The 144179-nt window shown below is 36.1% G+C and overlaps 1 long non-coding RNA gene across 1 annotated transcript; it reads right to left on the bottom strand.

The window, feature by feature from the left end:
* Positions 1-43886: 43886 nt before the first annotated feature.
* Positions 43887-116529, bottom strand: LOC140700306 (uncharacterized). Its single transcript, XR_012078712.1, has 3 exons — positions 116417-116529; positions 74419-74547; positions 43887-43968 (listed from the first exon to the last, which is right to left on the bottom strand). It is a non-coding gene; the product is annotated as an uncharacterized lncRNA (long non-coding RNA).
* Positions 116530-144179: the final 27650 nt, after the last annotated feature.

The raw sequence follows: 144179 nt of genomic DNA, 5'->3' as shown, positions 1-144179 counted from the left end.
GGTGAACAAAAATCGATGGCAGTATCATTCCAATCTGGTTATGCAGATTCCTCCAGCAATGCTTTCTGGCCCAGGTGGAGATGCAGAGAATGGTTGGGATCATTATGATGCAGCAAAGAGTTTCAGATTTGAAAGAGAGTGACTGAGACAGAGGACCATGCAATCTAAGCTGAAAACAGAAGGAAGTGAGGAGAGGCGGTAATAACAGGTAATGAGAAAGATAAGAAATCAGAGGTGAAACTTCCAATGAGGCCAAAGAAAGAAAAGTTGTGAAAATGGTTAAACCAACAGTCTGGAAGGGCAGGAAGTTCGGGCTGCAGAATGGCAAGTTTCAATGACTAATTTTGGAAATGGGTGAGCTGGGGTGTGACTGGATGAGGGTATGATTAGATGGATGAGTGATATTGGAGAAGTTGCTGTTCGCATTCAGATACCATGGGAATGGAGGGTCCTGTGGACCAGGCACCAAAGTGTGCACTGAATGTGGATTCCACAAGAAGAGTTGATACTATGCAAAAGGAGGCGTGCAGGGCAGTAGAGCTAGGAAAATAGAAAGAGATTTCACAAGCTCATAGGTGAGAATTAGTCTGAAGTAGAGTCTATGTTTTGTAAATTACTTGCTTAAGGGGACTGCAAAGGAAGCAGTGTCCACAGGAGAGCAAAATAAAGGAAACAGAATTGTGACGACTATTGACATTGATGCTGACATCAAAGATAGAGGACTGTACTGTAGTCAGAGGAAGTAGAATGTTCAGCCTAAAGCATTTGGGTCTAATTTGCTATATTTAGCCTTTGTTTATTTATACATTCAGAATATAGAATAACAGAGCCCAAATCTGTATAATTCACAGAGACAAAGTAATCATGCAAATTTATGGGATTCCCTAAGGAGTGAATAAAAAGGATTTAAGTTTCAGGCAAAAATAATAATGAAATAATAATAGTGAAAACCAAAACAACAAAAAGGCACTTGGAATTTAGAAGGAGAAAAAGAAGGAAAATGAAGCACAGTTACCACCACTTCCTGTGACTTTTCCTTCACAATGAATAAGAATTCATTTAAAAAATTATGCACATGCATTGAGTCAACTTCTTTACCAGAATCATCTTTTCTGTTTTACACACCATGTTTTATTTCCAAGGGTGTAAGTCCTTGTTTTGTTTTTCCAGCACATTAAATGCTAATTGTAGAAGCAGGGTCTAATTGTTCTATTCCCTCTGTTTAATCCAGTGCAAATTCTACTTGTTGAATTTCTTATTCTTTTATAAACTTGGATTTTCTTAAATGTATGATGATTAAGTTTATTGTAACACATTTTGCAGCATCTTCTACATTTTTTGAACTGCAGCTTTTTGTTTTGTTTTTTCCAATGGTAGTCATGATGTACAGATGCCACTTCCCTCCCACTTTACTTTTTTGTGTGGGATTCATTTCAGTTTCTTATTTATTAATAGTCCCCTTGTCTTACTTTCAGCATGATATACACTTAATTATTTGTATAATAGTTCCTATTGTTTCTGAGTTTGACAGATATGGGGGATTGCACCGTGAATGCTACCTACTACAGAATTATAAATATTAAGAAAACTATACATGTACCTGGAAATGATTCAGTAAATATGATGAGAATCAGACCTTTATACATACGACCTTTATTCATAATAAAATATTAATTAAGAAAATTATTATTGCCCAATTAAAAGTTAATTTTATATTGTATCATTTCCTATTTTCTTTTTTTTTTGATCAGATGAATACAGATTTATTATTTATAAAAAAGTTGAGCTATTTTCTTATATAAAGTCTCTTTTGCAAATAGTTTGTTGATTCTGAGAAAGTATTTCATACAGCGTATTAAAGTAAAATAAAATCCAACCAATAATAATGCCTAATATAAACTTATAAAATCACATCTTTGCTGCTAAAATGAATTAGGGCCTCAATCCATAAGCAGAGGTGGCGTTCTGTTTTTATGGATCTCAAATTCATCATGTACTCCAATCTTTTTATTATGGTAACTTCTACAGTCATTAATCTTTATCATATTTAGTTTTTAGACATGGGTTCCTTGAGAGCATTTAGCATCTAATGAAACTAATAGTTTATATGATTGTAAGTGGGAACCGTCCATAACCAATCTGAAAATAAAATAATTCCTAGCAGTTCTTCAGCCCTAACCTACGTTCTGAGTGCTCTACACATATTTTTTTTTTACATTTTTTATTGATTCATTATCATTTTACAGTGTTGTGTCAAATTCCAGTGTTCAGCACAATTTTTCACTCATTCATGGACATATACACACTCATTGTCACATTTTTTTCTCTGTGATTTATCATAACATTTTGTGTATATTTCCCTGTGCTATACAGTGTAATCTTGTTTATCTATTCTACAATTTTGAAATCCCATTCTATCCCTTCCCACCCTCTACCCCCCCCCCCCCGGTAACCACAAGTCTGTATTCTCTGTCCATGAGTCTATTTCTGTCCTGTATTTATGCTTTGTTTTTGTTTGTTTTTGTTTTTTAGATTCCACATATGAGCGATCTCATATGGTATTTTTCTTTCTCTTTCTGGCTTACTTCACTTAGAATGACATTCTCTAGGATCATCCATGTTGCTGCAAATGGCATTATGTTGTCGGTTTTTATGGCTGAGTAGTATTCCATTGTATAAATATACCACTTCTTCTTTATCCAGTCACCTGTTGATGGACATTTAGGTTGTTTCCATGTTTTGGCTATTGTAAATAGTGCTGCTATGAACATTGGGGTGCAGGTGTCATCCTGAAGTAGATTTCCTTCTGGGTACAAGCCCAGGAGTGGGATTCTTGGGTCATATGGTAAGTCTATTCCTAGATTTTTTGAGGAATCTCCACACTGTTTTCCATAGTGGCTGCACCAAACTGCATTCCCACCAGCAGTGTAGGAGGGTTCCCCTTTCTCCACAGCCTCTCCAGCATTTGTCATTTTTGGATTTTTGAATGATGGCCATTCTGACTGGTGTGAGGTGATACCTCACTGTAGTTTTGATTTGCATTTCTCTTATAATTAGTGATACTGAACATTTTTTCATGTGCTTTTTGATCATTTGTATTTCTTCCTTGGAGAATTGCTTGTTTAGGTCTTCTGCCCATTTTTGGATTGGGTTGTTTATTTTTTTCTTATTGAGTCGTATAAGCTGCTTATATATTTTGGAGATCAAGCCTTTGTCGGTTTCACTTGCAAAAATTTTCTCCCATTCCGTAGGTTTTCTTCTTGTTTTATTTCTGGTTTCCTTTGCTCTGCAGAAGCTTGTAAGTTTCATTAGGTCCCATTTGTTTATTTTTGCTTTTATTTCTTCTAGGAGAAAATTTTTGAAATGTATGTCAGATAATGTTTTGCCTATGTTTTCCTCTAGGAGGTTTATTGTATCTTGTCTTATGTTTAAGTCTTTAATCCATTTTGAGTTGATTTTTATATATGTTGTAAGGGTGTGTTCTAGCTTCATTGTTTTACATGCTGCTGTCCAGTTTTCCCAACACCATTTGCTGAAGAGACTGTCTTTATTCCATTGTATATTCTTGCCTCCTTTGTCGAAGATGAGTTGACCAAAAGTTTGTGGGTTCATTTCTGGGCTCTCTATTCTGTTCCATTGGTCTATATGTCTGTCTTGGTACCAATACCATGCTGTCTTGATGACTGTAGCTCTATAGTATTGTCTGAAGTCTGGGAGAGTTATTCCTCCAGCCTCTTTCTTTCTCTTCGGTAATGCTTTAGCAATTCTAGGTCTTTGATGGTTCTATATAAATTTTATTATGATTTGTTCTAGTTCTGTGAAATATGTCCTGGGTAATTGGATAGGGATTGCATTAAATCTGTAGATTGCCTTGGGCAGTGTGACCATTTTAACAATATTGATTCTTCCAATCCAAGAGCATGGAATATCTTTCCATTTTTTAAAGTCTTCTTTAATTTCCTTCATCAATGGTTTATAGTTTTCTGTGTATAATTCTTTCGCCTCCTTGGTTAGATTTATTCCCAGATATTTTATTACTGTGGGTGCTATTTTAAAGGGGATTGTTTCTTTACTTTCTTTTTCTGTTGATTTATCGTTAGTGTAAAGAAAGGCAACTGATTTTTGAACATTAATTTTGTAACCTGCTACCTTGCTGAATTCTTCGATCAGCTCTAGTAGCTTTTTTGTGGACCTTTTAGGGTTTTCTATATATAGTAACATGTCATCAGCATATAATGACACTTTTACCTCTTCTTTTCCAGTTTGGATCCCTTTTATTTCTTTCTCTTGCCTGATTACTGTGGCTAGGACTTCCAGGACTATATTGAATAGGAGTGGTGATAGTGGGCATCCTTGTCTTGTCCCAGATTTTAGTAGGAAGCTTTTGAGTTTTTCACCATTGAGAAGTATGCTGGCTATAGGTTTGTCATATATAGCTTTTATTATGTTGAGATATGTTCCCTCTATACCCACTTTGGCGAGAGTTTTTATCATAAATGGGTGTTGAATTTTATCAAATGCTTTTTCTGCATCGATTGAGATGATCATGTGGTTTTTGTCCTTTCTCTTGTTGATGTGATGTATTACATTGATTGATTTGCGTATGTTGAACCAGCCTTGTGTCCCTGGGATGAACCCCACTTGGGCATGATGTATAATCTTTTTTATGTGTTGTTGGATTCTATTTGCTAAAATTTTGGTGAGGATTTTGGCGTCTATGTTCATCAGTGATATTGGCCTATAATTCTCTTTTTTTGTAGTGTCTTTGCCTGGTTTTGGTATCAGGGTGATGGTGGCTTCATAGAATGAGTTTGGGAGTATTCCCTCCTTTTCAATCGTCTGGAAGAGTTTGAGAAGGACTGGTATGAGTTCTTCTTTGTATGTTTGGTAGAATTCCCCGGTGAAGCCATCCGGTCCTGGACTTTTATTTGTAGGGAGGTTTTTAATTGCTATTTCTATTTCCTTTCTAGTGATCAGATTGTTCAAGTGTTCAGTTTCTTCTTGATTCAGTTTTGGTGGACAGTATGTTTCCAGAAACTTGTCCATCTCCTCTAGATTATCCAGTTTGGTTCCATAGAGTTTTTCATAATATTCTCGTATGATATTCTGTATTTCTATTTTGTTTGTTGTAATTTCTCCATTTTCCTTTCTTATTTTGCTAATTTGTGCTCTCTCTTTTTTCTTCTTTGTGAGTTTGGCCAGAGGTTTGTCGATTTTATTTACTTTTTCAACAAACCAGCTTTTGGTTTGGTTGATTTTTTTCTACGGTCTTGTTAATCTCTATTGTATTTAATTCCTCTCTGATCTTTATTATTTCCTTCCTTCTGCTGCTTTTTGGGGCTTTTTGTTCTTCTTTTTCTAATTGATTCAGGTGGTGGGTTAACTTGTTTATTTGAGATTGTTCTTTTTTGAGGAAGGCCTGTATCACTATAAACTTCCCTCTTAGCACTGCCTTTGCTGTGTCCCATAGGTTTTGAGTGGTTGTGCTTTCATTATCATTTGTCTCAAGGTATTTTTTAATTTCAGCTTTGATTTCCTCATTGATCCATTGTTTTTTCAATAACATATTGTTTAATCTCCATGCTTTTCTTTTTTTCTCCTTTGTTTCTCTGTTGTTGATTTCCAGTTTCATGGCATTGTGGTCAGTAAAGATGCTTGAGATAATTTCTATCTTCTTAAATTTGTTGAGGTTTCTTTTGTGTCCAAGTACATGATCGATCCTGGAAAATGTTTCATGTGCACTTGAAAAGAATGTATATTCTATTTTTTGGGGGTGTAAAGCTCTGAAAATATCCACCAAATCTAGTTTTTCTATTGTAGTATTTAATTTCTCTGTTGCCTTGTTTATTTTCTGTCTGGAAGATCTGTCTAGTGATGTTAATGCAGTGTTAAAATCTCCAACTATGATTGTATTCCCATCAATATCGCCCTTTATCTCTGTTAGTAATTCTTGTATGTACTTAGGTGCTCCTATATTGGGTGCATATATATTAACGAGTGTAATGTCTTCATCTTGTATCACTCCTTTAATCATTATAAAATGTCTCTATCTTTCTTTATGGCCTTTGTTTTAAAGTCTATTTTGTCCGAAATCAGTACTGCAACACCTGCTTTTTTGGCTTTTCCATTTGCATGGAATATCCTTTTCCATCCTTTCACTCTCAATCTATATGTGTCCTTCTCCCTAAAGTGGGTCTCTTGTATGCAGCATATTGAAGGTTCTTGCTTTATTATCCACTCTGCCACTCTATGTCTTTTGACTGGAGCATTTAGTCCATTAACATTTACAGGAATTAATGATAGATGTGTGTTTATTGCCATTTTGAACTTATCTTTGCAGTTGAATTGGTATATCCTCTTTGTTCCTTTCTTCTTCCTTTTGTGGTTTGGTAATTTTCCTTTGTATTGTCATGGATTTTATTTAATTTTTGTGACTCCCTTGTAAATTTTTGACTTGTGGTTACCCTTTTTTGTAAATCTATTAACCTATACCCGTTTTTAATAAACTGATAATAGCATGATCTCAAACCCATCCTACTGTTAAAAAATTTTAAAAAAGAAAGAAAAAAAATTCTATATTTCCCTGCCTCCCTCTCCCACTCTCAGTAGTTTGTATGTCTTCTTTTATAATTTCGTGTTTTCTTTATTTGTAATTCATGAGTTATCACCTTTCCAGTTGTACGTTTCTCATTTGTGTAGCATCCTGCTGCTTTTCTATTTAGAATAGCCCTTTCAATATTTCTTTTAGCATGGGTTTAGTGTTGCTAAACTCCTGCAGCTTTTTTTTGTCTGTGAAACTCTTTATTTCTGCTTCTATCCTAAAGGATAGCCTTGCTGGATAAAGTATCCTAGGCTGCATCTTTTTTTCATTCAGGGCTTTGAATATATCTTGCCACTCCCTTCTGGCCTGTAGTGTTTGTGTATAGAAATCAGCTGAGAGCCTTATGGGGGTTCCCTTGTAGTTCACTCTTTGCTTTTCTCTTGCTGCCTTTAGAATCATTTCTTTATCCTTGACTCTGGCCATCTTGATTATGATATGTCTTGGTGTGGGTCTATTTGGGTTCTTCCTGTTTGGGACCCTCTGAGCTTCCTGTACTTGTATATCTGATTCCTTCTTTAAGTTTGGGAAGTTTTCAGTCATGATTTCTTCAAAAACCTTTTCAATCCCCTTTGATCCTTCTTCCCCTTCTGGGACCCCTATTATGCGAAGATTGGGATGCTTTATATTATCCCATAGGTCCCTTATGCTATTATCACTATTTTTTATTTGCTTATCTTGTAGTTCTTCTGAATGGGTGCTTTCTGTTGCCCTGTCTTCTAGATCACTAATTCGTTCCTCTGCATTAACTAGTCGGCTTTGCACAGGTGTTAGATCATTCCTCATCTCTGTCATTGAGTTTTCCCATTTTGCTTGGCTCTTCTTTATAGCTTCAATTTCATTTTTGACATATTTTATTTCTCTAAGCATTATCTCTTTTAATTCCTTCAGCAATTTGATCACTCCTTTTTTGAAATCTTCATCTAGTAGGCTATCGATGTCTATTTCATTGAGCTTTCTTTCTGGGATTCCTCTTGTTCTTTTAATTGGGAAAGGTTTCTCTGCTTCTTCATCTTGCTCATACCTCTCTGGCACTGTGGTTTATGGAGTATCAGTTGTCTATTTTGGATCTTAAGGATTTTATCTATCTAATGCCTATTTAGGAATAGAACTTAGGAAAAAAAAAAGAAAAAAGAAAAAAAAGAGAAAAAAATAAGAGAGAGAGAGAGAGAAAGATTTTTAAAAGAAGGGAGAAAGAGGGTTTGATAACAATGTATAATGAATAATAGAAGAGCGGGTTGAAGCAGAGTATTAATCGGGTGGAGACGTCCTTTTAAAACCTTTAAAAAAAAAGGGGGGGTGGGGAGATGAATATATGTGTTTGAAGCCTGTGTCTAATCAATAACAGGACATCAAAACCCAAGAGAAATAGAAATGAATTAAGAAGTAAAAATTAAGAGAGTAATTGAAAATAGAACAGGTAAAAACAGATTAAAAAAACAAAAACAAAAAAAAACAAAAAAACAACAACAACAACAAAAAGGGGGTTGTCGGTGTTCTCCTGAAGTCTGTGTGCTTTTAATGTGAAGTCCTTCTGTCTTCATCCTGTTTTGGAAGCTCAGCTTGTTTTCAGAGGCCCTCCGTTGGCGCCCTCTTCTGTGCTGCTCCCAGCACCTGTCGGCAAGCAGATCGCGCCTCCTCCTAACACGGGGTCAGGTGCAGCTCTCCTCTGCTGCGGGCGGGCGGGTCACTGCCCCTCCAGATGCCGCAGTCAGATGTTGCAGACTGGCCAGGCAGGAGGGCGGGTCGTGCCCCCTCCCAGCACCTCGGTCAGGGTTTGTGTTCCTGCCTGACAGGCGGGGGGGCCGCTCTCCCCCTTCCTGTGCCGCCGGTAGCTCCACTGCTATGTGCGGCTGCGCGCTCTGCGCCAGCGCTCCGCCCTGGTCGCGCTCCGCCCTGGTCGCGCTCCGCGGGTGGGCTCGGGGAAGACCGAGGGGCAGCCTCGTCCCTGCTCCGAGCCAAGACCCAGCTGCTTGTTTGTCTTTGTGGAGCAAGTTCTCTGGGGGACCAGAATGGAAGGATCCTATCTGCCCCAGGCTGTAGGCCCGTCTCAGTCTGGCCCTTGAGGCTGCTAAGCCCTTCGGTGCGGACGCAGGTTTCGCCTCTGCCCCTGCCTGGGTGTTAAGCGCAGGAGAATATGGCGGCTGTGCCTGGGCCCCGCCCCTCTTCCCCTGAAAAGTTTCTGAGGGTTTTCAGAGATGGGGGTATGCACCCTTCCCCCGAGAGCACATCAACCTTGCTGTTTTATGGAGGGCCCAGGTTGTTCTGCCCTGTACACCCACAGCCCCGGCGCCCAGCCCCTTGCAGTCCCCTGGAGCTGCCTCCGTGCAGCCGCCCCCGTCCTCCGCCCGGCTTGTGCAGCCTGGCCCTGCCCGCCGCTGCCGGCCCGCGTCTCAGGCTGGGTGTCGGGGGGACGCTCTGTGCCCGTTTAACTTAGTTCTGTCAGACAAGGGCTGCTCTGTACAGATCCGAGCCTCGGAGGCTCCCCCTCCGTCCCGCTGGCCTCTCAGGTGGAGAGGGGAGACCCAGCAAGCGAGCGCCAGTCCTCCCTTGCCGCTCCCTCCCAGCGGGACCTGTCCTGCGGTGCTTTGCCTTTTGTTCTTTCTTTTTTCTTTTTCTCCTACCAGATTTTTGGCGTCTTTATCTTTTGAAGAGGGTGATGATCTGTTGGAGTTCTGCAGGTGCTCTGGTTGGCTGAGTGGGTCTGTAGATGTGGGTCTTGGTGTATTTGTGGGAGAGGGTGACTTACAAGCATCCTTCTACTCCGCCATCTTGCCCGGAACCATTTCCTATTTTCTATAATGAAAATCATGGTATGTACTTACTGATTCTAAACTTCTGCTACTTATTTGTAAAAGTTCTAAGATCTTAGTTTATCTTTAAAGATTTGTTTTCCCATTAAATTATACATTTGGTTTCTCTCCAAATCCATTTAATTTAATAGAATGTCTGGAATGACACTCTATTATAAAGTAAAATAAAAGCAACCTAAACTCTAGCAGAAAAACAACTTAATTAATTCATAAATATTAAAAAAGGAAATTGCATTTGAACTTACCAGTTTGTGTGCAGACCAAAGAACCAGGCAAGTGAGTTGCTATATCTTAACACAAACAATATAAACCTAGACGATAAGGTGATAATCTATATTTGAAATTCTGAAGTGAAGATATCATTTCAGTTATATTGATCTATAGCTTCAGGGCTTGTCTTTACCTTTTCATAATAATATTGTATTTATGTCCTTAAACATACCATTGTAGGAAGAATCACACACCAACATACCCTTCTTGAAAAATGCAAGACCACAAAACGTTAAATATTGAGGTCATCTGGGTTTTTTTATATTTCATATTTGAAATTTTGTTGCTATTGACAAAAGGGAAGCTTGAATGGTGAGTGTAGGTTATCTGTTATGGTTTCTTAAAAATAAAATTATTAACATGTACTGAATTCTTCCCATATGCCAGGCATTTTGCTGACACTTACCATACATTGTCTTAGAAGTGGGTGTTAAATGGTCAAGTTCAAGGGACAAGCCCTGATCTGTTGCAATGGTTTCAATAAAATCTTAGTGAGACACCATGTCCACCTCATCCCACATAGGTTGATGCAGAGATGTAGCTAATGGTTGAAAGTCACATATTCCAGGACAGCAGGTGTGAGGTGACTGCACCCAAGAAACTGGAAAGTAGCAAACTTATCTCACATAATGTGGAAGTTCTCAGTTACTGTCAAGAGGGAGTTCTGTTCATTTTGGTTTTTTTGCGCGTATTATAACATTCCACTAGGTTCTGAGGAATACCGAAGAAGTTTAAGATCACGTTCATCTCCTTGAAGAGCTTAGATAAATGGTCTTGTTGGGAAACAAGACACAAAAAAATACCAGCTCTAAAGTCCACCAGAATACCCTAGAGAATTGTATATAACCAGGTAGAGAAACAAATGCTGAGAGCATCAAAGAAAGAAGTTTTGATCATGTAGAGTTGAAATAACTTTTGAATGGATCTTGAAAAGGTGGAGAATTTAGCTTGGAGGAATGAGCGTATCTACTTTTGTGGTGGTTAGAACGGCATAAATGAAGTCTCCAGAATAAAACTAAACAGGAAATATTCATAGAGTGTTAACATAATTCAGGGTAGAGATGATATTAGGCAGTATTTAGAGATTTGTGGGAAGGATAAAATGAGTTAGTCATTTGAAGAACTTGATCACCAAACTGATGTATTTAGATGTAATAGATCATACTGAATAGTTTTCTTACATGATGGAAGGGGTGGGGGGAGAAATAAAAAGGAAAATGCTGTTTTTTGTTTACTTTTCTGTATCAGACGCTGAGCTAGGCTTATCTGCTGCATTCATCTCAACAAATCTGAAAAAGTAGGTGTTAATGTGAGCTGACAGACAACAACTGGGACTTGGATAAAATCGCCCAAGGTTAAAGAGTGAATAATGGCAGAACCAGGATTCACAGCCAAGTGTGTTTGCTTATAAAGCCTGTTCTTCCCCTGCAGCACAGAACACACAATGGCCAAGAATTTAGACTATTTCTGGCTCGGGCTCTATATTTTAATAACAGGCACACACCAGATGTATACATATATTTGTATCTGTCCATCTGTTTATCTATTTCTGTTATATAGATATATCTTCATGTGAGTATATGTGTGATTATAACTCTTCTTATGAAAATATGTACATATACATATGTATATATATGTACATATACATATGTATACATATACATATGTATACACACGCATGCATATATCTATAGGCAGAGGTACATTTATTCATTTAACAAATACGTATTGAATAACTAATACATGTAGGCAAATTGAGTGACTTGCAAATGTGAATCTAACCCCATCCTTCTGTTAGCTCAAAATTTATCAAAAATTGGCACCAAAAAAATTCAGTGCTAATCTTATGTGTAAGGGAAATCTTCATTAATGCAAAGGACACACGCATTAATACAGTCCTAAATGTTTTAAGTTTTTGTTTTATATAGATCTTATTATAATTCTGTTTTTATCTTCCCTCCAGGTATTTCTGTTTAGAATTTAAAGCAATTTTTTAATTTAATTTTTTGTTTAGAATTTAAACACAACTTTTTTCCCCCCATAAAATTGTTTTATGGATAACCCTCAATTAAAACTTATAAAAGGGAATAAAAAGAAAATTAATGCCAGGGATCCTTCAGAAGTCCGTTCTTGTACAATACCCAATTTTCCCCAATTATTAACATTTGCATTCTTGTACAGAACATCCTGCAATATTTGCCAAGTACCTTTTAGAATCACCATCAAAGAATAAAAGCACACCTCAGTGATTTTGGCTCATGCAGATAGTGTGTTCAGTAGCAGCTTGTGGCATTGATTTGCCCCAATGGAATGTTGTTTCCGGAAAGAGGGTGAATGAATCACTTTTATGAGCATAGAATCTTTCTCTGCACGTCATCTTGCATTATTAATGGCTGATTCAATTTTGCTGGCTAGAATTAGAGTTCTTTCTAGGGTAAGGTTAAATTCAAGTAGCTGTCTTGTGATTTCCTATATGACCAACCATTGGTGGTGTTTAGACCCTGAACGTCTCATTTCCCTTTTCCGCATATTTGAATATGTTCTTAATTTCTGTGTGAACTTCTGCAAATACCTTTAGCATTTGTAATGCAAGACTTTAAGATGTGGGCTTTGGAGTCAGATATACCTGGTTTTGATTGCTGGATCTATCATTTAAGCTTTATAATCTTAACAATGTTACCATCTCTATATTTTCTTTGCTTTAAAAAGAAGAGATGAAATAATTAGAGTTATTATAAGGAGGAGAGAAGATAATAGAAGTTTGTAGTATGGTTCTTGGCACGTAGGAAGCCCTTAATAAATGCTAGACAACAATTTGTCAGACACTGTTATGTTACGAAATCAACAATAAACATAGCAACTATTTGAGTTCAAAAATACCAACACAGATCTAAATTATTATTACATAAGGATTTGTTATTTTTTTGCTCTTTCAAGTTCAGAGTTACACTTTCTTTTCATATTTAGTGAACAGTTATTAGCTGGACAACAGCTATATGTATGGCAATATGCTAACTGGGTACATTGCGATTCCAATCATTAAGGGCTTTACATCTCTCTGAAAGCAAAGATCAGGCAACATGAAGCTGTGAATAATGCAAATAATAGATATACACATGTTGCATTGTGTGATAGAGAAAATGAATGTACAGGAATTAAATAAAGAAGAAGGAAATGGATGAAAATGAAAATTTAATATAGTCAGGAAAGTCTTGATAAACGACTTCGGAACTTGATTATGGTCTTGAAAGGTAGTTACAATTTCTATAAACAGCTGGGAAAAGGTAAATTTGTATAGCTTATGAAGGAATGAACATATTGGTGTCTTACTCCCAGAAACTTGGAATTAAGAACATATACACGTACACAGTCTCTCTCAGCCTGTCTCTATTACGGAGACTCAGAAAATGTTGCTAGTCAGTGGTAACGCAAATTGCTGCCTAGGTCTCCTGCTTCTGTTCCAGGACTTTTTTACTGAAGTGTGTTGGGTGAGTAAGCCTTCAAAAGCTTCTTGAATTATTCATATGAAATATGGACAACCCTATCTTGTTGCATAAGGCCATTTCCATTTATAGATAGTAAGACTTTTCTTATATTCATCTCAGTGACTAATTCCTGCACCGTCAGTTGTGAGTACTGTGCTGGAGCTGGATCCTACAAGTTCATGAAAGTCAGTTGTGTGCACTGCTTTCCAAGTCCATGTTCAGTGATGTCATTCTGGTAGTTTGAAAACAGTCATGGTGGGAATATTTACACCATGAAAATGAGCAAATGCTACAAATTAAAGCTTTTTTTTTTCCCTCTGGAGAGTCAGTTGAAGAACATTTATCAGCACACTGCTGTGTGGATAGTAAACTCTATACAATTCCACTATTAATGTAGCTAAAATTATGAAATTATGTTTTAAACTTTATATGAATGAACTTCAGCTTAGAGTGAGATGTTGAAAAGTCAAAGAAATAAATGAAAAGTCATGAAAATAGGGGAATTAGGTTCTCTCATAATTAAAGAGGAACAGTGTTTTGACATAAAATGCACATAGAATTTGCAATTGTAAGTTTTAAGCATCTATCTAAATTTACACAAATTAGATAGAAATAACCTACCAAGAATAAATTCTTTCCCAGAAACATAAGGCCATTAATGTTTCAGAAAATCTCTAACTCTAATCTGGTATTAATCAATTGGTAGACTATGAAAATAATGATTATTTCAATAGATGAAAATAAAGCATTTGATTGAAAAAATCTTAGTAATTAGGTGTAATAATCAAACTACAAAAGTTCATATTTTCTTTTATATAAGTTAATTAAAAGTATAAAATACATTCATTAAATATAATCAACAGATACATGCTATTTTATATGTGTGTGTGTGTTTATAAATATACACACACAAAGGCCTGGAAATTATGTTGAAAACATCAGTCAGATATCACATTGTGGGTAATTTTTCCTTCTTTTGAACTCTCTCTACTTTTAAAATTTCTCCACAGTGAAGCATTTAGATATGTAGATTATGAAAATTATGAAAATAAAATATAGAGAGAAGACCTCACTCACAACAGTGACAAAAACTTAAAATATCCAAGACTAGCTGAAATGAGAAAAAAAATCACATTAAAATTAGATAAATCCTAAATGTATAAAGAATAAAAAGGAGAAGGAGGAGAAAGATGAGGAGAGGAGAAACCAGAATAAGAAATATTTTACTTAAGTGTTAACATGGGAGAAAACTAGAAGTAAAAAACAATTCCAGCAATAGTATCTTAGTGGTATGATTATATGTGTTTGGTTTTTATTCTATACACTTAAATATATTTTCCAATTTTTTGCAGCATTCATGAATTATTTATCTTTATTTTTAATATTTAAAAGGAAAAGATGTTACATAGTTTTCTTTCTCAAATGTCTCAAGGCCTCTGGCAGGAATCCTCCCCACTCACACTGCATCACCCAAACTTTTTGTACATGACTCTTCTCCCACATTATTCAGGTCCTGGAAGTGATCCTTGAGCATCCTATCTACTATGAACCAATAATAGTAGATACTTCTGCATTTTGTTTGTCCCACCACAATGATGAGTACATATTCTTTTACTTACATGCTTGTTAATTGTCTGTTTGTTCTCTACTTACCACAACTCCACAAGGGCAGTGATCATTTCTGTTTTATTCACCAATATGTAGCTATTTCCAAGTGTAACAGTTGGCACACTAGGTAGGCACTCAGTAAATATCTTTGAATAAATCTGTGAACCAGGAAAATGAAATTGTAGCAGAGTTTGGGGGTACAGTTGAAAATCTATAGATACAAAATAGAAAGTGATTTGCAGGGACAAAACAGAAATATGATTGCAAGTTCTAGCATCCTAAAATCGGTTACTAGTGTTCAAATTTTTTTTTTACTATCTTTGACTATTTTTTTAATTGAGATTTGCTATTTTCAAACCTGAAATATAGCCATATCACAGGAGAAAAAAATACCTAAACGTTTTTGAAACAATGCCAGCGCCTGAACCAGCACCTGGGTGACGTGAATGATGCACGCAAGGCCCACGGTGTGAGGAGGCGCTCGGTCCTGGGTTTGTGCAAACCCCAAACCTGAAAGTGCAGGATCCTGGGAGTGAGTGCCTCCTTGATCCCTTGAACACTGTCACTTGTCTCACCCTAGTGCCTCTGCTGATGATCCACTATGCCTTCTTTCCATAGACCTTCGCTTGAAGGAGCACAGGGGGCCTGTCCAGGCTCTCTCAGCTTGTTAACCATGTTCTCTGTGAACACTCCTCCCTCTGCATACAGATTCCTTTCCCTCTTCATCTCTTGCCAAACCCACAGAACAACACTTCTGTGCTACATAGTGCTATTTCCTTTCCTCCAATATTTCCTCCGATATTGCTAAATATGACCAAGCCTTTTAGCTGTACTGTGGATTTCTGCTGTCTTCTGTAATGAGACTTGATTCCTCTTTTGATTTTCATCACTGTCTGACTGAGCAGGCTAGAGATTACAAATAAGAGGTCTTGGTCTTAATTCAATGCATAGACATTTTTCTTTGCTTTTATAGTACTTAATTTTTAAGTACTTCCCAACATTCAAATATGGCAATTTTACGTAGAAATTCAGATGCATGAAAACTCAAAAACAAAAATCAAAACAAAAAAGGGAACTCTGGCTAAAGTACATTCTCCCAGCTGCAATAAGCTGGGACTTTCTTACCAATCTACCGAAATGCCTTTCTTACTACTGACATGTATATTCACAGAACATATATTCATACGTGTATATATATGTGTGTGTGTATATACATATATACATTCTGTGAATAACAAAGTGAGACACTTAAATAAATTTAAGAAGATTTTAAACAAAAGTGAATAGATTTTTTAAAAAGCTTACCAAAGTCTTCAAAACACTACGAATTAAAGGAGACTCGCCATTAAAGACTCAAACTCTAGAACTGGGATCACTAGGGTCAAATCCCAGCGCCACTATTTCCTATCTCTGTGGCCAAGAGTCAAACCCATAATCTTTTCACCAAAGGATTTTTTTCAGCCACATCCTTGACGTTCTCTCCAGAACATGCCTGCTTTCTAGTGTATTTAAACATGGACAGACTGAGAATTTTCTGAATATTCACATTCTGTTTCCCTTTTGCTTAATAATTCCTTCTTCAACTCTCTCCTCTCGCATGTTACCATAAACAGTAAGGCAAACCCAAGCTTGTAGGCTCGACACTTTGCTTAGAAATTTCCTGTTCAGTATCCCAGTTCATCATAAACAAGCTCTGTTTTCCACAAAACACTAAAATGCAACTCAGCCATGTACTTTGCTACTTTATAACCAGGATCACCTTTTCTCCAGTTTCCAAAAACATACATTCTTTATTTCCATTTGAGACTTAACAAGAATCACCTTTAAATTTTGGTTTTTCTGCCGACATTCTCTTCAAGACAATTTAGGCTTTTTCTAACATGCATCTCAAAACCTTGGCCAGTCTTCGACATTTTTAGGTATCTGTTATAGCACCGCCCATTTCTAGATACCAACATTTGTATTAATTTGCTACGGCTGCCATAACAAGGCACCACAGGCTTAAACAACAGAAATTTATCTTTTCATAGTTCTAGAGGCTGGAAGTCCAAGATCAAGGTGTCAGCAAGTTCGATTTCTCCTGACACCTTTCTCCCTGGCTTGCAGATGTCACCTCCTTGCTGTGTCCTCCCATGGCCTCTCTCTCTGTATACACATCCTTGGTGTCTCTTCCCCTTTCAATAAGGAGGTCTGACTTATTGGATTAGGGCCCCACTCTTATGACCACATAACCTTATTTCCAAAGACAGACACATTCTGAGATGTACTAGGGGTTAGGCCTTCAACATACAAATTTTAGGGGACACAATTTAGCCCTTAACACTTGATATTCCTTCCATTTAATTTTGTGAGACCCCACAAAAATGAGACAACTGTTTATGAACAAATCTACTCACATAATTGTGTCCCACTGTGAGCACTACCATCAATGAGGACCTCGAGAGCCAGACCACCAGTGCCACTGATGCTGCTGTCTCCACACAGGGCTCTGCTTCCCAGGCCACAGTGGTGCCACCCCAATACCTCCACAACAGATAAAATAATATTTGCCCATGCACAAAACAGTCCTATGGTCCTCCAGTCCCTACTGAAGACTGAATGCTGATGAATCCTGTGAGATTTAGGAAAATTGGGAAAACTTTTTTTCCATAAGGTTCAGACCCATCCACAAGGCTATTCTTAGGTGTACATGTCCCCCCTTCGTCCTGACTCTGTGATAGATTAAATATTATTGTCAGTTTTTCACCACCTTACATCTACATTCATCCCCCCTACTCTACATCGAGATTCACATCCTAGTCGACAGAGTGTGCTTCCCTTCCTGGTGACTTTAGGGTTAGTCACCTGACTTGCCTTGGCCAATGTAATATTGACATAGATGGCAGAGGCAGAAGACTTAAATGACCTTACATGGTTTGGCTTGTCTGTTGTGCTCTAGGAATCTGCCACCAGAAGAGTGTTTTCTAGTAACTGATGTCTCATCAACCTTGTCCATAGAACAAACCACATGGGGTAGATCTGAAGCCAACTGTAACCTGGAACTGGACTCAGCTTATCCACAGCCTGAAGTTGACTGTCCAGTGGCGAACCTTAGATCAGTTCAGACTTCATTCAACCTCCTGCCCCATGAGCAGGTGTATTGTTGAAAGTCACTGTGTTTTGGGATTTTGTTATATGGTGGTATTATTGTTGATAATGGGCAACTGAGACAGGTGCACAAAACTCTTTTCCTTGAGGTCCTTTCCATTATTCATGTAATGTAGTTGAAGCCAATAGAGAATTAGGGGTACCTGTCCATCAGTTCTTCAGACACACTCAGATTCAGGATTCCAGGGTGGTGGACTTCAAATCACAGTGTGAGCAAAGAATGCTACTTCATGTAACTTCACTATTAAAGGTGGGTTTCTTGTTTTTCATAAATTCATAGGTCTTATTAGGGCTAGAAGTCACAGTTAAGCTCATACTCATAACCCTTCCCAATGGATGAGATATCTGAGGCCCAGAGAGGAAAATTATTTACATGAGGACACATTATAAGACAAGGGCAGTACCAGGACTGGGTCTCTTGCCTCCTAACCCAGAACTCTTGTTATGACTCTTGTGATTTCCCAGCATTAGGAAAACTATCCCGGGAAACATTTTTGTTGAAAGCTTGCATAATGGCAACAAGCTTGCTTGGAAATTCCCTGATTAGATCATGTCAATTATCATCTTGTTTTTTATGTCTTTCTTCAAGGTTAATCTTAGATAATTTTTACCCTGATTTTGATATGAAACTTAACTGAAAAGTAGTATTTTAGTGAAAGAGAGTAAGATCCATTAAGTATAATGAACTAGATCAAGTACTAAGATCTGCAAAGTGCCTGGGAACCTCTGAACAGTCATTTACTTAAATCTGTTCAGTCACTCTCCCTACTAAGGAGTCACTGAGAAAGAGGCACTAAAAGGAATCTTATTAATGATACGTGCTTCCTTTCCAGTGTTGAGATTTTCAATTACTAAGGAAAAAATGTTAGAATTCTGGGGGGAAATATCACTTACATTATTTGAGAAGAAAACCTAACCATACTTAAAAGCAAAGTAGGCATCCATGTGACAGAATTACTGGCTGTTATATTGCATTTTTCTACAAATTCTGCAAGTGTGGGCTTAAGTTTGTGGAGAACTGATAATGGGCTAGAGAAGTGAAATTGTTAAATATTGTCTTTGTCTCTACAGGCAACATGAAAGTTTCAGTTTTGCTTATCAGATTTTCTTTTTCTCAGCGCAGGCATGATTGCATTCAATCTCTTCCTTCTTTTCCTGTCTGTCCTTCACGGTGCCAGATTGGCATTGTGATCTGAAACCCCTCTCTTTCTTTTATTCTTCTTTATTCTTTGTAGGTACCCCTCCACCCCCAAATCTCACACCCTTTTCATTGTATTTTGGCATCAGCTTCCCAGAGAACTCAAAGTGACAATGGACATAGGGACGATTTTCCTTGTCTGGGACTTCAGCTTCCGGCTAGGCTGGAAAGGCAGTCTCACATCCTGGGACACACATGAAGGGTCAGTACAGCTGCATTCAGCTCAACTTTGCTGCTACCGATAATCCATGTTGAGTGAGCATGTCACTGCCTCCCTGGGGCTGCTTTCTTTTTTGTTAAGATGAAAGTGTTAACTTAGATGATCTTTAATATTTTCCTTTATTCTTTCTACCTTCACTAAGTTGAAAAGGAGAGAAGATACCAAAAATGACTTAAGAATAAACAAAAATAATCAGGGATTTAGAAAAGTGAGAGGCAAAGGAGAAAATAGAACCAATGGAAAGGCCCAAGAGAAAAGAATTGTAATCACATATTGGCCATTGCAAATAGTTCTTGGTTTACAATCTGATATTTTTCTTATTAACATTTTTGGATCTAGTCTCGATTTAGCTGGCATAGTTAACAGCACGTGTGCTATCACATTTCTAGGGATTTCAGACTGTAAAATCCCCCGGGCTACGTCTAAGGTTAAGGCCAGTTTCATATGCTTGTCTTTTCTCTCTATGTGGTCCCCATGGACCTTGACTGCTTTATTTTTTCCTCTTTAACTGGTGATGCTACACATCCTTTCTCTTGGGGCTCCTTACTTTCCCACATTTGCCTCCTCAGTGGTTTATCCCTTCTCCAGCTCAACGTTTTCTTGGTATGCTTAAAACAAATACATGCTTTTTTGGTTTTAAAGTTCTTATCTCAAATCCCTCTGGGGAAACAGAAGAACATAATAACAAACAGAGAAATTCAAAGTTTTAAGAAGTTTATGGAGTTCATAGAGTCATTGCCCCTGGTCTATACTGCCTGTTGCTGTGATATTTATGATACCAGAATGCACTTTAGTCTCCAGTTTCCATCTTTGGTATTTCACCCAGTATCCATTTCCCTCAGATGCATCTTCTTTAAATTGGAAGACTCTGTTCTCCGCAAGGCACCTTCTTCTTGGTTAAGAAGCTGAGATCTTGGGCAGAAATACAGAGAGAAAACTTACCTATTCATATGTCCACTGAAATCAAATACGTGCTTGTGTATAAACAGGAAAAGTTGGCAGATAATATCTTCCAAATGTAACCACCACATCTCCCAACACCCGCGATCTTCCACATTAATAGATAATGTTGCCACTCGACCTTTGAGAAATGGAATCTTTATCTTTTCCCCTTGAATCTGAATGAGCTTGTGACTAACTCAATCAATAGAACGTGGCAAGGATGATATGACTTTTAAAACTAGGTCTCAAAAAGTAGTGAAATTTTGGCCTTGTCCCTTGGCGCATATTTTATGGCACCTGAGTGGCCATATATGTAATTTCCGACCACCCTGAAGCCATGACTGTGAAGAAGCCCAGGCCATACGGAGAGAACTTGTGCAAGTGCTTCAGGTGACAAGCCCAGCTGAGGTCCTGGCTTACATAAAGTTGCCTGCAGACAATTTCAGCACTGAGACATACAGCTTCAACCTATTGCTGAGAATTTCCCACTCAGGCCTTGTCTGGATTCTTGACATGTAGATTCCAGAAGCATGATAAAATGATTGTTTTTAGATGGTAAGCACTGGCATATTTTTTTTAATGAAGACATAATAACCAGAACATGGTTGGAACCCAATCCCTTCAAATGAGGTGCTCAGAAGTGATTGTCCCTACTCCCTGCCTAGACCCCTGGTGCTGCTCCCATTTTTTTTTCCAAAGTCAAGTTGTTGGGTTTTTGTCATTTCCTGGACTCCTAATATATCATCTTTATATTTAATTTGCCGGAGGTTGTTTTCTCTTGCTTGCAACCAACGTGTACAAGTTGATTCTGTATTCCTTTACACTGATTCTATACCAGTGAGATACACCAGCCGGAAGCATGCTTCTAGTAATGGAAACAAGAGATCTACCTCCCCCAAACGTCCATACCCTTCAGGTTTTGGACTAAAATTTCTGGCAAGATACATTTTTTTTTCAACTTTAGATTGCACAGATAGCAAAAGCAAACAAAATGCAGAAAAACTGCATTTAGATGGAGGAAAAGAAGAAAACTATCCAAAAAAAAAAAAACTAGATTAGATATCATTTCTTGCATTTTGAATTCAAGGGTCTTGTCCAAAGTTAATCATTGAAAAGTTCCTAGACATGACTCAGAACCACTGTATCTGTTAGGAATTTCGTTTTCTAATACAATAAATCTGTAAGTTCCTAAGTTACTTTCTGTATTAACTCCTTTTTAGAAAAACCTCTTGTTGTCCCAGTTAAGTTATTTGATACGTACAAATTTAAAACTAGGTATACGTTCATTATACTTATAGCTGCTGTAAAACTATAAAAATAGAAACATTTTTACATTGAATGCAAAGAAAACTATAGGCCCAATTAAATTTATGCTGCAAATTATTAACTTAATGTGATAATGTGATAAACTGAGGATGGCACAATATGAAATGATCTATTGAAGTGAGTTTGGTCTTGTTTCAGTGTGCCAGATGAAAATATAATTCTGCCAAAATACATTTTATACTATAAATCCTTTCTGTGATGTAGCATGATGGATGTCATTTTGTGTGAAGGTATAATTTGCACATTTTGTCTTTCTCTTTTTTTCTCATGGTTATAAGACTTTATTAATCAATAAAAATTAAGCCAAATTCAAACACAAGCACCCCACTTCTAATTAATTTCTCCTCTATATTGTGGTTATCCACTTGAAAACAAATTATTTATCAAACTATGCAACATCAGTTGTCTATATGTCTATATATATATTACATGTGTGTAGATATACAAATGATATAGTATAGATGAGCGTATATGTGTGTGCATGTATAGACACATATATATATATGATATATTTTTGGACCTATCTATAAATATTCTTGAGATTTATTTCACAACACATTTAATTCAAAGAAGTTTGGTCATCTCAAATCTTGCTTTTAGTCTTTGTGTGGCAGGGCCAGAGAAGCATTTATTTTAAAGCTAATTTTGCCCCATTACTGAAGCAAAATTTGTCTGAGTCCACTACTCAATGATCCATAAGTTATGAGGTTTTTCTACTCTAACTGCTGGGAAAATACACTTTTCCTGGCCCTCAGGAGTTCCTGGTAAAGTTCTCTTTTATTATTTTGGGTGTTTCCTTTTTTCCCAGCCTTAGGCAGTTTCTTCACGTACATGTCCTGCTCAGTGCTCCAGTGAAGACTCAAGAATCCTGGATCTTCAGCAGATCTCCAGGGCTCTCTCTGTGTGTGTCTCTCCTCGCTACTACTCTGCCTTATGAATGCTACCTGCTCCCCATCAAATGAGTAAAACCAAACTTCCAGTCCCAAGTTCTCAATACAGGGAGCCCACTGGCCTCCTCCTGTTTTCCCCTTCCTCTACTGCAACTGGAAGATTCTCCAGGCATTAACCTGGGACAATTTTAGGTCTCACCACATTGAAGTATCGTTGTCCTTTGTTGCCTGATACACAGTCAGGAAAATTATTATTTCATATATTTGGTCCAGCTTCTCAGTTGTTTCAAGTAAGAGGGTAAATCCAGTCCCCTGTTATTTTATCCCAGTGGATGGTAGAAGTCACGTAATATCGGTTTTTAGGTGAGATAGGCAGTGTAGCACCGGTGATGTAACATATACTGGTCATCTCCAATACTAAACCTTTGGTATTTGCCTCTCTTGAATTATTTAAACTCATCAAAGCCAATAACTACAGTTAATTTTATACTAAGATTTTCCTTTAATGTTTTTTGATTATAATCTTTTGACTTAAATGTCTTTCACTTCACAATTTTTTAAATATTCGATTAAGTGAAGCTGAATTAAACTCTAGCCTAACCACAAAGATTTTGAATGGTGTTATCATTAGCATATGCTGAAATTGGTGAGAACCACATACGGATACAACAGTGTTTAGATACACAGCATACCCAATGTCAATAAATCTCTCTGTCCTTAGAAGTAGACCAGAGTTCACCCAAAAAGACAGAACAATCGACCATTTGGTAATGAATTATACTCAATCCCAGAAATGTTAATTCACATTATTAGGTAGGACTCATAGCATAAATGTATGCATGATAAGTGATTTTGCTGAAAACACCATATTCTAACTGCAGAAATGGTTCCACCTTTTCTAGAGAGAAAATCTAGCCAGTAAAATATTCAATGGCTCACTGAATGTATTAATAGTATTAACGAAATAAATGAGTATTAACAATAAAATGCCTGATGGCATTTTTACACTTCTTTAAAATGTGACTTTTATAGTGCAGTGATTCTATTAATTGAAGAAAAGCTTCATTTTTAAAGTTTAAATTCTTATAATACTGTTGCCAGAGATTAGGTTCTTGTCTCATTGCAGAAAGTATTCAGAGATGAGACATGGAGATCAAAAAAGTAAAGTGAGCATTACTGAGTGATAGACAGTACACTCTCAAGGGGAGAGTGGGCAGGCCCAGGTGAGTTTCTTTGGCAAGTTGGTTACATGGAGTGTAAAAATAAATGGGTGGAATGTTCACTGGGGAAGGTGGGGTTTGAGGTTGTATTCCCTGATTTTCATCCAGGTCCACCTTCCCAAGGGGAGGAGAGACTTCTGCCCTTATTTAGTCTGGACGGGAAGTGTCGTGGAGTCAGTGCATGATGGGTACTTCTAATCTGCAAGGCTAATTTTATAGTAATGAGGGCACAATGAGCAAAAGATTACATTCAGAGGCTGGAGATTCCTGCCTTTTCCCACCTTGCTTTGGACACCTGTCACCTCAAAATGTGTGATTTCTTATCCGTCCAAAGGTTCCTGCTTTCCTTTGTCTGCCCAAGGACCCCTGTTGTTCACAAAATGTATGGTTTCCTGCCATTTGGCCCATGCCCCCCTTTCCCTGTTCATAGCCAGCTCTCTTCCTGCTCTAATGAAGACTTGTTCAAAGACAGTTGAAGTGACTCCATACGATAATATGTTTATACACCTATTACAATATGGGCACTAACTTGGTTGACAACAGCATGAAAATTAAAAATATGTATTAAATATTAATAATCTGTTTCTAGATTTTCATATTATTGCTTTCATTTTCAAAGTGACAGAATCTTCCATCGCTTCCCTGGATACTTTTCCTTGATAGTGATGATTACCTTATAATTGTTCTTTTGGTTCAATGTCTAAAATTGGGGAAGGATAAAACATCTTCAATTCTAATGATTTTTTTTTAAATAAGGAGCTTGTTTACTTTAGGAGAAGCTATCTTTTAAACATCTTCTGAGTTTTAATTGTATAATGTTGGCCATCTTATATTACCATAAAATGTGAATTACCTTTGACCTAGAAATATTATTTCCAAGAGTAAATCCAAATAATAAGAGCTATCATTTATTAACAATATATATCAGGTACTTTTGCAAGTGGTTTCTTCTATTTAGTATTCACCACAATCCCATGAGGTCAATTCTATTACTTGGACATTCAGGAGAAAACTGAGACATGGAAGGGCTAAATGACCAGACAAAACTCACGTACTGAGCAAGTGGTGGAGAAGAGGTTCAGTTACAGGAAAACTAAGACCAAAACTCAAATACTTAACAATATACTATGTTCCCTTACAAAGGATATAATCAGACAGACAGGTAAATTAAAATATGGAGAGGATAGACACATAAACAGACGGAGAGATCGATTAAACTAGAAGTGTGTAGATGCTTGTTGCTGTGTTGTTTATAGTAATCCAAAATTGGGAAAAACAGTCTCACTACAGAGGCTTAGTTAAATATATTATACTATTCTCATCAAAGGCCCACTGTGCAATCAATAAAAATGATGATAAAACAAGATAGATTTGTTGACATATATCCTTCACATATTTCTATAAGAAAAATTTAAAATTACAAACAGTTCACATCGTGTTAATTTATTTTTGTAAATATGTGCCAAAAAAATTAAGGAGCCCTAGAGTCCCAGAAGCTGTTTGCCAAACAACTCACCAGAACTCTCGAGATTTCTAGTTGTCCAGGTGGAAAGATCATCTATTTTCTTAGTCTTTTGTTAAATTTCATTCTCTTCAATAACGATGAGTAACTATGGAGAAAAAAAACTTCAAAAACTCCCATTACCAATTTTCTTAAAATAATTAAAACAAAAATACTGAATTTCAGTATTTTTGAGATATGGTAAAATTTATATTCAGAAGATGATTCTATCTTATACACTTTTTGAAGAAATTAAATAAGACTTCAACACCAGATGTTAGAGGACAAAATAATTTTTCAGAAAAAATGAGGGGAGAAAATTACGAACGTGAAATGGGAAAACAATACATTTGAAAACAACATAAAAATAGCAAACAAAAAGTATTGAATGTAGTAGTCTTAAAAGATAAACATAAACTTGGTTTAAAAAGGAAAATACCACAACAAAATATTAGGAATTTGAAGGAAAATGTAAAAAAAAAGAGTTATACGGTAGGGTGGTTAAGTGTAAACATGGGTGCCAATTATGTAGGTTTGCATTTAGTTTCAATATATACGAAGAATGTGACTTGAGGTAATTTACTTAACCTATTTTTCCTTCATATATTTAATAAGAATAATAATAATACCTCCCTGATGAGATTATTTTGAGGATAATATGAGAAAACATAAATAATGCTATCGTGTATGCAAACAACTTGGCAAACCTTGATGAAATAATTGATTTTCTGGAAGTAAAATTGATTCAAGAGGCAGAAGAAAATATTAAGAAGCAGATAATCTAGTTTTTAAAGATCAGTCTACTCCTCACCTTCTTGAAAACTCTTTCCTTAGCGTCTTGCCCACATGATCTCTCTCTTCTGTCTCTGAATCTTAATTTAAGCTTTATTTTTAAACTACTCTTTTAATAGTTATGGTAGGCAGAATAACAGCCCTCAAATATGTCCACAAACTAATCCTTGAGAACTGTGACCATGTTACCATACATAGCAAACGGGACTTTGCAATGATAATACCGGTTAAGAACATTGAGATAGATTATCATGGATTATCCAAGTGAGCCCCATCTTACCACATAAGTCCTCAAAAGTGAAGACCCTTTTTCTTCTGATGTCAGATGGAGATGCACTTACCAGGGGGGAAGAGTCAGGGAGAAACGCCGCTAATTTTGAAGACAGAGTAATGGAGCTCCCAGCAGCTATTTGAATATAAACAGCTTTGGAAGCTGAAAACAAGCAAGGAAATGAATTCTACCCTACAGCTTCCTGAAAGGAATGCAGCCCTGGAGATATCTTTATTTTAGCCTGGCAAGACTTCAAAGCTTCAGGACTGTAAGATAATGAATTAGTGTTGTTTTAAGCCGTTGTTGGTGATAATTTGTCACAGCAGCAATAGAAAACAAATACAGTACTATACTGTGATGCTCAATTGAAGAACATGTGCAAGAGTTTTGCCTCCTGGCTGATACAGGCTCTCGGAAGTCAGGCAGAGCATCCGATATCCAATGACCCAGAGCATCTAGCATGTTGCTTTGCACATAGTTGGAAGGTTCAGTATTTACCTGATTGATCCACTGCACCTCTTCCAGTATCAAACTCTACCCTCTCTCTTCCTTCTCTCTATATCCAATGAGCCTCAAGTAGTCAGTGGGAAGAGTCATTCAGGTTCATATTGGATAAATACAGTCAAGTTTTTAGTAATGGGACTTGAGAATTAGCACATGCATCGGAAAGGCAGGGTCCCAGAGTCCTTTCTGAAATAGCTTCCCTTCAGACAGGCTCTGCCACCTGAAGTATTAATACAACAACCATCTTTTTTCCTAATCACAAGCATTTCCCCCTAATAACCCATGATTACTCTAGCTGCTTGCTTTAATTACCACATAGACACTACGCGCCACAAAGAGACAAGAGGCATTGCACATAAACTACATCATTTCCTTCAGAGAAAGGCAGGGCTGACTGTTGTCAGACAGCCAGTGTTAGATATCGTACTGGCTGGGCTCAAAAGATGGACTATTGATAGAAAAACAAATCACATATATTTTGAACAGGAAATGTAAGTGGCAAATAGAGGCAATAGTCATAGAGCTTTATGGTGCCTTTATATTCATTTCAAAAAAGGTTTGACATTAACATTATGTATATTTGAATAGAATGATCACTATTGTAAAATCTTTTAAACGTTTTAAAATTACTTTTCAAGCTGCTTTTAAGTAAGAAAACAATTTGAAGGTAGTTATAATGTTACCTAGTATTGACTGTGAAAGGTAATTTTGAAGTTCCTTTGTCCAAACATTCAGTTCATTCAGGAATTCATTCTTTAATATCTTGATCCATTGACTTGTTATTTGTTATTTGCCTTTTTAGTTTCACAAAAATTCCAAAAATTTGGAAATATGAACACTCCTTAGTAGTTCAGACTGTGAACATAGGAACTGAGGAAGTTCAGAAAACAATCACTGTTTTTTCACTTTCAAGAAATTGTATTAGAAAATGTAGGGAGGGAGTGCGTAGTAACTAGACACAAACTTAAAGTTACAGAAGGACTGGGGAAGGTGTAAGACACTTGAGAATATTACAGTAGTCGGGAGAGTCTGAGGTCCTTCTCTGTCACTTATCCTCCCTTAGTTATGAAGTTAGAATAAAATTTAACAATGGAAGTGAGATAACTTTATAAATATAATTCATCTAAATAGGAGTCATTTCTCCAAGATCTTTTCTCAGTTGTCAGTGTATAAGATTTACCTTTCTTCAAGTCATATTGATTTATAGTCAATACTTAATTTATTTCTGAATGATCAAAAATACTTTGCAGAAGTTATGCTGAGTCTGCATTTCTTATTAAAGGAACATAATTTTAAATTTGGCATTTAGAAATCCTATGTGTGATTTTTCAAGAGCTTTTCTGGAAAATAATCAGTGAAAATAAACCTTTATCCTTTTTTTCAGTTTTTAACTGTTTTATAGACCTACTACATTTGTGAAAGAAGAGATTTCCATTTTAAAATAATCTATACAATTTTAAGTTGATGACAAGAGTTATAGTAAATTCAAGGCATTCAGAACATTAGCCACCTTAAAAATGATCAAAAACTTTATCAAAATGTTGTGGTAAAGGTGAACCCACTAGGTCATTCACTAAGGAAAATGAACAAATTTGGAGCAAAAAATAATCTGTTTGGTAAACCAAAGAGCTCCCATGGTGGAGACGAACTGCAAGGCTAGGATCTAGGACAGGAGGAAAAGAGGGACCATGGATATAAATCCAGACTGTGGGGCCATGTACCCCTCCAGGGCAAGTGACAATTCTGGAGAGATTCCTGAGAGCCTGAGAAGCCAAGCAGAGCGTTTGACAGGTTCATGCACATTAAGGACAAAAATTGGAATCGAGAGCCCACAGGATGGGAGGCTGTGGTAAACACTCCAGGTTTTAGTTCAGGATCCAAAAGGACTACATTTTAGGAATGAGAGAGAAAAGGAAATAGACCTTCTGACATTAAAAAGGAAACTTGAAAGAATGTAGAAGAAAACTACTAATGATAAGATAAACTAATAAAATAGAAAATAAAGATACATTGGAGATGGATTTACAGTGCCAAGATCCGACAAACACAATGTTGAGCAACAGCAGCCACAGCCCAAATAGAACCTAAGGGATGATTCCATCTCTGCATGGTTTTAAAACGGACAGACCTAATCTATGATTTTGGAAGTCAAGACAATAGTCCTTTGGGAGGAGGGAAGGAGTATGGTTGGGAGAAGTGACAAATGGGGTTTTTGAAAGTAATGGAAATACTTTATTTCCTGACTTAGATAATAGCTAAGCAGCTTTATTCACCGTGTGATAATTCATTAAGCAATAAATTTATGACTTGTATACTTTTCTGTATTTATGTTACAGCCAATAAAATTGAAAGAAAAACCTTTAACAACAGAGCAACTAACAATGAGGTGTACATAATTCTCCTTAAAGATAACACTAACGTCTTTCTAAAGGGCGAGTGATGACTCTGTTTTTCTTTCACTTCAGAATTGTAGAGGCCTGATTTATACAGAGTCCGTTCTGCTCTACTCAAGAACAATGTTTTTTAAACACAAATCAGATCTTCCTATACCCGACTCAAAACTCCCAGGGACTTCTTGTCACTCTTAGAACAAAATCCACGGTGTGTAAGGCTGTTCATAATCTGGCCCCTGGTCATTACTCTGACTTCATTCCTATTTCTTGCTTTGCTCCAGGACTTTAGGTTCCTCACTGGAACTTAAATATGCTTAGCAGGGCTTCTCTTCGGGGAGTTTGTGGTTTTCTGGTTATCCTGGAATGTTCTTACCCCAGAGATGTGCTGCTTTACTCTTTAGCTTTATTCATGATGTTACTGAAATGCTACATCCTCAGCAAGACCATCCCTGAACACCTTATTTCAAATCACACCCCCAGCCTTCCAGATACGCTCTCTTTCCTTTCCCAGCTTTAGTCATTCTCTCATCACTGATAACTGGTATGATATCATGTGTATTTGTTTACGTGTTTGCCAGAACAAGGAATTTTCCTGTTTGGACATCCCTTCCTTGCTAACGTGTAAAACATGCCTGGCATGGAGTAGGCAATCCACATGTTCTGAAATGACTGAATGAATAGACGAATTCACGCCTGAATGCAACGTATTCAAAAAAGAGTTGGCAAGATTTGAAGACTATAATACAACTCACCAATGTCAAGACACTTTTCTACCCTGGGACCACCAGCCTAAAGTTTAGTAATGGGAAGGAAAATTTTTTTTCACAAGGGGGAATAAAAGATGTGAAATTTCTTTCTAACTGAATTGCTATGAATTACAAAATACAGCAGCTTTTGTTTACAGTGCGATTAGCTGACTGCTCACATCTGTAGATGCAGCTTATAGCAACCCGTCGCCCCGGGGTTGGGGCAGTGGGGAGCCATTCTAGGGCAGGAATCTGCACAGGTTGTTTACTAAACTTTATCTTCTCTGGGCACCAAAATCTTTATCCCCTAACCTAAGTGTCTGTATTAGTCAAGGTTCTCCAGGGAAACAGAACCAAGAGAAGCTATATTTCTATATACTAACAGTATTTAAATAAGAGAGAGACAGAGACAGAGAGAGATGACAAATAGCTAGGTTTACTATGACGAAGTGGCTCACAGGATTACGTCGGTCTATAAGTCCCATGATCTGCAGTCCACAGGCTGGAGCCCTAGGAAACCCAGAGCCCCAGGAAAGCCCGTGGTGTATTCCAGTTCAAGTCCAACAGCCTGAAAAACAGGGGCGTCAATAATGTAAATCCCAGTCTGAGAGCAGAAGGTGAAATGAGATGCCTCACTCCCGCAGTGAGGCAGAATAATAAAAGGGTGAATTCTTTCTTCCTCTACCTTTTGGTCTATTCAAGCCATCAAGGGATTGGATGATGCCCATACACTTTGGGAAGGGTGATTTACTTTACTGAATTCATTGGTTCAAATGTTAATTTTACTGGAAACACTTTCACCAACACACCAGAAAAAAAATGTTTAATCTGGGCATCCCTTGACAAGTCAAGTTGACAATAAAATTAGCCATCACAGTGCCCTTATATGATAATAACTGGTAGGTCTCTTAACTCAGGAATCTATAAAGATATATATAGAATATATATATATATATATTTTTTTTTTGGAGATTGGCAGGACCTAAAGTGAGACACACTATAACTGAGTATGTCTAATTGAGGCAAACTATGCCTACATACGATTAGTGGAGGAGGATATACAATAATCCCTGATTCCTGATAGAAGTCTCCAATGCCGCATTATTAAGAAATAAATATTGTCCCATCTGAATTCTCTCTGTAGTGCACAGTCTTGCTGCAGACCATCAGGGGCCACACTAAAATATCTGCTTCTTGCTTCAGGGATCATCCAGGTTAGTAATTATGAATATGGGGTTTGGAGTTAGAACTGGCTTCAAGTCTGTCAACTGAAATAAAAAAGCACAAGGTAAGAGCTGTGAGTTTTGGTTTTATCTGAGGACTTACTGAGGACGGTAGCCCAAGAGACAGCCTCTTAGAGAGCTTTGAGGAACTGCTTCAAAGAATGAAGAGGGGGGACAGCATATATCTGATTTTGGAGAAGGGGGTCCATGCAACCAAGCACATATCTCCGTAAAAAGTTACTGCCAGTCACCAAAAAGCAGATATCTCAGTTAACGGTCTTAGTGCTTTTCTAAGGATGAGAATATGCAAGAAATTGAGTTCTTCAAATTTGCTCCTGAAAATGTCTAACTACTTGAAGGCCTGTTCTGCCTGTTTCCACAGAGCATCACGTGCCTCACCCCTGAGTTCTGCCCTGAACTCTTTCTAGGGTACTTTGAAGTTAGCAAGTGCAGTGGCTAATGACTCAAACCTTGTAGAGCCAATGGCCAATGACATTCTTTAGTTACCAATTCTCAGTCTTGAGATTAGTAGTTGCATGATCTTCAGCCATTTATTTAACTCCTCTAAGCTCCAATTTGCTATTTTAAAAAATAGAATTAATCATTGTACACATTTCCTGTGATTTTCAATAAGATTTAAAAGCAATAATATTGTGAAATATTCAGTTCAGTACTTGGCATATAGTAATCACTGAATAACTATAAACTAGAATCAAAAAACAGAAAGAAACAACTATATACTTACAGAACAGAATGATTTAATGTATCAATTTATGTGCTTTCTCAGCATACAACTTAACTATTTGATCTTTATCTATTAATTCCTATGGGAGACTTTATTTTCTCTAGTATGCTCTGCAATCTACTTTTACCAGATTGCTCTATGTGTATCTCCAGCCACTCTGTGGGAATAAAGTTCTTTATACAATCAATAATAGGCAAGAGTATTAATCCCCTTCAAGAAAGAGGAGTCCTTTGTTGTGTTTGGCAAAGAGCCTTCCCATGGTTCAGAGGCATTCCTGTGTGACACCACTAACCTTTCCCCCAGGAACCAGAAGTCAGGGGGTTCCCATTCCATCCCTTTGTGCTCCTTGTCCAGGCTGCATGGGCTCCTATACACACTAAACATACAGTCTTCTGCTTGGTATTTGATCCTGTATTGCCACAGGCTGTCACTACTGCATCAGATTTTCCCAAAGTCTCATATATTTTGAGGCTTGGAAATGGAATGTCAGCTCTTCAGTACTAAAGGCACCACCTGAGGCTGCTGTGTGATTCAAGCATTTTCATCTCCTCCTGCTCTTTTGCTTTGAAATCAGTAAGGTTATGTGTAATCAAAGAATAAATATGATCACTCAAAGGAATTAGTGGCTGGTAAATTTAGAACTAACCCCTCATATGCGACTTCACACAGAGATTGTTTTTCATCTTTCTCTGCATGTCACAGAGCTCATCTAAATGAGAAGCACAAATGTTTTCAAAGGCAACTCCACACACGGCTCAAAACTGTAAAAATAAGGAGAAAAAAAAATCCTTTGATGTATTATCAGTTCTACCCACCTGACTTTTCATTGCACTCAAGATATATTAAAGATGTGACTGACTTTTTAATGACTTTTTATTAATTGGACAGGGTTACCTCATTTAGGAAAGAATATTGACTATTCCTAATTTTAACTGGTAAACATGCAGAATTAAGAAGGACAAGTTAATCAGCAAAATATTAATTTACTATCTACCATACAAAAAGTGCTGTGATGGGTTTGGGGGGAATGTAAGAATGATGTCTTAGTCTGCTTGGGCTGCTATAACAAAATACCATAAACTGGGTAGCTCATCAAAGATAGAAATGCATGTCTGTAGTTCTGGAGGCTGTAAGTCAGAGCTCAGGGTGACAGCAGGGTTCTGGTGAGAGCCCTCTTGCAGATGCCTAACTTCCCCTGTGTCCTCACACAGTGGGAAGAGAGCCAGCCAGCTCTCTGACTTCTTATGTAAGTGCACTAATCCTGTTTACACGGGTTCCACCCTGATGACCTAATTACTGCCCACAGGCCCCAGCTTTAAATACCATTGCACTGGGATTCGGGTTGAACATATGAATTTTGGAGGGACACCACTATTCAGTCCATAGGAGACGACTAAAAATAGTTGCTCATCTCAAGGGTCTCACTACTGAACTGTAGACAAATAAAGCGTAATTATGTAATTATAACCCTCAAGTTGCTTGAGGAAAATCCCACTCATTTTCCTGAACCTGGGCCTGCTGTATTCAGTGTGTCTGAGAAATATCCCATATTGACCTTTTTGCAAATGGTCACAACATAAGGTGGAAGAAAACTTAGGAGGAAAAAAAATCAGAAATCAACTCAAGACGTTACACATGTAAGACAGAAAGTACTGCTCAGTCTCAGTGCTTTACGTGACTATTCCCGACACTTGCAGTCTCGGGGGACAGAGACCCTTCCCACCAGCCCCACTTCCAGAGTCACTAGTGCACTTGTGACCCTGTTATGTTGTTAGATTCACACTGAGGCTCGTTCTTGCCTCTCTGGGAGCCATTACACAGACTCCCTTCCCTTTATACAGTCTCAGCTCCGCGTGCTGCTCATGCGAACGCTGCCTTTACACGAGGTTTGAGTCTTCTGTAGAGCATACTTTTATTCTTTGCCTCCGTCTCTTTTCCTGCATTATTAATATTTTCTTCTTCCCTTTCCCCTTCGCTGCCCTAGTGGAAAACGTAAAGCCCACCATCACACGAAACCTTAGAAAACGCCTTTCTGGAGCTGCTACTCACGGCATAACCGTGGCCCGTAGCCGCGGCTCTTATTCAAAGACTAATATACATAGGAAGAAACCAATAAGCCCCAATTTATACAGATTCAAGTGAAATAACAGCAGTATTTAAAACAGTTCTATCGGTATCATAAGAATGTGCCTGGGGCATTTGCAAATGATCGAGTTTGATGGTAACTAGGAATGGCCTAAGTTTAGAAAAGAAAGACCTGTCTGTGTGGGGATGGGTCTAGCACCATCTCATGGGTTGTAAAGAACTTCAGTTAGTTTCTGAAAATGGATAGGATTTAAAAAGTGAAAATGATCAGGAAGGTTGTCCTAGCTGAAGGGAATCTGTGATTGATGGTTGTTGCATAAATGTAAGCTGAACTCCACTGGGAATCGTGGTGTGTATGCAGCTGAGGTCTAATTCCCTCAAAATTCTGTGTCTGGATCTAATTCCTTCTTCTTTGTTTGCCAGGTGAACCCCTTGGTATACGGAAAATGTACGTGTGTGTGTGTGTGTGTCTGAACACAAGTTTCTGCAGGAGGTAGACAGAAGCTGTTTCCTTGTGTGCCTCTGGGCTGACTGTGGGGATTGGATTCAATTGCCAAGTAATAAAAGTGTAGAGAAAAGAATGTTACTATATTAAAGGATGGGCTTTCAAATATATTTCAAAGAACACTGTTAGGGGCTTAAGGGCAATCTCATTTCACTTGCTAACTTTTCTAATGCAGGTCAGGTATATAACCTGTCTCCTGAGAGGATACAGCAGGATATGCTGAATAAGGCTGAGTGAGAACAGCCAACACCGAGGAGAAAATGATGACCCTTCTTTTACCTTTTCGCGTTTAGCAAGGATGCGAAGGCTAAATAGTCAGGTGTTTGTTGATATCATTGGCACAGCAGGTATAAATATTAAATGATGTGCTCACCTAGACTGTCATTTCTAGTTATTTTTATGGATGTATGAGTGGCGGCTAAGGGCTACTGGTGCTGCATTTTACTGGGGATTTTTCAGTACTTTGGATTGATCTAACTGATTTATAACTTTGCAGGGGACAGATTTCTCTTCTTTCTGCTACCCAGGCATTCCAGCTCTGCTTTCCCCAATTAGCTAGTTTTCAGGTAATTTTTTCCTCACTTGCTTTCTCTCCATTCCGTCTTATAGTCTCAGATTTATTCACTGATTCATTTATTATTTAGTCCTTCAGAAAAAATGAGAGAAGACTTCACGGAGAGAGGAAAGATAGTGGCGTCAGGAGAAAGAAGATGGGAAAGAAAGAAGCAATGTGTTAAAGATCCCTCTCACCCCTTTCTCTGGGCTCTAGAAATCTTAAAGAGCTTTCTGCCAGGCCTTCTAGAAAAGAAGTTTGATAGAAAACAAATGAGCTACTAATCACATGTCAGCAAAAATGTCGTGATTGTTTTCCTTACGTAAATAAGAAACATGGAGAGGCCAAGCATCAAAGGTGGTGAGTAACAGAAGCAGAGTCAGTGCCATCAGAGATGAGACCCATGCGAGATGGCTCTCCTCTCTCAGGAGCGCCGTCATCCTGCCTCCATCGCTGTTGGTACGATGGGGGAGGGGAGGAAAGCTCTCCCCATCAGGACCTCTGTCTTTTCACATGAGTAAGTGATAGCCCACAGCATTCTTTCACCTCGTTTGCAGTGACCCTTGAGATCACAGGTGGCTGTTTTACATTTTTCTGCAGTAATCAGGCTAAGCCATAGCTGCAGCTCTGCCTGTAAATGACACACACAGAAGAGGCAGTAGTCGTAGGTGAATGACATTCTCCTCCGTGATTCTGTGGAGTGCGAGTTAGGAATCCCAACCCATGGCAGCCAGGGCTCACGTGTGAATCATGGAAGACACATTCAAGTGCATCAGATGATTCTACTTCTAACCTCCTGTCATAAGCCAGCAGAACAGGACCCTAAGAGATGAAGTGCTATAATTTAATTTCACAGGTTTCTTCCTGATTGCTGAGCTGAGACTTGAACTCGTCTAATTTTAATTAAATCTCAAGTGCTAGGCATGTACAAGGTCCTGGGTTCAATCCCCAGTACCTGCATCAAAAATAAATAAATTAACCTAATGATCTCCCCCATCAAACAGACAAATAAAGACAAAAGGAATTCCCCAAATTTAAATACATAAAAGTAAAATGGATGTGTATGAACACACTTTGTAAAGTCTTAGACATTATTATTATAAGATCAATATTTTAATCATATTTTTAAAAATTAAAGTTGATATATTTTGAATACTTTAAAAACCAGTGACTCCTAAAATAACTCTTGAATAAGGAATACTCTAATTACAGATAATTTCAACCATTTTAAGACACTCAAGTATGTTGCCCAAACCCCAGCGAACTGATTTTAATTATTAGTCCATGATATGAGCAAAAGCACATAATAAAAATTTCAATGGATAATTCTGCCTTTCAACTTAAAATTTGCCAGTGGCCTCAGAGCAAAAACCATTTATAGGAAATGAAGTAACCTTAGCAAGTCATTTCTTGAGATATAAATAGATACAGAGAATTTCACACTTGAAATGTAATCTCATAACTACAATAATGACAACTAATAATTCCAATAAGGTTTGCAAGTCTGAGTTGTCAGTTTACCAGCTGACAAAGACAGCAGATTGTCGTAAAAGCAGTAGGAGTCTTAGACCCAGGCATCCGTGGTTTCCTTACGTGAGTTCTAGGATTAGGGCACACTACTGACTTTTCTGGCCAGGAGGGGAATGACGTTTCCACCCCAGGTTTCCAAGAACAGCTATTTGTCCCTTAGGACGCTTGGCCCTTCATGGCCTCTCTGTTCTCTCCACCCTAGTGGATGTAAAGTGGCACAGCTAATTACTTTGGGAAAGGTAGTTGCAGACTTGGTTCAGTTTCACTCTTTTATGCTCGCAAGCCTGTCCTAAAGACCACACCTTTTCCTCTATCCCTCTATGTTGTCCTTGATGGGAGAGTAAATCTTATTTCTGAGATTTGAGATTTGGGGGAGTATTTGGCTGGCCAGTTGAGAGCCATACTTGTCAACCTGGTCTCTGATATTATGTTGGCCTCCATTTTTATTTTTTTCTTTCTTCAGACCATACCAGGGTGAGGGGGGCAACAGTAACTGTGTAGTGCTCTGTCAATACCGGGACAGTAAATATATTAGCCTGAAATACTGAAAATTAAAACCCAGTACAGCAGAGATGAACACAACATTGTAAACTAATTATACTTCAGCAAAAAAATTTAAACAAACAAAGAAGTGAAAGTGAAAGAAAAGAAAATTAAAACCAAAATGATGGAATCTACAAGGACCTACTCTATGGCACAAAAAAAAAATAATATCCAATATCTTGAAATAACCTATGATAGAAAATAATCTGAAAATAATATATATATACACATACATATGCATGTCTATGTGTGTATGTATGTGTATAACTGAATCACTTCGCTGTACACCTGAAGCTAACACAATATTGTAAATCAACTATACTTCAATTTAAAAAATGGTGGAAAACATGGAGGAGCAAAGGGGTTTAAGGGTGTGTGGGTGGGCCTTAGTATTCTGACTTTGATGATTTGAAGAAGCCAATTTTAAGTCCAGATGAATTTTTACATTCCATCATAGAGTAAATTGAAATATTTTAACCCAACCTCATAGTAGTTTTGGCTGTGGCAGATGATTGTAGCTGGTGTTTTTTGGTTTTTGGTTTTTGTTTTTTTTGTCCAAAAGCAAATGGCTATTTTCCTGGAAGCAGAGATTTAACCAAAGGTCCCTGGACTTCAGGAAAGGTTCTCAAGGAGGGATGTCAATGAGAGGGGGGCTGCGAGTGATGATTTGAAATGAGGGGCAGAATGCAGACACCTCAGCAAAGTGAGGTGGGGCCACTCTGCTCTCAGCAGAGGTGCAGCTTTTGGCAAAGAACCAAAGCACTGGGGCCGAGAAAGGACAGGGATCCAGCTTCAGGACACTGCAGCCTCCCTGGCAGACACAGCTTTTTCTTAGGCAAGATGACTGAGGCAAATGTTCCATTGCAAGGAATAGAGTCCTAGCCTCTTAGATCTTTGTGGGCCAAACAGTATTGGCTGCTTCTCAATTGCCAGGTAGTGAAGTTCTGCTTATGCCTCTAAGCACAAGTGAGGTTTAGCTTTAAATCACTGTTGCCAGACACCTCTGGACCAGATGTGCTAAATTCCATTCTAGGTGTTGGGCCAAGAAAATAAGTGTGGGAGAGCCAATCCTGAAGATTGTCTATAAACTCAAAACCATTTCCCATTTCCAACGGTTTCCAGGTGGTATTAGATTGGCTCACCCCAGGCTGAGGGAGAAAACCTCACTAGGGAGGCAGGTTTCTTGGCAAGAAGCGCTGGAAACATCCACAAGGGCTCAGGACTGAAAATGCATGTTTACAGGAGAATGTGCACCTGGAGCCTGAGCAGCCACCTTTGCAAACTTCTAAACTTCGTAAGCAGGCCAAGTGTCACTCTCAAGACAGGAGGCCAGGCGCGTAAATGGATTATCCCCTCAGAAACGTGATTGCAGAGAACCAGTTAACTTCTTGCTGGAAGAGGTCTCCCAATTGAGTTTTTGTTTGTTTGTTTTTGGTTTTGTTTTTGATGGAAGTACTAGGGATAAAACCCATGATCTCAGGCATGCTGAGCATGCACTCTACCACTGAGTTTTTACCCTCCCCCTTAGTTGGGTTTAAATCCACAAATCATGGATTTAGAGCATCGAGAACAGACTGAGTGGTGTCCTGGCAAGGCTGCTGTCAAGAACATTTTCTCCTTCACTCAAAAGGATTTTTTTCTCTGGTCTTTGGCATCATTAAATATCAAGTTCTGGGAATATTTTTTTTCTGGAATAACTGTTTTTAGAAGTAAAGATTGGTTTGTTACCTTAATTTGAGGAATATGATTATTTTGGTATCTTATTAACTCTTTGAACTCTTTACAAAGTGAGGCATTACAAATTGTGGTTGAACTAACAGCTTCTCAGATCATTAAAAGGCTTTGACTTGTTCCAGAAAGAAACAGCACAAGCTGTAGCTGTTGATAGAACCCAGGTCCGCCAAAGCATGAAGAGTCATTCTAGCCAGAACTGAACTGAAGAAGTTGGAGACAATGAATTCTGCACTTGTATTCCTTGAATTTTTTATGAAAAGTGTAAGAGAACTGAATGTCTTGAATATGAAAGTGGGCTATATGTTGTGTTCTAATTTTTTCTGAGAAGTTTATAGTTTGCATTCATATGTTAGCATCTTGACATTGGCATCTTGGAATACCTTAATTCACTTAATCTCACTGAAGGCTCTCTAATATAGTATGTTATATAGCTGGGCATATTATTGGATAAGAAATCAAATACGAAGTGAATGTGGGCTTTGGGAACTGAGTGGCCTTGGAGTAAGTTTAATTAATGCATGATATTAATCCATTTCAGAATTTTGGAGGCAAAATGCTTATGGTCCACGTTGATTCTAACCAAATTCTTTAAAGAGAAGTAATTAGTATACAGGAGGGACATCTTGAAAATGGGAGACCATCCAAATACACTGAGGATCACTTCTCTTGGGAGACAATAGACAGACAAACCCTCATTTTGTTAAACACCTCATGTTCATAGGAATAAAAAAACAGGATGACTATCTTCCCCACTTCTGATTTCTATGAGGAGTAATTTCCCTTGATTTCTCCCCTCTTGCCCCCCTTCCCTCCCCTGTTCTTCCTCAGAAGGAATGAGCCAAACTACCTGTGATCAAGTCCTGCCAGCACCTCTTGGTAACTGTTTGACGGTGGGCAAATTGCTTAACTTCCTTGTGACTCCCCTTCCTTATTACAGAATGTGGACATGGTATCCAATACATGAAGCCAGTATGTGGATTAAACCAAATACCATATATAAAGTTTTGAGAACAGTGCTTGTCCGTACAAAGTGTTGGATTTAAGTATTAGCTATTATTTGTCAAATCTGTCTTCAAAAAATTTTAATGCTTGTTTAAACCTTTGAAAGTTGCTCTGCTAGTTTGAAATTATGGAAAAAGAGAGACCATTTTTTCTTCTGTTTGTATGCATCACTTTTCCTTAAACCACATCCTAGTATAATGGCCCTTTGTTCATAATCTGAATATGAGAAAAAGCAACCCAGAAAGTACCCTAAAACATTTGTAAGCATGAAATTATGGGAATATTGAGATCTCAGTGTAACTACTCTTCCTTCAATTATCAAATATAAACCACTTAAGATCAGTATTTGGGAGCTGGTTCTAGATTTGGAAATACAGAAGCGGATATGAAATAGATAACCAGTAGAGTGGTAAAATGTTGAATGGATTAGGGAACTCTAGTAGGATTTCCAGGTAGCCCTAAAGGCCTCCTTGAGATTAGTGGTCACAATAAAAAATGACAAAGGTTCAGAGGAGGTGCAGACCAGGTGAAGAGTTGTGTTTATCCAGGGCACGCATTTTGACAGGCAAGTGTAGTGGCCTCCACACCAACACGGGCGGGATGGAGAGTGGCCGCCAGAGCCTGGTGAGATTCTGGAAAACTCCCTGGTGTTCCTGGTTAATGCTGCTAGTAAGACTCCCACAGCTTCCTTCCAAACGTCATAAATTAAATACCAGCAAATAGAAAACTATTAATATATCAAAATACTATTACACCATGACCAAGTAGGGTTAATCTCCAGAATGCTATCATAATACCATCAACATAGTTCACTACATCAACATGGTTAGGGGTAAAATTAATATGACCATGTGACAAACACATATACACTAATTTTTAAGAAACTTCTAATAAAAATTATAATTACAATGGCGCTAAAGAAAATTACATACATAAAACAAAGACTTTACCAAAATCAACAATTATTGCCATAGATAAAGATACCAAAACATTTCATTTAAATTTAGGAACTATCCATGGATGCCCACCATCACCATTATTAGTCAGTACTGCCTCAGATTTTGTAGCAAATGCAACCATACAATAGAATAACTAATATTCATAAAATGAAACATTAGAAATAAGACTTGTGCATGATTTGATTTTTTTAAATAGATAAAAACAAAGAACTCTTGTTAAGAAATAAACTGATAGAATAAACAAGATAATTAATTGCCTACACATTTAATAAGCAAAAATTAGCAATTCAATATTGTGTCTAATTTTGCAACAAACACCTAGCAAAAAAGAAGAAAAAATTTTTTCATTTATATTAGCAACAAAAATTGTAAAATGCATATGAATGAATTTAATAGTAAAGGCATAGGATCTACATGTGTAAAATCTTATTGTAGGACATAAAACACAATGAACCAATTAAAGGCCTATCACAGCCTTGAACAAAAGTCTTAATATCATGAATATGTTAGTGGTTCCAATATTAACAAAAATCTTAATATAATTATAATAGAACCCCAACAGAGCTGAACTTCTGGGGAAGGAAGGGTGGTGTTTTGAAGGCAATTGAAAAATAAAAATAAAAGACCTTATAGTTTGTATGGAAAAATAAATGTCTAAGAATCACCAAGAACATTTTGAAAAAGAATAGTGAACAGAAACTTTCATATCAGATATCATAACTCATTGAAAAGCCTATGTACTTAACATATCATTGGCCTTGATATGGAAAAATAAAGCACTAAAACAGACTAGAGAATCAAGAAACAAATTCTAGTTAGTATATATGAGAACACAGCACCTGGAAACTGTTAAATAAATGCTACAGCCAGCATTACCATCTTTGTGATCATTATTATATGATCCAGGTTATCAGTATCATCATCACACCCTCCCAATACTTAGTTCCTGGCATTGAGTAAGCTCATATCAATATAGTTTGAATGGAACTGACACGAGTAAGGCATCAATAATTACATTATATAAGAAAAATGAATCTGGATAACTATGTGATGATTTTTGACCAGTTATGATATATTTATAGGCAAGCTGAGCAATGCATGTGAAAGCTCTTTGCAGATGCTAGTTATGTAAGTGTTATTTCTGACATGAGCATTGTTTAATATCCTACAAGGTCAGAGGACTATGAAACAGTGATTTACAGCACATATGGCACTTGCATGTTGGTAAATGTACTAAATCAGTGTTCTGTCCATAGGAATAGATAAGATAATCTTGCATTTCTGCATGTTCAGCCAAGATTTTGTGGATCAGGGATGAGGAAAGGGGCGTTGCTAACATTCTCAAGACCAAATCTCTCTGGTAAAGCTCTATGGCCTCCTATGAGAAAAGTCCTGAGAAGAGGTTTACATTTGTATATTTGACTTCAAGGAACATGCACGTTCACACAAAGGGAGCCTGTAACGTGAGTGATGTGATTTGGTTCTGTTTCATGTTACTCATTTCACATGCATTTTCTCAGAGGTAACAAAACAAAGTGGAATCTGTTTTACTGCTGGTGCTAAATTACCCATTGTTGACTTCGTATAAGCCCTGGGATATTGTTTACAAGCTATGTTGAGCTTTTTCTTCATGTGTTAATGGTCCAAAGTGTTAAAACTTTTTATAGTCTAATTTACTTTGGTTGTTATTCTATTCCTTCAGAAGTCAGAGCATTAGGTTCATCATTTTATGTTTTGATGGGTAGCATCCACTATGGTGATAGGGCGTGAGAAGTGGGGGAGAAGTTCGCTAGTGGTTCTCTAAGTGTCTGTAAAGTTTGTAAATTCCATATCTATATGCACTTACCATGGCACGCTTTGGGGCATAACAAGAGCTTTCCTTTCCTCTTTTGCTTCTTTCAATGATGTGTAAAGACCTAATGGATCTATCATTTTGAAGCCTGTCTGTCATCCTATAGGGGCAATACTATGGCTGCTGCTAAACATTCTGTGTCCTTCACCTTTCTACATAGGCGTGCTCTGTGCAGTTGGCAATACAGACCATATTGGGAAAAAAATAAGTCTGTCTTTGTATTAACAATTGTGATCCAGACATTAACTGTACATTTTTTAAAAAACACATTGTTCTTTTGTTGTGTACCTCTGCTTTAGATTGGCCCTGATCTCAAAAGAACCACAAGAGTTGAAATATAATTGAGTGGCTACTATGTGTCAGGTGCACAATTGTGCCCACAAGTGTTGTTTCATTTAATTAATCCCAACTCCCTATCTTTAGATACTATTATCATCCATGATAAAAACAGAGACAGAATCAGAGGACTTTACATAAAGGTTCACAAAAATTATCTACAATAAAGTCTGTAGTTTTTCCTTCATAAAAAGTAGAATTACAATCTGAGTTGAGACATCTAAAAAAATTTAGTGCTCTTTTGACATTCTCTACTTGAACTTCAAGAATTAACAGCCATACGTTCATGTGCTGAAGATACCCCTGCGGTGGGAGAATTGAATGTGCTGTACAATATTCTACACAGTGGAATGTTTAGTTGTTTGTGGGGGCTCATTGGCAATGTCTCTGCAAACCTAGCTTAGGAAAAAATTATTCAAATAAAACGCAAGTTCAAAAATTTCTGTAAATCTTATTTTTATGACAAGGGAAGAAAAATAATTCCTTAAGCTCATGTTTATCATTTTGTTGCTTTTGTTATATCATCATCACCTTCATCATCATCATCCATTAGAGTAACTGAAATCATTAAAATATTAACTGCAAGTGACAGAAACATAACAAAAATTCATTTGAACAACAACAACAAAGAGTTATTTGGCTTATATAACTGAAAAGTTCAAGAATAGTTTTCAAGTAAGACTGAATCCAGAGTTTCAAAAGCCATCAGCCAAGTCTTAAAATTTTCTGTCCATTTTTCAGTTCTACTTTGTTGGCATCATTCTCCAACTGACTGTCCATGGAGGAGCTAAGTTATCTCCTGGAAACCGAGACTTAAGTGGGCCTTGGCACTTTCATCTCAGAAGAACATTTCTTACACATTTCTTACCACGTCGGTCTCCATAATATGATCTGAGCATGAGCCAAGGACTTGAGCTGCTCTGATGGGGCACCCTAAACTTCATGGCCACTTGAGTGGAAAGTTGTCCGGTCTGTTCCTGAAACAAAAAGAAGAGAAATAGATCTTAGACAGAAAAAGTAATGTTCCAAAAAATTATGGAAGATGCAATACATTTGAGAAAAAAAGGAATATTTGATCTATTTTTATAATGTAAAATTTAAGATATAGGTGTAAGATTAAATCCTCAAATATAATTTTCCATTCCAAACACCTATGCCGCATTTCATTTCCATGTGTAAATATATTTTAGATCTAACAATGCAGGACGTAATGAGTAAATCTGGTGAACCATGTGTTGGGAGGGAGGGAGGAGGAGTTGGGAGACAAAGGTCCAGGTAGTTAGTCACCAGTGAAAATATATTTAAGTTAAGTGGTCCATTATAGAAAGTTGAAGTCAGAACTGAAACACCCACTCAGTTCCATTTCAGAAGTGTGCAAGGAAATAAATGTGAATCTGGAAAATCATACTGCGCTATCTAGGAAAAAAAAAAACAACTATCGGAAAATGCAGTGGAGTTTAGTAAGATGGTAGAGGTTTAGTGAGAAAAATTATGTGTCAAAGAAAGCCATTTAGAAGGATCTGATTAAAAGAGATGGGAAGTCTAACTTTGGAATTCTCTTATCAAAAAGAGAACATAAACTTATTTATAATTCATAAATAGATAGCAAAAACATACTGGGGTATAATCAGAGGTGCAGTGCTTAAATGCTATTATTAAAATAATTTTCTTGTCATTATAATAAACACAGGAAAGAGATCTCTAAAAGAAAATACGATGGCTCATTCTCCAATATTGACCTCTTTTTACCTTGGGGCTTTCTTAAAGACAGAATTAAAATTTCAGTATCCTTAAAGTTTTTAATGCATCTTAAAAGTAGAATAATATTTTTCTGAAGTAATATTTTTCAGAACTTTTTATGATATCATATAAACACAATAACACTAATCACTCAAAGAGAGATCATTTTACTATTGTATAAAATTTGGTAGGAAACTTTCTATATAATGGAGATGCCTTCACAAGAATTTGGATTTTAAGACAAATCTGAATTCTCTGAAAAGTGCCAAAGCCTCTATTTATTTGTGATCCAAAACTTAATTTTGTGGCATAAGTGGGGTATAGTTAAAATGCAAAAATTAGCCATAAAACTTTGGATTTTTTGCACATTGCCTAGCATATGTGCCTTGTTTTTCATGTTTAGGAAAAAGTGCCAGAATCTTGATAATATAATTATCTCAGATATTTCAGCACATGATTTTAATGAGCAAGGCCATGGACCTAGTGGAATTATCAACCCTTATCACAAGTAATGGAGCTATTAATATTCAGGGTTTTTTTTTAATCCAAAATTTTGTCTGTTTAAGAGATTGGCAGTTGTTATCACAGTTTTAATGACAAAAAGAATCTCTGAAACTTTACTTTTAATTTACAGGTCAACAGCTTTGTAATTTACAAAGCCCTCTATTTGCAAATTGAAAATAATAGGAACTGTTCACATCCTTGATCGTAAAGAAAGAATAACATGTCTTAAGCCTTCTGGTCCTTCTGGTCTAGATTTATCAATTTCTTCATTTCAAAAAGATTCTTTTTTAAAAAAAAACTGCTATATTCCCAATACAGATGCCTATAAGTGTTACTTCAATAGACCAAACTAAGGGAAATTGAAAGGCAAATTTAAAAGGGAGGATGCTCAGACTAACTTCCTTTCCTCGCTTCTGTCTTCCAGGTGAGAAGTCCTTCCTAACAGCCAGTTTCTTCTCAAACATTTTCATTTCCTTATCTTAAGAGTAAGACCACTGGTAGCACTCTGCATGTTCTTTTGACCCAAAGGATTTTGGTAACTTTCTATATGATGCAAATCAAGTGTATATAATCTTTTGTTCAAGTTGTAAATTTTTACCTTTCTTCAATTGGCTATGAAGGATTTACATGAGTACACACTCATATTTTGATACTTGTTCCCATGATATTGGAAATACCTGGTCCCCTGGGAGCACTTATAAGTTGCAGAATGTCCAGGAGTTGCCTGTAATAAGAAGCCAAGATCCCACAGAATAAAAACCAGAAAATAAGATGAAATTCCCAAAAACAAATGTTGAAAGCTCTTCCTTCTGTCCTTTATGGCACTCATCCTAAGAGTCTGTTTCAGGGACCGGTGGAAGGATGAGATGGGAAGGTGATGTAGAAGACACCTTTCTCTGCAGAGGAACACAGCCTGTGTAAGTGGAGAAAAGGTCTTCTCTTACAAATTGGGCTTGAGGTGTGCAATTTTCTGTCCCTTGGATGCTTAGTCACCATTCAGGTATCTATCTTTACCACATTAAACATACTAGCATCACAAATCTTAATGTGGATGGACTCTGGGAAATAATGGTGTCTGTAATAGAATTATGTGCACAAGTTAGTACAGAATAACTGATTCTTTAGGGATTAGGAAGGCTTAGAAGAGGAAGTACCATATTGTTTAGTGATCAGAACTTTACCAAGAAGAAATAGCAAGGAGGTCCAAAGAGCTCATCTGCTAAGTGCATTAAACATATAATAAAGTCAAATTAAAAGATAGTAAATTTCTAGATGAACAAATTATCTACATTTTCTCCCATGAATGCAAACTGAAACCTCACTTTCAATACAATTTTTACCAACATACCAATGGAAATTGAGTGGGGAAAGTTTGGATGTTTTCATGCAGTGCATTGCCAATTGTTAGGGGAAAAAAATCAAGCAAGCAGTGGGGTAATTTGGGAGTCAGGTATTTCACGTCAGGGTCTCAAAAAGGAGGACTTAGTTTTTCTAGTTTTCTTAATAAAGTCCAGTGGAAAGGTGAATTGGGTGGGGGGCTGATTCGCTTAAGAACTATGTTCACCACTCTCACATTCTCTGGTAATTAAGACCCTCTTGCCTTCCATGCCATCCTGTAGCCTTGAACTTCATTTGCCTGACTTGTCTGACTTCATTTATACTGTGTTCACAGTTGTGTCTAAGCCCTGGCCCCAGTCACCTATCTGCCCTGATACACACCACTGCTTTTTACTTACCTGTGGAGAGTTTTTCCACTTCATCGCTTTGCCTTTGCATTACGCCTGCTGTGACACTTACCTGTAGGACCCAGTGTTTTCTATGGATCACTGTTTAACTAGGACAATAATCTAAAGAAAGGCATCCCATACGATTCAGCAATTATCCTCCACATTGTATAACTAATGCCTGCCTGTAGATAAGATCCTCCTCCTGTAAAAGCAACTATTTTTCAGGCTTATTACAGATTATTAGAATGATTAAAATGTGACACTATACTGACCTCTTAGGGCAGGACAGTTCAAACCATCCACAGGAATGCAAAGCATATAGGACTATAAATTTCTATAAAAATCTCTCACTTACTTGTCTCTTGTGTTTCCCCTGCTGTGATTCTCACTCCCTTCGTGATAGGAGAATGTGTAATCATAAATCTGTGTTGGCTGCAGTGTCAGAGCACGATTACACTGGGGAAGAAGCAAGTCCCTGCTCTATTGGAGCCGACAAAGACGATCGCATCAATCCGACCCTTTTATAACCTCATCCTCCAGGCCTTGCTTCTCTCATCTCTCATGGAAAGTGTCTGCACATCCACCTATCATGTTTTTGCCTAGGAAAGTGGTATGTGTTTGCAGAACATCTTGTTTTTCTCTTATTCATATTTTGACTTGGCATTTATAGCAGTTGGGTGAAAAAAAAAAAAAAAAGAAGCCACAGTCTGATTTGTCTGCAGCAGACAGTCTAATTAAATTGGAGGGGAGGGACAGATGCACAAAGCTGCTGAACTGCTCATAATACAAAACATGGCAGCTTCAGTTTGGAAAAATGTAGCAAGATGGTGCCAACAATTTCTGCTCACTGAACTAGCTGAAGTATGTAATTATGTTAAGTTCTCTTATTTCCATTCCAATTTCACGTATATCACTGATGCATTTGAAAAGAGCTTAGAAGGCCATTATTTGGGCTGTGATAAAAGAACAATATACACCCAATTCACACATGCTGTAATTTTTTTCCGAGTCAGATTTTTCAATACTGAAAGTGTAATTTTTACCAAATAAATATTTATGCATATGGCTTTTCTCATCTTTAATTTTTTTCCCTATACGATTCAAATCAGCATCAGTTCTTTGATACTTACGAACTGCATGCAATCCAGAGCGCCAACTGCTGTCTGTAATACTGAAAACCTGAAGCCAACCTTTGTGAACATGAACTCTCATGAACAGAAACACAAACTGTCTGCATCACTAATGGCAAATCCTCTCTGTCAAGCTGTTTTACAATCTGTACTTCCAGGATAATGTCATTCTTTCAAATTGCTGTGGGCATTCATGTTGCTACTGTGGGATGCTAATCTCACACTGATCTGCTTGTCTCTTTTATCCCACCCCACCTCAAAAGATACAAAGGCTGCAGGCATCACCACCTTTCAGTGTGAAAATATGTTTACATATCTGCAGATAATACATGTTGCATTCAAAATCTATTTTTTCAGAATAATTTATAACATCCACGCACCTATTTGAATGCTGAAAGTTTCAAGATACAATTGTTACAAAATCATCATTTTAAAAATTCACTGAAGAGCTGGCAACACAAAGAAACTTGACTGAAATAAAGTCCAAAAAGCACCAAGCCCTTTACTAGAGAGAGATGTTACTTAACGTCTGTTCCATCCTTAACAAAACCAAGCGAAGAGCAGCAACAACAACAAAACGAAGGAAAATGTGTTTCATGATCAAGAGAGGAAATAGCCAATGAAAGCAGACATAGAGATGGACCAGATGGACTCTAAACTCAACATGATAAAAATCTAAATTCTAATGAAAAAGTGCACAACATGCATGAAGAAAGGGAAAAGTTCAAGAGAGATCCAGAAGCTATAAAAAAGGAAATGCTATATATGATAAAATCAAAATAACTTATATGAATAATACTTATAATACTTTTAATACAGTTTTAACGTATAATAAAAAATATATCCTCAGTTAAGAAAATGGAAATAAGGCAAACTGGCATGATTTATCTTAAGCTGTTATTCAAATACAGTAAATTTAAAAAATAGAATTATGTGACTCTTGGTCCACAATGACGAATGTTTACACAAGAAGTGTCTCCCCTACTTCTTGAAATCTCATTTTTAAAAATCTATTTTTAAAAGAGAAAATAAACCCAGAGAACAAAGACAGAAACATACTGGAAGCTGAAAGCAATCTGGAAAAAGTAGATTCGAGAGAGCCGAATCCTGATCCAATGATGAAATGTGAGAATTTCTAGGATGACCCAATGCATTCCAAAGAACCAGTGACTCAGGGACTGGCAGTATTGGGTACATATGGAGGCTGGAATAAAGGTGGTAGAATAAAATCAGGAAAAGCAGTTCAAAGTCCATCTAAACCCCCAGATTACCTCCCTTCCTCTGCATAGCTAAGTAAGCAACTGCTACCTTCCTTACTCACTGGGCAGGTGAATTTTGACATATTAACATGAGAAGGCAAATTGGAATATCTATGATCTGAGCTGAAGATCAGAGTACTAAACTAAAACAAGAAAACTGAGGAGAAATTTAGATTCTGAATATATTATCTCACCAGAAGCCCAGAAATGAAAGCCATAATTGTGTCCCACAAGCCACCTGACAGTTTTCCCAGGAGTCTGACCAGCTCACAGAAAAGTACTGAAACTAATAACATCAAGGGTTTCCCCACTAAGCAGCATCGCTATATTGCCCCGAAGGGAAGCCCACAGTCTTTTCCACGTGCATGGAAAACCCAGGCAAATTTTTAGTGCTCCTCTTTAAAACATGAGCCTAGAGTCACAAGTGAACAGACATTTGAAGCACATCTCTACCATGAAAGACAAAAGCCAAGAGAAACAGAAACACGTGGCAGAGAAAAGAGATGACAAAGAGAGGTGAAAATCACACACACACACAAGTATACACACTCACACAAACTTAAATAAATACCTTCAGAGAAGTAAGAGGAATAAGAATATATTGGGGAAAAAAGGAACATTCAGCAAATGAAGAAATGAGTCCTTGGAAAATAAATCTATTATATTAGATATGAAGACATCAGTAGAATAAATGGAAGATAAAGTTGAGAGAATTTCCCAGCGAGTAGAACAATGAGATAAAACATACGAAAGGAAAAAAAAAAAAGCTAGAGGATCAACATAGGGTATTTAACATCCACACAACGGTGATTCAAAAAGAGATGACAGAGAAGTGAAAAGAGAGGAAGAGGAAAAGGCAAAACAATTCAAGAAAATGTTCTAGATCACGGAGTCACAAGACTCCACACTGAATTTAGCAACAGTGCCATAGAGGAAAATAGTCCCACTCAGTAGGATTATTTTATATAGTCACACAGGTTGTCAACTGCACAGCTTTAGGGGCAGCATTGTCATTGGCAATGTGAATGAATTTTCTTTGACATATGCCTTTTGCCAAGTGTGCCCTGGATTTTTGTAGTGCAGTGGCCCTTCTCAACAATCCATGCTGCTGGGAAACTTTCAAAAGCAAGATAAACAGAAGATCCCATGACATTTCTGAAAAGGGGAGGAGGCCTCATGTGAAGATATTTAATTTTTCAACAACAATACTGAAAGCTAGAAAACAATGAAGAAACATCTTAAAAACTCTGAGGGAAAAAATGCTTTCCTACTTAGAATCCTATAAGAAGCCGAGCAAATAAGTGTGAGCGTAAAACAGAAACAAACACACAAAGATATTTTCATATGTCAAGTCTGTTAGCAGGTGTGCCTCGACCCGGGTGCTTGGGGAGCTCCTGAGTATCTGATCCAGCAAAATTGGGAAGGAAAACAGAAATATGGAAATCATGGGATCCAGGAACTGGGCCAACCAAGGTAAGAGAGAGATTAACAGAATTTGTAATGTGATGGTGTCAGGAGACATCAGACCTAGGGATAAACCAATCTAGATGGGAACAAGAAACTTGCGGAAAGGATTTCTTCAAAAATGTGAAACCAATAGGATAACGTGTTTAGAGAACTAAGCAAACATTTAAAAGGGTAATTATTAACTCTAAGCGAGACAAAAATGCACGGGAATGAAAAGTAATCATGGCATACCACATGGCTCAGTTGAGAAGGCAGTCACATAATCATAATGGTTACAATAACAGGAATATTAAATATTGATCTTACCAAAATTACGATAGAAGAATAATGGCAAGATGGGGAGCTAGAGAGGGGAGATATGATGGGCTTATGCATGAAAAAGAGTAAATCTTTCTCTCCCATGCTATGAAATTGACTGATAAAGTCAAAAAGGAAAAATGTTAACGTAGTAAGAATATATACATGGTATCACTGAATCACTTTGCTGTACACCAGAAACTAACACAACACTGTAAATCAACTGTACTTCAATTAAAGAATAAGAGAAAAAAATCCCACTAAACAGTAAAAAAATAAAAAAGGTGATAGATTGAGATGTAGAGGGAATACTAAAAGAATAAGAGTTGCACATGGTTGGGTCTGTGAAGTGGGACTGTGGTACTGCTGCTTCTAAGAGGTCTGTGGAACTGTTTTTCTCTTTAAATTGTATACACAGTATGTGAAAACCTACACTAGAGATAGTATGTGAGGTCTTCTAATTGGTCATCTGTTGCACAACTTGTATCAGTATTTACGGTAGCTATATATACGTGCAAAGACTGCTTCCTCAGTTCTTGATAAGCACTTTTGTTTCCTCCTGAAAACTGTCAACTAGCTGGTCAGTCAACTTGCTTAGTCCTTACTAGTCCCAGTGCCTGGGGTTAGATAGATACTGTACCTTCAGTACACACAAATCTCTGGGCCCTATTTGCCATTGGTCTATCAGGAACCACAGTAATGATACTTTAACTGATTTCAAGTATCACTCCTGCCTAGAATTACATAGTTTTCTGAACCCTGTAATTTGGACGATGGTGGTATAATTTTGTAGATCAGATCTATGGAGTGGATTAGAATCTGCAACGGAACTGCCTGGATTTGAGCTTTGGCTCCAGAACTAATTTTTTTCTATGACATTAGGTCATTGCTTAACCAAGCTGAACCAAGTTTATTGATTTATAAAGTGAGATTAATAGTACTACCTACCTCAAATGATTAAAAGTTAAATGAAATAATACGGAATATAGTTTATTGCAGTACTTGGCATTTAGTTAGTTCAAAAGAAGTATTACCTATTATTTATTATCTTCTCAGCTCCAAGCTTAAAAATCTATCATTCCCCCTAAACTCCTTTGCTTTTTCAGTACCCAAGGCAACTTAGTTTCCAGTACTGCCAATTCCCCAGCAGCTTGGAGCTTTGAGGCTTTTATGCAAATGAAACTAGCAGGGCTGTCTGTGGCTTTTTAGACATCTTTGAAACAAGTATGCAAATTGCATTTAAACAGCCAGCTTGGATTACATATGAGCAAATGATTTTAACACTCACAAACATCTTCTGTAAAAAACAACAAAAAGACAAGACCATGAGCAAATATAATGAAAACAAAGCAAAATTCCAAAGGTATAACTTTGACTTTTAATTTTTTAATTCCAAAGGTATAACTTTTTGCTTTTATAGAAAAGCAATGTCAAAATAAATGTATTTTAAAGATGTATTTTGGTCCTGTGTAACATTCAGAGAAAAACAAACAAACAAACAAAAAAACTGAAAAGAAAGTAAATATAGAAAGAAAGTGAGAATAAAAAATTCTGCACTAATCTGAAAAATGGGAATGAAAATAAACATAAGATTTTAAGAATAAACATAAAGTTTTCTATCTATTAGGACAGCATAAATCCACATAGATAATTAAAACACTCACTAATAATCTAAGATGTGGCTGCAATTGGATTGGACCTGGATCTTCAGAATCTTAAAGTTCCTAAAAAATTCAAAAATATCTGTGTTTTGCTTCTAATTTCATTTGATCATTGCTTTATTTAAAACAGACACTTGAGGACAAGCAGTGAGGAACTGCATAAAGGAAAGGATGCTATGGATCTTACAAACACAATTTTAACTTGTGTCAAGGTGTCTCAAAGGGTATTTTGGCTTCAAGATGCAATTGCAATTCTGGATGATGTACCAGTAAAAGACGCATTATGTCATTTCAAAGTTGAATTGCAACTCATTTGTTTAGTCATTTAAGCCCTATGCTTATGTAATAATAAAAGCATTTATTTGATAAAATAATGAATAATACTTTCTTTTCTCCCCTATTCATTGATTGGAATCCAAAAATCAGCCTGAGATGAAAAGGGTACTTAGACTGCCATCTAGTATACATTTTTCTGTATAGCATAATTTCCAAAGCTGTTTGAGTAATATCTCCAGCATTGGAATAAATGCATGCTTAAGCACAATTGCTTTTATATGTATTGAAAATTGTATATGAACCATCCTTTCACTCTTTGACCTAAATTCTTCTCCTAAATATTAATCTGTGAGTGTTTCAATCTGTATGTCAATTTATTAGTACTTTATTCACTTGGCCCAGATATAGAATTTTAATCTTTTAGGGATTTCCTTCAAAGGCCTCATTTGAAATATTCTTAATAACCTGGTATTTTCCTTCTCTAGAAAATACACAAGGATTTGAGCCAGGAGTCTCTCAGAATTCCACATGCTGTATAAAAATATTTACCTTGTTCAAGGAGAAAGCATTATTTCATTGGCACAAGAATAGCCATGCTGGTGATTAAAATTAAATGGAAATATTTCTAATAATAGTTCTCCTAGACTATGTTCTGATATCTAATTGCAAGCCTCCCGCCACTAACCATATACGTCCATGTCCACCCTAACTCTAACAGAAGGGGGAAACACAAACTTCCAGGGGCTGGAAAACACACATGGTGCTCAAAACTGGGCCTCAAACGAGCAAAACAAAGCAGTATCTCAAAACTTACATTGACAACCTTTAAGATTAGCATTAAAGCTTGATTGGTAAATGTTATAACTTGCCATCAGTTATGAATAGGCTAGAATCCCAAGGACATTTAAGAATAGATCAGAAACCCACGTCTTTTCTACATCCTTGGAATTCCTGCAGAAAATATTCAACTTTGCTCCAGTATAAAAAACGTGACTGAACTGTCGACAGGTAAATCTCAGGATATTGAATTCAATTTACTTGCACACATTTTTATTGCGTTCCCACTGTGGGCCTAGAAGTAGACTTTGGAGCTACAAAATCAAATAAATCGTAGTATAGCTCATGAGCAGTTTACCATATGTTGATGATAAAAATGTGAGGATTTAGAAAACTTTCAAAAGGCTAAGTTGTGGTGCAGTGAAAAACCTGTCCTTAAAGATTTTTTATTGGAGGTTGAATAATCACGCATCAGTTACACAATATAAAAGATTCCTCTATTGGGAGGAAAGTTAGATATCTTAGATTTCATTTTAATGTATAATTCTCTATTTTGTTATAAATTGGACATTCTGATACTAAATAATTAGTCCAAGAAAATAGAACACTGTATTTCATTTGGAGATATAATAGTCCACTCCATGGCAAAGCTTTAAATTATAAAGCACCTTAAAATATTAATGAATCAGGAAATTAACTTAAATTGTTTTCAGTAATCTCTGCATTATAGAAAAGCAGTGTCAAAATAATGCCAAAATTGTAACTTAAATAATTGTGAGATAACTTAAGAATACTTAACCATTAATCCACTTCATCCCTTAATGTGTTAGGTTTCTTTTTTATAATTTTTAGCTGATCTTAGATTTAATTTGGAAAGATGAATTCAAGATAATCATCCTGTTCTATGCTGCCAAAATGATTCTTAGCAAAGCCCATTCCATTTCTGCAGGACCATCATTAGCAACTTTCATTCAGGTATAGCTCACCTAATGAAACATGTTTTAATCTAGAGTCTATGAGGATTTGAATCTTAAAAGAAACAAAACCAATTATTTATGCATGTTTCAAAATGTAGAAAATCAGCTAAAGCTAAATTCCCCCCCAAAACCCACAATGGTTTAAATGTGTTTCTTAGCACAAAGAAAAATGGAAATAAAACATTCAATTTAATAAATATAAATTGAATTGTCCTGTTATTCAATTCCTCTATAGTGTAAATTTTAATGAAATTTAGCTTCCTTGTCTGCAAATTAGGTGCTCTTTTACATTGATGTAGACAATTTCTCGTTCTTGATAAAGAAAATATTCTGTCTTCTTCTACTTTGTCTCCTCTATGAAGTCCTCTTTCCAAGTAAAAATCTCTTAATGGCAGAACACTCAGGTCAGGCCTCTTTGGACTGTGTTTCCAGTTGTCTGCTGTATTAGTTTGCTTTGGGTTCCATAACAAAGTACCAAACACTAAGTGGCTTAAAAAATAAAAATTTATTCCCTCAAAATCCTGGAGGCTAGACATCCAAGATCAAGGGATCAACAGGGTTGGGTTTTTTTTTTACAGTGCCTCCCTCCTTGGCTTGTAGATTGCTGTCTTATTCTGATATTTTCACATGGTCTTCCCTCTGTATCTGTGTCCTAATTTCTCCTTGTTAGGACACCAGCCGTATTGGAATAAAGTCCACTTGGTCATTTTACCAAGTTACCTCTTTAAAGGCCCTGTCTCCAAATACAGTCATATTCTGAAGTACTAGGGGTAAGGACTTCACTATATGAATTTGGGGGGACCTAATGAAGCTTATAACATTTGCTTAGATGTAGTCATGTCACTAACATTTCCCTTTTAACTTGTATTGCTTATTTCTGAATTTCTTATATTGTTATTTAACTTTCTTTAAGTTATCTCTTACCCAATATATGGTAAACCTCTTGAGAACAAAGGTTTAGCTTCTTCTCTATAATCAACAGTGTGCCACGCTGCGCTTTATGGAAAGTAAATGCTCAGTAAATAGCAGTTGATTGGATTTTCTGTGACTGCTAATGCTTTAAGAACTTCAGTCCTCTTCCTCACTGTCCAGTAATCCAGAATCTTAAGGTAAATGTTCAACTTCAAGGGAGAAAGTCATTTATAAAAGAAATGTGCATAGGTGGTTAGCTTTATAAAAAGAAAGGAGTTTTCTGAAAACTAAATAGTAATTCTTTATCTGTTTTTCTGATCTGTACATTCTCATTTCATGCTTTCTTAAGGATATTGAGAATCATATCTAAAGTGATTGCTCCCGTCAACAAAAGCATTTCTCTGCAAGTAAAATCTGTGGACTACTATGAAATGTGAACCAATTTGTTGACTATGGCTGCAAAACAATTTATCTTGCTTACTCATTTACACGTCCTATAATTAACTTGAGCCTTGTGAACTATACATTTCATTGCAAATACACATGTAGAAACATTCATTATTCCATCTTTCTGAAGAAGATAATAGAATCACTCCTTGTCCACCATGCATAATAGACCAAGAAAGTGAACAATTAATTTCAGCAAATGATTTCATTGTACAGCCTGCTCACCTGCTCTACTTAGATTCCAAAGTTCCCTGTTCTGTGTATTCTTCTAGTTTTGACAACATGTGGGTGCATTAAAAATAATAATAATATTTTAAAATAATAATAAATTTTAAATTTTATCTGTGTTTAAATTATTTTTAGCAAAGGATTTATTCAAGCACCTGGTAGTCCAATAGAAATTTCTTATTTTAAGCATGTTTAAATCTTATGCTATTGAGCATATCATGGTTTACGACTCAAATAATTTGATGGCACAAGGGGTAAAGTTAAAATTCAACATTATTATTAAGATTCTTGAAACTTACTATGGCCTTACTGTTCTTCATTTTTTAAAACTGAAACATAGTTATGCACAATCAGTCAAAATGAGAAAGTGATTTGTACTAATTCTTGGAGATTGACAAATATGACATGACTAATTTAGTTCCAGTAATTTCCAAACTAGAATTATTCAGACTACAGAACATCCATGTTCAATAAATAATTTAATATACATGGTTTCATTTTTATAGAGTTATATATGCAATAAATAGTTGAGGTTATTGTAGCCATGACTGCTTGGTTCATCCCATTACCTACTTGTCATCATAAGACATAGAATCTAATCTAAAGATACTAGAATGCTGAGCAAGTATATGTGAGTGTGGGTGTGAAATAGCTGTCTCAGACTGGTGGTTGGATTTGCCTTAAGTGTGTTTCTTTTATCTTGAACAACTAAGATTAAAAAAAGAGAAATATTAGAGGTCAATATTTATTATTTGAGATTTTACACAAAATTTTATATCTGTGGTTTCTTTTGAAAAATTGATTATCTTACAACCAAAGGCCCACTTTCCCACATGGTGACTGTCATACGTCACTGCCTTGTTTAGGCAGGACAAGCAAGCGCCCATTCACCACCACCTCCACCACTCCCTGTTACGTTACCCCTAATGCATTCTCTCACCTTCATGGCTATGGGGGCATTTATATTTGCCACACTTCATATTAAAGGAGAAAGATGGAAAAGATTCAGAATTTGAGGTATTGAGGCTTGGGTCAATTCTTGAAGAAGTGGAGAATATTGTAAGACACATCAGTATTGAAAAGGAAGACTAGGAGAAAAAATATCCACATTCATGGTCAATCTATAGAAACTCATTTTTCAAGGATATAAAGAACTAGAAAGAAAAAGAATGAATTTATATGGAACTTTTTAATGTTAATTGTAAGGTCCTTCTGGTGTGTTTTGATGTCAAAAACATTCAGAATCTTTTACTATTAAGTGTGTTTTATTGATTTGTAAGTCTTTGAAATGATGGTCCTTTTAGTTAAAATAAAGCAACTTATTATTGAGTAAAATATACATTTAATTTGGAAAAAAAATTCCTTTCAAGATTTGTGTACAAAGAACACAGTTTAAAATGGTTTACACATCCCCAGTGACATGGGGTCTTCACAACTTACATCTACATTTGTAACCTTTACTAGTGTTAAATTCCCATCCACTCTCTAAAAATTAAAATAAATTTTTTTAAAATAAAATGGTTTACAGTTTTTAAAAATCCTTTAAATTATTCTTCTCCTAAGCTGCTTATGAGTTGTTTATATGATAAAAGTGTCACAGGGAAGGATAATAAACTGTATCTTATGCTGTGGTTAAATTATAGTGATCAAGTCCATGATGTTATCAAGTCCACTGGACAATATTATGATTCAAGGTGAAAGCCATCTTGTCAAAACATTGTTTTCTTTAGCCTTGAAGTGAAGACCCATCTAGTATTGTCAAAACAATAAGATAAGACATGAAACTTCTCTTGCTATTCATGTTTATTCATTTAAAAAACTTAGATAGAATTATTATTCAATGAGTAAATGTTAATGTTAAGAAACTGGAAACTTAAAATAGATTTCTAAAAGTAATTATTTAAGGGGAAAATTCCTTTGTACAGCTGATAAGGAAGAAATGAGAAAAGCTTAATATCTATGCAAAGATTCTTCGTAGACCACATTCTTAAGAATCTGATTAAAATATACCAAAATGACAGGGGCATTTAGGGGAGAAAGAAATTTATTTTCATCTGTGTTTTAATTTTTGTTGATCAAAAAAGAGTCCATAAGAGAAAAGAGGGCAGGAAGGCGAAAAGAAAGAAAAGAAAAGAAAAGAAAAGAAAAGAAAAGAAAAGGAAAGGAAAGGAAAGGAAAGGAAAGGAAAGGAAAGGAAAGGAAAGGAAAGGAAAGGAAAGGAAAGAAAGGAAAGGAAAGAAAAGAAAAGAAAAGGAAAGGAAAGGAAAAGAAAGGAAAGGAAAGAAAAGAAAAGGAAGGAAGGAAGAAAAAGAAAGAAAAGAAGGAAGGAAGAAAGGAAGAAAGGAAGGAAGGAAGGAAGGAAAAGAGAGAGGAGGCAGGGAGGGAGGAAAGTAGAAGGAAGAAAAAAACGAAGAGACAAATTATGAGACATAGAATCTCAGTAGTAAAAGTTGTCAAGAAGTCATCACCCTTAGTGACCTATCCAGTTAATTTGTTTTTTTATTCATTTTTTCACTGAAGTAGAGTCAGTTTAAATGTGTCAATTTCTTGTGTACAACATGTTTCAGTCATACATATACATACATATATTCATTTTCATATACTTTTTCATTATAGGTTATTACAAGATATTGAATATAGTTCCCTGTGCTATACAGAAGAAACTTGTTGTTTACCTGTTTTATGTATAGTAATTAGTATTTGTACATCTCAAACTCCCAATTTATCCTTTCCCACTTTCTTTTCCCCTGGTAACCATAAGTTAGCTTACTATGTCTGTAAGTCTGCTTCTGTTTTGTAGATAAGTTCATTCTACCCAGCTAACTTTTTTAAAATGCTTTTTTTTTAATGCTTCTTAACATGCTTTCTTGAAATAGTAAGGGCATTCCTAATGAGGAAGAGCATACAATTGTAACATAGGTTAATAAATTAGCAAATGCTAACATTAAGCCAAAATCTGCCTTTCTTCTCTTTCTACAGGTCAGCTTTACTTTGATCTTTGCACCTGCGAAAATAATCATTTTTCAATTTGCACTTTATGATGTAGACATAACTTCAAAAAGAATGCAGTAAGCTTTGTTTACTTACTGTTGGAGTAAGTAAACCATGTAGGAGATATGACGTGGTACCTGCCAGGCACTCTTTGTCTTCTGGAAGTGTTAAACCTTTCACTCTAACTACGATTTCTACTAATAGGAATCACTGCTACTAAGTTTCCAAATTATTCAACTATCTTTTGTTTGTTTGTTTGATTTTTTGTCCACTCCTCCTTTCCCAGCTCTGCATATAATCATTCCATTCCTCCTTTCAGAGAGGATATGATTAAAAAAAAAAAGTTTGGCAAGCTTTGAATTTAGTGAAAATTGGTTTAAAAAAAGTTTTGCTAGATCACACTAACCTGCTAACTAGTACACCACCCTTTCATGTTGACCAGAAAGACAACATGATAAATATATTCACAACTCACTTTCAAACATTAAATTATCATTGCTACTCAAGAATTTTCAAATACATCCAATTATCAGGAATTTCCCTACTGTACATCTAGATATCTCATTCAAAGAACCAATATTTTCCATGGAAATGTTCACAAATGCAGCAATTCAGTAAGGCAGTAAGTTGTAAGGGAAAAATTTTCTTTTTTGGAATGTCCTAGCTTATGTAATTTTTTTCAAGACTATTTGCCAAACATGTTGAACTATTCTAGAAGAAAAATATTACTTTGTTATTTGGCTATTTGCCCAGGAAACATAATCTATGGGTTGGAACCCCTAGAAATTTTCAATATTTCCTTGCAGTTATGTTTTCCAGTGGAAATAGTGGTACAGTGAATTATCATTCCCAGTATGTAAAGCCTCACCCCTCATTCATTATAGTTGGTTAACACCTACCCAATGTGATAGGACTTGCTAATGAATAATGTGGGAAGAATGTATATCTCAGCCTTATTGATTTTGGGCTTAGCCATGTGATATACTCTTGACAATTGGATGTCAGTAGATGTGCTGTTGATCATGTTAAGCAGAAGCTTTAAAATTATTTTAGAGTCTGTTTCAGGCTCTCATGTTACTATCTTATTCTATGAGAATAACATGCCTCAAATAGGGGCAGATCTTTCAGCCTAGTCCTGAAATGAAAGGACATGTTGGTGCAAACTTTCTACTGGTCACCAGCCTGGATTATAATCACAGTATTCCCTACAGATTTCATGACACTTGAGCAAGAAATAAACTGTGTGTGTGTGTGTGTGTGTGTGTGTGTGTGTGTGTGTGTGTTGTAAATCCTTAAAATCTGGGAGTTGTTTGTTACATAGCATTATCTTGCAAAAGCTGATTAATGTACTGGTCAGTAACTTTGATCAGTCTCAAAGCAGGTTGTTATCCCAAAAAAGACCAATAGTTACTGTTACATAATGTGCCATGATGGCACAAAACTTTGGCAATTCTCTGCTATACTTCTTCATATTGTCAAAGTAGATCATCCAGCCTGTAGGTTCATCTTAGGAAAAGATTTTCACATTAATCCATGATTATCATTTAGTTTACCCTCATGCTATAGACAAGAAAGTTACTCTGGTTCTTAGCCTCTGATTTCTTCATCTAAGTCTTATTTGTTCCTTCCTGAAATCTTCTTTTACATCTCTGGATTTCTAATTAACAAAAGTTAAGAACTAAAATGCTGTTATTATAAAAATTACATTCCAGTCTTTTCCAAGCACTTTAAAATATGAGTTGTCCTTTAAATATTTGAAAGAGTACATTTGTTTCATTTTCTTCAATTAGACATTTTTGAAAGATGTCACATATGCTGCTTACCTGTCCTATTACTCAATATCCAGATTCCTGAAATTTCTGAATTTATATGATTTGTGCAAGATATGAAGGTTCATAGAGCAACTCTTAACTTCAATGACATATTGAGGTTCAGAGACGTTAATGGATATAACTAAGCTCACACAGCTTGTCAATGGGAGAACTGGAACTTTAACCTAGGACTTCTATCTCTCAATCTGCTCATCATTGTTATGGAAATGTGCTGCAATTTAAAAGAATATAAATAAGTAACCAATAGACTGATTGATGTAAGCATTGATAAGTAGGCAAAATTTGCAAATATCCAGGAATATTGTCATTCTTGATAGGACCATACAAAAACTTAAGATCAGGATTGTCTGAAGGCTTGAAAGGTAAAACTCTTTAGAGTACTAAGAAGTTTCCCAATGACTTAATCTCCACTAATTGCTCTTTAATAATTCTGCTAAATGTGTCCTAATTCACTTCTGGATATGCATTTGATATATGATAAGTAAGTATAAATATATGGCTCAAAAATATAATTCTCCTGCCCCCAAATCAAATATATGCATAGAAATTTCTAGGAATATATTTTGGAGATCAATCACCGCTTATATCCACCTTTGTGCATCGTTTAGTAATAAAAAAAAAAATACCTAGTCAGTCAAGTTAATTCAACAAACAGTTTTTAACTACCTAATATATAACAAGCCCTCCATTTTACATGAGAGATATCAAGATAAATGTGGTCTGGCATTTGTTCTCAAAGCATTCACAGTCAAAAAGAAGCATCTATTGGTCTGGGAGATAGTGCAGCCCTTTCACTGCGAAAGCATATAATCTAAATTTTTAATTTATATAAATGTCATCATGAATATTATAATACGTCATTTTCCCTTTATGAAACTCGTACGCATGACGACTGCTTCTCTTTTATTCTGAAAGGTCGGCGGTTACCGCTAATCCCGAGCAAGTCCTATCAGAGGCTGTGGCCTTAGTTGCCAAGGGTTGCATCTTTGTATTGCTCTGAGAAGCTGAACGTGATTTTCATGTAAAACATACTTAAATGTTATATTAGCATTCCCCCAATGCTTCCCCTTTTCCTCTGTGTTGATAAGCATTCAAATATGTTCATTGAAGAGATTTTTACATTATTTCTTCAAATGGGAGAAATTTTCATTTAGCAGGCAATTATTTGGAGTGAATGGAAGCTAAATAAAGTGCCTTTTTGCCTAATTTCCTCCGGTTAATATTACTTTCTAGCTAGTAACTGCTTCAGCAACTGCCAAAACGAAGGAATTCACGGCTCCCCATGCCTCCCTACCACACACACTGGCAGTGGTGCTGAACTTGAACTGCCATCCTCCGGGAGAGGGAGAGCAGAGACATCAATGAAACATTCTGTTCCCTTCATGTAAAATATGTCTTGTTTCCTCATAGGACTCTCAAGAATAAAGGCAAACAGCAGGATTGAAACGATTGATGGCTGAAAATTTCAGGAAATGATAAAAGATGCACGTCAAAATGCCAGATCTGTGATTCACTTCTGTTACTTCTTTTAAGACATGGCCCACAACTCACCTTTTTAAGAAAGCTTTCCTTTTAGCCCATCTGTGAGTAAGGTGACCTTATAGTTTATTGCTTAACTGGAACACTGTTGAGAATGAAATGGAGCAATAAATAATAGGGCTGAGACAAAAGGCATCAACTGTACTGTCCCTGTGAAACTGGGGTGAATGGCCACCATCTCCATGAAGCCAGCAATATCCCCTCAAGATTCTAATAGTATTTACTGCAGGTTTTACTTATTTGACATTCAGCATGTGCTACAGGGGCTTTCTTCTATTTTATGTGTATGTTCTGTGGCCTTGACTTGGTTAATAATATCTTTTGAGAGCAGAGAGGATAACCTTTATTTGTTTTCTTCTCTAGATCCTAACACAAATAGTACACACAGCATGCACACATGAGATATGTTTAAGGCAGTGCATGAACAGAGTCGGTGCTTAATTAATGTTTGTTGAAGCAATGTACATTAGTCAGGGTTCTCCAGAGACACATAGCCAGTAGGTTCTGATATATTTGTGTATTTATATATGTGTGTGTGTAAATATATATATGTATATATAAAGAGATTTATTATATGGGAATGGCTCATGTGATTACAGAGGCTGAGAAGACCTGTAGTTGGCAAGTTGGAGCTCCAGGAGGACGATGTGTAGTTATAGACCAAGTATAAAGGCCTGGGAACCAGGAGAACTGGTGTAAGTTCAAGTCTGAAAGCCAGCAGTTTCAAGACCCAAGGAGAGCTGAATTTTCAGTTGAGTCCAAAACCAGAAAAGGACTGATGTCTCAGCTCTACAGTCAGGAGTCTCCTCCTACTCAAGGAAGAGTCCCCCTTTTGGTTTTATTCAAGCCTTCAGCTGACTGGAGAGGGCCACCCACCTTGGGGAGGCCAGTCTGCTCAGTCTACTGATTCAAATGTTAATTTCATTTACACACACCACAGACACACCCAGAATAAAGTTTGATCAAACATCTGGGCATTCTGTGGCCCAGTCAAGTTGACACATTAAATTAAACATCATAGACTATACTCAATTAAAATAAGAATTAAACATCATAGAATTCAGGGCATGATATTTGTAATGACAGTGACTTTTGTTAATATTATCATATCTTTACCTGTACAACTTGATTTTAGCTAAGTGTATAATGGTTTATTTCTACTACCAGATGATAAGATCTTTGCTTCCACTAGATTTTCCCCAAGTGCCTAGAATCATACTTATTAATTCAATTAATGATAACAACTTAGGAACTGGGAAGATACAAAGGTGAATAGGGCATGGTCGCTGCCTTCAGAGACCTGAAGTTCTTATTTCAAGGAGGAGATGAATACACATAAAAGATGATTCACCGTAGAGTCAATAAATCATGTATGTCTGCAGTACAAATGGAAAATACAGAAGAGTGTAATGGAAAGTGTAAAAATTTGCAGTCAGAAACCTGTGTTTGAGTAACTTCTGTATCATTTCAGAAAGACCTGTATTTGAATCCAGCTTTATGAGTTTATAGCTGTGTGAGCTTTGACATTCAGAACTTCATTTACTCCACTGTAAACTATGAACAGTAATAAACTTTTGTCATATAATTGTTAGAATTAAATGAGTTGAGGGACTAGTATGTAGTACTCAAATCCCTATTGTAATAACATCGCCATTATGAACACTATCTTTATTATTACATCAACAGCTCTGATTCTGAGCCTTTCTTTTCATTGTTATCATTAAATGTAAAGAATACTAAGCCCAGATGATTATTATAAAGGGTAAATGATATGATATATGTTTAAGTTTTTAGTTAATTTAAAACAATAATACAATTATTAACTGGAAGTATCATTGTGATTTCTATGACACAGAGTGGAAATATGTCACAGATGGTATAGCTGTGTCTATTATTCTACAACTATTTACAATTGAAAATTAATTGGGCCAACAAACAATTCAAAGAACTGTTCTCTAAAATGTTTTCATTGTTCTGCTCTATTCCTTTCCTATATTCTTCTTATAAGAGCACATAATTGGGTATGAAACAGAAAATTTCAAAATCGGAGGTAGCAACATCCAGGAGAATGTGGAAAAATATAAAAAGTAAACATAAACTTAGGGAGATATTTTCAAATGGCTCTCAAATAGGAGGATTTTCTCTTTTGGCCAAAAATCAGAAAGGTCGATATAAGCCTTACTCTCGCCATATGACTTTCAGAAAAGTCATTCTTTCTCATAGTAGAAAATAAAAGAGGAAAAGGCACAAATGCAAGAACTAAGTTTGTAAAGACCATGCCTTAGCTAAAAAGAAATAGAAATGCAAAAGCCACAGATATTTAGTTGAAATTTCCTCCCTGTAAAACTGAACTCTGAGCAGATCCAGACAAAGAGGCTAAGCATGTGAACTAAAACATCAGGCCCAATACACACATGGGATTACTTAAAGGCAGACTCCAGATGCGAGCAATGTAGAACTAGGACATGAAAAAAGAGGATCCAAAGATGATCTGAGTGTCTCGATGTGAAAGTCCAATTTAATCAAGATCCAAAGTATAATTAGAACTGTAGGTAAATTATAATTCGGTGTGTTCATATTTATATGTAAGTGTACCTGAAAAGATGCTTTAGAAATCATGAGAGTGAAAATAGAACAAAATCTTATGGGTTTTTCAAATGTATGAATCTTATTTTCATTTGTATTTTATTTTAGGTGCACGTAGGAAAGGCGTGTGACTGATCGATAGCATCTAGTGACGGGTTATCATCGCTCATATTTCCCTTTATACATCTTGTTTTTCAGAGTTGCTAACATTTTATTTCAATTAATTTTAATTAATTAATATCAATTCCATATCAAATAGTTTAGAGTCGGAAAGATCTAATTTATCTAAATTTATAAATTTGAATTTATAATGTAACATCATACTTCTCATATTTGTTTTTGATCTTGAGCAAGTAATTTGGAGAGAAAATAGTGCCTGCTTCATAGAGTATCATGGGTTTAAATGATACATAAAGAGTTTAGCAGAGTAAGTATGATTTCATAATAAGGATTAGTCATGAGCAATTTTTATAATAATAGATTCTCAATTCAAAGAAAAACAATAACGAAGTCTTTCATCCTTCCAGAATGTTTTTCTCTCTTTTTTTAATCTTTTCATTACGTTGTCTTCTTTTCTTCTCTGTCCTTTACTTCTTAGCAGTATTAGAAAAAAAATAAAGGAAGAGGATGATTAAAAAAGAGCTTTATCTAAGATTGCTCAACCTTCACATTATGCAGTGGTGCCAGAGAAAGAGAAGAAAGCACAAGAGAGGTGTATGAAACAGCTGAGTGGGTAGAAGATAAGGGCTGTAAGTTGGGTCAACACAAAGGTGTGATAGAAAGAAACAGTAGCTAACTGACAAACCATTCTTTGCCATACTATCCAGGGTTGACTTAGCCTTTAGCTGGGAGCCAAATATCTTTAAAGTACCACCTGGCCCTATAAACATCACAATATGTCTTCACTTCTAGTTCTTGGGATTCAGGTAATGGAAGCTTCTGTAGTAGAAAAGAACATCTTCAACTTTCCATGGAAAATGATTTGGCAAAACCACAATGGTTTCTTTGAACAAAGATCATCATCTGGAAAGGCATATACATGTAAATGTGTTCTGTCATATTTTTTGTTATTTTTAACCATTAGAATGTAATAGTTGAATTCAATGTGGAGGAAAAGAGTAGTATTATATTTGTTCAGCTATCAACTATCAATGGAGACATGGTCTAGTCATTTCAATTTCAGGGCTTTGGTTTCTTCATTTGCATAATGTAAAATTGTAACATTTTTCCATATTTCTATGATTTTTCTAATAGCAATCCAAAACTCATCCGTATGAGAGATGAAAATTTGTAAAGGGTTTGGTCACTCAATCTATGGCCAGGTACTCAACAGTAGCTAAAACACCATGCTGCTTTAGTCCTGAATTAACCAAATGAACAATTATAAACCTTTACATTCGCTTGCTGAAAGCCTCCTTAGAATCATTCTGCTAGAACAGAGTCTTCATTAACACTCATCTATTAATTTGAGTAAATTCCTTGTGCACTTCAATGCTTAGGAAATAGATGGGCAAGAGAGAGTGAAATGATGGATATGATTTTCTGTTTATACTTAGAAAATCCTTTTGGTTTCCATCACTTCCAGAAATCAAAAAATTATTTGTTCCTTAAGTTAAAGCTATACTCAAACAAACAATTTTAATGTATCCAGATTCTTACTTTAAAAGTATATACAAAAAAAAAAGAAGTAAAATCTTTGTAGTGGGAAGTTATTGTTGCCTGAGAGCCATTATTTAGAAGATGAACTTTCATTGTGCAGTTCATGTAGCTATGGTAGAAAATCAAGCTGACACTGCTTTGATGCTGAAGATATTTTCTAGACATAACTTTTAAATACATTTCTGTTAGGCTTGGCTGTCAAACTTATTTCTTCAAAAGCGGAGAACAGGAAAAAAAAAATCAGATTCATTGAGAAGCGACGGTTTCATCTTCAATTCGTTCACACTTTCAGCCGCACTCCTTTCAAGATCTCCTTGCATCATAGCAGCACTCACGGGTGAAAAAGAATGCAGTTTCCTGATACACCCTATTCCAAATAATAAACTTAGCATCTAGTCTCTAGTCTTCATTCTCAAAGCACAAAAAACATTAAATAATTAATCCCCACAACACATTTGGGAAGAAGGCATACATTATTATCACCACGACAAAACTGGAGGCTCCCTGAATTTAAATGAGTTGCCTGAGGCTGCACATCAAGTTATTATCAGAGTTGAAATTACTTGCTGATTCCCATTCTCATTTTAAGAATTCGTCGGTCTCCTCCTGTCCTAAGAAGAACACGTGCCCACTGTCTGCGTAATTTTCATAAAGGATCAACAATGTGTTGCAAATATAATTTGTGTATTTGCATTAATAATTTTGGACATGGTCATTCTAAGTGAAGTAAGCCAAAAAGAGAAACAAAAATAGCATGTGATATCACTCATATGGGGATTCTAAAAAAAGAAAAAAAGAAGACACTAATGTACTCATCTACAAAACAGAAACAGTCTTGCAGACATAGTAAACAATCTTACAGTTACCGGGGGAAATGGGGTGGGAAGGGATAAATTTGGGAGTTCGAGATTTGCAAATATTAACTACTATATACAAAAATAGATGAAAACAAATTTTTTCTGTATAGCACAGGGAACTATATTCAATATTTTGTAATAACCTTTAATGAAAAAGAATATGAAATCAAATATATAACTATACTTATATATATAACTGGGACATTTATTTATATATAATATATAACTGGGACATTATGCTGTACACCAGAAATTGACATATTGTAACTGAATATACTTCAATAAAAAAAGAATTATTACTTACAATAAACTATATATATATGTGGCTTCATCTGCATGTCAGGGCAAACATCTAATACCCGGCATCATTATTCTTCATATTGTTTTGTGAGTGACCCTCCGGTTCATGAGAGCCGCAGGTTCCTATTCCAGCCCTTAGTTCAGGATGGCACATAGACCTCATTTTACCTTTTTATTTTTTAACCTCCCATGTACGTGGGGTCTCTGGCCCTATTGTATATGTGGGTTTCCCATAGAAAGAAAATTAATTTTGATTTTCTCCCATTAAAAATAATAATAATTTTGGACATGGTAAATTCAAATGTAGTAACCAGTAAGGATATGAAATCAATTTTATTTCAATTTGTTCTGACAGTGACCAAAGAATTTCACCTTTAAACAAGACATCAGCTAATGGCTGTCCAGGAAGGAAATGATGCTATCTTCAACAAGATAGTAGACTTAGGCTTCAAAAATCTTACTATTAAAATGGGATATATCACAATTTTACCCTAATAGGTAAAATGGACTTTTGGCAAGAGCAATGGATATGCTGTAAGGAAATACTTGGTAAGGTTTAAAAGTGAAAGAAGCATCTTCATTAGTATTTGTTGAACACTGAGTCCTTGCTAAGAACTGTATGTGGCAAAGAATTAATCATAGTCTAAATCTCGTGGGCTCAGGTGATGTTATTAATATTCACTTGTAAGTAGCTGCAGTTGTACTTACTAATAAAACCCCAAATGAAATGCAGGTCATTCCTCCAGCAATCCCTACACTCAGTATCTCAAAATGTATACATTCTGTATCTCCCACTTTAGGGAGCTCTGCAAGACAGAGCCGTGCCCTGACACTTATCACAGAATTAGCAGAATCATAACCCTCATCATGTCCAGCTGATAAACAGCCTTTTGTGAGCTGAACTCATGTTGCTTCTCTGCTAATTGTCCAGTTAGATTCATATGGCGTTGCTGAGCCTCTAAACAAATTAAGGTTAATTGGAATCAGGAATGGATCAGCAACCTCGGTCCTCAATCTGTTTCGTGGTTCTCCTCAACTCATTACTTTCCTTCTTTCAACTCCTTGTACAACCAAAGTCCTGCTCATTCTCTCTGTCTGACTCTGTTGTGACCGTATCTTATTATAAAAGTGATTCAAAATGAATTATTTGGGGAACAAGCGGCAAATCACAACTCAACAGCATCAACAGAATCAACGCCTTTAAGATACACCTTGTGAATGTTAATTTCATGTGATTTTCCAAGTATGTGTGTAATCCTTCAGGACTTTTCATCTTGTTATTTGAGGTCCTCTTTTGATAGAATAGAACCTGGTCCTGAAAAGGACCTTAACATGTCCATCTGATCTAGCTCCTAATCAGAGATTATATTAAATTCACTTTACAGGTTAAGAAACCCTGAGTGGGATAAGAGAATTTCCCAATTTTCCATAATTAGGGCATTAGTATTTTGGTCTTCTGCTTCATAATTTATTGAGTTTCAGCTATGACACGTTCCCTCCATACTATTTCTAATAGCTAATATTTATTAAATGATCACTATGTTCCAAGAAATGGTGAAGTGCTTTACAATGCATTACATTAATGAATGCTTACAAGCTTTAATTCCATTTCAGAAGACGAAAACACCCTTCATTGAATTAGCCTGATTGCAAGGTCCCTACTACATATTCAATAACAGCTATTTAACAGAAAGAATCTGTAAACAATTTCAGAATGCACCTCCTGCCACTTACCACTCTGAATTAAAATTGGAACTTTGAGAGACAGCTCAGTGATTTAGGAAAATGGTGTACATCCCATTCAGACTCTGGCAATGAGGAAAAGTGAGCCCTAATACCCATCAGAATCCCACTGAAGAGTATGTTCTTGCCATCCCAGATTCATAAAAAAATAGAAGTAATAACAATGTACATAAAGATGAGGATTCTTTTTTTAACTTCAGAAATGAGAACTTCACAAGTTATTAAGGTACTTAGGATTCAGTTGGTCTTCTTGGTGGGAAAAGAGGCAACTATATACACAATGAATTCCATAATAACCAAGTGTTGGGGCTCCGTATACCGTCAAGACTCCTCTTTCGACACTGTGACATCCCGTCCTCTCATTGTTCTCTTGACACTTCTCTGTATCCTTCACTAACATCTCTCCCCAAACTCCTTGCAAACCCCCATCCCCTTGTTCTTCTCAAGGGCGTTAAATTAATAAGCAGAAATATGAAAGTGTCAGCCCATGTATCTTCTCTGCCCCTAGCCATTTTCCTTTCCACTACACCCTGATTCCTGATCGAGAGGAACTCCAGATGGAATGGAGTGATATTTGCCACATAGAGCCCCAGAGGTGGGTTTCTTATGTAATTATTTCTGAAGTTTTTCCAGCATGTAAAACTGCATAAAATACCAAGCAAGTTTACTTGTTTATTTATCCTTGAATACATTTTATCATCTTCCTGGCCAAATAATTCAATTATTATTCATTCTTTGAAAAACTTTTAAGCTAAAATTATGACATTATTAGAGGAATTAAAAGATGCTCAATTGACTCTGTGCCAAAGGTAAAATTTTTAAACCTTCAGACCATTTTAAGGCATGACTCTCAAAGCTTGTGTACAAAAGAATGAACTGAGACTGTTACTAAAATTGTAGAAATTTCTGAATCCCACAACCAAGAGTTTTAATTAGGGTGGTTTACATCTGATAGCATCAATCTTTTTAATGCATTTGAGAGTTTTTATTTATAGAAAAGACTTTTCACAAATATTTTGATTTTTAACATTAATAATGAGTTTATTGAAATAATGAATTCAGAAGTGCAGATTTCTCTTAAGACTTTAAAAATAATTTTTGAAGTACAATTGACATATAATAAGTTGTATATGTTTAAACCGTATGTTTGATAAGTACATGTGGGGATTTTTTATTAGATACCAGACATTGTAAATTTTACTTTTAGGATGCTTAATACATTTGTATTCCAATAAACTTCTTGAGCTTTGTTATGGGAAGCCACTAGGTAACTTGGAAGCAGTCTGATCCTTTCAGATGTGCTTAAAGTTTGTTTGGCAGAATCAGGGTATAGTCTAGGACTAATTTTTCCCCACTACTGATGCAAAAGCCTTCTTAGTGATCTACACCATACCCTGTGATTTGCAAGGTTTTCCACTCTGGCTGTTGGGAGCAGTACTGTAACAGACCCTGTGTGAGTTCCACGTGTTATTCCCTCTAATCTTTTCAGATGACACTTCCTCAGCCTTGAATAGGTTTTGCACGTATTTGCACTGATCAGAACTCAGCTGAAAACTCCAGGGAGTCTCTCCCAGGGCTCCAGTTGTTCTTCCAGGCAGCATTCTTTTCTTTTTTTTTTTTTTATTGAGTTTACAATGTTGTGTCAATTTCCAGTGTAGAGCACAATTTTTCCGTTATACATGAACATATATTCATTGTCGCATTCTTTTTTACTGTGAGCTACCACAAGATCTTCCAGGCAGCATTCTTTTCTCTGGTATTCTGCCCTGCAAAATGTAGCTGCTTTGATCACCTTGGACTCCCAGTTGTGTCTCCTTAACCCAAGAAAAAGGCTGGGATGTGCTTCCCAATGCACAGCCTGGAAACTTTCTCCTGGAAGTAACCTGGAGCAGTCAATTACAGGGCTCACCTCACTGGTTTCTCATCTCAGGGCTCACTGTCCTTTGTCACCTAATGCCCAATTTCTTTACAACTGTTGTTTCACATTGCTTGCCTCGTTTTTTAGTTGTTTCGGGCAAGAAAATACTTTTGATCCCTATTATGCCAACTAAGTTACAATTAAACTTCTTAAGTCAATTTACAACCTTTTTCTCTAATTATAAATCCAGTAAGCATTTAACAATCACTTTAAAGGTGGCTTTTGATTAATATTTTGCCTAATTTGTAACTACACTTAACCAAAACATTTCATCTACCTGTATCATTTTAAATATTCAATTTTTATCCATAATTCAGCTATCTCATTGAGAGCATTCTAAATGCAGATATGAAAGCATATTGGTGTGTTGTGCAGGGATTACAAAACTTGTTGATATCCTAGGACTTCAGGATGATTGGGTGGGATCTTGAATGCCTGGAGCATTTGTGTCCATATGTGCATAAAATGGAAAAGTTTGGCAAAAAACTCACCTAACAAAAATTTCAGAAATTCTTAAGCATTTCTTTCATACCTAACAAATCACACATAAATATAGTAAATATGAAACTTTCAAAATTATTCCCATGTTGTTCTCAAACAGTAGGTTTACATTCTTATTTTCAAATTAAAATCTCAACGTATAATTAATTTCTTCCTTAAAGACTTTAAATTGAAATTACAAGTTAGATACTCTAATATAACAAAAATAAATAAACAGTACAAGCACTTTAATTTACCAGAAAGTACACAGATTTTTTCTCTTAACATAAAAGTGCTTATATTGCATGTTTGATTTGTTTTATCATATTAACTTTTGATTAAACACATTTATCCAATAAAGAAGCCAGTATACTTTCCCAAGCAAACTGAGATTTTCATGTCTGAAAAATGAAGTTGTATAATGACTAAAGAAAGTTTTAGCAGGGAAATGGGTTTCCTTCCCTTTCCTTTCTTTTCCTTTTTTCTCCCCAGACAAAGCTGGAAAATACTGAAATGCTCACTAAACAGATTCCATAGTTACAAAGGTGTGTGGATTTACAATCCTCATTCCTTAAATTCAAGTTACACATTAATGTAATTAGTCTATCAGACTTGAGTCATCCACCTACTCATCCAACTTTAGTTTTCCAGTTTTGCACATCTTTGGCTTTCTTTGAAACATTTTATTCTCTTCAAATCTGTCTCTGAAGGCTCCAATATGGCATGCCCTTTAATTGTTCATGCAATGCTTCTAAATTTTGAATTTTACAATCTGAACTGTGTAGATGGAATTCTCTATTCTATGCTTCTTTTTTCAGGTTTTTTGTATACTTAAAATTAGTTCCTATCGGATTTTCAGTGACACCTTGGCTTTGTCTGTAGGATATTATACTAAAATTATACTGGCCACGGTCCCTAAGAAACAATACATTTTGAAGAGTATTAACTAGCGGTTCCAAATCTGATTTTCCTGATGTCTCATGACTGTACTTCAAATCAAACATGCATTAAATCCTTAGAAATACTGCTGGTTTCATAGTGCAGTAATATGACTGACTACCTTTATATATTGAATATGTATAGTTTTAGCTAACTATCTTCATGACAGTTTGTATGAACAATTTTCAGCTGTAATCAATATTGTATAAATACCTTAAACAATCTTTGTGAAACACAGATAACCTCTCTTACAGTTATGAAAGATCAATAACAGTAAGGAAAGTGAATATTACATTCAAAAATCAACTAGGTTATAGTCACCTGCATCACACTAAATGTAAGCAGCAAGAATTAATGGGGCCCTGTGCTCAGCATCATACAGAAAAAGTCAACAATATATTCGAACATTAGAAACCTCAGGTAATGAGTAGCTAATATAGCCACTAAAAATAAATACCAAACTAGATTATCTCCTAGAGAGCTTTTCACCTCTGTTGGACTTCATCCTCAAATACTCACAACGTCACCTAAAAAAGACTTGATTAAAATTTTGATGATTGATCATAGAAATGGCTGCAGATATTTTCAAAAATTGAAAAAAATAGCTTGACTCTTCAGGCAATGTATACATTGCATGTCTCCTCTTTCATGAATTTTGCAACAGAGAAAATATTACTGAGGGAAATATATCTTGGAGTTTGGGGGGGATTAGAGTTGTTTTGTTTTATTTTAACTTATAATTCTTTTCCTTCCATCTTCATATAACTACCCCTCTCTCAGATGGGAAAAAAAAGTACAGATGCACTTTCTCCTCTATCATTTCCAGCTATCTTATTTCTTCTATCATATCATATAATTCATATTATATCATATTCATTTTCATTTCCATATCATTTCCTCTATTATATCCAGCACAAAGCAAGACAGTAGGAGCCTGATATCAAATGAGGACCTAAAGATATTGTATAGCTGTACATTTAATGGAATTACAGATTTAACAAGCTATTCACTTTAATAATTAATATTTATCATGTTACAAACCTTTGTAAATAATTTCTTGGGTAACTTATAAGAAATTTATTATGGTAAGAACTCACAGTATACCAAATGTCTTGGCATGTGTGTGTGCATGTATATTTTTCCTTAATTTTGAAAATATTAATTATTTTAACTTGATTCACCTGTCTGCCAAATTTTAGCTGAGTCTCTTCTGTAGAAAGTACTCTGCAAGAATCTGTGATGTGAAGGGGTTAAAAAGTCAGTCACCTGCCTCATGACCATCTTATCTAGAGAAGACAAGAGGAACAAATCTGGAAAACATAAGAATAAAAGTAGTTTGTGATTAAATTCCAAATGAGTGGTAGAGTCATAATTCAGTTTTCTTTTTTATCCTATAGTTTGAACAAAATAGGTCACTGTAAAATAATTAATATTTAATAATTAATTAAACTTAGCTCATTGGGGGGTTATAAAGACAAAATATGAAAATGCTCATTAAGCCCTTAGTACTGTGCTTGTTGTCATTTTTATTTTATATTTTTCAAAAATCACATGTATATAAATGCATTTCTGAAAAGATGATTTTCCTAAAGAAGATCTGTCAAATTTCTAGGTAATTCCTAAAGAGGAAATCTAAAAATGTGAGTATTGGCAGCATTGTCATAACAAGTGTGTTGCGTTTCCCAGGCACCTGTTCAAAGGAGAGTGGTTTCTGTTAGTATTCAATACTTTTTAAAACATCTGAGGTAAAACTAAATTGTCTTGTCATTGTGCCTGAAAGCATTGGTGGGTTAACTTGACGTTTCTGTTGGGAGAGCTGGAATGTTAGTATAATATCCATCTAGTCCCCGTCTAAGTCACTATCACTAGTTCTAACCTGGGACTTTCTCTGAAACGCCAGGTCCCCAAATAATCTTCCTCATCCTTCTTGCAAATCTGCTCCTTCATGTCTGGATACTAGACACAGTCATGCATCTAGCTCCACTTCAGGAACCCTAGAGTCATCTTAGATGTCTTACTGCCCCATGCCCTGTTTATCATCAAATCATGTCCACTCTGCTTATTTATCCACTCAAGAAATGTTACATGGGAGGGAAGTTATAGCTCAGTGGTAGCATGCATGCTTAGCATGAATAAGGTCCTGGATTCAATCCCCAGCACCATCATTTAAAAAAAATAATAATTTAAAAATTTAAAAAGAAACAATATATGAGCACCAGCATTGTTCCAGATTTTTCTTCATTCATACTAGCAGAACTTTGATCAAAGTTCATCAAATGTACCACTATATACTTCTCATTAATGTCCCTTCTTTTCTTTTCCCTCATCCAGTATTCCCACGACACCACCTCCTTTTTAGCATAAATACCATGTGCCTCGATGCCCTTCTTCACAGATCTCATGGATGTTCATTCTTGAGAATTCAGCTTATGTCATTTCTTATGGTCTTTGTGGCTATACTATCAATGAAACTGCCATTTTGAATTGATTCTGTATGCAAGAATGGATTATATTTAATATCTACACTCTCTTGTCTAGGCCCACTAGGACCAAACTGATATATCTTTTAGAACCTTGGCTCTGACTGCAAGAATTTTTTGAATTAAAAAATAATGTGAGTTTATACATGGTTTTGTTTAAATACTGTAGGAAGTAAATTGCATCCCAGAGTGATTTCACACAGAGATCATATAAATTCAATATGACTAATTTTTTAACCAATATTTTTAACAAGACTAGGAAATAAGTATGACAAAATGCCTTCAGCTTAGATTAAGGGTCCCAACCACTGCACTGTTGACATTTTGGAACAGATCATTTGTTGTGTGGATGGGGCGGGGAGGAGGCTTTCCTGGGTATTGGAGGATGTTTAGCAGCTTCCCTGGCCTCTACCTACCAAATCCCGATAGCACTCCCTACCCCAATTGATAATAACCAAAATTGCTGGCAAACATTGCCTAATGTCCCCTGGGGGAAAAATAAATCACTCCCACTTAAGAACCACTGGTCTAGATAGCCCCAATTCTCCAGGTTTCTGAGATCACCTGTTTTCTTGAGTATACACAGAAGTATCATCAGGGCTCAACCCATTAAATATAAAGTTTACTTGGTAGTGGGGCTTTAAGTTGCTCCTGTTCCATCCATGTGGCAATCTAAGCCTCCACTCTCACGCGGCCCCTGTGATTGCCCCAGCTCTTAAGCTTGTTGACACTCACTTCTTCCATTCTCAGGCTAATATGTTTGTCAGATTTTATAGGGTGTTAATATATATAGATATATAGATACAGATATAGATATATAAAGAATAATGACATCAAAAGGCAAGAAACAATTTTACATTCAACATCAATCATCACTGTGTCTGCAAAATTAAGAGTATTTTCTCCATCAGGAATGTCTCAATATATCATTCTCTGTGCTTCTTCTAGCCTTCTGTTAATGATAGGTGCCTCATCTCATCCTCAGGCCCTCCTCAGGTATTTCTCTTCCACGTTTTTCCTTTATTCTCTCTCCTCACTTCATAATCTCAAAAATCTTACATTGCCATGTAAACCAACTATGCTTTGATGCTTTTTCACATTCCCTCATTTGATGTACTTAACCAAAAAAAAAAAAAGTCCATTGAGACCTATCATTGTGTTTTTCTAAAAATTACAACCAATTGACCTGGAGATGAATTATGGCCCTGCCCTAAATGTTTAAACAGCATCTCTCCCCATAGAATGTTTCACCAAAACTCTTCACTTAACTCTTCTTTTCATCTTCCAGGTCTTATTTTAAATATAGTTTACAGGGTAACCTTATCTGACTCCCTGACCCCAAACAAAGTAATTCCCCAACTAGGCTAGTCTCTTTCCTAGCAGCCAGCCCTTTTACTTAGTTACTCTTATCAGAATCTGTAACTACATATATATATGTGTGTCTAATTCTTTATTTATGTGTTTTTATTAATCTCCAGACTCTACGAACAAGCATACATTTGGTCTTTTCAACAATGCCCAGTGTCTAGTGCTTAATAGATGCATTTTTAATATGAAAGAAATGAATGAATGAATTTTACAGAAGACTGCAGTGGAAAAGAAGGGTCCTGTAAAATATACTCAAAGATTAAATATAAGGCTTAGTACAGAATGAGTGGGCTCAGAATATGAATTAAATGAAGACATTTCTAAAGTGGCCTAGAGCAAGGAAGACGAAATAACCATCCAAAGGAATTTCGACAGTGATACAGGTACCATCCCTTAACTGCAAAGAATGTGATGAAACCTGCAATGCATGCTCTTTTCCTCTGTAATTAATTGCTAGGTTAGAAATCCTTGTCAGTTCTAGTGAGATGTACAGGGAGATTTCTATAATTACCTATTTAAAGAAGCAATGATAATTCTTTAAGAAATATAAGTGATTGAAAATATAAACAATAATTCTGTATTGTGTAGACTCCCTCTGAAATTAGTGTTTAAAATTTTTCAAAATGTGAGTGAATGCCAAGGGTGAAAAGAGAGAGAGAGAAAGAAGGGAAGAGGCAGCCTCTTGGACTTGCCCTGCAGGGAAATTAGGCTGGGCAGAAGCCTCAGGCTCCCCCAGAGCCAGAAGAGATGACAGATAAATGTGCAATAGGGCTTCTGTTCAAACACCCAGTCAACAGTATCCCCCTCTCACTAGTATGTTTCAGATAGCTCTGCCAACATAAATAAATAGACCAAAGCGAAACTCATTCCAAAAGAATCATTTAATTTCAACACCAAAAATTATGTCTTCTCCAAAGATAAATTTTCCTTTAGGAGCCCCCACATATATACACAACACAACATGGACATACAGGCACACACACACACACACACACACACACATACACTTTAACTCAGCAGTAGCTAACAGTGCCAGCTCAAGTTAAGCTTGGAAACATAGGCTACTGAAGCTACAAGTCTCTATAAGGGATTTTACTTGTTTTATACAATACCCTCAACTCTTATTTCTAAAATGAGGAGAAATTGGGCCTCAAAAACTTGGAATCACCTATGCAAGATCACTTGCCAAGACAAAGGACATGCTAGCAAGAATTAGAATCCCAAGCTTCCAAATCCTTACATATTGTCTTTCTACCACCCCAGCCCTATTTCACAGAACTGGAATAATAATTCTAAACTTTGTATGGAACTACAAAAGAACCAGAATAGTTAAAACAACCTTGAGAAAGAAAAATAAAGCTAAAGGTATCATGGGCCCTGACTTCAAACTATACCACAAAGCTATAGTAATCAAAACAGTATGGTACTAATATAAGGACACACAGATCAATAGAACAGAATTGAAAGCCCAGAAATACACCCATATATATATATATATATATAGACAATTAATTTACAGCAAAGAAGCAAGAAACATACATTAGAGAAAGGATAGTCTTTTCAATAAATGGTGCTGGGAAAACTGGACAGTCACAAGCAAAAGAATGATAACTAGACCACTATCTTATACCACATATAAAAATTAACTCAAAATAGATTACAGACTTGAAACAAAAAGATAACTAGAAGAAAAAATAGGTGGTAACTTCACTGATGTCAGTCTTAGCTATGTTTTTGTGGATTTGATTTCTAATGCAAGGGAAACAAAAGAAAAATAAACAAATAGAACTACATCAAACTAAAAAGCTTCTGCACGGTGAAGAAAACCACTATTAAAACAATCTACTCAATGGGAGAAGATATTACCAAATCATGTATCCAAGGAGATAATATCCAAACTATATAAAGAACTCATAAAACTCAACAAAAACAAAAAAACAAATAACCAAGTTTAAAAAAAAGGGCAGAGGATCTGAGAAGACATTTTCCCAGAGAAGAAAATTAGATGGGCAACATGCACATGTAAAGATGTTCAACATCATTAATTATTAGGGAAATGCAAATCAAAGCCACAATGAGATGTCACATTACACCTGTTAGAATGGCTATTATTGAAAAGAAAAAAAATAACAAATATTGGAGAGGACTTGGAGAAAAGGGAGCCCTTTACACTGTTGGTCGGAGTGCAAACTACTGCAGCTGCTATAAAAAACAGCATGGAGAGTCCTCAGAAATATGTGAATAGAACTGGCATATGATCCAGTTATTCCACTTCTGGGTATTTATTTGAAGAACATGAAGACACTAATTCAAAAAGATACATGCATGCCAATGTTCACTGCAACTTTATTAACAATAGCTCAAGATATGGAAACAACTTAAGTGCCCATAGATGGATGAATGAACAAAAAAAAAAGAGAGAGAGAGATGTGATCAATTGATCGATCTATCTATCTATCTATCTATCTATCTATCTATCTATCTATCTACACTATGGAATACTACTAAGCTATAAAAAAGAATAAAATACTGCTGTTTGTGATGACATGGATGGACCTAAATGTATTATGCTAAATGAAATAAGTCACACAGAGAAAGACAAATACAATATGATTTGATTCATATAGGAAATCTAAAAAAAAAAAAGAATAAACAAAATATAACAAAAATAAATTCACAGATACAGAGCATAGATTAGGAGTTGCCAGAAGGAAAAAGGGTTGGAGAGTGGTCAAAATAGGTGAAGGGAGTCAACTATATGGTGTTGAATTACAACTAGACTTGTGGTGGTGATCACTTTGTAGTGTACACAGATGTCAAATTACAATGTTGTACACCTGAAACTTATATAATAAAAAAAGAATGTATATAGAACCACTATTCTTAACAGTCAAACATGGAAAAAAATACTCAGATATCCATTAACAACTATAGGAAGCATATATTCATTGGAGAGTATTTGTTCAACTAAATCATACATAATGCATACATCACTCTTATATTCAACAACATACATTATGTTGAGTAAAATAAACTAGAAACAAATAAACATAAATACAGTATTATTCCCTTTATATAAATTTCCAAAACAGGCACAATTAGTTTATGGTAATAAAAGTCTTAATAGTTTAATAGTGTTATCTTTGTCGAAGTTAATGACTGGAAAGGAGGGTTGCTTCTGGGCTGATGTTAATGTTTTATATCTTAAACTGGGTGTTCATTACATTGATGTGTTGATCACTTTGTAAAATTCACTGAATGCTATATTTAACATTTTCTCACCTAAATATATGTAAAAGCTTCCAGGAAAAGATTGTACTTTATATGATATATAAGTATAATATGAGCATGTAGCTACTATATATAAATATGTATTTTACTATAAACTTTTTATCTATTTGTCATTCATTGTGACTATCTGTCCATGTCAATAAATCCACTAATGATAATATCAAAAATTGTCATATATGTTATTTATCCATCTGGTTAAAATTTGAATCAGTCTGTTAATACCAAAGTAAATGGTACTATCTTTTAAAAAACAAAAAATTAAATGGAAATATATAAAGCAAATTAGCCATATTTTTTATGAGTTCTCTTTGAGATATATTGGTCTCAAGATTCCTGGAACATAAAGTAAATTCAATGGAATGATTGTAAGACAATTCAACTTCATATTTTTTTTTTCTTTCTGGATGAGTCATTTATCTTTAAGATAGGAATGGCATCATGACTTATAAATTATTAGCTGGTAGTGGAAAGTCAGCTTTTATGAACTGAAGACAATTAAGACTTCAGTACAAAGGCTGCAGAATGTTCTCAGACTAGAGTTTCTGGGTGGAAACACAAGTTGGAATAAAGTAATATATTTAAGTAAATGAATTGAGACATTTTCTTTTCTTCCTATTCCTAGAAAAGTTACTCCTCCTTCAAGACTGTTACATTTGCAGCAACATGGATGGACCTAGAGATCATCATACTAAGTGAAGTAAGTCAGACAGAGAAAGACAAATACCATACTTTATCACTCATATGTGGAACCTAAAATATGAGCCAAATGAACTTATTTGCAAAACAGAAACAGACTTACAGACATAGAAAACAAACTTATTGTTAAACCAACGAGGGAAAGGGGTGGAGAAGGGTAAATTAGGAGTTTAAGATAAGCAGATACAAACTACTATATATGAAATAGATAGGCAACATGGCGCTACTCTATAGCAAAAGGAGCTATATCCAATATCCTATAATAAACCGTAATGGAAAAGAATATGAAAAAGAATGTATATAGAGAGTATATATACTCTCTGAATCACTTTGCTGTACACTGGAAACTAACACAACATTGTAAATCAACTGTACTTCAATAAATAAAATAAAATAATAAAATAAAAGGACACTGCTTAAATGATACCCTTTGAGCACCAATCCTGCACAATGATGCACATTCCTCCTTTCAATCCTACTTTGGACAAAATTGATCAACGCCACTGCTGCATGCCTAATGACTGAGTTCTTAGCTTTATTTTAAAGATTTGTTGTTAGTTGTAAGTATCCATTTCTCCTTATTAAGAATGTATTCAGTGAAAGGTATTGAGCTGTATAGGCAAATTTGGGAGATTCAGGAAGCTGTATCTTATCTTCCAATATCCTCTCTTATTTCGTCAGATTACCATTTGCTTGATATTTCACAATTACTAGAAATAATTAACACAAACATCATCAGAATTGAATTTAAATTACATCAAAATCTTTCCTAAGAACTGGTGTGGGCAAAGAGAAGATGGGGAAAAAGAAAAAAGCAGCAAGCAAGAATGTAGCACGTGTGGTAGAAGGTGAGAAACATGAACTGAGAAAGTCTCTTAGAAAAGGATACAGTAGAAAAGTATTTAGGTAGGAAGGAAACTAGTGTTTATTGAGTACCTACTATACATCAGGGATTCGTCTTCATAGATCCTTATTCTACAGGTGATGAAACTGAGGCCAGAAAAGGCCGGCAATGTGCTGGAGTTCCACCCAGGTACCTAGAAATTAACAGGTACCTCTAAACTTATCTCTAAAGCCCATCTTTATTTTTTATATGTTTAATTCGCACCTAGAGAAAATAAATGAAAAATATATGATTAAGAAGAGATAGTTATTTGAATCGTTTGTTGTCATTTTTCAAAATGTGCCTCAAAACATGCTATAGTGATTTTAAGCAGTGCCTTTTTTTGAAACTTATGAATGTACTTATAAATTCAGGATGAAGCCAGGACAGACTTGGCACATGAAAAATATGTTTATTTTTTGCAGAGATCAATTGGGGATAAGACAGCAGCACACTACCTAAAAGCATTTATCAGGACAAAAACTGGGTCACTTTTGCAATGTTACACCCTCCCAGATATTTCTGCGCCACCCGTGGATACCCCAGCCCATAAGGACCAACTGCTTTAAAGACCCATTGTCCCTGGAACCTTTGTAACTCAGTGTTTGTGGCACAAAGAAGTTTGAAAACCACTGCCATAAAAATACATTCTAGAACCTGTAATTCAATTTTGTTTATTTCAAAATAATCACCTTTAACAGCCTGCTACACATTTGGTCTGATACCTTCAATGCTAATAAATTTTCCAAAAGCTAATTTAGGTTTCAGAAAGAAAGAATAATCATTCAGAACCATTTTTCATTTGTCTCAAGAGGCACGTCCAAGATGTTGATTTGTTCTTGTGGCTGGAAAACTAACAGGAGGTAATTCCAAGAAGTAAGTCCAGCCATGAATTGAGTAATGGCCACCTCTTGGAACTTCTGCTTCCTTATTTTTGAAAAAAGAATAATAGTGTGTACCACAAACAGGTGGCTTGTAAAGATTAAGCAAATTAAATAAGATAACAAATGTGAAATAATGAGCAGTACTTCAGGTATAAAAGTTGTGCTCAGTCAACTATAGGTGGAATGGAAGTTTGATACAATTTAAGGGTGTATCATACATAGGAAGCATGGGAGATCTGAGGAGAAGCCAAACTCTTTCTGTTCAGACAATTCTAGAGGAATCTAATCAGGTTATGACATAGATGATGAGTGATTTATAACCCATTACTGATGAAAGAAATGCACAAAATAATGGTTAAGAAGCTTAAGATGCTATAAGATACAAAAAGTTATAGGTTTATTTTGCTTATTTCTCATGTAGTATCTCTAGCATTCTGAACTATGGTTGCTTTTGTCTCAAGCCATCAGGATTAGAACCTCAAGAACCTCTGATTTATATACTTCTCCTTCAGCTACCATCCCCCGCTCCCCACCCCACCACAGCCAACTCATCGCACTGTTATGTGTCTCCAATACCTCCAGCCTGTTTTGTTCCCTCTGTTACCAGCCTCATTCAGGCCCTCATTGCTATCACCTGGATTACTAGAACATCTTCTGAGAGATCGCCATTTACCATCTCCAAATTGTCCAACTCGTATCATAGTGTCACATTAATCTTCAAACGATACAGCAACAATCATACCACTCCCTTGCTCAACGACCTTCAATGCAATGCCTTCCAGTTCCCAAATAAATCAGCTTCCAATTTTTCACTGTGGCATATAAGGCTCTCCAAAGTGCAGCTCCAATTTGTCTTTCTGGCCTTATCTTCAACTGTTTCTACACAAGTATTATAAATGCTGACTCTATTCTGACTTTCAACTTACATTCTCATTTAACTCTCACAAGAGCACAGATCAAGTGTTAGCCTTTCCAATTTATAGAAGTGTAAAATGATATGTATTTATGAATGTTACTTAATATTACTTATATAAACTATATATATACCTTTTTATATATCTTTATATTTTTATAATTAACATTGACTTGACCAAATCTCACATACAAAATCATTGCTATGATTCAGATTTAGATTTTCTATACCAAAGTCCTTGGGATTTCCAGTAAATCTGAGTACTATCAAGTCAGGACACACCGACAAGATATTTTAACCAGATTCTAGGACTTGGCTTTCAATTTTATTGGCTGGTGAATAAAGCATCCCTTTTCCACATATTGTCATTTATATTTAGAACTATATGATTTATTCATTAAGATTCTTTGGGTTACAAAGAGTAGACATTGGCACTGGCTAACCTAAGCAAAGCAGAGATTTACTGGAAGGACATTGGAGTCACTCTTAGAATTAAAGAAAACAGAGTCTCCAATCATCATAATCACAAAAACTAGGGCATCTCCAAGTACCTTAGCAGCAAATTCTACCATATGAAGACTCAGTTTCAATCATCTCTGTCTTTACATGTTCCCATGTGATTTTTCTAAAATCTGATAGGTAGGCTCTGACTGGCCTAGCTTGCGTCATAAGACTGAAGCTTGTATCAGTTAACCATGCCCAAATGACAGAAGTTGCAGTATAAATACAGCCAGTTTTGAGCCAAGCATTTGCCCAAATTTGTGTCTATTACAGATGTTGGCTCTGCAAAGAGATAATGCAGTCAACATCTTTCATCTCTCTGCATCTATTAATTATAAACTTTCAAAGGAGATTTATATAGGAAAATCTGTGGGATCATAGCATACATTTTCTTACTCTAGATGTTATAAATATATTTTTTAAAATTTATGAGACTGAGTTTATTCCTACCAAGGCCAAATAAAAAGAAAATCCAATTCTTTCATTCAGTCTGCCATTAAAATATATTTATTGGGTGCCTAAGTTTTGTCCTGAGGATACATTGGTGTATATATAAAAAAAATAGTACTATCTCCAGAAAAGTAATATAAATCAGCAAGCTGGACTTAACACCGGTCTAGATTGTTAAAGGGCTTTCTCTGTGTGTGTGTGTGTGTGTGTGTGTGCGCGTGTGTATGTAGATTTGAATTTGCAGCAGAACGCATCTACTGGACTACATCATGGACATGATCCAATAAAGACAAATTCAGGGTTAGTGAGAATGGAGCTCAGCAACATGAGATTGAGAGGTGGTCGGGATCACTTGACTAAGTGGTTCAGAAAGTTGAAAATTTCTGGGGAACTTCTAGATTTTCAAATGACTATCAGCCCCCACCATCTGTAGCATGACAGAATCACTGGAGGAAGTGGAACAAGAAGGTTAGGCTTGGGGGCTAGGAACTGCAGTCAAGAACTATGTCTGAGTTCTCCAGCACTTGGCAGCGATCAATCCACAAGGAGGCCTGAATCAAGGGTACAGAAATGTCCCCAGAGAACCTCAGAAATATTGGGGGATAGGACTCACTAGATAAGATAGAATTTTGCTGATAAACAGGTAGTAACTCAAAACTGTTGAGATTTGGTGTGGTAATCCACGTTATCTCATTTGTAACCAACACTGATGAAGTTTAAGGCAACCCGTAGATAGTATAGACCTCACCAAAAACTCCACTGCTGTCTTCTCTATCCTGTTTTTACTGTGTTCTCTGATTGCACTGCTCTATAAACCCTGGCCAAGAGAAGGTATTTTTCCATTAAGTTCACTTCACCAGCCATCTTATTCGTAGCTTTGCTACAAAACCCACCACCAAAATATAAACAAATACATCATTTCAATTACAACTGCAAATTAGCCCAGGCACTGTTCTAGGAGACACTATGTACTAGGAACTTTATTTGTACTGTCTTTTCCTCCCTCTTCTTTTTAAATTCTACCTTGCCTTGGGTTCACTGTGATTTGTTTATTTGTTTTATTCTCTCTTCTGCACAGTGAACTCTTTTAGGACACAGTCTGTCTTGTTCATATTTGCACTGAATTAAATGAAATTGAATGTTTGCATGTATGCAGACCTAGAGTAGTGAGGACATTTTTCTGGAAGGATGATTTGAAAGCCTGGCAAAAAACCCAAAACTTATTTTCAGGATACCAAGAAAAAAAGACATCATGAGTTATTACTCTATGTGAAGAAAGCCAAGAGGTTTCTAAAGAAACTCCCTGGGAAAATCAAGGTAGGCAGACCTAAGGCTTTGAAATGTGTGCTCATACAGAATATATTTTGGGAAATGAAAAATTAAAATGTCTTTATTGAAAGAATAAAATAAAAGTGACATTAATATTGTAAGGTTGAAACTTTATTGAGGAAAATTCTGAATAATATGACCAAGAAATTCTTTGAAGAGAAAACTCTTTGACCCAGACTGATGAGTAGTGGTGGAAAGAGAGGCCACAGAGTAGGATAAAGTATTTTCAGTCCTGAACTGCCCTCCAAATAATTAAGTCTTTGTTTCTGGCTTTGCCATCAGGGGAACTAAGCTAAGGCAGGATATAAGCAAGATTAAAGGCCAACAAGTAGACGCCTTCTCTGAGATGGAAGAGAGAGAATGATGTGATGCGATAGACTTAAAAACAACTCCCCTTCCCCCAGAAGTATCCACGTCAGATCTTTGGAACACGTGGATGTTACCTTATTTGGAAGGAGAGTCTTTGCAGCTGTGATTACGTTAAGGATCTTGAGATGCCGAAATAATCCTGGATTTTCTAGGTAAGCTCCAAAGGCCATCACAAATGTCCTTATGAGAGAAAGGCAGAGGGAGATTTCACACAGACACATAGAGGAGAAAGCAAAACGAAGACAGAGGCAGAGACTGGAGCATTGTGCCAAGGAAATTGAGAACCACCAGAAGCAGAAGGAAGCAAAGAAGGGATTCTCCCCTAAAGCCTGTGTAGGGAGTTTGGCCCTACTGACACTTTGATTTTCGACTTCTGTCCTCCAGAACCATGAGAGAATAAGTTTCTGTTGTTTTAAGTCACCACGTTTGTATATGAGCCCTGGGAAATCAAAGCACATGAATTAAGGTTTGTGTAAGATCACAGGTAAAGGAGGAAAAAGTTAAAAATGTTATTACACCAGAAATTGACACAACATTGTAAACTGACTATACTTCAAAAAAAAAAAAAATTCCCAGGAAGAGAAAAAAATAAATGAGATCTTTTCTCCAAAAACAAAAAGCATAAGAGTAGATCTATATGTGCTGATCTTTTTTCTTTTTTAACATTTTTTATAGAGTTATAGTCATAGTTTTCCACAGTGGCTGCACCAAACTGCATTCCCACCAGCAGTGTAGGAGGGTTCCCCTTTCTCCACAGCCTCTCCAGCATTTGCCATTTGTGGACTTTTGAATGATGGCCATTCTGACTGGTGTGAGATGATACCTCGTTGTAGTTTTGATTTGCATTTCTCTGATAATTAGTGATATTGAGCATTTTTACATGTGCCTATTGATCATTTGTATTTCTTCCTTGGAGAATTGCTTGGTTAGATCTGCCCATTTTTGGATTGGGTTGTTTGTTTATTTCTTATTAAGTCGTATGAGCTGCTTATATATTCTGGAGATCAAGCCTTTGTCAGTTTCATCATTTGCAAACATGTTCTCCCATTCCATAGGTTGTTGTTTTGTTTTACTTATGGTTTCCTTTGCTGTGTGGAAGCTTTTAAGTTTCATTATGTCCCATTTGTTTATTCTTGCTTTTATTTCTATTGCTTGGGTAGACTGCCCTAGGAGAATATTTTTGAGATGTATGTCAGATAATGTTTTTCCTATGTTTTCTTCTAGGAAGTTTATTATATCTTGTCTTATGTTTAAGCCTTCGATCCATTTTGAGTTTATGTTTGTGTACGGTGTAAGGGAGTGTTCTAGCTTCATTGATTTACATGCTGCTGTCCAGTTTTCCCAATACCATTTGCTGAAGAGATTGTCTTTATTCCATTGTATATTCTTGCTTCCTTTGTCGAAGATTAGTTGACCAAAAGTTTGTGGGTTCATTTCTGGGCTCTCTATTCTGTTCCATTGGTCCATATGTCTTTGTTTTATACCAATGTATGTGCTGATCTTTATGTGCTACAGAATGATGCAGCTAAGTTACAAATTTCCAGTTTGCAATTATATATATGTATGTGATATGTATGTTTCCAGCATGGTTAACTTTGCTGACTAGGACTGCATATGTTGAAGAACATCTTCTTTCCAAGTTAAATTTTTCCACACTTTGAAATGTTTGCTATGTATGACTTTTTACACTTAATTTTTAAATATTTAATTAAACATTAAATTCATGACTATAAAACAAAATGTTACCAGGTGGTGTGATTTCTTACTGAAATAAGAGTCAAGTATTAACTGAGTTTTGCAGGATATGAGAGCCTTTTGGAGAAACTGGGGAAGAAATGACTAAACATAAGGGAAAAGATGTGTGAGAACTCAGAGGTTGGAAATCATGAATGTGTAATGTGTTTATTGTCATCTCTTGGGATCTGACAATCAGCAGCAGGGATGCTAAAAAGCAGACAAATCCTTCCAGTCTCGCTGAGTTCTGGGGCTGGACCAAAGATCACAGCAGGGACTGGCAAGAACAAGGCAAGAGTTTAATTCCAAGGAGGGGATATATAAATTAAAAGGGCATTACCATACAAATGCACAAACATGGACTCCTTCTAAGAGCTGAGAATTCTAAGGGATGTCAGTGTCCTAGACGCAAAGCCGAAGCTTGGCTAACAAGGCAGGGCACCTGCTGATGACAAACCAGCATCAGTCATTGCTTGCCATAGGGGTAGCATCAGCTTCCGTGCCTCAGCTCAGAAGGAATCCCAGAAAGCAGAGTCGAACTGAATTGAATGTGTAAATGAGGAATCCAACGGCTGATTTTCTTTGCATAACTAGCATTTTGGACTTCACGCTCTTCTTGCATTTTTTAAAATCTATTTTCAACTTCAATGCTCTTCATTTTCAGCCTAAAGAGTATCTGGGAAGGAGCGGATAGGAGACAGGGGGCAAGAGAAGGGGAGGAGGAGGAAGTGGAGGATGAGGAAATATCTTTACAAATATCACCTCATACAAAAAAACCTCAGGAGTATATAATGTAAGTGCTATCAACCTTATTTTACAGAGAAGGAAAATGAGATCTGAAAAATTAAATAGCCCAAAGGCACATAATTTGTAAAAGATGAAGCTGAAATTCAAGCCCAAGATGGACTGATTCCAATGCCAATTCTCTCATTCATTACCCATTTTATGCCAATTATTATGCTTATTTTTCAAAAATACACTATATTTTTAGAGAAATTTTAGGCTCACAGCAAAATTGAACAGAAACTACAGAGAGTCCCCATATACAGTCTGTTTCCACAGGTGCACAACCTCTCCTGCTATCAATACCCAGACCGCAGCAGTGCGTTTGTTACTATGCTGTTATCAATGAACCTACATTAACACATTTTCACATTCACTCATGAGGTACATTCTGTGGATTTTGAAGACTATATGATGAGATGTATCTACTATCGTAGTATCATACTGAATAATTTCACTGCCCTAAAAATCCTCTGTGCTCTGTCTATTCATCACTCTCGCCCCTCTATCCTCTGGCAAACACTGATCTTTTCACTTTTCACAAACATTTTGAGGTTTACGGAATGTCAGATAGTTGGAATCATACAATATGAAGCCTTTTCAGATTGTCTTCTTCTACTGAGTGATATGCATTTAAGTTTCTTCCATGTTTCTCCATGGATTGATAGCTATAATTTGTTGCAGTGAATAACATTCAATGTCTGAAAGTATCAGAGTTTATCCATTCACCCAGTGAAGGGCATCTTAGTTGCTTCCAAATTTTGGCAATTATGAATAAAACTGTTATGAACATCTATGTGCTAGTTTGTATGTTGGCAAAAGTTTTCAACTCAGTCGGGAAAATACAAGGAGAGCAGTTACTGGATCGTATGGGAAGGTATGTTTAATTTTTGTAAGAAACTGCCTGTCTTCCAAAATGGCTGCAAATTTTATATCCAACAGCAATGAATGACAGTTCCTGTTGCTTCCCATCCATATCAGCTTATGAAATTGTCCGTTTTGACCATGCTAATAGCTGTGTAGTGGCATTTCATTGTTTAATTTGCAAGTTCCTAATGACATATGATGTTAAACATCTTTTCATATACTTCCTTGCTGACTATATTCTTGGGTGAGGTGACTGTTCAGTTATTTTGCCCATATTTTAATTGGGTAGCTCATTTTCTTATGCTGAAATTTAAGAGCTCTTTGTATATTTTAGGTAACAGTCCTTTTTGAGATGTATCTTTTGTGAATATTTTCTCCCAGTTAGTGGCTTCTCTCACATATTCTTTACATTGCCTTTTGCAGAGCAGAACTTTCAACTTTAATAAAGTCCAGCTTATCAGTTGTTTCTTTTATGGATCATGCTTTTAGTGTTGTATCTAGAAAGTCATTACGAGAGCCAAGGTTATGCAGATTTTCTCCTATGTTATGTTCCACGAGTTTTATACTTTTGTATTTTACATTTTGGTCTGTGATTCACTTTGAGTTAATTTTTTTCAAGGGTGTAAGCTGTGTCTCTAAATTCTTTTCTTTTTTCCACATGTATGTCCAGTTGTTCCAGCACTGTTTGATGAAAAGACTCTCTTTGCTATTATGTTTGTCAATGTTTTTTTTTTGTTTGTTTTTGCCAATATCACACTGTCTTGATTACTGTAGCTTCGCAGTGAGTCTTGAAGAAGGGTTGCATCAGTCTTCTGACTTTGTTCTTCTCTTTCAAGATTGTATTGGCTCTTCTGGGTTTTTTGCTCCTCCCCATACACTTTGGAATTAGTTTGTCAATGTCCATAAAACAACTTGATGGGTAGCTCGATTTGGAAAGAACTAACTTCTAGACCATATTGACACTTCCTATCCATAAACATGGACTTTCTCTATATCTTTAGTTCTTTAGTATCTTTCATCAGAGTTTTACAGTTCTTCTCATATAGATAAAAGGGACCTATTTCAAAATTGTTCCTTTTCCCTTCTTCCTTCTTGGAAGCATGAGGGAATTTTTCTCCACTATTCACTGTGAGAATCTAGTGGAGCACCAGGAGGTAAAACTCACAAAAGTATGGGGGCCTCCTATGACTGGGTCCCCTTGGAGATTTATCTCTCAGTCTTGTCTGCACTGACTTCCAGAAATTCATTAATTACAGCTCAGGTTTCCCTACTCCAGTACTGGTTCCTATGGAGTTTTAGCTCATGGGGTTCTGCTCTGGTCTCTGTATCTGCCTATCTGCTCTCTGATTTTTAAGGGCAGTGGCTTGTCCTGTGATCTCACTCTCTGAGATATCAAAGGAGAGTTGTGGATTTTTCAGTTTATTCAGCTTTTTACTTGTTGTTAGGGTGGTGTGACAATTTCTAAGCTCTTTAGATGCTAACCAGAATCATTTATGCATACTCTTTAAACCAGTATTTTCAAATCTCTCATACTCTTATCCTTCTTTTCTAATCTGCCTCTCCAATTATCACCAACTAATTAAACCATTCATTAAACAAAAGTTACTAAATATCTACTAAGTTTAAAAAGTCTTTCAGCAACATGGGTGGACCTAGAGATTATCTATTAAGTGAAGTACGTAAGACAGAGAAAGACAAATGTCATATGATATAACTTATATGTGGAATTTAAAAAAATGATATAAAAGAACTTATCTACAAATCAGAATAGACTCATAGACATAGAAAAACTTATGTTTACCAAAGGGGAAAGGGGCTAGGGAAGGAATAAATTGGAGTTTAGGATTAATATATACACACTATTATACATAAAATAAACAACAAAGACCTACTGTATAGCAAAGGGAACTATATTCAATACCTTGTAATAGCCTATAATGAAAAGGAATCTGAAAAAGAATGTATATACATATACAAAGAATTGAGTCACTTTGCTGTACACCTGAAACTAATACAAAATTGTAAATCAAACATACTTCAATAAAAAATTTTAGAGGTCTCTGAAAGTTGAAGGAAGTCGAACAGTAACTTGTAACCAAGATACATATTGTGCCTACTTTCATGATTTTTTATCCTAGTGGAAGAAACCACAAATGAATTTACTCCATTTTTATTACCTGGCTGTTATATATAGTTAATAAGCCACTTTGTGTCCACATAGAATTATCTTTTACAGGCTGTACATGGTATCATGTAAGGAAAATTTTAAGTTTTTAATTAAAATTACTTTCAGTGCTATATGAAGCAAAATTCCACGTTGTGCCCCATGGAAGTAATTTAACTTATAAATTCTAATAAGTTTTTCAACAGTTACAAGTGGGAAATACACAAGCAATAGAAGGACACTGCACTGGGGACAGATGATTTAAAGCTAGAATTCTGTACTAAAATAGCATATTTTTTTTTTTAAATAGATAGTCACTACTTCAAGTCAAATCTAAGTTTCAGGCAAAACAGCCTAGGGTATTTATTTATGTACTGAGAGGTAGGTAAAACACAAAAGTAATTTTAGATTTTGCTATGGTAAGAAATGTGAAATTACCATAATAGTAGGATGAAAGAGTCAATCCTCTGGTAAGAAGGATTCCCTGTGTTTACCAAGAGATGCTGCCCTGAGACTAATTTCAAGCATTTTAAATAATTCTACCTAATCAGGTAGGAAGTTTACAACAAGAGAATAAGATACAGTCTTTTCAGAAATTACAATATGTTAAAAAATTTTGATACATCTGAGTATTTTCAACATCAGTATTTTCACAATTCAACGTTACTTCTCATATTATTTTCCAAGTTAAACATCTTCCATAATTCATTAGGGATATTATAAACTTGTCTTAACAAAAATCTAGTTGGTAAGAGTATTCATCACATGCATTTAAATAAATATTGCTCCTAGCCTATGTGACAGATCTTTCAGTATTTTTCTGGTACTGGGGATTCAATGAGACAAATCAGATTCTAGCTCTTTCCTATATGAGGTCTTTGAATTAATGGCTCCCATCTAACAGGAAGGCAATTACTCTGGTCTTCATTTGTCTGCCTTCTCATCATTCCGCTCACAGTTAAAATGTATCTCCTTAAGCCCTCTGTGACCGTCTTATCCAAAGGACCACTGCTCCATCCTCATCATTTTCTATCACAAACCTGTGTTTGATTTCCTTCATTGTTTTTTTTTTACATTTTTTATTGATTCATAATCATTTTACAGTGTTGTGTCAAATTCCAGTGTTCACAATTTTTCAGTCATTCATGGACATATACACACTCATTGTCACATTTTTTTCTGTGATTTATCATAACATTTTGTGTATATTTCCCTGTGCTATACAGTGTAATCTTGCTTATCTATTCTACAATTTTGAAATCCCAGTCTATCCCTTCCCACCCTCATTGCTTTTTGAAATCATTGTATTTACATTTCTGTTTACTTTTTTCTTGCTTTTCTACCCAAGGAGGATAAAAGTCCCATGGAGCAGACCCTTGCAGCACCTCCAGTAAAGTAGATAATATCTTATATATAGTAGTTTTCAATTAATGTTTCTTGAATCAATCGATCAATCAATCAATAAGAAAACAAATAAATAAAACTTAACTTCTGCTGAGGCCTTCCATTCTGGTGGAATGATTACTGTACAGGGGCTATCTTTGGATGCAGTGTCAAGCAAAACCATAAGAACAGAAAACTGACTGAACCCCATGGGTTGAAGGGTTTAGCTTCTCAGATAGAATTCTAGCCTTTTACTTTTCTGACCACTATTTCCACCAAATCCTACAGAGAAAAATATCTATGTACAGTCTTTTATTCCCCTCCAGTCCTCATTCTTCTGAGATTGTTTCTGCCATTAAATAAAGTTCTTCATTCATTCTCTCAAAGAATGTAGTTTTGTTTGTGGTTGGTGATTGTCTAGCAGGAGGTACTTGTTGGATGACTGAAGTTGCAGCCCCAAGTTATGCCCCATTCTATCTCCCTCTAAATTGTGGTTCATTTTTCCTCCCCACCCCTCTCATTGGGAACAGAGTCAACTTTTCCCAGTGATCTTGCTTATGTGGTAAAGCAATGGATGCCAAATTAAAAAACAAGAAATGGTTGTTTAATAGGCTACTCATAATACCTAGTATATTTCTGGAAGAAGTAGCGGTTTCAAATTAATTCAAACTATTATTACCATAATAAACACTCACAAATTTCTTCATAGAAGTTAAGAGAATGAGTCTCTACATTCTGTTCTGCTATTTCTAAGTTTGTGTACATTAGTGAAATGTCATCCTAAAAAGAATAAAAATAGGCTAATTGCAACTTCACATTGCCACTTTCAGTCACTGAATTTTTATAGTTCCCTAATGTCTTCTGTAGTTGCTTAATTTCTTCACGTTTCAGTGGTCACAGCTAATGCATGTCACATAGCTGTTGGGAATGGAATGACCTGAAAACTGCCCAAGTCATTGAATGAAGAGTAACTTTGCAAAGACAATTAAATATCAGAGAATTTTTCTCAGGGAGGGTTGAGTTAAGATCTTCTACAGTTGTCCCTGTAAATTTAATGGTTATTTGCATTCTAATGTCACCTAACTTTAAATATGGCAAGGTATCGAAGCACTGTCTGGTGTATATTTTATTTACATTTTTTAAACATTCTTCCTAAATATACATGCTCAGTTTTGAGGGGTTAGCCTTGGTTCTGTTGGTGAATTATTTACATAATGGTTTTCTTATCTATGAAATGCATTGATTTTGGGGGAGGATCATCATGAACTTCCAACATCCTCCCAGAGCACTGGTTGCTAAAACATGACTGTCATCATGCTATCCCCCTGCTCAAGAAGCTATGCTGGTACCAAGTGCCTGCTGTACAAGATCAAATTTCTTTATTTGTATTTCAAGGCTCTCCACCTTCTAGAGTTGCTCTCTCTTATGCTAACTCTCACTCCTCTTATGCACACACCCAGTCCACACTGAAGAGATGTTTCAGGATTTAGATTTACCTCTTCAGGAACCATAACTATGTGCCATACCAGTGCTACTCAAAATGAGGTCCACGCTCCAGCACAGGTCCATGAATCATTTCCTACAGGCTGCAACAATGTAAGTCCAGGAAAAGAAAGTATTTAGACACTTTTATAGTAAATTGACATTGACATTCAAGCACATGATCAATGCACTAGTCTTTCGAACAGTTTCAGTGCCTCCCAACTGGCACTGTGAGTAACATAGATAGAGCAGGACCTGCATGCTGGTCCTGAGCAGCAAGACCACATTAAGTCTGCGATTACTTAGCTTGGTAACTGTAAACCAGAATTGTTTAAGTATATGAGAATATCTAAACATGTATTTACATTTGTAACATTTTTAGAATCATTTTCGTGTTTAAATCAAGCCTGGGTTTAAATTTACAGTTTGACATTATTAGCTAAATTAGGGAAGTGAAATTTCTAGTATTTATTTTTAACCTTAATTTCAGTATGGTGATGCAAGTGAGCCTCCTCAGACATATTTGTCAAGAAAAGATGCACCTTTTTCAAAATATAGCAATAGTCATAAACTACAAAGAAGGAATGAAGACAGAAATGTTTTTATTATATTTAATTGTGTTTAATAGCTATACTTGATGATGAAATGTTAAAACTACAGTATGTTCTAGCTAATGTGCTGGCTAATGGGGCAATGAAACCAATGAAATTTTAAAAGCTTTTAAACTCAAAACATAAGGAAATGTTAAAAACCAAAAATTTATTCTATAGAAAAGAAAGTATCAAGTTAAAACTCTGATGGAAATAAATGTTTAATATTTCATAAATAACCATTAGTGTTTTGTGAGCTTATTGTAAGTAGCTCTATGAGCTGCTAACATTAAAAGTATGTGTATACTTAGCTTATGAATTTTTAGTGTAAGACCACTTCACAGGCATGGCATCAGCTTGAAAAATAGTTGTTGGAGCTTCAGCAAAGAAGATAGTTCAAACACCACTTTTCAATGACACCATACACCAAATTCAGAAACAAACTAAAAACATGGAATGCCAACTCAGAGAATAAATAAAGCTAGTAAAGTACTTTTCACCGCAATTCATCAAATCTAGAGATATCCTTAGCATGGCGATCTTTTTCAGTACATGTGCATTTTGCACTTGAACATATTTTAGCTTCGTTGTTAAAAAACACAACCATACATGCAGTGCATAAAAACATTCAGTCTGGAGTTCAAGTTCTATATAGGAGTATGCTCTTGTGATATAGTTGCAAAGGCAAGAAATAATTCTGGAGTAAGTAGCCAGTTTTACTGGTTCCAGGATATTAATCCCTGCACTTCTTACTTCATTGGAAGGTTCTAATATTAAAGAAAAAAAATGTGAGGTGCACTAAATAATATGTTTGGTGATGTAGTAAAAATTATGAATCAGTAAAAACTGAAATTTCAAATTTGAGATTATTTTATTAGGGAATAATATGAAAGTTGATCACAAAGTATGGTATATTGTTGAAGTATAATGGCTATCAAGGAGAAAAGCTCTGTCGAAAATATTTGGATTCCAGAATAAAACAGTATGCAATACAAACAATACTACAGTTGGTGTCAACATTTTTAAATTGTGAATCGAGCATCGAGACTTATTACTTTTATCTGGTAGTTTGGTATTTTTAATGATCTTAATACATCCATGCAAAGGGGAAATGCAACATATTTTTCAAGACAAATAAATCTTAAAGGCAAAATCAAAGGTGAGAAGCTTGAAAAAAGGAAGCTTCTGCAGACTGTGATGATGTGGTCCAGAATTTAATAACAATTATTAAGTAGGTAGATAGTGATCTTGGTAATTTTTATCTGTGAAAAGTTATCAACAAGCACCTTATACATTTGATAGAATGATTTAAATTAATTTCCCATCAAAAGGATATTCATTTATCAGATATTCATGGGATCCAAAATCAATTTCTGCTATCATAAGTTAAATTAAGTTTAGCAATAACTTGAAGGATAAACTGTTAGCACTGGCTGCTGATCAAGCATTCAAGATGAATTTTAAAAAAAACAGCATCCTGGATAAAACTTAAAAATGAATAACTTGAGCTTGCTGAAATTGCTTTAAAATCAGTTTCATGACTATCAACATATTGTTTTGTGAAACTGATTTCTCTACACTGAGTTTATAAAAAACTGAAAAAATTTAGATATGTTACTCCCTATGAATAGTATTGTTGTCAAGAGAACCTATATTAGATAAATTAGCAAGCAAGGATGAAATTCATTCATTACAGTAAAGACTGTATTTTGATGTGTAAGATATCTCTTAAAAGTGTAAAGTAAACATTCAACATGGAGAATCCCAACTGTACTCATAACTTTTTGGTTTCTGTTATGACAAAGTTCAAGTTTAATGGTTCTCCATATGAATCACGATGACGCATAGGGTTAGGGTTAGGGTTAGTTTTCATATTCAATGAAAAATATGCATATTTTAAATTTTTTATCTTTTTTCTCTGTAATGTTTGTTCTGATTGTATTCTTTAAGTATATTTTTTTCTGTTGAGTCTAATAAAAATTTGGCTGGATTTTTGCCTGTTTTTAAATTTCATTTTGCTATAGTTCATTTTATTGGATTTTATAGAAGTCCAGATTTCCAACAGAATGGAAATTTTTTAAAAAACTGATCTTTTTTTTGCTCTAGATAATTGAATACAATGCCCTATATTTCTATTCTTGCTATGAATGATACAGTTAGGAACACAGTAATGCTCGGCAAATACCTGTAGACATATAGATGAATATCATTAAATTGGGTTACATTTTCTAAGGGGAATAATTTCCCCAAGTGGATAGCTTTATCTATAGAGAGGTGCTTCTCATCTGCCAGTTTCGAAGGGTGGAAATCATTAAAGAACACAACAGGAGTGTCACCATTCCTTTGTCACCATTCTATTCTAATGCTTCCGCAATGTCAAGCTATTTATTCCATTCTGAAGAAAGTACCTAAGGCAAGACACAGCATCAGGCCTCAAGTAGGTAGAAAGAAAATATTAGGTAATCTACTAGTAGACACATGGACAAGTGTTCCCGGCCAATAAAATCTCACAAATTTTACCCCTGGATACGTGTAAGGCTTTGACTCTTTATGCCTCAAAATAGGAGAGAAGCCAGGTACCTGCTAGTAATAAAATAGATGCATACATTGTGAGATGTTTATCAATGAATGCTGTATTATCTAGAAAGGAGAATGAATGACCTTCTACCTGCAATAATATGGCTAAATCAGGAGGAAATAATATTAAAGTCAAACACACATACATTTGATTATATGGTTATATAATATATAATATTATGTATAATATAAATTTTTCATTCTCTAGAAATATAGTGAGCTAAAGATTATTATATCTAATTTAGCAATAAGAAGATAAGAGGAAAAACAAAAGATAGAATGGAATATTTTTGTTAAGTGAAATTATAAAAGACACAAAAAGTCTCCGTATTAGTTGTGACTTGAGGCAAATATGAAAAAGAAGCATGGTTACTTTTTCCAATGTTACCTGTGTATTTGAACCAAATGATTTACCACTAAAAACTACATTGATTTAATTTTGCCTCCTCTAACACAGAGTATCAATTGTTTAAAAAAAGTCAAACATGAAATTAATTTTAAATTTATAATACCTTCATGGAATGCTTTAAACCTAAACAAAACTCAGTCATATTACACTTATTTTTCTTTTAGATTTTAAACCAACTTCATACTACATACTAACAAGTTAGTCATTCTATATATCATATTAGTTTCTGCTTTAAGGCAAAGATCAAATTCTTTTTTCTTCAGAGTAATTTTTCACCTTTTTTCTTGAAGAATTGATTTATTTTGCACTGGTTTGTGATATTTTCTTACAGTAAGTTGGAAACCTAATACATGTGCAGATGTTCTGACCCAAATTTTGGGTTCCTAGTACACATTAATTCAAGAGAAAATCTTTTGTTCTCATTACTGGGAATGATTTATTCCTGGGTTATTCAGTAGCTGGGTAGATTTTGCCTTGTGTGAATGTAATGTAAGTATAAACTTTCCAATTTTTGCCACGTCCTTCAATATACTTGGCTTCACAAGACATTACTTGTCTATTTTTACCACCATCCTTGTTGAAATACTGGAAATTGTAGTACTAAGTACCAATTGAGATACCAGTATGGGAATAAATCCCAGAAAGCTAGGTTCCTACAACAGATTAGCTCTTAGATCTGTTCAGTCAACAATGCAGAGTGCTTCTAAGCAAAAGGAATGAAATCCACAAGGATAATCTGTATAATTCTTCATAAATTCAGAAACGTGAATGAGCGTGATGTCGTGGCAAACTGCCCAGAGTTTTGTTCCCTTTAATCAAAGCAAACACATTTTTCTCTTTTCTATAAACTGTATAAATCATTATGCAGGTAAAATAATTCCATAGAATGTCTGAAAATTAGCAAAGAAGGTGATGTGATAGGAACATTTTTGAAAAGAATAAAACATGTAAGAATCCTGCTGCTTTTTGCACTTGAAGATTTGATGTGACGAAACCAGCCAAGCTGAGATTTTGTTTGACCAAAGATAAACAAAACAATACACATGAAAGTGAAAAATGAAACATTATACCAAGATGCCTGCATTTAATTATTAGTCTTATCCAGGAATACAAAATCAAGGTATCCCTAAGAAAGTTCATGGGAGAAAGAAATGGCAAAAGAAACTAAACAGTCCCTCCTCCCTCCAAAAAAAAAAAAAGAAAAGAAAAGAAAGAAAAGAAACTAAATCAGTTAATAGTCATTGATCTCCTCTTTAATACCTATATTATATATAATGTCTGTACACAAGTATTTGGGAGTTAGAGAAAACTTTAGCTTTAGACATTCTTGTGTGTGAAATCAGTCTTAGAGAAATCACTTCCTGGTCAAGTCCAAGTAAGAATCACTCTTTGTCCTTAAGACTGTAAGTGACTAGGACAATTCTTTCGCATAAACTTTTAATCAAGGTCAGCTCTTTTACATAAAACCTTTAATTAAAGTCTTAATGTCTTCTCCACCCTTGGGTTTTATCAAGGATCATTTAAAGGACCGGTGAGTATTTTCATTTCCTCCCTGAAGAGGACAAGGTAGATGGCATTAACATTCTGCAGAATTCTTACCTTGCTTTTCCAATTGCATGAACCAATAACACACTTATTCTCTAAATGATCTAAAATGTGGTTAGTTGTTATAGTGACTGTCATTTGTATATGTGCATAAGTGAATTACACAATGGTTTTCAATAACCTATCAATAAAATTCCTCAAGGAATCGAATTCATTCTTCTTTTCTTAATTGGATATTAGCATGGATCACTATAGCCAAACTCTGTTTCTTTAGTGTAATTAATGGAACTTGCCAAGGTCATCTATTATCATGTCAAGGTTGATGGAAAAGAGAAACATCAGCGGGTTAGGACAATTTAGATATAGAAAAATATTTCTATAACAAACTCTAGAGAGTTTTGACTGAGAGAAAATACAGTGGTCTCTTTCCGCAACAAGCAGATCCTTTTTAGATAAGTCTTTTGTCAGGAAACTGCATAGGTTCACATCCTCTCTCATCACTGCTACTAGCCACTTCTGTGCAGTCTAATAACTAAAGTCCTTCCAAAGAGGGTGTTATTTGACGGTATATGAACTGCTTATATTTTTAAAACCTCTTAGTAACACCAACAAAAGGCTTTTAATTAATCCAGCCTATTGGATAAAGAGTGGGGCAAAATTCATTACTCTAAAGTTATTTTTACATAATAAACCCATTCTGGATCCTCATCAATTCAAATTTCTGGAGACTAAAAGTTAAATTATTTTTGACAATGCAAAAAGAAAATGTCTTTGCAATATTTGGAAAGGAATGCATCTGCTGGAAGGCTTAAGACAGTCTGTAAAATTTATACAAAACCTTATCAAAAAATAATTGGAAGCCACTCATGGTATACCATAAAAATTCAAATTTTCCATCCTTTTAAATTCTGACACTGCTAGCTTTCTTCATCAGTAACATGGAAACTGAAACACGATAGTTTTTTTCCCAATGTTTGACAAAACAGAATAGTGTTATATTATTGCAAGTTCTTTTTTCTATTCTTTGAAAATAATATAGATTTCTATTAAATAACTAAGACCTTATTTATTCTTTTATTCACTTTGTAATTTCAAGAATTGTCCAAAACTAACTTACATCAATCCCTACCTCGCTGTAAATGAACATGATTTTAATTTGTAGAGGTCATCATATGTCATTGGGTCACAATTTCAAATATATAAGCAATTAAGTCATAGCTCTATATCCTATGGGCCAACTAGACTAGGAACAAAATTAAAAACATGTAGATGAGTCTACATATCTTGATTAGGAAACAAGAATCTGCTGATTAATCAAATGCATATATACATTCTTTTGTCAACCAAAAAATCTGATGTATTATTGCAAACTATGGGTCCCTTGAGCGCACTTAGATTGTATTGAAAATCTAGTTTATGATTTTCTTTATTCAAATTATTGAAGACATACCAAAATATGTAATATGCAGTTCAGCATTAGGAGCAATTATCTAAAACAAAATCCAGAAAGAGGAGGAGAAAACTCTTTACTTTGATGATAAAGTAGGAAGAATAATTGGTATGCTTTTAATCCTTTGCTTCTCTGAACTAAATTATTTAATTTCTCTTATTTGGGAGAATAGATAGAAATATTTGGTAGAACAATTTCCCAGTATAGCAGTATCCTTAGATTTGATTTCGGAGCATATTTAGGTATTTTCTCTTTTCTTTTTCTTATTTCTTTTCTTAACAGAGCAGGAAGTTGTGCTTTTCCCTACAGACAGCTCATGGACAACAGCCTGGTTTGTGGCTCGCTTTAGTCCTTACCCATCTGAATTTAAAATGTTATCACAAGATTCCTCCTAAATTACCAAAACTTAGGCTATTTTCTCTCTGAATTTCTGCTTGTCACTTACTCTGTACTTCGATGCTGCCATACCAATTCAAAATTTCTCTTCTCTCCCTATACCTGATATAAAAGATTCATTTATCAGCCAAATTGGTAACATCTGTCAGCAAAATTGGTACTGTCATTCATCTTAATTTTTAAGATAAATGAATCATTTAGGTTTGGTCTATTATTTTAATTTTGAAAGGAAATAACCTATTTGCTCTTCACTACTTAAGAAATTTTTAATATTCACACAAGAAGTTTCATGTAAAAAAGGAATTATTTTGTTGTATTTATGCCAATATGAAAATAAGAAAATGTTTACCAGAAGTAATAGTTTGAAAGAAAGACCAATCTCTAGATGTGTTTACATATGAATTAAGAGTTTTGTAATTGGAGTCCTCAGATCATGACATAATTGGGAAGTATTCCATAGAAATCAGTATTTCTATTTTAAACCAATTTAGTTACATGAACCATTGGCAAAATAATTACACTTGTATTACACATGTGGCAAGATACGTAGTTTCTTAAAATTTAAATAAAATAGTAGTGGCTCAAAACAGTTTGATTTTATTTTGTTGTATTTCCAGTAAAAACTTAAGTAGGAACAAAGAAAAAAATTAAAATAGCAAACCAAATAAACATATTCAGAGGTTCCAAATTCTTAAAAACCCTGTCATTGACAGAAAAGACTTCTTAAAACAAATTTTAATCCTTTATGACTAAATTTAAACCCACCTTTTCCTATTTTTCTACTGAATTGACTTAGTAGTGTGGTTATTTTTGTGCTTTTTTTCCCCCACAGATGATGGTATATGATTACGTTCTAATCCATGCACTGGGTCACATTTAGCCTTTTCTCTCTCTTTAAATCATGCCACAGTCATTTATTTCTATGTCAGCATTTGGCCCTTGGGAAGATTTATGAAAATGCAAGATATGGGGAATTATCCTCTTACCCATCTGTTGAAGATTTTATTATATATTTAGTGCAAGGCAAGGACCATGTGACTGTCCTAAGGGCCACAGTTAACTGCTGGTAACTGTTGCTGATATGATGCAGATCACCATTTCCTCTTTTTAATGACAACGTTTTGGGAAAAGTAATTTACACAGGCTACCTTTACTCTGTTACCAGTGCAATTCTAAACCCTTCAGGTCTACTATCAATCTTCACTACTGTGCTAAAAATTGCTCTCACATCATCTAGTTAATAAAAATATAATATGTGTTTTCAGTCCCATTCTCCTGGATTCCTCTAAGTAATTGAATCTTCCCTAACCACATTTTTGAAACGATCTCTACCTTTAGCACTATTTTGTTTTATTTTCCCAATTGCCCGGTAGCTTTTTTATTGTTGTTGTATGTATATTTCTACACCATAAAAATTGACCTGATCTAAAGTGAAGTTTTCTCTTTTCAATATATTCTTCACATAGATTAATCCAGCCTATTTTACAGCTTGAATTGCTATTTTAATGCAGATGATACAAATCTTTTCCTAAGTAAGGAAATCTGACCACAAGACCAGTCACTCCATTTGATGACAATATATTTACCCCATCTTAATTTTTATTTTTTTATGTTAAGTATATCTCAGTTCATTCCCCTGACATGCTATCCCTCCTCTCTTCCTCCACTCAATTGAAACAGATCCAAGATTTGTCCAAAATGTCTTCTTGTTAATGAAAAACTATTCCTGATTCCCCAGCATGGATATGATGATGATTTCTTCTGGATGTCTTCTGTTTTGTTTATTGCACGTGTCTTGTTCTACCTGTTTTTGCTATTATCTACTTGCTTAGTTAGTCCTGTCTGTTAAATCATCATCTTTTTCATGGTAGGTGTCTTGGTCTATTCAGGCTGCTATAACAAAACACCATAGACTGGATGGCTTATAGACAATGGAAATTTATTTCTCACAGTTCTGGAGGCTAGGAAGTACACATTCTGGTGAAGGCCCTTCTCCTTTTTCATAGCTGGCTCTTTTTCCCTGTGTCCTCACGTGGTGGAAGGGGCGAGGAAGCTCTCTGAGGTCTCTCTTATAAGGGTACCAATCCCAGCCATGAGGGCTCCACCCTCAATGACCTAATTACCTCCTCCAAACTCCACCTTACAATATCATCATCTTTGAGGATTAGGATTTTAACATATAAATGTTGAGGGGACACAGACATTCAGTCTATAGTAGTAGAAATGGTATTTTAATGTCCTTGTGGTCCCTGCAATGTCTAGGAGGTAGTGCTTTCAACATATTGAATGAATGAACTGAATTTAGTATTTCAACCTTCTCACAATTTTCATTTGAATATTTCAGAAAAGTCAGCCTCATGAAACAATTTATAATATGGTTGTGGAGGAAGAAAGGAGTTGGACACCAGATATGATCTAGTAACTGCTTTCTCTAATCATTGGAGAGTTCAGTCTGCAGTACATTCAGATCAAGGAAAAAAATCATGATGGTACTAGAAAGGAGTCTGGACATCCCATACTGAATGTGGCAACAACGGACCCCTACCATATGATAAAATCCTTGGGACCAATTCTTTCCTACATAAAGCATATTTACCAATATTAGTTGATTATATGCCCTGGTTTACCCAGGGATAATCCAGATTTTCACTATTGTCTTCAAATAGTTATCGTCACCCTCTTCGTTTGCTTTCAAAAGTGTACCAGTTTGAATGAAGGATTATATGATCCTATTAACTAAAATACAAAAGGCTGGTAGTTTATCTAATCTACATCTCTATGGTTGCCAATCTGTGACCATAAAAATTCACACACTTGTCACATTTCTAGGAAAGTGATTTATGAGTTTAACATGGTTGGCATACTAACTAATTATAAATTAATGGAAGGCAAGAATCATTGTGTTCCTTCCCTCCCTGTGCCTAAAAGGGCCTTGCACATTATTGGCCCTTGCTTGGGGTTTATTAAATTGGACACATGTCCTAAGGGCTGATATTAAAGGTTCCCTTTAAGAGAGTCCCTGATATCAGGGCTTTTCCACTGTCAGACATCTAATACTTTCTCAGGTGATTTTGCTTTCTAGTAAATTGGAGACAGCTTTGTAAAAAATCATCATCATCATCATCATCATCATCATCTGGACGCTTAACTGAAAGATTTGCCATTGACTCATTACAGTAACTAGTCATTTTTGGGAAAAAAGTGTTGAAAGTACTGATGCTTTTTCCAAAAGTCACATTTAACACCTTTCAAACTAACCCTTTCCCAGTAAGAGTTCATTTGAAATACAATATTCAGAACATACACAGATACATACCAGAAACTTTTGTTATTTAATTATTTGGATACTGAAGATTCAACTCACAGATTTGAAACTGCTAAGCAAAAATGAGATCAATGCATAGAATAGGATTCACTGACTCAACTATCTTTCTCCTCCCTTTGAATAATGTTTTATGTATCAAAAATTGAAAATAGAAAGAGTTGTATTTGCGTCACTTTCAACTCTTTATCATCCACCTGTTTCTTCGCAAGAGGAAGAGAAAAGGCAGCAGCTCTTTCCCTTATATCCACTCACTGTCATTTTTAAGATCTCATTAAATTAAAAAAAAAAGAAAAAATTGCCTGCATTGAATGTGCAAAATTAAAGTTAACTCTGCCACCAAGTCCATTAACTTCTCCAAGAGGACTCTGATGCTAACTTTGATACTGCCCATTAGGCTTACAGGCTATGAAGAAGATAAATGAAGATGAGGACAAGAAATGGTAGAAGCAAAAGAGAAAATTTGGCATCTGCCTTCTAACCTGCAGCACTGGGATTTCCTAGAAAAGAAACACACTATTAGTCATTTCAAATAATCTACATGACACCAATCCCCAGCTAAAGGATGAGCAGCGTCAGATGAAGAGAAGAGGTGTATGTAGAGCATACCATCAAACATATCAGGGAGAAGGCTGGGCAGAAGTGCTCACTTAAAAATATGGTCCAGAACACACAGCCAGTGTTGCAATAGCCAATTTCAAAATGAAGTCCAGTTGCCCTAAGACCATCAGAATTAGAATTTCACTATACAGTAAAAACTGATTATTATTCTTGAAGAATTAAAGATATTCTAAGACAGCAAATTATCATGGGGCCCTCCTCTTTGTTCCTATGCATATTTCATGATCCTGCCCTAATTGGTAAACTACTTGGTTGGGGCAAATTGGGTAAAAAAAGTTAAGAAAGATAGATAAAATAGACTACAAATTAGAGCAGAGTAGTCTATATGTATTCTGTCCAATATAATCTCAACCTTACTAAGTAACTCTGTTAGCGATTTGGAGACCGACAGTACATTGGGGAAAATGGCACAATTTAGCTGAACAGGGAAAGGAAAATTTTCTTTGACATTTTCTAAGGGTTATCTCCCATTATATTAAGAAAATGTGGCAGCATTTTATTGGAACCAGTGAAAGAGATAAATTTTTGTGCGAAACCCCAATCTCTGGTCCAGGAAAGATCTTAATTATTTAGCCTTCAAGAAAATGAAAGTGACAGGTTGCAATTGTCAGTAGATACTGACTGCCTTTATGTTCCCCTCCTCTTCCTATTCCCAGTAGGATAGAGAACTGATTAAACTCTGACTCCAGAATGTGAAACCAAGAAGTTTCATAACCATGTGAGTGCCTTTAGCATGCCCGAGTGTTGCCATGGAGATCAGAATTTCTTGACCTTGACATTATAATCTGCATTAGCTTCTCTAAAAGTGGTTAAATAGATGTAGTGTCAGAAAGCTGATAATTCCAGTTGTGTGTCTTAAATCTCATCCCTCACCCTGATTTTTCAATCTTCTTAAATTTAGCTTGCTGTTTCTATTTATTGCTACAGTATACGTCAGAGTTAGGTGTATACACATGTCAATCTCATTAAATTGTCTATGTTAATAGGTCAGTAAATGATCTTTTTATGGGTATCACCATTCAGTTCAGGGGGTCTAAACCAGAAATCCCTGGCATCAAGATATCTGTAATTTAACTACAAAATTAGCAATAGGTAGGTCGGGAAAAATTTATGAGACTCTCTTAAACTAAGACTTATTCATGCTTGAGGGCATTTCTTTCTTTCTTCCTTTTTTTCTTCTCAAGCTCAACTCAACAACCAAGTCATACTGTACTTCCTGTGTATTTATGGGGATTTCAATGGGAGAGCTTTATCATCCCAGTGCCTCTGAGATTAATTTTGACAAGTGCTTCCAGGCATACCTTCCCAAGGTCATTGAGTCAGTCAGGAGAACAGATAAGGAATATACAAGAGTAGTGTGTATAGCACAGGGAAACATATTCAGTATCTTGTAGTATCTTACAGTGAAAAAGAATATGAAAACGAATGTGTGTATATCCATGTATGACTGAAGCATTGTGCTGTACGCCAGAAATTGACACAACATTGTAAACTGACTATATATCAATAAAAAAAAATTTTTTTAAAGAATAGTGTACTTGACCCTGGGGTAAGCCATCACAGCACATTTGGCTGTGAAATTACTCATTAAAAATCCTTACCTTCCTAATCAACATCACGACTCCTTTTCTTTATAGCTCTTGTGCATGTGCTAAATTCTCCCTGTATTCAGATAAGAAGATTTCAACATAATATGGTTCTTTTGAAGATGCTTGGGCTGAGCAGGGCTATAATTTTATTACACAAGTATGGAATGCTTTGGTTTTCAAAAGAAAAGTCATATTTCAAGTTGGCTGATGATGACTGTCCATCAGTCTATTTCTGTATCCAGCTCTCTGTTCTCCTGGTATAACTGTGTCAGATTATTTCTCTTCACATGATTACCCTTCATATTTATTTCCTGCCTAGATTTGTAAGTTCTGAGTCCTTACTGCTTATTTTTTCCTTTAATGAAAAAAAAAAGTCAGAAAGTAAAAGACACTTCTCTATTTCTTGCTTTTTTTCTATACCTGCCAATTTCTGAATGGAAACACAGGAAGCCACACTTCAAATACAAGCCCAACTATAGAGCATAAACATTCCAGGCCATACTATTTTTAGATTTAGTCCATTTGGTTCATAGTTGGCATTACACATCTTTAAAAAAATTTACTGAAATTTGGATGCAAGTGATGCTTAAAGCTTCAATGATTACTTTGATTGTTCTGACATATATTGGTATGTTAGAATCTTCAGTGTTGATCACTTGATGACAAAGACTAGGGGAGTTATGGGAAGAGGAATAGTAATTAAAATGGATCTTACTGAAATCTTTAATTCTTGTCTCTCATTCCAGTTGAAGCTTCTGGAAGACCTAGAGGTTCCAGGGCACAGCCAGCAAAGATTTTCAGAAGCCTAGATACTGACTTTAGCAAAATTAGCAGAAATTTCCCCTGAAAGATGGAAATATTTTCTAATCTGCCCCTTACGCAGGAATATTGTTTTAGGTTAAGATTGAAAAGTATTCTGATTGCTGATTGCCTGGAGCTGTGTGTTGCAAACGATTCTGAGACATCATAAAGGAGAGGGTCCCCCTGATTCTCAAAGTGTGGTCCCTGATCAGCATGATCAGCTTCAGTTGGGCACTTGTTAAAAATGCACATTCGCTGGTGTACCTTTCAACTGCTGAATCAGAAACTGTGAGACTGGGACCTGGCAATCTGTGTTTTAACATGATCTCCAGGGGAGTCTCATGCATGCTAAACTGCAAGAACCACTGCTCTAAACCACTAACTACGTAGGCTATGTGTGTGTGCTGATGAACCAAAAGCCATTTACCTTTCTGAACTGAAAGAAATAAAAATAGTGTCATGGTAAAGAATCTCTAAGCCATTGAAGTTTTAAAAATTGTGAAATGTTTCCCTACCATGAAATTCATGTTGTGATATTCAGTGAATTTAAAATGAAATAAAAGCTAAAGTAATCACTGGTGAACAACTGTGGTAAGAGCATTTACTCTTGTCCACACTGAATCTCTTCTTCCTTAGAACCAGCCCTCCCTACTCCATGAATCTACTGAAGTTGTCATTTGGGGCCCAACTATCATAAAAATTGGAACCAGGAACAGAGCATCCAAAGAGAGAGACAGTGAAATTTGGCAAGTTGTATTGGTCCAGAGCCCCATTTTCCTGGCTGAAATTTGGTCTTTCTTAAGTAGTAGCAAACACTCTGCCTAATGTTTTATCTGTTATGTAAGATTCAAACTCTGTGTCTATGAATGTTAGGATTTCAGGGGACTTGGAAAAAAATAGGTGAGTATTAGAGTGTGCTGTTAACTTCTTGTGGGCATCCAGAAGATTTTAGGAGGAGACTAGATTATTTTATCTAAGGTGGGAAATTTTAAAAGAGAAAGTAGCCTGTGGCTTTGTTATGCAGGATAATCGTCTCCCTATAGTTAACCATGGTTCACGGTGGAAATTTCAATACTTACGCATTTTGAGGGAATACTGGTGAAATCTCCATTTCCAGTAAAGGTTAGTGTAAGCAAAGCTCATTAAGTGGAAATGTGTAGTGGACAATAGTGGAAACCAAGGTCTTTGCTTAAAAGGCTCATTCCCTAGATGTATGCTCCACTTCCTCCTCTCCTCACTCCAGCAAATGCCAGCCTCCCAATCCGGCCCACAGAGACTGTCCCATTGATCACTCCCATCCACCCTGTAACCCCCATCGCTCCTGATCCCATTTAGCCTGCTCTGGTAATTTTCCTCATCACTTATCCCCTTCCAACCACTTTAAAAGTTACTTGTTTATTGTGTTTACTAGTTTTTGTCCATGTTGTCTATGTTTCCCACATAGAATATAAGCTCTCTAGTGGCAGGGATTTTGATCTGTTTTGGGATACATGTATCCCCCATGCCTAGACAAGCACATGGCACACAGTTGGTTCTCACTAAGTGGTTGCTGAATGAATAAACCTGTGTCAGTTTATTACATGACCACCAAATTGCTTTGCAATAGCTTTGTAACTCTAAGTCCATAAAAAATACATCCTTTAAAAAAATGGGAGGGAGGGAGGGATAGATTAGGAGTTTGGGATTAACAGATACACATTACTATATATAAAACAGATAAACAACAAGGACCTACTATAGAGCTCAGGGAACTACATTCTATTTCCTGTAATGAGCTGTAATGAAAAAGAATCTGAAAAATATTTATATATGTATATGTATCCCTGAATTGCTTTGCTGTACACCTGAAAGTAACATTGTAAATTGACTACACTTCAATAAAAAAGTAAGAATTTAAAATATATTTCACTTATATACATTGTATATATACAGTGTCTGATACAGGAATATGATCTATAGGAGATTTAGAAAAATATTACTAAGAAAGTTAGTGTCATGGGCTGAATTGTCCACCCCCAGTTCATATGTTACCCTAACTCCCAGTACTTCAGCTTGTGACTGTATTTGGAGACAGGCTCTTTAAAGAGGTAATTAAGTTAAAATGCAGTCATTTGGGTGGACGCTAATCCAATCTTACCCATGTCCCTAGAAGAAGAAGAAATGAGGGCACAGACACACACAGAGGGAAGACAATATCAGACACAGGAAAAAGATGGCCATGGATAAGCCAAGGAGAGAGACTTAGAGCAGATTCCTCCCTCGTGGCCCTCAGAAAAATTCACCCTCCCAACACCTTGTCTAGACTTCATATTTCTGCGAAAACAAGTTTCTTGTGTTTAAGTCACCCAGTCAGCAGTGCTATAACACAGCAGCCCTTGCAAACTAATACAGCAAGTTCACATATAGCATTAGAATTAGAGAAAGTTGATAAACCTGCCCAGCATAGTACATATTTTATATTATTGCACAACAACGTTGGGCAAGATATTGATTGGCGTATAGCACTGCTATTGAGAGGCCTCCTGTGTGTGGATTTTTGTCTCTAAGATCTGTGCCCAGGTTCTGCTGCTCTCAAGCCCATACCTTTCTAATAGGATCCTAAATCACCCAGAAGAGGACAATTTCAGCGGGAGCCCAGTGGTCACAAGCTGAATTATGAACTGGCTTTGAACTTCCCCATATTCATTCAAACTCTGCCTGCACCTACAGAGAGTAGTTATGGGTCAACCAGGACAGTGCTAATTGTAGTGGCATTTGTTAATCATAATAAGAGCAATCCGTAAGGATAATGGTCTAATAATTACAACAAGCAGACATAAAACATATTAACGGTATTGGCCTGATGATTAACCTACTTTTATGGATCAATTATCAAGGAGAGTAGAAGAGAGGGAATGGGTAGGCTGTGTATATTGAGAGTGTCTGAAGATTGGTTTACATGTGCCTCCATTTATATGGGATGAAACAGGCTGAAAATTCAGTGGATTGGTTAACCATTAACCAATTGTCTTTGTTTTAATAAAACCGAAAGGCAGCCTGCTGATTTGAAAAGATTTTCTCAGTCATTAGGTATTAGCAACCCTATAGAGGAACCATCTCTGCTACAGCAAAGACCTTTGGCAGTGAGAAGGATTCTTCACTTCAACCACGCCAAACCAGCGCCTCTGTAAGCTAAACATCTTCATCTCAAGCTTACTATGCCTCAACCTTCCCTGACAACAACTGATCAAAAAAAAAAAAAAAAACAAAAACAAAAACAAAAGAAAAGATCTGGTTAAGATTCCTAGACTTCAATGAGAGGATTCTAAGAAGAAAGTTACTTGGAGATACTTCATCCCTATTCATACTGAAGTTAAAATGCCTCTTTACTTAGCAAAGCACAGAGAAGACCACTCCACACAGATATTTTGTAACTTTAAACTATCAGTAGAGTAAGGTGGGTGCTTGTGTGTGCACACATGTGAGTATAACTGAATATTATTCTCTTGAAAATCAGATTTATCTGTTCAGTAGTATATATGAATGAAAGCGTTCCTTTTGTGAACAAAAATACTGCAAACCGTATCAGTAAACAAAGAATGTTGAAGCCATCCAGTCATCAGCGGCTGCCACCACCCCCCAGTGAAGACAAGCCTGCAGCCCAGCCTCTGCAGCCACTCACAATGATGTCCTCTGAGGGGACTTAGAATAAGAAAGGTCAGGATACTGGCCCTAGATAGCTAGGTGCTTGTCAAAGGAAGGAATTCAATGAGTGCAAATGTTTGCTCCCTCCCAAACACAGAAGAGCACTAAATTCTTTAACTTGAGATTCCTGGTTTTCTTTAGTTAACCAAGAATCTTTTATTGTTCCAACTACTTGGTCTTTGTTGTAAAGCTCCTGTATATCCTAGCCCCTCCCCTACCTCTTTGGAGCAGTCCCTACGGCTTGAATCCTCCCACCGAATAAAACAAAACTCTCAACTTTTAGGCTGTGCATTTATTTCAGTCGACACTTTCTAAGTTCTCTTCATTGTAAAACAATTTCTCTTTTATTTCACACAATCACTTACTTTGTCTCTTTGGTTGTCCATTTGCCTTAACCCTCCATGATTTCTTTCTCTGGCTGTGGCTTTTTGTTCATTCTGCACACAATTCGTTCATAGCCTGATGCACTCCTGGTAAATATACCTCCTCAGCTAAGCATCAATTCACCCCCATTGTTACTGGTAGTTATTAGCCCTGCAGGAAATCTTGTTAGATAAAAAAACTCTCATTTTTCCATCTACCTCCAAGGTCTTTAAAAAAATTACCTTTCATAATAGACCCCAATATATAATCTTTCCATTATTATTTATATTAGATAGAAAGGTTGTTTGGCATTAGATAGGTAGGTAGACAGATGGATAATATCACATGTAGCAAACATATAATATGAATCAGAAAATATATTTCATCTTTGTGTAATATGTGTGTTGAACATTTGTATAATTTTTGTATTGAGAATTTATCAAGAACTAGAAGAATAACTCAAGAAAGAGATTCAGAGACAACCTGAACTCAGCAGACTCTAGTCCCCAGATGTTTGCCTTAGTCTAGCAAAGACAGAGGCAAACGCTCATGACTTCCAAGGGCTCATTAGTGTTCCTGCTGGCAATGCTCCTTTAAGAATCCTAGTCAGAGTTCATCATTGACCCGTTGTCCTAGTCAGAGTTCATCATTGACCCGTTGTGATGCTGGTCCGCCCAGACCAACTGCAATTGCTATTGCTCTATGCATTACCAACATGAGTGCTGCCGCCTCACGTGCCAAAAGGAAGACATTTTAAAAGCAAGGGAGGAGTGATGTCCGGTTACGAATTTAAAATAAACAATTCATAATCTTTTACTTGATAGTGTGAAAGCTACAAATATGGAATAGGAAGGAGAAAAAAAAATCACTATTTTTAATTCTTCCCTTCAATAAATCTATACTTTAACGAGGAGAGCAATAAATCTATAACTGCCAATGAATCAACAGTTTACAGAAGACTCAAGTAAAGTTAATTTTTTAAACTTTTATCATTGCTAATTACCTATAAATTACTTAAAATCCTATAGGATTTTCTTTCCTTTATCCCTTATTATATTTGTAATATTTTCTACATATTTTCCAAGTCTAAACTCATGATATTAGTTTCATGTATTGTTCTGTGCCTGTAACAAGAATATAGTGTTATAAGTTGATCTCATCCATCTCAGTGGCTTTAAATATTATTTATATACTGATGAATCCAAAATTTATATCACCACCTCCTACCATTCCTGGGGACACCAGTGATATATATACACACAAATGTTTATTACTTATTCTGAATCTGTATTCAGAAGTTGAACAGGCACCACACAATTAATGTCCTGAGCTGTTGGCTTTACCCCTCATACCTGCTCAAATTTCAGCGTTCCTTATATCAACAAATGTCATCATTTTATCCTTCAGACCAAAAGTTTCTTTCTCACACACAGCAAATGCAGTTCACAGTTCACAGCAAATCCCATTGAGCCTGTTGGTTCTACATTCAAAATGTGTCCACCTCAATAGCCACTCCTCTAGTTCACACCACAGTTCCTGACCTCCTAAAACGTCTCCTTGCTTTCATTCCTGCTCGCTCTACAGTGTGTTCTCTAAGCAGCATCCTCAGAAAACTTTCCAAATGCGAGTCCGATTGTGTACCTCCCTGCTAGCAGATCTACAGCGGCTTCCCATCACACTCTAACTCAAAGTTAGAAACATTCCAGTGGTCACCAGAGTCCTCTACGATCCGGCCCCTGATATCACTCCAGTTTCACCTTCTACCCCTCACACAGAGGCTCCAGTCACACTGGCCTCCGCTTTCCCTTGAACACATACGTGCTTCTACCTCAGGACCTTTGCCTCTGTGGTTTCTACTGCCTGGAGCATTCTTTGTCCAGTGTCAGCATGGTTCACCCAGTTTATCCTGTTTTGCAAATATCACTTCTTCACAGAAGCCTTTCCTGGCCACCTCATCTAAATAGAGCCCTGCTACTCTTTAGCCTTATTTTAAAATAGAGTGTCTTAACCAAAAATTTGAGGTAATAGTAAGTCCAACAGATTAGAAGACAACTACCAGTGAAAAGATAGTCTGTTACTAATAGTTCCCAAGAAAAGAGGGCATGCCACACAATGGGGAGCTGTGTGGAGAAGCACCAGGCTTGATCAAGAGATAAAGAGAAAGGGCAGGGGAACTGTGGGCAAGAGCCTTTCTTGTGGTTTTCTCAGGAACAGATGAGGCAGGGTAAGAAGGCTTAGGTTTGGTGACTTTGAATAATTTTAGCAGGCTCCGAGGCATAGGGGCTGTCCCTAGGTATCTGGTCCCTGGCCCAGGGGTGATTAAGGCAGATGGATAGTGGTCCAGGGTGCGAGCCCCTGAGAGACTCCCTTAGAGGCTTGAAAGTGGGACTCGGACTGTTTAGTTTGCATTTTAAACACATGCTTACTGGCGAGTTGTTTACTATCTCTAGGAGTTGACTGGCCCCAGGAAGGACAGTCACTCAAGTCAGCAATTCTCAGATGTCAAAACATCAGAATATGGAAAAACAAAAGATAAGATTAATATAATTCTCACACCAGCTTTATTTTCTTCATATCACCTCTCACTCCCTTACCTTATATTATAGATCACTTTATTTGCTTATTCATATTTATTTTCCATAATATAAGCTTTGTTAGTGTAGAGACTTTTCTGTTTTATTCATTGCTGTATTCCCAGCACTAGAACAGTGCCACGCATGGAGTAAATGTTCAAGAAATCATTTTTAATTACTTGGTAAATGAATGGATGAAAACCATATGTTAATGGTCTTCAGTCAGGAGTGTCCTTCCCAGGGACATTTGGCAATGTCTGGAAATATTTTTGGTGTTACACTGGGAGAAGTGGAGTGATAATGTCATCTCAGAGGTTGCAGCTAGGTATGCTGCAAAGCTTTCTACGATGCAAAGACAGCCCCTCAAAATAGAATTTTCCACCCTAAATTTCATTAGTGCCAAGGTTGAAAAATTCTGCTGTAGATAAACCACATTGCTTTGATTGGTCTCAAAAACATGTATCTTTTTAAAAACATCATAAACTGTCAGAACTCAATGACTATGCTCATAGGTATAATTAATTCAGAACTAACCTTTCTCATACAATCATAATTTTCATACACTTTTATTAAGCAGGTAAGCATAATCGTCAACTGCTTGACTACTTATTTTATTTCAGCAAAAGTTAAACCATGAAAAACAATGTATTTGTCAATTTTTTCATATTCTACACCACTAAATAAAACAAAAAATGATTTACAAAATGGAATAGTTTATAATATCACTTATGATACAAAGGATAATACTAAATTATTGCGACTCCATGAAAACAGAAAATATAGGTTACAAAATAAAAATGCCAGGGTCTGAGCAACTTTTAAAATTGATACCATTATCTTGATTCCATAGTGATAATATATAATATTCATTGAATCTGCCACAGTGTTTTTACACACCTTATTTATATTTTTAAAAATACTTGTGATCCACTTATTGTGTATGAGATCCTGTTCTAGGTTCTGGGGTTACAGCAGTGAATAAAATATGACTGCCGCAGTGGATCTCAGATAACAAGTAAAATGAATAATGTAACATACGGAGGATAATAGGTCTGAGTGTAATAATCCACAGGCCAACTCTTTAATAAAAGTACTATTATTATCCCCACTTTACATTTAAGGAAACGGAGGATTAGACAAGATAACTGACTTGTCTAAACTCACACAGATGGTAAAGTGGGGGAATTAGGACTCAAGCATGAGTCTAAAATCCATATTCTAAAAACAATCTCTACTGTCCTCTACTTTCAAAAGAATGGGGTGGGGGAGTTTCCTCCACACAGGAATTTAGAACCCAAGTTTTCTTCAATATGGTGGCTGTGCCATTTCCTAGGTCCTCAAAGATCTATAAATCCAGTGGTGGGAGGGCAAAGATTCTGAAGATTCAAGTATGTGAGATTTTTAAGGTTATGTCTGTTAAGTCATACAAATCGCTTTTCTTACATTCCATTAGCTATAGCTTAGACACATCTAACTGGAAGGAGCCTGTGTGCCCAGGATAAAGAAGCCATGAACTTGGTGAAAGCTGGCAGGTTTTGCTACGTACAGTCTCTTCTTGACTCAATCATCAATTTATGTTTTTCCATCTAGTTTCAGAAGACACTTTAGACTGTTGGGCTGCTTCACAAAGATATCATTAATTGGGTGGCATAGACTGTAAACAACAAAAATGTGCTTCTCACGTTCTGGAGGCTGGTAAGTCCAAGATCAAAACTCTGGCAGATTTGGTGTCTGATGAGAGCCTGCTTCTGAGTTCATAGACAGCTATTTTCTTGCTGTCCCATCACGTGGCAGAAGAGGCAAGGGAGCTTTGGCGGAATTTCTTTTATGGGGGCACTAATTTCATTCATGAGGGTTCTGCCTTTATGATCTAATCACTTTGCAAAGGCCCCGCCTTCAACTATCATTTCACTGGGAATTAGGTTTCAAAATATGAATCTGGAAGAGACACATTCAGTCTATTGCAATACTCATTCCTGTCTTAAAGGGAGACAATACAAAGCCTGTCTAGTTACTAAACTCAGCTTGAAGTCTAACATCTTTAGATCATACGCTGTCTTTTTCTTTAAGTCTTACTGTGTTTCTTCATGGATATATAAATAGCAACATATAAATTAAAATGACAAACTTGCTGCATTTCTACCTAATACAAACAAGCCAGTAGACAATGATGGAGCAGGGAGGAGGTGTGCCCAATAAAAACTCTTAATCAAAACAGTGAAAATGGAAAACATACAGCAGTCACTGATCCTTACCAAAGACAGAATCCTGCTGGGCAAGCAATTTGAACAGTCCTCCTTTGCTCTTTGCTTAGTCCTGGATTTGCTTATCTTGAAGGAACCAACTGTCCATTGTACTCTGTTGCTCTTAGCTCTGCCCACTGAGAGAGTGTAGGAGAGTTTGTCCCAGTTCGGGGATCTTGGACAGTATAGCTCTCAGTCTGCTTGTTAACAAGGCAAGATGCAAGTGTGAACTAAGACTTGGTTCAAAGTCACAAGTTATTTTTGGCTAGGCTCGTCGTTTCCTTAGCAGTACAGTTTTCCAAAAACTTTCTCTCTTTTCTTCCTGCCAGTTCCATGGTCAGAAGCCACACATGAACAATTTTTCCACACAGTTCTCAAGTCTTCCTTTCCTCCACATTTTTCCCTCGAATGACCCCTCCTTGAAAGAAAGAGAAAGAAAGAAATAAAGGAAGGAAGGAAGGAAAGCAGGAAGGAAGGAAAGAAGCTCAGTTCCAAGTACCTTGAGGCCAGCTGGCATAATAGGCTTAGAGTGAAGGGCAATTTGTTTAATTTTATATGGTCCTATGACTGAATTACATTTTTTTACCTGAGAAGTCTAGATTGTATTTATGCCTTCAATGCCTTTCAGTCTTATTTTTTATTATTTGAACTTCAGAAACTATTGAACAGCATTTATAATCATGTGAAATCACTGCCTTATGTTTTCTGCTAGAAAGCTAGGCAATTATTGTTTCCAGAAAGAGGTAACCAAAATATCCTGAAATTCTGGATGTGTCTAACAACTTTCCTAAGCACTGCAGGCTTGGCACCTTCTAGGTTACCACACGTGACAGTTTCATCAAAAGTTTGCCATAGTAAGCAGAGATCTCCAAGTTTATAGCCTTCTGTATTTGCTACCTGCAACTAGATTGCTAAGCTAATGCCACAAATTTTCATGTTTTCTTATAGTAACACTCCACTTCTGGTATACATTTCTGTTTTAGTTTGGGTGACCTAACTATTGTAATAAATAAGCACCAGATTCCAGTGGCTTAACAGAGTGTGAAAGCATGTCTCATACAGCAGCTCTTCACATGCACGCCTTGTTGCTTCCCCCTACGTGATGAATCAGGGCTCAGGTTACTTCCGGGTTACAGCTCTGCTGCTCCCTAGACCTCATAGTTCTCTGCATCCAGCCAGCGGATCGGGAAGGAGAACTGTGCATTGGAGGGCAAAGAGGTCAGTTTTATAGCTTCTTTAATTTTTGATAACAGTATAAATCATGGTTGTCATGATTATAATTTTTGTTGTAGGCTCTCTTTCTACGAATTTCCTGAATTACATTTAATCCTATTTGTTATTGATGTTGCTCGTTTTCCTTTTGAGGAATAACAAGTTAAACATTAAGCTGTAAGTTCTGCCTCCTGATGATTTAAAGTGGCACGTCAAAAACCACAGGTCTTCTAGGTCTTAAAGAAAAGATCTGCCCCACTCTGGGCTTTCCAATGTGTTTCTCATTGCTCTGTGTCTTACTTCAGCGTAAGCCCCTACTTATTGCTTATTGCAAGAGGTGTTTTTACATTTACTTTTACTAAAGCTTGGCAACTCCCCTATGTAATGAGTGCTTAACTTTTCTTATCCTAGACTCTCCTTTCCTCTTACACTGCATGAAATTGTGTGACTCACCTTCATCTTCCCTGGCTTTTTCCTTCCATATGTATATTTTTTTTAACTCTGCTGCCTTTATGTCAAGGATATCTGCTAAAAGTAAGTCCAACTCATTATAAAACATAATAGACATAGTCTTTCTTCAAACTACTCACCTTTGATCAATAGCCTCATATGATAATTCCTATCCTATTCCATTTGGCAACTTAGGTCTGAGTCCATTTGATTTATCAAGAAGTCACCAATTTGTATCATCCCGGCTACACTAGAACATAAGCTTTTATAATATATGTAAGTGGAACTGAGAGAAGTTGGTAATCAGAAAGCTAAAGAATACCACTCAAGAAGAAAGAAATCTAAACACCTAAATACGCCACGTGCCTTTGAACCATAGGTAACTTTTCAGATCTCCAATGGTGATGTTGTGAAAACAAATAACTTAGTGAGGCATTACATACCCTTGAGTAAATTTCCTTTCCCTCCAATGATCTGGATAAGAATTTGCAGTGTCCCTCGGTGCCTAGTATCTTCACTTGGGGTGTTTCAGAGCAATAAATCTTTTCAGAAATGCAAACTAGATCAGATCCAGCCCCCAAATGTCAGCTCTGAAAGAAAACAGAATTCAGAGGCCCCACAACCCACCTCCTTCATTTTACAGACATGACCGAGAGCGGCCTTGTACTCTAACTGTGGCCCACAGACCACAGCATCTGGGAATTATTGAAACTGCCCAGCTACAGGCCCCACTCCTTACCTACCGAGCAGAAATCTGCATTTTCATAAGATCCTGAATGGTTGACAGGCATAACAAAGTTTAAGAACCACTGGCCTAACAGAGTTTATTGATCAGTTCAAGCTCCAACAGCTGGTGTCAGAGATTAGCTAGGACCCAGTCTTTACGTCTCTGCTCAAAACATCACTGGGGTCCACCAATCCCAGTGATGGCTTCTTGGTCTTCACGTTCTACCCAGTGGGTTTGTGCAAGCTCCAGGACAACTGGTAGGCTCTGCAGTGTGACATCATTCTTTTCAGAGAAACTAAAACAATGTGTCAGAGCACACCTTGAAGAGGTATCTCAAAAACCATCCTGAAAGGAAGCATAAGACTTCTCCATTGCTTATCCAGCTCCTGAACATAAAATTTTAAACAGTCAAGAAGTCTAGGATACACAACTCTTTCAATAAGTTGAGCTCTATTTGTTTATAAGGTCTTAGTTAATGGAACTGAAATAATTAATGGCTAGATGTGAGCAAAGAACAGGCAATGCCTTGAGGGAGCAGACCAGTGGAGGGACAATATAGATTAAAGAGATCCAGAGTTTCTACCAGGAAAAGAGGATGGTCAAAAATAGACTCTGGTACACACAGAAAAGGAGTGAATATAGGTAATAATTGATTAAAAGAAATAGGCATTCATAGACAGGTCCAATGGATGAATTAACATTAAAATCTAATTTTAGAGTAGGATTGAACAAGACTGAGGACTGTTCCTGTTCTCTGATATGTTCAAAATAAATCACATATACACAAAAACAAACAAAAATCATGGATTTAGTGGCAGTACCAGAGTTTAGGAAGGTGGCACCTCTTTGTGAGACAGTAAGAGTAGATTACTCTTCTTTGATTTGAGGTCACACATTGGTGGTCCTGGTATGCAGGCTTGAGATGATACCAAGAATGGTTTTCAAAAGTCTTCCAACATTGTTCAAGACCTGACTGACTTTTCCTTCTATCCTTATTCATTTGGTTTTGCGTTACAAAAAGAGGCAAATCTTTTTATGTGCCTCGTTTTTATAAAGTTCTGTTGGGAAAAGGGCATGATTTAAAACTTCTCTTCAGTTTTACATCTTCATATCTACACACTATGTCCAGGCATAAAGAAAATTATACCAAAAAATGTTTTGCCTTTCTCAGAATAAAATATTCTATACACTGAAAGTTTTATGAAATCAAAAACTTTGAGGCACCTGGATAAGCCATCAACTCTGACATGACCTTTTTCCTCATGAGTTTAAGGTTCCATTATTTTTAAATATGCTTGTTTCACTCTATATTCAGCTGAGCAAGTCTTAGATCACTTTTTCTCATCTCAATAATGCATGGAATGTTTTATAGTTCCACACATACAGAGCAGTCTGAAATACAGAAAAGGAGGAAATTGCATATCCTCATCATACAGTATGTATACTGTTTGTGACCATTTGTCTTGTGGCCAAGCATCAAATGAAATTACTTTTTAAGTTGCCTTTTACAGAAGTACCATTTTTCTAATTCTTCTTAAAGTAAGTCAGATTCAATTTTTTTGGAAATTAAAAGTGAAATTTCTAATCTTTCCTTTGCAATAGCCCTTAAACAATAACTGTTGAAACTTCTTTTTACTCAATTACACCAGGAGCTTAATAAATTTAACATTTCTTGTGGAACTCTTATCTTTCCTTTATATTTTAAAAAATACAAAATTCACAAATTTTGCAATGCAACTTAAGTTTTTACTCACTTGTTTATTTCAAATGTAGCTTTTCTTTCAGAATAGCTAAACATTTGAAAATTGTTCACAATTACTTCCCTTATAATTTCAAACCCCAAATGATTGCTTTTTGTTTCCCAAATGTATTTCAAAATTGGCTATGTGTTGAGTGAGTCAGAGTACTGTAGCACAATTGGCTAGACCTTTGCATAAACACATGATTTTTGTAATTAGATTTCTAATTCCACTTTCCCCTTGTCATTATCCACCAATTGCAACACAGTTTTATCATTTCATAAACTTTGTCCCTGGGGATATGGCCATTTCAAATTCTATCGCAAATTTTTTTTTACTGCTAAAATGTCATTGTTTTCATTTTACTTTTATGTTAAATTCTAATTATTGCTATTTATTACTTTTTTAAAAATATGTATCTAAGGATACTTGTCCTAAGCCTGGAATTTCTGTGTTCTAGCTACATAACTTAGTCTTTTGGAAATCTACTAGTGATGGCTCTGGTACTCTCTTTTTCAGGGGCTCCAGCTCTCCTTAGATAATTGCTCTTGGAAAAATTTAGCTCCTCCTATTATGCCTCTCTCCCTTTGTGGAAGGAAGTCATATGACACATCTCAGACTGTCTGGGTTTTTCTATCAAAGGATAGAGTACCTGACTTATGCCTTCTTTCATCCTTGTTGATTATTTTTTTCACTTCACCAAAGAGGCAGTATCTTTTTGTGTGCCTGGTTTCAAAAAAATTCTATCAGGAAAAGAACATAGTTTAAGTCTTCTCTTAAGTTTTAGTTTCATGACCTTCATAGCTTGTATCTTTGGGAACACAGCTCAGGGATCTTCCTGATTCCCAAAACATCTTCTTTGCTAACTCAAAGGGATGTCAATTTGAGCCTCACTCAAAATATACTGTGAGTGTATTATGGCAGCAATTAGTTTCCTTTTGTTGACCTAAAATGAATAGACTGCCAGGTATTTCCCCAGCAAGATGATTTTTTTTCAGGATCTGCTGAGAATTGCCATTCGGCAAGCCATATGCAATTCCTGAAAAAGGAAGGAAAACATGTCTATAGAGGGGACAAGGAAGTTGGGAGGGTTAAAGGAAACAAAGAGTCCATGGCTTTTCATTTGGCAGAGTCATTGCCAGGAAAAATAGGAGCCTTTTTCTTCCTGTTGGGCTCTGCTATCAATGCAGGGCGTGAGAGGTACCGGTCCTGGTCTCCTAACTGTATTTAATTTGGGTTTCTTTTAATTAATATTTTTACACTTTTCAGAGTTTTAGAATACAATGTCTTCAATCAAAGTGAAATATTTTAAGAATAACTAATCAAATGACAAATAGAAGCACTGGCTTTGGGTAACCCTCAATCATACATAATTAAATTCATTAGAAAATTAGATAAATCTACATCTTATTCTTTATACCAAATGATTGGAAGTTTCCTAGTCATCATGTATCTCTATGTAAATGAAAACCAACTGCCTACAGCAAATGGACAGAAGCAATTTTCCAGCACTATTTTGAGAATTAGAAGAATAAGGATTCACATATTAATTTACTTCTATGTTAGTTCCTAACAGAGTGCCTGGCACACAAAAACTACGTTTGTTGAATTTAAGCCAACATTACTTATGTCTTGAAATTAATGATCCCTTAACTTAGATGGTATGACTTTTTGCAGATATTAATTATGTTTAGAACTTTGTGCTATAGTTTCTGCACATAATTCCCAGTGGTTTTTAACACTATAAATTCACCATGCAAGTAAGGTAGCAATGGAGAGAGAGAAATATGGAGCAGATGTTTTGCTTAACAGTTCTTCACTCAGCAAATAAAGACATGCACCACAAGTGAGACCTTAAAGATATGAAACTGCTTATATATGACTTTTAAAACATTACATTTAACTGAAAGTTTAGCATTCAGCCAAAATTTTAACGTATTTTTGTTAACTAAAAGACATTTTTTACATTAAATCCTATTAAAGAATTCATTACAACAATATTATCTTTCTTTTCAGTCACTCTTCCATATTTTTACCCCAGTATATTTTAGATTTCACATGAGACACCTGTCTTGGTATTTGAGCATGCTTGCAAAGTTTTAAGCCTCAGTGAATTTTCTCAGTGATTTTTAAAATACTCTGGAAGAATGGAAATCTTTCATTTCAGCAGTTTGAACGATGTAGCAATAACAATCTCCATAGGAGGGTTAAAGAAGCGATGAACTGCAAAGCATGAACTCAGATGGTTGGACTTGGAAATCAAAAGGGCTCAGTTTTGAAATGCAATATAGCTACTCATATTCTAGTTCAAATAGAAATGTAACAATTATGACATTACTCGACATTTATTAATCAAATGACATGCAACACAATTAATCACAGAAAGACTCTAAGTGCTGGGTTATTTTAGACTGTATCTCATTTAACAATCCCCAAACTGGGAAGAAACCATGGTTCAAATAGGTTAAGTAATTTGATCAAAGGCACCAAGCCAATGACAACAGAAGTGAGACATAAGTGTAGACCTGATTCAAAAATGAAGTTCTTTCCACTGCATCATGTAATCTTTCAATGAGAACATATGCAAATGTCATAATTTTTGCCTTTTCTACTCCACATAAAAGCCCTGGACTGAACTCAGGAACTATGAATTGCAGTAAGTGCTCTGCTAGAATTTGTTTGACACTGAGTTAAGTTCGTTCATATCTTAGCAGTTTCCCCATATGAAAAACGAGCTCCTTAACTCTCTAAGGACTTTGAAGATTTTATCCACCTGCAACAAGATGTATTGAAATATTGGAGAGGTAAGGTGACACAAATAATGACAAAAGAAAGAAAGGACACTTTATAATGCAATTAAAGATAAACTTTTTCAGGGAAAACTGTAAATATTTAATTTTATTCACTATTCATACCAAAACTCAAAAATTTTCTTTAAACATTAAAGTCTTTTCTTTGATATGTATGTTCATAATTAAAGAAATTCATAATTATTGTAAAAAACAGAAACTTCAACAAAAGATCTTCATGTCCTCAACTTACTCATTTTCTTAATTGTCATAAAATGAATTAAGAAGTTCCGTGAAAGTATAATAATTGTAAAAGTATATAATGACAAACTGAATTCTCCCTCTATTAGCCTTTTCCCATGATGCACATGCATTTTTATCTTCAAGAATTGAACTTTAGGATTGCAAAGGGACCATAGTGTTGGTTATCAGAATCATTTGTGTCATATGTGTACATTTCTATAATTATAATCTGTGTAGTAATTAATTTGGTCTTACCCCAAAAGACTTTTTGCCTTTGTCCTGGGCTCCTGGGAGAGAACCTCTTAAACTCAAGATTTCTCAAGTGGTAGGAATAATTTTGTTATGTGTGGTGGGCCCCTTGAATCACACCTGATAGTTTAATGCTACATAAAAGGTGACTCGTGGACTGAAATAAAACAACATTTATACATTGTTTTTATGACTCTGCCTTAAATTTATTTTTCAGTTGATTCATCACCTCTGATCATGAGTGTATCAAATAAGAAATTTTCTACTTCATAGAAGTCCATCCCTACTCCCAATATAAAAAAAAAAGAAAATCACCATAATTCTAACACCTAGACTAAAGACAGAAACAGAGAGAAAGATAAAGACAGCAAGAGAGACAGAGAGAGACAGAGGGACTGGCTTGTGTATTTGAATTCAAATATAGACTATATCCCAATGTAAAATGGACATAGTAAGTTTGTAACACATCAATGACTTCATCCTTTCATGCTACATGAAAGGCAATTCATTTGGTGCCTAGGGATTTTGAAGATGAGTAATATACAGTACCTTACTTTGCAAAACAAATCTGATATCAAAGATTTAAAAAAAATACTCTATTCATTTAATGAAATGATTTGAATGTCTACTATGTGCTTTGTTCATCTTATCACTGCAGATAGGGCAATAAAGAAGACAGACAGACATGGAGACCAACAAGGATCATATAAATAAATGAACAAGAATAATATTCATGGTGGTTAATATTATGAAGAAAATATAATAAAAATAAATAGAGTACAACAAAAGAGAGTAACTGGCTTGCTATTCTAGATCAGATGAAGAGATAAGCAGAATTTGCCACCCTAAAATGTGCCTCTTTGTCATAAAGATCATTTTTCCTAGTTATTTTTAATAAACTGCAGGCACTGGAGAAGCTCTGAAAACCAAGAGGAAGTTACCCTTTGTAACGGACACTTAACGTTTGTAAGGGAAATCATCATTTGTGATGGTGTCCCCCTAACTCTGCCAGGAAAAGTGGGATGACTCAATCTTTAGAAACTCAACACTAGAGAAAACAAAGACTCCATTTTGCATTCATCTAGAAGGGTTATTTTTATGTTGACTTTCGAATGAGAAGCAGCTAGCAGCCAGGCCAAGAATTGGGAAGGAATATTCCAGACAGAATAAATAGCTAGTGCAAATTCCATAGAGTAGGAACAAGCTTAACATGGTTGATAAAGAGAAAGTCAGTAAGGCTAGAGTATTATCAACCAGTGGGCAAGTGTATGAGATGATGCCAGAGAAGTGAGAGACCCAGATAAAGTAGAGAGTTTGCTTGTGAAGTGTCATGGGGAGCCTGTAGAGGGCATGGAGGGCATGGCATTTCAATAGCTTTTAAAATTGCCACACTATTTTGGGGTTTTCTCTTCTGTTTTTGTCTTTGTTTTTATTCTTTCTTCTCTTTGCATTTCAGTTTGGGAAGTTTCTCATGCCCTATCTTTCAGCTCACTAACTCTTTCCTTACCTATGTCCAATCTACTGATGAACCCATCCAAAAGTAAATTGGTTTCTTTTATTGTGCTTTTGATTTATGACATGCTTTTTGTTCTTTGTCTGGATCACCATATTTCTGCTTATTTCTCATCTATTCTTGCATACCTTTTCCATGAGCGCCCTTAACGTATTAAGCACAGATATTTTAAATTCACAGTCTGCTAATTCAAACATCTGTGTCATATCTGAGGCTGGTTCTGATGATTACTTTGTCTTTTCACTTTTCTTTTTACTGTGTGTGTGTGTGTGTGTGTGTGTGTGTGTGTGTTTTGCAGCCCTTTGATTTTTTGGTTGTTATTGAAAGCTAAATGCCTTATATCAGATAATAGGACCTAAGATACATAGGCCTTATGTTAATCTGGCTAGAGGTTGGACTATGTTTAATGTTTGCTGTAGCCATGGATGCCAAGTCTTCAAATTCCTGTAGTGTCTTTGTTTTGTCTCACTATTATCTTTCAGCTTTCCTAAGTAGGCATTCTTCCTTAAAGAGAGTTCACATTTTTCAGCTTTTTAGCTTCAATGCATTGTTATTATACAGAAGCTCTATGGTTTGACAGTAATAATGTGGGGAAGAGAAAGCAGCCTATAATCTTATGAGTAAATCTCAGTCTTTTAGTAGGCCTGGGGTACTGGGCTATGACAATCTCCAGGTCCATCCACGTTACTGCAAATGGCATTATTTTATTCTTTTTTATGGCTGAGTAGCATTCCATTGTATAAATATACTACAGCTTCTTTATCCAGTCATCTGTCAATGGATATTTAAATTGTTTCTATGGCTATTGTAAATTCCACTTTGAATAAATTTCTTCTCCTGGCTTAAAAGATACCATAATCTCTAAGTTTCCTCCCATATCACTCGTGGGTTTTCTTCAGTTTCTTTACTTTGTTCCTCCTCGTCTGCCTAACATTGTGGTGTTGGAATGCTCCAAATTTCAGCACTAGAACTCTTCTCTTCTCTTCTCTGTCAAGACTGCTCCCTTAATGATGTCATCTATGAACTGAGAACTGCTAAATTTCTATCTCAAGGCTTGACCTCTCTCTGAAACTCCAAAATTGTAGGACTCAACTTCCTACTCTGCATCTCTACTGAGATACCTTAATACCATTTTCAAATTTAACCGTGTCCGAAAATGGATGCCTGATAGTCTTCTCCCCAATTTTCTCCACCTATAGTTTGTCTCATCTCACTTAATGACCATTCCTCTTTTCCTTAACACATCCTGATGTCCTCCTTACTTATCTCTCATACCTCACATATAATTGTCAGAAACTTGTCTCTATTTTCAGAGTATTTTAAGAAACTGATAAATTCTCACTATCTCCACTGCTGCCACACTGCTCCAAAGTCTCACTACATGAAACTGGGTTATTACAATACTCTTCTAACCAGTCTTTCTCTTCCTGCTATTGATTCCCCTTCCCTAGTCTATCAAAATAGCAATCAGAGTTATTCTATTAAGACAAAAATCACATTGTGTCTCTCCAATGCTCAAAACCCTTCAACGGATTTCCATCTCAGTCAAGAGCAAAAGCCAAAGTTCTTATAAGAAAAAAAAAATAAATAAACTTCTAAATAATCTGGCATCCCACTGTCCATCGGACCTAACCCCCAGCACTCTCCCCATTGATTGCTTCATCCCAGCCACACTGACACACCTTGCTGTTTCTTGAACACTTCCAGGCTTTGATCTTTCTATTGGTATAACCCTCTCTTAAGAATGACTTTCTCCAATTAACTGCATGGCTAAAAACTTCACCTCCTTCAAATCTATCTAAAATATTACTTTATCACTGAAACCATCCCGTATCTTCTCATTTAACCTCTCTTTCCACCTAGCACTTCATGCCCCTCTTTACTGCTTTTTTCTCCATAGCACTTACTACATCTATCTATATCTGTATAATTAATATGTTTATTTTATGTCTCACTGCAATTAGAATATAACCTCCACAAGAGTAAGAAAGTTTTTTTTCTGTTCTGTTTTTTTGCTATAGTCACAACACCTAGAACAATGCCTGCTTCAAGTAAGCATTCAGTAAATATTTATTGAATCACTGAGTCTTCCTTGTCCTTCCAATTCTCATTGCCATAGTCCTGGCTTAGACCTTCATTAAGCCTTTCTTGGCCTTTTGCAATCATCTTCTAACTTGCCACTCTGTGTTATGTTCCAAACTGCCAAAACCTATTATTTCTTAAAGAATCCCCTCTGAAGCATATCTCTGCTTACACTTTTGTGCTCAAAAGCCGTCACTGACTCCTTACTTTCAAAGACGTTCTTTCCAAATACTGAAGTGAAAGAGCATCACTCAATTCTTCAAACTAAAGAATCTCCGGTTCCATCCAAAACCTTTTAAATAAGAATCTTTAGACCAAGGTATCTATATTTTTTAAAATAAAATAAAATGTGAGGCGTAACACATTTCAAGTATCACAAGTCCAGAAATCCTAGGGAAGCCTCCAAGGTAACTCAGAAATTTGACCTCAGCTTACCTTTCGAGTCTTTTCTTTCTTTCTCTCTTCCACTTTAACTACCCAATGTGAGTATAGGTAGCTAAGTAAAGTGTGGCACAGGATTATAGATAGAGATTGTAAAAAAAAGTACAGAAAGTATAGAAGCTAATTTAAAAAAAAAAAAGGAAAAAGAAGCTTGTTTTTCTAGAAATAGAAAATCATCCATGATCTTTAATACTTATTTTGTCTAATTCACTAACTCTAAAGAGATGATTAGTTTAAAAATTTTACTTGGTGGAAAAAGTATGATTCCCCATTACAAATTATGATTATGGCCAATACTGAAACTTGGTTAAAGTCAAGTTATTTTAAAACTTCACAAAAAAGCTTTCTTTAATGAAAGGGTTTTATTCTTTGGTGTGATTAATCACTCTCAATCACCAACCGCTAAATAGTTAAATTTTAGATTGTGAGAAACAGAAGGTATGTCATCACTTTTTATTTCTCCCATTGTTAAAAACTGATTAGTAATGTAAGTTTAAAACTTAATTTTAAGATAGAAAAATTTTTGTATTTCTAAGTTTGAAGTTTCCTATAGGAAATATGAAAGTTTTTAATAAGAGAGTCATAACCAGATAAAACTTGATGATATTAGTAGGCTTACACATAGAAGACTTAAATTGTGTATTCTATAAGAATTATTAGTATTATAACACAATATTAGTATGAAGTATCAAGGTAAGATATTCATCATAAAACTTGTGGGGGAGCAGAATTTGCCACCCCAAAATGTCTCTTTGGCATGAGGATTAATTTAGGCTGATTATTTTTGAGGAACAGAAGACTCAGGAAGTCTTTCTTTTGCTTAAAGAACTGAGATAAAGGGCCTGTTTCAGAATACAGCTATCACCAGAGAGACCTGCAAAGAATGTGGGCCAGGTGTAGTGAGGCAGATTTGGCAGGTTCTAAAGATCAAGTCCATTCTGTGTCCCATCACCTCCACATGGACCAGGAAACATTTATTTACTAAATATTTGCTTTCCATCTTCATTGCCTTCCTCCCCTCTGAAGTCTCAAGCCACTATCTGCAATATCCTCTTTTCCCTTTAGCTGAAGATGACATTTAATGTGAAGATTTCAGCTATTTGGGCAAGTAACTCAGTTTTGTGGGTCTCTCCCACGTTACATGTTATTAAACTTTTATTTGATTTTCTCCTTTTAATCTGTCTCGTGTCAATTTCATTCTTAGACCAGCCAGAAGAACTTAGAAGGGTAGAGGAAAATTGCTTTCTGTCCAGCAAATGTAAGGCACTCCTGATGAACCGAGTATGTATGATTTCTCCTCGGAAGTCCTGTCTACTTCCCTCCATATGAAATACTATCTCACTGCAGGAAACATTTTGCTCCCTCCATGGATTCGGCACTTTGCTTCCTGTTACTTGCAGTTCCATCAATGTATGTTTAAATTTTAATCCCATTCTTAAGAGGCCATTTATTTCCTTGTTAGTATTCCCTTTATAATCTGGGTATTTTGTCAGCACATGAGTCACCAGCTCTACTTCTTGTTATGGCTCAGCCAATCTGGCTTCCTTTGAGAATGCTTAGAAAAATCATTTGCCTATAGTATCCACTAGACTTTGTATTTTAACTCCACTATGTCAGAATTCTTGAAGAGGCCTTTCCATATGACATGTGCCCATGTATTATCTAACCATAGACAATTAAACAACTCACAAACCATTGGTTCAAGACATTTTACTCACAGGTTGGGCCACCCATTAGCTTTCTTTCCTTAGAATTTGAAATTTGAAAACTGGGGCTGAGATATTAGTTAACAAAGGAAGGGTGGGGGAAAGCAGATACGGTAAATACAGACAAGTGAAAATAAAGTCAGAGAAACTAGAGAGACGGTCCACAAAACTCAGTCACTAGGCACCTAGTGCTAACCCAATTTGTGACTATCTAAGGCCTAGTTTTTCCACATTTGTGGATTTTTATGAGATTTTTGTATCCTGCTTCTTTATTTGAGCAAGCTTGAGTGCACTGGTGTTCCTAATCAACCAAAGAGGTCAACTGAAGGATCCTAAAAACTCTAAAAGTATCTTGTTTAAATTATCCTGTTGTGTTTATGTGTATAATTTGTGTCAATTCTTCTGTTTTATATTTTTACATATTTTGTGTGATTTTCTATATTTTTCAAAAATAAAATTTATTATATGTAATTTAATGAACAGAAATAGTAAACAATACAATCAGTGTAATAAGTAATATAATTTTGCTCTTTAGTTTTTGTTGTTGCTTTGGGGCTTGGGGTTTTTTGGGGGGGTTTTATTTGTTTGCTTTAAAAAATATGGTGTTATTTGGTGCATTTTACTACATATTAAAATAGTTTTTAGAAAACCTGAATTTCTCCTTAACTTGAGAATATAAAGTTTGTTTTACATGCCAATTTCTCTGTGCTTTACTTATCTCTTAAGTAATCTATGGCTGGAAATATCCTAACTGCAAAGCCTACACCACCCTAAACAGGCACCATGTGATAGCCTATAATTGAAAGCACCCTAATTAGAAAAATTATAAAAATTACTCAATAAGGAAATATGTTCTAATCAAATCCTGAAGTCAAACATTCCCCTATGTCTAAAAGCCTGAGCAGTTTCTCTTAAAACAAGAATATTCTACAGCAGATTTTGGGGTGGCATAGGAACTGTCGTCTGACTTGTTTTTAAAATATTACCTTGATTAGAAATACAATCTCACCACCCAGCAAGTTCATCTAATAAACAGTACCAAAGGAAAAATGTAAGGTAATCAAAGCAACTGTCTACATGATGCCAAATATCTGGTTATTTAAGGTTAGGTATAGAAAGCATCTAATTAAATAACCAAGATTGTTATTTTATATTCAGTGCTATATAAGAATATTGCCATGTATACTGAGATTTAAAAAAAATCACTATAAATGTAATTCTGCTGCTTAGCTCATCTACTCATATGTATTGTTTCAATCATCCAAGGAAAGAGGTCATCAATGTGTGGTCCCTGGACCAGCTCAATCAGTATCACCTAAGAATTAGTTCAAAATAAAAATTCTCAATCTCTACCCCAAACTTAACTGAATTAGAAACTATGGAGGTAGAATTCAGAAATCTTTTTTTTTTAACAAGTCTTTCAGAGATTATAATGCAGCCAACATTTGTGAACTGTTTCTCTTGGAGAAAGATTGCTGAGTAATGCATATTGTACCAAAATAAGGAAAATGAAGTAGTTTACAATATATAGTATATGGTCAAACTAAAAGATAGTATGAGGTTATCCTCTTACAAAAAAAGTTATTCATTTGATATCAACATGTTTTTAGATTGAGTACTGCTCCAGTGTACAACTCAAAGGGCTGTTCTTCACATGTGACTGGTTCCTCCCACAGATGGATAGACGGCACAGTCCAAATGAACATACATTGGTCCTGGTGTTAGTAGCACTTCATGAACTCCATTCTTCATCTCTCTGTGTATTCATAAGGCACAGTACTCAAAAAAAGAAACTGATAAATAGTTGTGATAAGATGTCATGTCATCACATTATTTGTTTCAAAATTTTATGTTAAGCCTCTTTCATTTTGAATCTATACATGTTCATTTGTGTTCAACTATTAGATATGTATGGTCTGTGTGTGTGAGTGTGTGTGTGAGTGTATTTGTGTATATGTGTGTTCCTTATATACGGATTTACTTAGAGTTTTCTGTTTTAAACATTTGGTGAGATCTGGAAAAAAATCTTTTATGAGACTTTTCATTGTTTCTCTTTGGGGGATATTTTTAAATAATAATCAGCTTAAGGGAGTGGCTATCTGAGTTCATTACAATCATCTAGCATTCAAATTAAGCCTTGGTAAGTCTATTTTTAGTTTTTTGAGGAATCTCCATACTGTTTTCCATAATGGCTGCACCAAACTACATCCCCACCAGCAGTGTAGGAAAGTTCCCTTTTCTCCACACCCTCTCCAGCATTTCTTGTTCATCGACTTTTTAAAGACTGCCAATCTAACTGGTGTGAGGTGATACCTCATTGTAGTTTTGATTTGCATTTCTCTGATAATTAGCAATACTGAGCATTTTTTCATGTGCCTATTGGCCATTTGTATGTTTTCACTGGAGAATTGCTTGTTTAAATCTTCTGCCCATTTTTTGATGGGGTTCTTTTTTTCTTTTTTGTTATTAAGTTGTATGAGCTGTTTATATATTCTGGAAATTAAATCTTTGTCAGTTGCATCATTTGCAAACATTTTCTCCATTCCTTACCATGTGATCTAGCAATCCCGGTCCTGGGCATATATCTGGAGGGAACTCTAATTTGAAAAGATGCATGCACCCCAATGTTCATAGCAGCACTATATACAATAGCCAAGATTTGGAAGCAACGTAAATGTCTGTTGACAGGTGACTGGATAGAGAAGTTTTAGTATATTTATACAATGGAATACTACTCAGTGATAAAAAAAAAGAATAAAATAATGCCATTTGCAGCAACATGGATGGACATGGAGATCATCATTCTAAGTGAAGAAAGCCAGAAAGAAAAAGAAAAATACCATATGATCTCTCTCCTATATGGAATCTTAAAATAAAAAAGAAGAAGAAGAGCAAGAAGAGGACGCTAATGTACTCATCTACAAAACAGAAACAGACTTGCAGACGGAGTAAACAATTTCACAGTTACCAGGGGAAAGGGGGTGGGAAAGGATAAATTTGGGAGTTTGAGATTTGCAAAGGTTAACCACTATATATAAAAATAGATAAAAAACAGATTTATTCCATATAGCACAGGGAACTATATTCAATATCTTATAATAAGAAGATTCTTTTCTTTAAAAAAAAGAATATGAAAATGAATATATGTACATATATGCATGACTGGGGAATTATGCTGTACACCAGAAATTGACACATTGTAACTGACTATACTGCAATAAAAGAAAGAAAAAAAACGAGCCTTGGAATTTCTACTTTCTCTTGATAACAGTTTGGTAAGGACAGGATTTGGCTGCAGTCTCCAGCACTCCATATGTTTGATTTAGAATATTTTCCATGTTGTCACTATTTTTTCACAGATGCACAGATGAAAGGCAAAGTAGATTAAGCTGCCATAAAATACTAAGCTGTATTTTACAACAACCACACAATGACTACCAATGAATTCCTGTTGAAAATTGTTATAGGCAGGCCCTTCCCTTTTGACTTTCTATTTCGGTAGCATAGACAGGAAGGGTTGGAAGCAACTCAAAGAAGTCATTTAGCATCTTATCCTGTCTCTAATAAAGCCTATACTTTGATCTAAAAAGAAAGTTAATTTATGTTTTTGCTTTGATATACACAGAAAGTAAAACTTGATAACATTCCAGTTTAAAATTACTTAATTTGCTTTGACACCTATAGTTTACTGATGCCAGGTATGTTAAAAAAAAATGTAAGTCATGATTCTCACCCTTAAAAATCCCATAATGTCCTCAAATCATACTTAGCTAAGAACAACAAATATCAAATGCTTTACACATTAAAGAGTGTTTCACAACACTCCTGTGAGATTGGTGTTACTATTATCCTCATTTTAGAGAAGAGGAAATTGATTTTCCCAAAGGTACATAAGATTTACATCAAAGTATTCTCATTCTAAAGTCCATTTCTAGCTAACTGGTGCCATCACTCTTCCTGGTTTTTACAGCAGTAAAAATCAGCAGTGAATTGGGTCTGGACACCAACATGAGGCAGAAATAGTTCTTGGGTATGTCTGACTCTCCAAACATGACTTCTGGAGGCATACATTCTACTACATTCACTGTAAGTGTATACACGTATATAATTCAAACATGGTCTAATTCAGTCTACCTCTTGAACTCACAGCAGGCATTGCTAATCAACCCCAGCTTAATTAACCAGATGGGAGGATTCCCTTCACAGTTATGTATGTATCAAGTTATCATGGTGTACACTTTAAATATCTTACCATTTTATTGTTCAATTGGACCTCAATAAAGCTAGGGGAAAAGAAGAGAAATTTAGCCCCAGATTCTTTATTCACAAGGAGCTGATGGTGGCCATTACCAAGTCTTCAGATTTAACATATGAAATGAAAACTGTTTCCTATGCTTGGTCTGGTCTGGTCTAAACCTTATTTCCCCAGGTTTAATAGTGCTACTGAGTACACTAAAAATCCTTAGTAATGTACTTGATAATTACAAATATCAAGTTACATTGCCTCTAGAATTTTCAACCAACTAGCTTCTTTACTTTGCTGTAGTAGAAAATAATAGTCATATCATAAAATAAATTCTTCATCAGAATTTCCAGTGATGGATTCTCTTCTGATTTAAGTAACTGTCTTCATTTCTTGTTTTAGTGTGGATAATTTCAACAGCAGGTTAGAGGCAGAATTTAGGTCACATCAGTTTGAGCCACAAGTACGAGTTTTTGGAGTAGAAGTATTGAGTACACATTATTCTATTTAGAAACTTTAACCAAATACTCTTTATTTGGAGGTGAACACCCATGCAACAGTGGGAATTTATTCAAGAATAATCAAATGTAAGAAATGTCATATTTTGAAGCAAATTACCCTGGCTCACAGCCCTCCACAGGCATTTTACAGCCATTCCCCACTGACACCTTGCCAAATTGCAGATATTTGCGTACAGAGAACAGACCTCCAGGATTCCTCAATTCACACAGTCCAGAACCTCATTCTTTGCCCAGATCAGGCTATCCCCTCTCTCCTCTCTCTGCCTTTAACCTTCTAGTGCTGTGCCATATGGTGTAGTAGCCATTAGCTCCATATAGGTATTAAGCACACAAAGTGTCGCCAGTCTGAATTAGGTGTTTTGGAAGTTTATGTGTATATATATCCTGCATTTCAAAGACTATCTATAAAAATAAGAATCTTAAGTATCTCATTAACAAATCATTTTTATATTGATTACATGTTGAAACAATATTTTAGATATACCAGGTTAACAAAAATCTATTATTAAAATTATGTTTATTCTTTCTTTTTACTGTTTAAAAAATATGGTCACTAAAATATTTAAACCTCATGCATGGTTCACATTATATTTCTATTGGACAGTGATGCTCTAAGCTAATTTCAGCAAAATTTGTTGATGAACTTGTGCTTGTGAGTAATGCCCTGGATTGTTACTTATTTTAGAGTGTTACCCAAAACAAGGAGAATCAATTATCACACATTCTCTCACCACTAGAAGAACTTTTAAAGACAAAAATTTGGCTGTCCCAGGTGAGGCAAAGAGAGGAAAACACTTCTCTTTTTTCTTGAGGAAGAGCTAGTGAGAGAAATACCCAGTTAGAATTTCTCAGTTAGAAGTATGTCAGAACTACCAGTACTACTGTGAAACTGAAACATGAATCCAAGGTAAGAAAAGTAGTTTCTCCCTGTGTTACAATAAATTATGTGGCGTAGCATTTCTGCTCTGAGTTACTCTGGGTTTCAGTTTCCATATCTCAAATGTAGTCATTAAGCTATTTCTCATCTAGATCTGAAATTAAAAAAGCAAAACTGAATTGCTAGATCATTGGACATGATCCAATTATTTTCATCATTCAGAAAAGGCTTTCTTCAGTTTTATTTACATGCTAATCTTCTCATAGAAGAGGTCTTTGCATTGTACCTGACTCCACTGGTATCATTTCAATCAAGTGATTATCGCATCTCTGATTCTACCTGTGAACTGTGTTCCCTCTGGAGTTTCATAAAATGGTATGATGTTTGTGACTTGGGTGGTAAGAAACACAATGTTCTGATCCTGTGCTCAAGTTAAATAGTTTAGAAAATGACTCTTGAAGATGTATAATTAACTTCACAACTAAACCTGATGATAATTTTAATTGCCATTAATATAAAGTCAATACTCATTTTAAAAAATAGAAATGACTTTTCACTGAAATTAGAGATGCTTGAAAAAGTCTGATCTTAATTGATGTCTACAGTCTTCTATCTTATGCCTGAAAAATAGGCCAGAATCTGGTATCTTGACTGCATTTCATAAGATCTGGATAAAGGTTTTGATTTTAATTTCTTTTTAGTGCTCAATTTTTGAGAAAACATTACATTTCTAAACTGATATCTCATATTGAAAACTGTATCAAAATTAACATGACTCAGCTTCATTTCAAGAAAGTAAGATGCTATCCAAAAATTTCCTTCTCAGGGCACTACAAAAGATATATGGCTCTCCATTAAACTAACCTTTTTTTTTTTTTCCTGGCAAGTGTTTACACTGGTAGTTCCATTAGCTTGTTTATTTGTTTTATTTATCAACTTTAATGTAGATATTATTCTAATGACATTCATTTTTAGATATTGACATCTTTCCATTAAAATATTAAGGGCACTGGTTATTAATATTTCATAATAAAGAGAGGTAACACAGGAATAATCTTTAATTCCAGTAGGGACTAATAGAATTTTGAAAACACTCTTCTATCTTGGAATTATATTAGAGATTAGGGATGATTACACAAAAGCTTTCTCTAGATATATTTAAGAATCAGGTTGGTGGCTGGGTGGTTTAAGAATAATCCTGAAGAAAAATATTTTAAATCTCTCCTCCACTGCTTTCATATCCCATAGTTGTGTTTATAATTTCAGAAATATATTCATGTCCAAGCCAAATAAAAAAAACCTAACTAAAAAATATTTTAATCAATTGGGTTGATGAATTGTCCTGTTTTCTCTGAAATAAATACAACAGTTTTTATTAAAGCTTCTAAATAGAGATATCTATACAACCTCCACTCCAATGTTTACCAACTCCATCTATTGCTTCTGCCCCTAATCCTCTAATGAAAATATTCACAATAAGCCCATCAAGTCACCAGTGTTCTCCTAGTATCAAATGCCAATTTACAGTGCTGCATTTATAGATGCTACTGACATATGACTGGAGTTTGGCTGCACAAGGGTTGATTAGCAGTACTTGATAGGAACCTTTCCAGCAAAGTTGAAGAGTGTTCTCCTGGAAGTGTCTTTTCTAAATAGGCAAAAGTCTAGGTTGCAAGGTGTGATGCTTAAAGTCTTCATCTCCTGGGAGCATGCTGCCAAAACTCAGCCTCCATACCCTGATTACCAAATTGAGACTCAAGGACAGAGTTTTGGATGAAGAAGAAAAGATAGCTTTATTTCTTTGCCAAGCAAAGGAGGTCACTGTGGGCCAATGCCTCCAAGACTGTCAGCCTCCTGAGAAAAGAAGATAGGGGAGTGTATAGTAGAAGTTCAAGGGGTGGCACTGGTTTCCACAGAGATCAACAAATTGTTGCAATCTTGTTCTTATTTTTGCAGATGCAGTGGTCCCCTTCCTTCAGCTGGGTATGTTGTTTATCTCCCACTTTGGGAATCTCCCAATATTCTTGTGCCTAGAATAAAAGAGTATTTAGGAAGTGGGGGGGGGGTCTATGGAAAAGTGCTCTAAAGAAAAATTTGTGCAGTTTAAAGTCAGGTAGGCATATGTTTCTAGTATTAAGGCAGGCTGAGACCTGGGACCTCTTGCTGCAGCACCTGCACAGACCAGGATCTGCACCTCAAGCAACAAAATACAAAGAAACTATATGGGCCTAAAAATTAACTGCGAGCATGCACATTTGGAGTGAGCTATGAACAAGATACAGAAAACAGAAACCCAACTGCCATTTCTGAGGTGTCAGGAGTAAAAGCAGGGCACTGCACATGATCTCTACATACAACATCACTAGGGGGTTGGGCAGACAACCCAAGCCCCCGTCCTCTCCAGCCCAAACCTGATGGGCAAAAGCATGAGAAAAGTCATCCAAACCATTGTACAATTAAGCAGTTACAAATACCAGATGGGCACCAATGACGGGCACACTGTGAAAAGATCGCTCTACCAAAATATGGTTATTTTTAATAGAAGTTCAATTAGGCCTTTGCAATATTAGAGTATTTCTCCTTTTATTAGCTGTTGATCAAAAGAAGCAGGAACCAAGTGCATTGGGCGTCCTGTGGCTATCTCAGAGGGTGAGAGTTTATGAGTCCCAACAGGAGTGGGTCTGAGATTCATAAGGACCAACAGCAATGCTTTTGACCAAGGTATTGGAGGGCCTCGACGAACTTTTCCAGCTGAGTCTTAACAATGTTATTAGTCTGTTCGACTAAACCAGAGAATTGAGGCGGGTAAGCACAGTGAAAGTGTTGTAAAATCAGCCAAATGGCACAGATCTGTCAAAGCATCTGGACAGTAAAACGGGTTCCTCTATCACTATGAATTTCAAGAGGAGATTTCCCAGGTAGGGATATTTTCCAAAGAGAATTCAGCCACAGAAGAGACAAGAGCCTCTCTGAAAGGGAAAGCTCCAGTCCAGGGTGAAAATATAAAAACCACGACTAAAACATATTTATATCCATTAGACAGAGGGAGTTGTATGAAATCCATTTGCCAGCCTTCAAATGGTCCATGAGACAGTTTGAAATGTTCCAGGGGCCGTATGAACAGGCTGCACTGGCTTGTACTTTGGATAAGTAGGACAAGTGAGGTGCATACTCCTTGTGGCCTTGTTAATGTTTCTCCACTGATATTAATTCATGAAAGCTATTCTTCTGTCAGCAAACCAATGGTTTAATGCATGTACAGGGGTGGGGAGTGGACATTTTAGAATCTCTAGTAGGACCAGTTTGTTATTTATTCCAAATCAGAGGTTTTCTCTTTTTGTCAGAACAACAATTGTTGAGTTTCCAATCATGTTTTTCCTTTTTTGAGGACAATTGTTGGGCCTCTCTAGCCAGTTTTTCTAAATTATTATTTGGACCACGTGGTATGGCTGCTGTTGGTCCCCTTAATGGTAGGATTCCTTGCAGAAATATCAGTAAGGTGACAACCCCTCATTTCTGAGAGTCAAGTTTACAATACCTTGGCATCTTAATACTAGCTAAAGTGGCTGGTAAAAAGTATTGTACCCAGTAATATCTGAACACTGGGGCCATTTTTAATTTTATTTCTACAGAACATAAGGGAGCCATGTTTCTTCCACAACATTCCAAAATCATGAGCTACTCCAAGGGCATATCTACTATCAGTATAAATACTGGCAGTTTTGTCCATGGCCAAAGTACAATCCCAAGAGTGTATAATTCAGCTGTTGAGCCAAAGTAGCCATAAAGATGTTGCCTCAACAATATTACAACAATGTGTAATAGCACATCCAGCATAATATTTGCCATTTTTTCTTTTAAATAAGAATCATCAGTGAATAATGAGAAGTCAAACTTACCCAGTGGAATTTCCTGTAGATATGATGAGGAGTCAGGAAGTGGTCCACCAGAGTTAAGTAGTTGTGATGTATGTTGTTGGTGACAGATAGGGAGAAAGGTTAGCTAGGTCAAGGTTATTAAAATGTAAAATAGTTATCAGAGGGGCAGTTAATAAGAAGGACTTCATAAAAGGTAAAGTGGCTGGCTGAGAAATGTTGAATGTGGTGAGAATTCAGGAGAGTTTCTACTGCATGAGATGCAAAAATGATTAAAGGTGACCCCACAACAATTTTCCCATTGGACTTAAACAAAAGGGCAGTGGCTGTAATGGCTCTAAGACAAGTGGGGTATCCCTGTGTTACAGGCCCCAGTTGCTGACTACAACATCCTATGGGCTGATGGTGAGCCCCATGTTTTTGGGTGTGTACCCAAAGGCATTCCCTTTCTTTCCATAAGGGGAAAAGGGAATCTAATAATTGGGCTGCCTAAGGGCCAAGTGGGTTCATCAAATTCTCCTTTAAGGCTTTGAAGGCTATGTCATTCAGCTCTTCCCATAAAATTGGGCCAGGTTGGTCATTGTTGAGTAAAACATACAGAGCTTTGACCAAAAGAGAGAAATTTGTAACCCAATGTAGGCAATGACCTACCAGCCTGAGAAAACCTCACAGCAGGCACTTACTTTTGGGTTTGGGGAGACTTAGGACACCATGAAGTCTACCTGGACATAGGTGTATCCCTTGTTCTAATAGCAGATGCCCTAAATTTCAAACCTGGGTTTGGGCAAACAGCAATTTTGCTTTGGCAATATTATGTTTTCTTAAGGCTAAAAGCTTTAGCAAGTGGATGCTGTCTTCCTGTGAGGAGCCTTGAGAAGGAGAGCAAAGAAGCAAATCATCCCTATATTGCAACAAAGAAGAATCTCTAAGGAACTTTATGTCATCCAGGTTAGCCTTCAGCATTTGCAAGAAATAAGGGCATTCAGTAAAACCTTAAGACATTACTGTTTTCCTTCCCAAGTGAAAGCAAAAAGGTATTGGCTAGTTTCATCAACTGGAATACTAAAGAATGTACTGTATAAGAATTTACTTCCAGCGGGAATGCATGTTAGTAACATGGGCTAGGAACGACAGGATGTCCAGGGATAACAATGTCGTTTATTGCTCCAAGGTCCTGGACAAACCTCTGCTCTTAACCCTTAGGTGTCCTCACTGGTAAAGTGGGAGTGTTATAGAGGTTATAGTGCACGGGATAATGTGCCTTCAGCCTTGTAATCATTTATTATGGGCTTTATGCCTTGAAAGGTTTCTTTACTTGGAGGGTATTGATTAATTCTGGGCTTTTGAGGGGTCTCTTTGAATTTTTATGTGAATTTTGCTAACATCAGTTGGAGATTTTGCCCATAAGGAAAGTGGTAGCTGATTCAATAGGGACAAATGATTAGTGTTTCCAGAATCTGTTTGGTACTTTCAGAGTCAGAGCAAATAAAGGATGTCAAAGGGTCATTTAATTCACCTGGTGGGCTATTTTGATAACTACTGTCAATTTCCAGGATTATTTCCCCCATTTGAGAAAAAGAAATTCTGGCATGATACATCTCTAAGGAGTCCTGGCCTAATAAGTGGCTAGGGGTGGAGGAACTAAAGAGAAAAGGGTGTGTATCTCTCCAAGGGCCTAGACGAAATGGAACAGGTTCAGAGACTGGAACCACCTGAGGTGTGTCAGAGATCTCTATTACTTGAACTTTTTTAGTGCTCTGAGGCAAAGACTTGTTTTACAGTAGTGGGGCTGAACATTGAGAGTGCGGCTTCTGTGTCAGTTAGGACAGGAAGAGGGTCCTCCCCAATCTGGAGAAACCTTTCTCCAAGACAACTAAGAAGGAGGACTGGGAAGCGCCCCTGTAGTTCCTTGGGCCACATGATTGAGAAGTGGGAGGAATCTGGAAGGCTGATTAGAGGGCTGAAGGTACCGAAAGCACTTTATTTGTAAAAATCTCTTTTCCAATGTCCTGGCTCATCGCAATAATAGCAGAAACCAGGAGGGTTTCAGTTTCTTTTAGGAGCCTTCACTTGTTGGAGGTGAAGATTAAGACATTGGGTGGTCTTCCTTGAAGGTAACATCTAAAGTAAAAGAGAGCTTGTTTGTCAGATTAACTCAATCTAAAGTGGACATAGTTTCCCATTTTACCCTGGTCCTTTTTGCAGGGAAAGGTCCCCAGTTCAACCCACTGATAAAGATAGAGTTAAAAGCCACTTGGGTGGATCAACATCTGAAAGAAAACCAAAATATTCGTTAAAAATAATATAAGATTGATCATAATAATCATGAACAGATTCATCAGATTTTTGTTGCAGGTCTGAATTTTGTTCCAATCAACAAGCTTCTTGACAAAGTCACCTAGCAATTGTCTGAGCCTAAGTGTATAATAAATTAGTCAGCTGGTTTCCTAGTGGTAATTCTAGAGACTTCTCAGAACTTTTCCACTTAGGGGTTTTCATCCAATGCTGGGGCTGGCCTACACGGACAAGAATGTGAACTAGCTGATACAAGTCAGGGAGACTAAGTTGACAAATTTGAGTGGCTATCTTAAATTCCTCAGCAAATATGTGAGAATTGTTGATTATTTTGAGAAAATCTCTGACAATGGCCTACAGTTCAGCTTTAGTCCAGGGAATATAAGAAATTAAGAGCTTAATCTCTAGATTCTCAGAGGGTTTAATTTTAAAGGAACAGGTTCTGACACACCAGAAGAAAAGGGGGTGGGACAAGTTTTGGAGAAAGGGGGAAGTTTGGGGAGATGATTAGTATGGGAGAAATTGAGGGTGTAGTGGAGGCTTACACAGCACAGAAGGGAAGGGAGATGACGACGCCAGTGAAGGTGTCTGGCGAGGAAAGAACCACGGAAGAGCGACAAGATGGCACTGGAGGTGGAGCCAGAGGCAAAGAAGAAAAAGGAAGAAGAATCTGAGGCTTTGGGGAGTCATTTTATTTTTCTTTAGTCATTTGTTTCTCTCAGTTAATACCAAAATAAGGCAAATTTAGACTCCAGATAATGTTGAGAAGCCTCAAAATGCCAATCAAAATAAGCATTCCACTCAGTTCTGGAAACTTTTGAGCTATTGTAGTCCAATTTAGTTTTTTAAAAAATTAAGTTTGGGGATTATAAAAGTTTTCCAAAATGGCCATTGATATTCTAAAGTGCTTTTGGTCAGGTTGGTCCATTTGGTTAGAAATTCACATGAGGAGATGTTGCCGAGTCCAAACTAATTTTGGTCACTGCATGAGGCGTTGGGGCAAGGAATAGCGACTTTATTGGACAGCCGGCAGACCCAGAGGATGGCAGACTAATGTCTTGGAGAACCATCCTGCTCTAGTCGGAATACAGGCTCCTTTTACACAAAAAAACAAGGGAGAGGGTGTGGTTGATTGTTGCAGTCTTCTTGCTGCAGGCATTCTTTGTTCTCGCAGCCATCCCCTTGGGCTAGGTCATGGTGTCCCTGAAAACCTCCAACAAAACAAAGGTTATTCTTTACTACAGGACAACAGTTTTTAAACATAAAATTAGCCAGAGTCCCTGGTGGAGGGGTGGGGGCATCCTCAAACTATTTGGATAACTGGAATCCCATCCTCAGAGAATTCGTTACCTGAAAACTGGGCTTGCCTCTTGGTGGGTGTCCAGCCAAAAGACACAACCAAGCCGAAGATCAGGAGAAGGAAGGATTTATTACTTCCAGCAAATAAAGAGAACACCAAAGATCTTTCCCAAAGCAGTGTCTCCTGGAACAGCAAAACTGGGGAAGTTTTAGGCTAAGAGTATATGCATGTTCATGAAGGAGCTTGGGCTAAGCTTTAGCTGATTGAACTTAAAAGGGTCAGAAAAGGTCAGTTATCATCACGCCTAAGGTTCCAGCTGATCTAGTGGTTGAGCACTTCAGGCTAATCTTTAAAGAGAATTGGGAGTCTTTACAACTGATATATTATCTTTGCTATTACTACTTCTCTTACCTGACAACCATCGTTTGCTTCTGCATTCCTTTGTCCCCTTAAGATCAGTAATTACTTCCTTACTGATCTTAAGTTAATTACTTGACTTACTTTAAATCACTCCTAAAGGACCTATTCAAGGTCAAGCATTGTGGCCAGGCTTAGATCACAAAATGGCTCAGGCTGGAAATGGTTTCTCTTATATCAAGAAAGCCAGGCCTGGTTTGCTTTCTCTGGGGACACCCTACCCTACCCTATCTGATTACAGTTTTTTCTCTAGAGTAAAAACAGTTTTCAAACAGCTCAGACAGCTTACAGCACAAATGGCTCAATTCAGTTTGCAAGCTGATCTCAGCCAATCCTACGAAGACAGCTTGGTCCACAAAGAGCCGAGCCCAAGGCTTTTTTTTTTTTTTTCCTCCCTAGCCAGTCTTCAGAGGATAGTCCTTCCAAAGGAATAGGTTGAAGGCTAAAAAACTCAGCACAGTTCCTTTTGAAGCCATCCCTTCCTGAAGGAATTAAGCCAAAAGCAATTTCAACCACCTTCAGT

The sequence above is a fragment of the Vicugna pacos genome, chromosome 2, assembly GCF_048564905.1.
Source record: "Vicugna pacos chromosome 2, VicPac4, whole genome shotgun sequence".
Taxonomy (NCBI): domain Eukaryota; kingdom Metazoa; phylum Chordata; class Mammalia; order Artiodactyla; family Camelidae; genus Vicugna; species Vicugna pacos.
Note: the sequence above shows the minus strand (reverse complement) of the source record. Positions and strands in the feature narration are given on the sequence as shown.